At 43.4% G+C, this 144,179-nt stretch overlaps 1 protein-coding gene across 5 annotated transcripts; it reads left to right on the plus strand.

The window, feature by feature from the left end:
• The first annotated feature begins 2,044 nt into the window (after nt 1-2,044).
• RNF111 (ring finger protein 111) lies at nt 2,045-90,500 on the plus strand. Of its 5 annotated transcripts, none has more exons than XM_077472399.1 (14): nt 2,045-2,378; nt 37,666-38,538; nt 43,921-44,050; nt 60,883-61,046; nt 61,821-62,006; nt 66,509-66,819; nt 68,963-69,212; nt 70,544-70,895; nt 70,976-71,101; nt 75,090-75,216; nt 83,822-83,914; nt 84,878-84,973; nt 86,886-87,001; nt 89,347-90,500. In XM_077472399.1, the coding sequence occupies exons 2-14, from the start codon at nt 37,710-37,712 to the stop codon at nt 89,462-89,464; spliced, it is 2,898 nt and encodes a 965-aa protein (XP_077328525.1). In that variant the 5' UTR covers nt 2,045-2,378; nt 37,666-37,709; the 3' UTR covers nt 89,465-90,500. The 5 variants fall into 5 exon arrangements, with proteins under 5 accessions (XP_077328525.1, XP_077328526.1, XP_077328527.1 ...); XM_077472400.1 differs by having other exon boundaries at nt 86,910-87,001; XM_077472401.1 differs by lacking the exon at nt 83,822-83,914.
• The last annotated feature ends 53,679 nt before the right edge of the window (nt 90,501-144,179 follow it).

Raw genomic sequence — 144,179 nt, forward strand, 5'->3', positions numbered from 1 at the left:
TCCACCCATTACACCCATAGTGTCCGACCGGACTGCCATACATATTGCTTTATTTAAACTTGTCGGCTCTATTTCGGACGTCAAGCCCTGGCTTTTCCTTCCGACCGTTTGCACGGCTGCAGTACTCTGCGGCCGCCCCTCTCCGATTTGCACGTTCTTTTTAGGTGTTTGGTTTGGGGTCTGATTAGGCGTATGGGCATATCGCTCCAGTTTAGAAGCGGCGGCAGCAGCAGCAACGCCTGTCAGCCTGGTCGAGTGGCCAGCCTTATCTTTGGAACTACGTAGTGTTTGTGATCCATTATGTGTGGTCGCCTCCTCCACCCCCCTTTTCCTAGTCATACCTTCGGGTCTTACGTCTCTTCCACCGGGGGGGGGGTATCGCTCAATCCCTCCCTTCGCTTGGATTCCCTCTCTCACAGGGTTTCTTACGTGGGGATCGGTGTTCCTCTATGGGAGAGCTTCCTATGGCGACCTCCACATGTCTCCACTGTTGCGCCGTTCGGTCAACCGAGTGTACCGTTACTCTCGCTTTCGTGGTGTCACAACTTCACAGCGTCCCCTCGTTTCGGCACCTCAACGCTCGGCTTCTCCTTCCCTCCTCCTCCTCCAAACTACCTTGGCAGCATTAGTCTCTGGAGCGAGCGGTAGGTCTGAGCCCGCCGCGACCTCTCACCCTGACATCCGGTCACGCCCCCCGACTTTTCACCACCTGTAGGTCAAAGTTGGTTGTAAGTGTTTACAACCACTTTAACTGACAATTGCACAGTCATGCAATGCTGTACCCAACAGTTATTTTTTCTCTCTCACTGATGTGCACTGATGAGGCTGCACTGATAGTTGACACAGTGGGCACTGATTGGCAGCACTGGTGGGAACTGTTGGCACTACAATGATAATCAGTTCCCTGATTATCAGGGTAGATGACTCTTTGACACAAGCCGTTTATCGGCTCTACTCATTCTGTTAGTGTGAGGAAAGAAATGCAGATAACTGTTTTGTGTGTACATCGCGATCAGCTGTGATTGGACACAACAGATCGCATTGTAAAGGGCGGCAGTGATTGGCCCTTTATCCTGATCTGTGATCAGCTATATCCTAAAGTGGAGGTTCACACAAAAATTGAACCTCCCTTTTCGGAAACCCCTCCCCCTCTGGTGTCACATTTGGCACCTTTCAGGTTGGAGGGGGGTGCAGATACCTGTCTAAGACAGGTATTTGCACCCATTTCTGGGCATAGACTCCCACGGGAGTCTACGCCTCTTCCTGTCCCCCCGTGCTATCTGATGGGACATACATGAGTCTCAGGAGATAGTGGCGTCTAGTTAAGATGCGTAGTGTGACTCGCGCATGTGCAGTAGGGAACCGGGAAGTGAAGCCGCAATGCTTCACTTCCTGATTCCCTCACTGAGGATGGCGGCGGCAGCTGCCGAGAGCCGAGCGGTTGATCAGCTTCGGCTGCCGACAACGCTGGACCCTGGGACAGGTAAGTGTCCATTTATTAAAAGTCAGCAGCTGCAGTATTTGTATATATATCAAATTTATTTTTTTAGGTGGACCTCCTCTTAAGGACGCAGTGATCACAGAGCGCGCCTCAGCAGGCGTGATCAGGGGAAGATGTCACATGAAGTGGTCAGCAGCACTGTAGCCGCCATTTGACTATAGATTGACAAGTGGTTAAGGGAGGGCGGTTGATGGGCAGCAAAAATGTGTGTTCTGTTGAAAAACAGACTTACAGGCTACATCACCAAGCAAATATAAAGGAACTAAAGCGAATATAAACATCACATGTAAGTGTATGCGATATAATACATGTCTGTTTTGGGTTTTAATGTCTCTTTAAAAGTCACTGATAATATTGTAAGAAGTTTAACGGTGACAGTCATCAGCTACAAAAAATAGCTTATTCGGCAGCTGTGATACAGTAAACACCTCACAACAAGCCATTCCCAAAACAAAGATGGCTGTCGGAGCGCGTCACGTGGCCCGCTAATTAGCCAATGCCACAGCAGTTTGGCTTTTCCGCTTCCCTTTCGTGTCAGGGAAGTATCGCGAGAGCCAGAGAGAGGTGTAGTTCTGGCCGAGGAGGACTCTGAGCTCGGCCGGGACGGGCGGTGGATAAGAGGTTGGTGTAGGAGGTCGTTGTAGCTTCGGTGCCGTCTCATTCGCCCTCACCTCCCTCTCTGTGCTCGGTAACTGTTCAGACGTGTGAGCGCTGCGAACGTCGGGAGCTGGAGAACGTCTGGAGGCTCCCCATCCCCCACCTCCAAGGGAGAGCTTCGCCATCGGCCCCTTTGGGTGGGGAAGGAAGCCGCTGGGGCTTCGGATTGTCCCGGGTTCCCGCAGACGAGGCCATGTAGGAGGCCGCCGAGTTGTGATCGGTAAGGGAAGGTTTGTGTGTGGGGGGAGGGCGGCGGGCTGCATCGTTTGGGTGGGGGAGGGGGATATTTACATCTGTGACCCCCAAACCATTTGTTGTCGCTTCCTCTGTGAGTTGTCACATCCGGGATCTCCCTGAGCATCGGAAACACATCGAATGTGTGTGTGAAGGCCTCATCCCTGCATTGTACACCCTGTGTGTCCTAGTCACTGACACCCCATTATTTATATACACCCCACACATCATCCCATGTGTCCTCATCACTCGCACCCCATTATTTATATACACCCCACACATCACCACGTGTGTCCTCGTCGCTGACACCCCATTATTTATATACACCCCACACATCACCACGCATGTCCTCATCACTCACACCCCATTATTTATATACACTCCACACATCACCCTGCCTGTCCTCGTCACTGACACCCCATTATTTAGATACACCCCACACATCACCCCGTGTGTCCTCGTCACTGAAACCCCATTATTTATATACACCCCACACATCACCCCGCGTGTCCTCGTCGCTCACACCCCATTATTTATATACACCCCACACATCACCCCGCGTGTCCTCGTCGCTCACACCCCATTATTTATATACACCCCACACATCACCCCGTGTGTCCTCGTCACTCACACCCCATTTATATACACCCCACACATCACCCCGCGTGTCCTCGTCACTCACACCCCATTATTTATATACACCCCACACATCACCCTGCGTGTCCTTGTCACTCATACCCCATTATTTATATACACCCCACACATCACCCCGTGTGTCCTAGTCACTGAAACCCCATTATTTATATACACCCCACACATCACCCTGCGTGTCCTAGTCACTGAAACCCCATTATTTATATACACCCCACACATCACCCTGCGTGTCCTTGTCACTCATACCCCATTATTTATATACACCCCACACATCACCCCGCGTGTCCTCGTCACTGAAACCCCATTATTTATATACACCCCACACATCCCCCCCCCCCCTGTGTCCTCATCATTGACACGCTATTATTATATATACCCAAAACCTCGCTGTGTATGTCCCCATCACTGATACCCCCATAATATACACCCCACACATCACCTGATGTGTCCTCTTCACTGACACCCCACATTGCACCATCCCCCATGCTTCACCCTGTGTCCTCATCGACACCCCCCCATTATTAGTATACACCCCATTAATATACACCCCTCACCAGCCCCCACACATTGCACTGTGTCCTCTCATCAATGATACCCCATTATTTATATACACCCCACACTGGAGTGTCCCCTGCACATTGCCAGGTGTCTGCCCCATCCTTCACCTTTGTCTATATATATTTATTATTGTTCTATGCTGGCCACACACACACACACTAACACACACACACATTTCCAAACAAGAATATTCACAGAAATTATCTTTGTACATTCGTTGACTCACTGGATGTCATTTGAAAATTTCACTTGCTTAGAACATTTTATCTTTTCTTGTTTACCAATCTATTTTATTTAATTATAAAACTTGGCACAGAAGCCAAGCAGTTTGTCCTGCACAGGGTTAAACCGCCCAGCGACCGATTTAATGCCAAACCATCCCAACCAAAAAGAATAACCTGACAGTGCAGATAAACTCATGGATCAGGTAGTACGTGGATCCTGTATATAAAATAGAATGCATGTCATTTTCTGAACAAAAATCGCATTTTCCCTCCTGTGCCGAGTTTTCCTTTTTTCTGCAGTTGTGAACAAATGGCAGTTTGACCCCATTAATACAGAAATGTGATGGCAGAGAATAGACTAAGTGGTCCATTGCGGCTGCCCTTTTTTTCTGCTGACCGCTTCACAGTGAATATCTTGTGAGCGGATGGCAGATAGAGGCAGTCACATACATGTATAAGATTGGCCTTCTGCCAGGTTTGGGGTTTGACCCCCCGTATGTTGATTGGACTCAAAGCGAGTTGGGCAGCAGATTTCAGCTGAAACCTGCAGGTCAGCTGTGTCCAATCACACACAGAACTCTGTGTACATAGGCTGGCTGTTTGTGCTCCCTGAAAAGAAGCAAGAAAAAAACGGGCATATCAGAAAGTATAAACGGCACACATTACACATTGTTAAACTTTCAGTTTACCCCTTGATTGCCTTGGTTAATCCCTTCTCTGCCAGTGTCATTAGTATAGTGTCTGTGTACAGTATTATCATTGATCCCCATATTCGTGTCACTGGAGATGTCTGTTAGCGCCAGATTGTCCGCCACTCTATCACAGTCCCAATATAAGCGATGATCACTGCCATTACATTATAGCTGTGAAAATTCCAGTAAATTTACTATAGTGTGTATTACATTATAACTTTCACACAAACCAAAAAACGCGCTCCAGATCCGTTCTGGTTGTGTTTCTAACATGGTTTTGATGCATTCCAGATGCTTGATTTCTTTCTTTTTTTTGTTTTCTCCCACTGTACTGAGGTCCAGTGCTTTTTTTTTTTTTTTTTTTTTTTTTTTTAATGCATTCCTGTGCCTTTTTGATGCGTATACCACATTTCAGTACAGTACAATGCATGAAAAATGCAGCATGCTCCTATTTTTTTTCTTTTTTTTTCCTGGAACCGTTATGGTGTGAACTATGGCATTGGAAACCATAGAACCTACTTTCCATGTTTTGTTATTGATGCAGGAAAAAACATGCTGGACTGAATGTGGTATGAACTGGCCCTTATTGGATTTTTGTTACCATAGACCTAGCACAGTACATTTTGGCCTAAATTGAATGAAGAAATTAGATTTTATTAGATATGTTTTTAGAGAAAGTTTTATATATATATATATATATATATATATATATATATATATATATATATATATATATATATATATATATATATATATATATATATATATATATATTATTATTATTTTTTTTCCGTTTTTATAGAATTAAAAAAAAAACACAGTGGTGAATACATGCCACCAAAAGAAAGCTTTGTGTGAAAAAAAATCTGTAAATTTAATTTGGGTTGTGTTGCATGATCGTGCAATTATCAGTTACTGTAGTGCACTTCTGAATAGCAAAAAAATGTCCTGGTCATGAATGGGGTAAAAACTTCTAGAGGTTCATTTTATAACTTTTTTTTCTTGAGTATTGATCTAGGTTTGTCCCAAGCATGTTTGAATCCATTTACTGGTGACTGTCTCAATTCCTCAGCTGAAAGTCTATTAACCACTTAAGCCCCGGACCAATTTGCAGCCAAAGGACCAAGCCCCTTTTTGCGATTCGGCACTGCGCCGCTTTAACTGACAATTGCGCAGTCGTGTGACGTGGCTCCCAAACAAAATTGGCGTCCTTTTTTTCCCAAAAATAGAGCTTCCTTTTGGTGGTATTTGATCACCCCTGCGGTTTTTATTTTTTGCACTATAAACAAAAATGGAGCAACAATTTTGAAAAAAATGCAATATTTTTAACTTTTTGCTATAATAAATATCCCCCAAAAATATATAAAAAATGATTTTTTTTTTCCTCAGTTGAGGCTGATTCGTATTCTTCTACATTTTTTGGGGGTAAAAAAAACGCAATTAGCGATTGATTGGTTTGTGCATAAGTTATAGCGTTTACAAAATAGGGGATAGTTTTATAGCATTTTTATTGATATATTTTTTTTTTTTACTAGTAATGGTGGCGATCAGCTATATTTTTTTTTTTTGCGGACACATCGGACGTTTTTGACTCATTTTTGGGACCGTTGTCATTTATACAGCAATCAGTGCTATTTAAATGTACTGATTCCTGTGTAAGTGACACTGGCAGTGAAGGAGATGACTACTAGGGGGCAGTGTAGGTGTTGTGTGACGTTATGTGTTTGTTTTTTTTATTTATTGTAGGGGGAGTGGCCTGGCATGTGACATCACTGATTGTCCTTCCCTATAAAAGGGAACAGAGGATCGGTGACAGCCACACAGGGAAGCATGGGGGGGTTTGTTTACACAGACCTCTCCTCGTTCTTCAGCTCTGACCCGATCGCGGGACACCAGCGGCAGTCGGGTCCCGTGGTCACGGAGCTCAGGACCGGGTCGGGAGTGCGCTGCTGGCAGCGCGCTCCCGACCCACGGCTGGGCACTTAAAGAATCGGATACGTGATTGTGCCCAGCCGCGCCATTCTGCCAACGTATATCGGCGTGAGGCGGTCCTTAAGCAGTTAAAAACATCAATTACCTTTCAGTAAAACAATAATTTTTAAGACTTGTTATGAACTTTCCTCTTGTTTAACAATTAGAAAATCGAAGAGACCTTCTTAAAATTAAAGCGGGGTTCCACCCTAAAGTGGAAATTCCGCTGATCGGAACCTTCCGGTGTCACAATTGGCACCTTTCAGGGGGAGGGGGGTGCAGATACCTGTCAAAGACAGGTATTTACACCCACTTCCGGGCATAGACTCCCGTGGGAGTCTATGCCTCTTCCTGTCCTGCCGCGCTGTCTGCTGGGACACACACGGGTCCCAGAGACAGTGCGGACAATTCCTATTGCGCTGCGCGACTCGCGCATGCGCAGTAGGGAACCGGGAAGTGAAGCCCATTTGCTTCACTTCCTCATTCCCTCACCTAGAATGGTGGCGGCAGCAGCCGAGAGCCTAGCGATCGATCGGCCTCGGCTGCCGGCATCGCTGGAACCCGGGACAGGTGAGTGTCCATTTTTTAAAAGTCAGCAACTGTAGTATTTATAGCTGCTGGCTTTTAATATTTTTTTCCCCAGTACAGTCCCGCTTTAAAAATTTCAAACTTAACTTTGTGTTATGGCCAGAATTGAGGACTCTTTCACACTGCCGCTCTCCCACAGGCATGTAAACCATTTACAGATCTTGTTGCCGCCCCCCCAATCTTTTGGCATATGTGTATACACGTGTCCTCCGATGCAGTTTTTTGGATTTTATCAGTAATCTAGTTGCAGCGCATGTCTGTGCTCCTGTGTCTTCATTGAAAGCAATGCAGCTGTGCTTAGATCGTTAAATAAAATATACTTGTAAATACTTTTTTTTTTTTTTTTGTAAATGTTCGTAAGAATGAAGCCGTTGGGTACTTGCACCTGGTAATCTAAGGCTGGGTTCACACTATTGCAAATTGAATGCGTGCTTCCCCGCATCCAATTTGCATAGCAGGAGATTGTGACTCGCTCTTTGGAGCCGGTTCACACTTCTTCCGTGCGAATTGCACAGGAGTCCTGTCCGTCTTTTGGTCTGTTTAAGGTCCGAATTCTGCCCAAAAATTGGGGTCAAACCGGACCTGAAACGGCAAATGGGAACGCACCGGACCCCTGCTGCATTGTGAACCCGGTCTAAGGCAGGGTTCTCTAAACTTTGGCCCGAGGGCTAGGTGTGGTCCTTTGTATGCCTTTAGCTAGCCCTTGAACAAAAAAATCCCCCTATATAAATGGGATTATAAGTGACCACCAACACCACACACAAATCAAAAACATGAATATTTTATTAACAAATACAAAACAAAAGATACACGTAAATACATTAAAACCAGAGGGGCCACTAAGCAAACAGTGTCCCAATGGTTTAACAAAATGTTATATACTCATAATTACATTAAAAAAAAACAACCAATAAATATTAATCATACTCTAAGCTGATGACCCCAACCGACGCGTTTCTAGTTGCTGAAAACTTTCCTCAGGGGTGAAGAGCAAAAAGTTGGGTGGTAAGTTGATAATTCTGAGATATTAAATCAAAGATGGATGTATTGGGACAATTCCATACAAATGCCTGTCATTGGTTTGTGTGGCTTTGTCCCAGACTGGTATTTGGCCATGACTACTTCCCTTTTGGTCCACCCTTCCCAATCTTCTGTGTAAAGAAAGAACGGGTTGCACAAATCTGTAGGTGCCTCAATTCTCATATACAAGGTTTTACTCAAAATAAGCATAAAGCCTCAATAGGCTCAAGTTTTGCAAAGAAAATGTGCCCGCAGGAGAGACTGAAGCCAGGGGCTCGGCAATGCGGCCCATAGATTAATTGACAAGTCACAGAGTGTTTCCATGTATGTGGCAAAGGGATGTAACCCTTGGGTCACTATTCCTTCACTGATACCAATAAGGGGGCTTTCTTCCTCCCACTGATACCAATGTATTTTTTTTTTCTCTCACTGAATACCAAAACTATGGCATTGTTTACACCCACTGATGTGGGGGCATTTTCTACTTCGGTTGGCCACAGTTGGGCTGCCTGAAAGTATGAAGGGCAGCAAACTGGCCCTTTGTTTTGTAAGTTTGGAGACCCTGCTCTCAGGTATGAACATCAGAATTTCCTGGCAGGAAAAAGTGAGACCGAGCACATGCATGCGCGTACAAATTCTTCTGTAGTCAAGGGAAGGTGACATATGCACATATTTGCTTGTAAAAATACTAACCAGGAATGCAGTTTTTTTTTTTTTTTTGTAATAAGGCTGTTTTGCTGCATCAGTTATTACAATAAAGCAGACCTTTGGCAATAAATAAAAAATTCCGGGGTGATGCTTGCAGCTGCATGTGCCACCCCAGTACAACCCTTTAGAGCTGAAGGCCACATTTTTGCTGTACGTTGGCATGAAGGGGTTCATGTTGATAATTGGAACAATGTTGAAGTTCATAGCAAACTTTACTGATACAACAATTGGGCCATTGAATGGACACTTTAAATTTTTATTCATTTTTTATTTTTTATTTTTTTCTCTCCATGTATGGCCAGCTTAAAGAGGAAGTAAACCCTGATGGGTTTACTTCCTCTTTGATTCCCTGCAAAGGTAAAGCATAATGGACTACTATGCATCACATAGTAGCCCATTATGTGTCGCTTACCTGACACAGGAGCCAGCGAAGTCACCGCTGTCCCCTGTAGTCTGCCGCATCCATCTTCTCGGTGGGTCTCGCTGCTCCGCCACTGTCATTCAAAGCCGCGATGACATCACTCCCGTGCATGCGCACAGAAGCCGCCACTCGGGGCATATTGCCGTGGACCGCAGCGCGCTCAGTGCGCCGTAGACAGAGGTGCCTGTCTTTCGGCAAATATCTCCTAAACCGTGTAGGTTTAGGAGAGATTTCTTGGACCTACGGGTAAGCATTAATCTAGGCTTACCTGTAGGTCAAAGTTGGTTGTAAGGGTTTACAACCACTTTAAGTTTACGTTCCTATGTGTACAGGTCCATTACAAATAGGCTTTGTTTAGATCAGTAGAGAAAAATGCCTGAATACCTAAGAATTTACAATTTTGGTATCCAATGTTGTGCATTTGCTCCCGAGCATAGCATATTTTAAGTGCTTTTTTATTTATTTTTTTATTAGAATAAAGATCCTGATTATCGCGGTGTAAGATCTTTCACGTTATACAAAAAAAATTGGGCTAACTTAACTGGTTAGTTTGTGTGTTTTTTATTGCAACATCCACCATTTTATTCTCTAGGGGAGATATATAGATGTAATTTTGTAGCAAAAAAAAAAAAGATTTTAACTTGAAACCAACAAATGTCAGAAAAAGGTTTAAGTGGTTAAGCTTCGCTCATTTACACAGCAAAGTGTATTCCTTTTGATCTAAAGGACAAATAGTTAAAATGTTTATACTTAAAGAGGAAGTAAACCCTGATGGGTTTACTTCCTCTTTTTTTCCCTGCAAAGGTAAAGCATAATGGACTACTATGCATCGCATAGTAGCTCATTATGTGTCACTTACCTGACACAGGAGCCAGCGAAGTCGCCGCTGATCCCTGTAGTCCGCCGCGTCCATCTTGCTGGTGGCGTCTCGCAGCTCTGACCAATGACAGCGGCGAAGCCGCGATGACGTCACTCCCGCGCATGCGCACGGGAGTCGCGCCTCGCAGCTCCGCCGCTGTCATACGGCGAGGCCGCGATGACGTCACTCCCGCGCATGCGCACGGGAGTCGACAAATTTGGCAAATCCATTCTTGGACTTGCCGCATTTAGTGCGCATGCGCGCCGCTGTCTACGGCGCATGCGCCGTAGACAGCGGTGCCCATTTTCGGGCAAATATCTCCTAAACCATATAGGTTTAGGAGATATTACTTGGACCTACAGGTAAGCCTTAATCTAGGCTTACCTGTAGGTCAAAGTTGTTTGGAAGGGTTTACTTCCATTTTAAGTTCCACTGTTAAAGAATGTTGTGATTCTTGGCAAACTGCCTGTGTGTGGTGCGTTTTTATTTTTTTCTCTTTCTTTTGTTGGCTTCAGCAGAACAAAGATAATTCTCTGCATAGAAAGAATCGGGAAATACTTTGTCAAGATCGCAAGGGGGAAAAAAACCCGCAATAACTATTAATGATGCAGCTCTACTCTATACCTGTGTTTTGTAAGCTGTAGGTGTTTTTCTCTTGCACAATGAATTTAGAATCATCTGTGACATCAGCTGTTATCTTCTAGCTTTTTTGTGTGCTGGAGTGGCAGAGAAAGAACAGGCATAAACCATGCACAAACTCTTGTCTACAGTCTAAGGACACCTGTACACATTCACATTATTGACAATTACCCAACTTGTCTGGAGTTTGGAAAGAAAACACACAAGCAAACTCCATGCAGTTAGTGCCCTTACCAGGGACTCCAGTGCTGCAAGGCAGAAGTGCAAACCACCACAAGATAATTAATGATAGGAGGAGAGAGCAGAGGGACTACTTGATTAGTCTTTTTTTTTTTTTTTTTCGTCCTGTCAGCAAGCTGGGGGTAAAGAGAGGACATTGCTTTATTTTCTGTGGGGGCTGCTGCCTATGGTGGTGGTGTGGGGTGCTTTGCATTTTTACACCACTAGCTGCTGTTTACCTCCCCTCTTAAGTATTTTTCTTATTAAAAGGGCTGTGCTGTGTGACAGGGCTGTGTAAATCACAGGACTGGGTGGATGGATAGCTACAGAAAACCTTAGTAGGTAGTACAGTTTTCATATATACAGAACCATTTGTGTGGAGTTGAGATTTTATATTCAGGCTCTGTTCGCATATATGCAAAGTGGATGTCTTTTGAACTCCATCGCACCCTGCAAGGTAATATCGTTATGAAATAGTTAATTTAAAGGCCTCCATGCTGTCACCACTGACAGGGCTTTCATATTCACCTGGTCTTCCTTCCGGGTTCATTGGCTCTAGCCATCTGATTGGCCGAGCTGCTATGACGTCGCTTCCATGCGTGGCACAGATCTCTGAAGCAATGGCACGGGTATGCCATTCATTCAGAGTGCATGTGCCAGTGATGTCACCAGCTACTGCTCACTGCAATATCTCCTAGGCAGTGCATGTTTAGGAGGTATTCATTTTACCTACAGGTAAGCTTTATTATAAGCTTACCAGTAGGTAAAAATAGGCAGAACAATTTTACCACCCCTTTAACCACTTGCTTAATAGGCACTTATACCCCTTTCTGACAGGGGAGTTTTCAGCTTTCAGCGCGGTCACACTTTGAGAATTGGGGCGATCTTTCTACTCTGTACACAAATGGCAAATAATGTGCAGCGCTTCCTGTACAAAGTGAATCAACATAAACCAGTCTTGTAAGAGTGAATAAAGTCCCATCTTGTGTGTCCGTGATTGAACTACATCTTCAATGAAATCCTCGAACAATAAATGAAAGTCTGCGTGCTTATCTTAAAGTGGAAAAAAGCAAACGAGATGTAAACACCACCAGCTGTGCACAGATGTGAGCACCAACTGCGGTCTCGGGTCCTCATTGAATAGATTGATAGCAGCAGGTGCCATTGGCTCCTACTTCTGCCAATCAAATCCAATGGGAGTGGGGGGGGGGGGGGCGAGCGCTTCTGTGAGGCACTTGAGAAGAGGAGCCAGGAGTGGCCTGGAGGGACCTCAGATGAGGAGGATCGACGCCACTCTGCAAAACCCTTGCACAAAGGAGGTAAATATGACTTGTTTTTTGTTATTTAAAAAAAAATAGACTTTATAACCGCTTTAAGGATCGCCCCACGTTCATATACTGCGGCAAAATCACATACCTGTACTTGATTCCTCGGGTCAGCACTGAGCTGCCGGGACCCACCGATCATTCGTAGGAGAGAGAAATAGCGGTCTGCCTATGTAAACATGGCAGACCGTTGTTCTGTCGGAGAGGGAGAGCAAGATCTTTTGTTCCTGTTAAAGTGGTTGTATACGCAGAGGCAGCATGTCAGCTACCTCGGCGTGGATCGGGCCAGATGTCGGTGCCTCGTTCTAAGGTAAGTATTTCATAATGATCTAGTATGCCTTTTCCTTTGCAGGTGGTAAAAATGATGCCTTTTCCTTTGCAGGTGGTAAAAAAAACAAAACATTAGCGGGTTTACTACCGCTTTAATCAGGAACACGGATGTCTCTCTTCCTCCAGTCAGTTCACCACCCACCCACACCCCCCCCCCCCCCCCCCCCCATCACTCCCCTAGAAGCACTTAACCCTTTCTTCGCACCTATTGTTAACCTCTTTCCTGGCAGTGTCCTTTATACAGTGACAGTGCATTTTTCTAACAATCGCTGATCGCAGCCATTACTAGAAAAAATCCATAAATCTATCCCATGGTTTGACACTATAAATTTTTTGCGGAAATCACATAATTTTTGTTGGGGGAGAAAAAAATCCCAATAAGTGTATATTAATATCGAAACAATTTTATTATTGAAAATATTAAGCAAAAATGTTGTAGAATACAAATTGGCCAAATTTGATGAAGAAACTAATTTTTTTTTTTTTTTTTTTATAGCAGAAAGATAGATATACATTTTCAAAATTGTCGGCTTTTTTTGTGCAAAAAATTTCAAATCTGCAGAGGTGATCAAATACCAAAAGAAAGCTCTATTTGTGAATGCACTCTGTTCACATATGTGAATTGCATGTATTTTGCACTGCATCGGATTCCCATAACATGTGAACTGGCAGGCTGCCTTTTCTATGGAGCCAGTGTTGTGTCTAATACTGTCCCTCGTCGGATAGTGTCGGCCCTGTACTGCACTTGCGCAGTACGGGAGACAAGGAGATTCCGAAAGTCTCTGAAGATGAACGGCGCCTGCACACTGAGTCCAGGTTCATGCCCCACCATCCAAGTTGACATAGAGTTGGAATAAAAAATTGCAGAGCGAGGCTGTGCCCGAAGCGTGGCGAGCGGCCCCGTTACTAAGTGCTACCGTATGTCCACTTGGATGGTGGGACTTGAACCTGGACTCGGAGTCTCCTTGTCCCCCGTACTGTGCAAGCGATGTGCCTGCGCAGTACGGGGCAGACACTATCCGATGGGGGGACAGTTTTTGGCAGAACTCCGGTTCACATTTGTGCAGTGTGAATTTACTGCATATTTAAAGAGTCCTGTGTATTTTCTGAGCACTGTGGTGCTGTTCAGATGCAAATTCCAGGTTCCTTTCCTTCTATGGGAAAGCTTCTGAATTGCACATCAGTTTTGAACACAGATTTGATCCGATAAAAAAAACACACCAAGGGGCAAGGCATAGATTAAAAAGGAAAACTATTGTAATTATTTGGTATTGCCTTTTTAAAGCAGACTTGTACTTTTTGAATCCAGCTATTTGCCGTCCCGTGGAACTCCATACTGGCTGCTGACACCTTCAGGTGGCCAGCTTCCGGGTCTCTTTCGTGGGCTGCTGTCATTGGCTGAGCAGAGTAGCAGCACGTTAGTGCCGTTAGCTTCGGCGTTGCCTTATTTATTCAGTGATGTGCGCTTGCTCAGCCTACTGTACCAGGGCTAACATGCAGGTATTCAATACACCCAATGTGACACTGCGCAATTCCAAATGTGTAAAAACAAAGCCGCTAACACGCTAAAATATTGATGTTTTTAGCCAAAATATGTGAAAAATATCAAGTGCAGCGCTATGTGTACATTAACAAAAACTGTGACAATGTATCGTATACAGAAAAGAAAAATGTATGTGTGTGTGTGTATAAGAGAGTATGTGAAAAACACTCTGTAACATTAAATGCACCCAAGCATTTATACAAACATCGACTTATTGCAAAAATAATACATAAAGTGATTAGATATAGTTCGTATCACAAGTCCGTTGTGTATGGAGTCAAGTCCCAAAAAGAACTAGGACTGATCTGAGGATCCTCCAAAAAGGTATGCCCAAAGAATTCACTGCTGGTACCATCACCATAAAGAATGTAGGCTTCCCAGACATTAATGACCCAATTAAACATATGTTCAAGGGGTCATAAATCGCTTATTGCTCCAAATTCTGGGGCACTGGCCTTGCAATCTCCGATCTACTAAATTTCACTGTGGAGGTCGCCCTTTCTCCAATTCTTGCGCGTATGTGGTTACAATATTTGAAGAGATGTCTCCGACATCAACCAAAATTAACATGTAATGGAAGGATAAAGCCAAAATAGCATACCATTTAAAATAAAAATAATGAACTCACATTTAAGTAGTCATTAAGAAGCATATCGATATAAAGTAGGCAGTGTTAGTCTTCCCGACGCGTTGCATCCACTGTATTTTTGCAATAAGTCGATGTTTGTATAAATGCTTGGGTGCATTTAATGTTAGTGTTTTTCACATACTCATACACACACATTTTTTTTCTTTTCTGTATACGATACATTGTCACATTTTTAACATGCAGGTATGTAAAACCTTAAAGCGGTTGTATAGTCTTTTTTTATAACTTTTATCTACAGGTAAGCCTATAATAAGGCTTACCTGTAGGTAAAAAAATATCTCCTAAACCTGTATGGTTTAGGACAGTGGTCATCGACCCTGTCTTCAGGGCCCACTAACAGGCCAGGTTTGCAAGATAACTGAAGTCCATCACAGGTGTTCTCATTTGCTGCTCAGCGATTGCAGTATTCTAGTCTGCATCTCCCCCAAGGTAATATATAAAACTTGGCCTGTTAGTGGGCCCTGAGGACAGGGTTGAGGAGATATTCCCCTCGCAATGAGCCGCTGGCTGCAGCGGCACATGCGCACAGGGGACTCTCGGCTGAAAGCACGGCAGGCGATATCGCGGCTCCGGCCACTCACAGCGCCCGAGCCGCGATACCAGGAAGACACGCCGGGGGAACATGTCGGCTCCCTCGACATGGATTGGGCGAGATGTCAGGGCCTTGTTCTAAGGTAAGTATTTCATAATGAGCTAGTATGCGGTGCCACTAAACCCACATCATAAAAAAACTACCAATAAATGCTGAATTACATGCTTTTCATACTCGGCCACTGTAAGATTTAGCTAGGGATTTTGCAGCTGTGGTGGCAACTCTGCACATGCTCAATTTTCAGTTTCTATGCTGAGCATTTCCTCCCCATCACATCTGGGCAGGCCATGTGACTAGTCACACATGAGGGCGTATACACAGTGATAAATGACACTAAGCAGCTTAACACAATGGATGTGGGCTTAAAGTGGTTGTAAACCCTTACAAATCACTTCGACCTACAGGTAAGCCTAGATTAAGGCTTACCTGTAGGTCCAAGCAATATCTCCTAAACCTATACGGTTTAGGAGATATTTGCCCGAAAACGGGCACCGCTGTCTACGGCGCATGCGCCGTAGACAGCGGCGCGCAGGCGCACTGAGCGCGGCAGTTCCAAGAATGGAGCTGCCGCTTTTGTCGACTCCCGTGCGCATGCGCGGGAGTGACGTCATCGCGGCTTTGCCGAATGACAGCGGCGGAGCTGCGAGACGCCACCAGCAAGATGGATGCTGCGGACTACAGGGGACAGCGGCGACTTCGCTGGCTCCTGTGTCAGGTAAGTGACACATAATGGGCTACTATGCGATGCACAGTAGTCCATTATGCTTTACCTTTGCAGGGAAAAAAAGAGGAAGTAAACTCCTGTGGTAGGGCGACCACTCTGTGCCAGATCACATAATTTTGCACAGTGGGAGCCCAGCAGCGGGGTACCATGGACTCTGTCTGCTGGCGCCTGCTGTTCACACAGAACAGAGGCAGAACGATAATCTGCCTATGTAAACAAGGCAAATTGTCATTCTGTCACAGGGGATGTTATGGATCCTTGATTTCTGCTAAGCAGGAATGTGGATATTTTCCTTCCTCTAGTGAAAGCACTTCCCCACATGGGTAAGCACAACTTAGGCCTACATTTAACTCTTTGATTGCCCCTGACGTTAATCTCTTCCCTGCCAGTGTCAGTACAGTGACTGCATATTTTTTAGCACTGATCACTATTGGTGTCATTAGTCCCCAAAAAGTGTCAGGTGTTTGATTTGTCCACCAAAATATCGCAGTCCCGCTACAAGTCGCTGCTCGCCACCATTACTAGTAAAATAAAAATCTATCTGCAAAAAATGAAGAGGGGTAAATCTTCCAGCGCTGAAGTGGTTAATGAAGGCTTCACCCCACTCTTATTTTAAGAAACTGGCTCTTTTTTTTTTTTTTTTTTTTGCGTTAGCTATGATTTTTCACACATTTGTGATTTGTGTAGTGCTCACTAAATGCATGAAGAGGGTTGTTGACAGAAGCCACATGCTGTATACACACAAAGCTATTTTTGTTCTATGTAATCAGTCATAGAAATCCGTTCTGCATTAAATAACACTTCACACATTTTAAGCAATACAGGTGTGAATCATTCACATAGACATGTCAGCAGATGTCTGTTTCCTTTTTGAAACAGGTTATATACACAGTTGGGCACTTTAGAAAATGTAGACCTTCAAATGTGTGTTTCCTTTTTTTTTTTTTTTTTACAATTTCAAGTGAATGTGTTTGTGGTTTAGTCATATGCATTTAGCACTAGGGAACACTATTTTTCTTTTGTGTAAGTAAATGTCTAATTCTGCATTTGTAATGAGCATCACAAGGTCTTTTAGATATGTTTTGAATGATTTTCCAGAAATGGTCCAGATCAAAAAATAGCAGCATTTTATTTATTTTGTGCGCTCAAACATAACAAATGACTTAAAGCATCTGACTGCATATAAAAAAAGAAAAAAAACAGTTGTACAGGAACATCAGTAGGGTGCATCTTGTAGGATATGCATTGAAATGGGTTTCTCAGTGTTTGGCGATGCCTGTGCCAATCACCTGGCTTTTCAGCATGCTATAATTTATTTTTTTTTTTTTTTCCTCCCGATGGCACAGGAAAAGCGCGAGTAGCTGCAAGGAATGCAGAAATACATCCACAGGTGCAAGATGTTTTGTACATTCAAGTTGAATCCTATTAATTTGGCTGTTTTAAATAAATAAAATTTGGGCACACCTATGAGTTTAGTCCATCGAGGTGCATGACACCTGCTGGGCTTAGTTCTATTATTTATATCTGACGGCTCTATAGATTTCCTGGAAGACATCTATCGCTGTAGTTTCTGGAGAGTAACACTAAACACGTTCACAAAATACAAAGGCTTCTGTGAATGGGCAGCGGAGGGGCAGGCATAGCTGCTATGTTTCCTCCTCCCTGATCCTTTGTCTCTCGCAGAGCAATAAACTTGTTAGCAAATGTAAATAGAGGTAAGCCTAGGAGATGTCCTGCATCTCCTTGGACTTAACTCGGTGTGCCTTCACTTTTCACAAAGTAGAAGAGTTTCTGGAATTCTGCTTTTTACGCCTATGTGCACAAGCAGTGCTTTGTACTGTGCTGTATTATAAAAATATAAAATCTACTTGAGATTTAGTAGGCTGAATACGTCTAAAACAATTGCAGAAGACTAAAATGGGACTAAATCTAAAATGCCATTTTAAGACTAAGTTTAAAAAATTTGCTGCAAAAATTAACACTGGTTTCTGCAACAAATTATGTTCCCAATCCAAGTTTCTTCTGTATTATTAATTTGCACTTCCTTGCTTTTTTCCTGATTAAGCTTCTTAGGCCTCATGTACACTGCTGCTGGTAAACGGACGTTTAGGAGCAGTTGGGCTTTTTTTTTTCCTTCTTTTTTTTTTTTTTTTCTCAGCTGCCCCTGAACTCTCCTATTATCTCATGAGTACATATGTACACAGGGGTCGTTTATAGTAGTTTCTGGGCAGTTGAGTTTAGAAGCATTTTTATGGAAAGGAAGAAAAATGCGTTCAGGACGTATGATCGGAGGCATGTGAAATGCCAAATGCCTGTAACAGCTTGTAAATGTGGTAACTTGCATTTAAATGTGTTTGTTTTATAGGCGTTTTTTATTTTATTTGTTAAAAAATAAAAAAATAAAAAAAAAAGCCTCCTAAATGCAAACGTGCCTTGTAAACGCAGCAAAACTGTTCTTTTTAAACTTTGTTTGCCATCTGCCATTTTTAAATCGTTCAGGGGAGCTTGTAAAACGTCCCGTGTATATAAAGCCTTACAGTCCCTTTCCTGCTCATTGGGCAAAGCTAGCTATGCTCATTTGTTGTCCATTGATTAGGCTTGCGACAGAGAGGGAAAACCTGAAAGCCCATTGGCTCAATCAATGAAATGGATATTTTGACGATGGGGAAACTCCTATCCTCATATTGATTAGTGGTTCCAAATTATTAACTACTGCAGTAGGGAACAGACACAAAATATATACTCCGCATCTCTCCAAATAACCGTTCTCCTTTATTATGACGCATGTGACGGTTTTTATACACATGATTATGTAGGTATCACATTAATATTACAATTGTACGTTTATGGTAACAAGGGGCGTTACATAGGCAGGCTAATTCTAATCAGGACTCGAAAGAATGCAAAACATGTACTGAAAACATTATTAGTGCCGTGTGCACAGTGAGGGCATTGTTCAATACATATAAAATAGAATACAATTATATACAGAACATACAAATTTCCATTACAGTATACATTGTGTGTCATATTCCGTCTGCCTGGCCATGTGTTATGGCAGTATATTGTAATTTGCAATAGTTTATCAGAATAACAAGTCATTTGAAAAGTAAAATTGTAAACATGTCTTGCAATATAGGGTTTAGTGGGATTTCATTGAAGGTCTGCTTTAAATTGGGTTATATTACTGGTGAAAGACCAGCTAGGATGGTAACTTTCCATCCATTGATGGGAAAATTGGTATCTCTAGATTTAGTTACCTATCTGTTAGTTTGGGCTTAAAAGTAAAGCTCTGAGGGAAATCAAATGGATACATTACAGGTAATTTGCTGATGTGTGTAAGAATTTTGCAATTTTTTCTCTGTTTATGATGATTATCTTTGAATATGTGCGTGAGTGGAAAGTTACAAGCCAGGCTGAGTAACGGTTTGTTATAATGATAGATTTTATAGCTCTTAGCAAGTCATTGGAATAGCTTTTAGAATACAAGAAGGAGGCAGTGGATTTAATCCTGGAATAGTGAATGTCACAACTAACTGCAGCATGTAGACATGACAAACAATAGAAACCCCTAATAAAATTACTGGTGTTGAAGAACAACTCTGTAAGAAATGACTAATGGCAAGCTAACATACTTACATGAATTATGAAATTCATGTTTAACAGTCAAGTCTGAGCTTGGATCCAGTAAAGCTATGAGTCACTATGGTGCTTTTGGATCAACTTACTAAAAAAATTCAACATTGCTATTGCCAATCTTTTTATAAATGGATCCAGTAATAAAAGTGTTACTAAACCCAGCACCCTGCATTCATTATATCTAGCTTCCCACAGTACACAGAATATGGAAATGCAAATATTTTACTAAATATAAACTTCTAAATACCCTTTCTATTTGTGTCCGGCCGAGCACCAACTAAAACTTGGAGGGGTTTTCATTCTGCTTTGACTGTTCTATGAGGCTTTCTGGACAGTGCTGATTAGCCCTGTGCTGATCACATGCACCCTTCCAAGGGAAAAAAAAAAAAAAAACACTAGCAATAAATACCAAACTGAGCATGTGCAGAGTGACTCCAAAGGCTCTATTCTATTAGGAGGGGGATTGGTGACAGTGAGAGAAGGTAAGAATCAGAAAACGGCATCAAACATCCTTTTTACACAATGCAGGCTTAACCTCTAAAGTGAGTAGAACAAGCATGCTTTACTAAATGCATGTACAGACTAATTTTACTCTTGTGGGTTTAGTAACATTTTAAAGTGGTTGTAAACTCTTACAACCAACTTTGACTAGATTAAGGCTTACCTGTTGGTCCAAGAAATATCTCCTAAACCTGTACGGTTTAGGAGATATTTACCTGAAGACAGCGGTGCGCAGGTGCACTGGACAGGCCGCAGATCGCGGCGATATGCAGCGAGTGTCGGCTCCCGTGCGCATGCGCGTGAGTGACGTCATCGCTGCTCCGGCGAATCACAGCGCCAGGGCAGCGAGACCCGCAAGTCACTCCGGGATCCATGGCAGCTGCGGACATGAAGACGGAGGACCGTTTCGGGGGCTTCATTCTCAGGTAAGTTATTCATAATGAGCCAGTATGCTATGAATACTAGCTCATTATGCCTTTGCCTTACAGGGTGTTTTTATTTTTTGCCTTCTTTAAGAGGAAGCTAGGCTTATACAGAGTTTGCTTTTTTAGAAAGTAAATGCACACATTTTTGTAGTAAAAAATGTATTTTATTATGTATTGCCCCCCCCCCCCCCCCCCGGAGCCTGCAAAGCATTGCACCTGTGATTGGTGGCTTGCAGTTGTGTTGTCTGGCTCCTGCAGACACTTAATCCAGCTTAATGCCCATACTAATGTACGGTCTTTCTTTTAGACAATAGTAAGAAGAGCCAGCAACACTGTAATCCTTGAAGTGTCGTTTATTGGTACATCAGAGTGACAGTAAAACAAAGCTGACGCGTTTCGGCAAAAGCCTTAGTTGTAGCTTTCTTTTAGACACCTGGAGGGAGTGCTCACCAGCATCGTTGCAGTTCCTTGTACAACCACTTTTACCTACAGGTAAGCTTATATTGAGGTTCACCTGTAGGTGCTGGAAATTTCTTGTAAGCCTCCACGATTTAGGAGATGTTTATAATAAAGCCATGTGCTGATGTCTACGGTGCATGCACACTTTAGAAAGGGCAGATCGTACCAGTTCTAAAGGGTCATGCCATGACTTCTGGCTCCCGCCCGCATGTGACGTCACGCGACTCCGGGCAGTCACAGAGCTGGAGTTCGTGGCCCCGGAAGGAAGAGGGGTGAAGATGGAAGCTCACTGCTAGTGGCAACACCGGTGACATCGCAGGCTTTGGTTTCAGTTAAGGGACACATAATGGGCTACTATACGATTGTATAGTAGCCCATTATGCTTTGCATTTGCAGGGAAATAAAGAGGAAGTAAAACTCATCAGGGTTTAAGAACTACAAGCGGTCTGCCACGGTTACAGATGGGACTTGTCATTTTTTTTTTTCAGTCATAGATTTCTCAGAATGAATCGCTGGGATAGCCCTGCACAGCTGCACTGATTTTTAAATGCGACACCGACTGTGGGGAGTGGATTCCTCACCCGCTCACACAGTGGAAGGGTTGGGGGGGGGAGGTGAGCGGGATAACCATTAATTAGGACAAGGGGTAGGGCTATATAGTGAATGTAAATAATTGTGGTGGTGTTTTTATTTTTTTTTTTTTTTATTTTTTTTTGGGACCCTCACGGCACCTTGAAACCCATCCATTGACCACTTGGGGGTCCATGAACCCCTCCATTAGATTGTAGTTTCTTTTTGAGTCCATTCCAGCTCTTATTTTATTCTTCCCTGATGAAGACATTGCTCCTGAAACATGTTGGCTGTTTTTATGTGGCAGTATTTAAGTTTAACTAAAGGCAAAGCTGTTCTTTAATTTTGGACAGTGGAGAGAGGAATTAGAACATCTGTCGTGTGTTTGTTTTTTTTATTTTATTTTTTTATTTATTTTTTTTTTTTTTTTTTAGCTGTCTCAGCCCTTTTTAGGGAGATTCTCCCTTTCTATTTGTTCTGTTTACCATTATCATTGACAGTAACAGAATATCCCAAATTTTGGGTTGATAATAGAGAGGCAATCTTCCAATACTGACACTAGTTCCGGTGACCTGGGGATCTGCAATATAATCCCTTGATTTGCAGTGATTTCCTCTAACTTCCTTTTTTGGCTATGGGACAGGAAGCGGCAGTAAATATCCCCAAGAGGGCACAGATGGCAAAATAAAAACTAACGGGTTATAACCATCCCTTATGTAATATCCCAAGTGGAAACAAAATTTTAAAAAAGTGCCTATGGTTCTACTTTAACGGTACTTTGGGCTCTATCGCTTTGTGATTTGGCGCCCGTTTCTTTACTTTGTGTTGCTCTAGGAAGTTTGTAGACTGATATGACCTTTCATTCTGTTGATGAATTGTGAAGTAGATATATCTTTTATAAAGCTGGCATTTATTGGCTAACCACTGGTCATAAACCACACTTTAGCTTTAATGTTACCTTCAAAATTGAATAACATTTTTGATTACCTTAACCACTTAACAACCGCCCATTGCCGATTAACGGCTTCAGGGCGGTTGTTTAACTCTGAGAGGCCGTTAATTAACGGCCTCCCAGAATTCTGCTCTCGCGCGCCCCCTGGGGCGCGCACACGAGAGCATCCGTGACCGCTGGGTCCAGTGGACCCGGCGAATCACGGTAAACGGCCGCTCATCGCGGCCGTTTACCACGTGATCGCTCCGTCAAATGACGGAGTGATCACTTGTAAACAAACCGGCGTCATGTTATGACGCCGGTTCCTCCCTCCCCCTCTCTGTACCGATCGGTACAGCGGAGGGGGAAGAGATCGGTGTCAGCAGCGATGTGGGCTGCATCTGCAGTGCCCACATCGCTGCTCACCGAAAATTAACCCCTCAATTCCCTGCCAACACTCTGCAATACCCTGCCATTACTCTGCATTACTCTGCAATACCCCCATTACTCTGCATTACTCTGAAATACCCCCATTACTCTGCATTACTCTGAAATACCCCCATTACTCTGCAATGCCCTGCAACGCTCTGCAACACTCTGCAATGCCCTGCAACGCTCTGCAATGCCCTGCCATACACATCCCCCCCCCCCTTCCCGCCGCCCTCCGGTGCTTCTACCAATTCGCTAATATGATCAAAGTCAGAATCTTTTTATTTATTTTTTCAGGCTTCCCAGCTTAGAGGTGAGATGCGGGGTCTTATTGACCCCATATCTCACTGTAAAGAGGACCTGTCATGCCATATTCCTATTACAAGGGATGTTTACATTCCTTGTAATAGGAATAAAAGTGATCAAAAAAATTATTTTTGGGGAAAAAAATGTCAAACTAAAATAAATAAAGTAAAATGAACAATAAAAAATTTTATTTTTTTTTTAAAGCGCCCCTGTCCCCATGTGCTCGCATGCAGAAGCGAATGCATACGTAAGTCCCGCCCACATATGAAAACGGTGTTCAAACCACACATGTGAGGTATCGCTGCGAACGTTGGAGCGAGAGCAATAATTCCAGCCCTAGACCTCCTCTGTAACTCAAAACATATAACCAGTAAAAAAAAATTAAATCGTCTCCTATGGGGATTTTTAAGTAGCGACGTTTGGCGCCATTCCACGAGCGTGTGCAATTTTGAAGAGTGACATATTAGGTATCTATTTACTCAGCGTAACTTCATCTTTCACATTATGGAAAAATTGGGCTAACTTTACTGTTTTTTTTTTTTTTTTTTTTTTTTTTTTTTAAGCACAAAACTGTTTTTTTTCCAAAAAAAGCATTCGAAAAATTACTGCGCAAATACCGTGCGAGATAAAAAGTTGCAAAGACCACCATTGTATTCTCCAGGGTGTTTGCTAAAAAAACATATATAATGTTTTGGAGTTCTATGTAATTTTCTAGCAAATAAATTATGATTTTTTACATGTAGGAGAGAAATGTCAGAATTGTCCTGGGTGCTCCAGAACACCTGATGGCGCTCCCTGCATGTTGGGACTGTGTATGTGGCCACACTGTAAAAGTCTCACACATGTGGTATCGCCGTACACGGGAGTAATAGCAGAATCTGTTTTGGGGTGTAATTTGTGGTATGCATATGCTGTGTGTGAGAAATAACCTGATAATATGACAATTTTGTGAAAAAAAAAAAAGTAAAAAAAATCTTTATTTTGCAAAGAATTGTGGGAAAAAATGACAACTTCAAAAAACTCATCATGCCTCTTACTAAATATCTTGGAATGTCTTCTTTCCAAAAAGGGGTCATTTGGGGGGTATTTGTACTTTTCTGGCATGTTAGGGTCTCAAGAATTGAAATAGGCCGTCAGTCCTTCAGGTGTGATCAATTTTCAGATATTGGCACCATAGCTTGTGGACTCTATAACTTTCACAAAGACCAAATAATATCCACCAATTTGTACTTATTTTTACCAAAGATATGTAGTAGTATAAATTTTGGCCAAAATTTATGAAGAAAAAAAAAAATTACTAATCTGCTAAATTTTCTAACAGAAACAAAGAAAAATTTATTTTTTTACAGAATTTTCGGTATTTTTTCCTTTATAGCACAAAAAATAAAAAAACCCAGCGGTGATTAAATACCACCAAAAGAAAGCTCTATTGGTGTGAAAAAAAGGACAAAAATTTCATATAGGTCCAGTGTTGCATGACTGAGTAATTGTCATTCAAAATGCGAGAGCACCGAAAGCTGAAAATTGGTCTGGTTATTAAGGGTGTTTAAGTGCCCAGTGGTCAAGTGGTTAATCAGTGTTTTGGAATTCTACATTTTATTTGGGATGCACATTATTACAAATGGGTGTGGTTTTTTTTTTTTTTTTTTTTTTTTTTGTTTTCTTTGTTTTTTTTCTCTCAATCCAAACACCACATTGTCTGTTACAAATTGATCGATTCGCCCCTTTTTAAACCTTTAGGAATCCTTCTAGTGTATAGCCAGCTTTCTCTAGTTCCCCTCAACCATGTATTTACCATTGCATCTTTTGTTATGTATACTTTTGGCTTTGTTTTTTTTTTGTTTTTTTTTTCTTGGGCATTTTGCGAATATATACACTTATTTTGGCTTCCATATTTGCTCAATGAATATTTATGCTTCACTTAAATATTCTCCGCAGTGTAATACGAAGGTTCTGTTTTACTGCTCATCTACAAGTCTGAGTCAGTTCATTTAAAAAAATAAAAATGTTCTCTGTGTGGCTGACGTTTTTAGGGAGAGTTATTTTCACAGCTAATCTTCTCTGACCTTTGGTGGTTTATTGGCTAGTTGGGAAGTAAGAGAGGAAAGGATGGCTACCTTCAGCAGAGAAAGATTTGGCGTTCCTCTACCAAGACAGAGGGCTCGTTTAGGTTTAGTTGGGCGTCTAAATCTACCTCTGCTCTGATTGCTCGTGTTTGATTCGCTTTTCAGAGGTGATTGACAAGTGATGAGATGATATGATGCATGTTTTTAACTTTTTTATTTAATTTTCCCAACAAACATGCTGTAATTGTGTGCATTGCACGTGAACACAGGGTCTTTACTATGCTTTCCCTCACACATGAACAGCGGTGTTGGGTTGTTTTTAGGGATGCACCGAAATTTTGGCCGCTGAAACATTTTTGGCAATTTGCTGAAAGAAAAAAACGGTCGAAAATGGCTCGGGGGAGGTCTCGCACTAGTTCCAGAGAATCTGTGTAATGGCTATAGAAATGGCAGCAAAAACATAACTGATTCCAAACCGTCCCCATTCTGTCCATAGCTTAGAAAAAAATAAAAAGTAATTTTCATTGGCCCTCGTTAACATTGGTGTGATTTGTCAGGTCAAATTGGTGGCAATAGGCTGCGCCTTGTTATGCAATGGCACCATTCCAATCAGTGCACCGCTGCTCAGATTTGCAAGAATAATTCCCGGACTACTCTTGGCAATTTCATGAAGCCACTCGGATGTCTTTCAAGTTGCACTGAAATGCAACTTCTGAAATCCTGTCATTTTAGATGAAGTTGCACAATTTCAAAGCTGCGTTCAATGTGTACAAGGGCTTAGGGTTTCAGTCACACAAGTGCTATGTGGAAATGCATGCATGCAGGCTGGAACACACGAATGCAAAAATGCGCTGAAGTTGTGCCGTTTAATTCTTTTTCACCCCATGCATCTTGCGAATGCATGCACATTTGCCAACACCTAAATGCAAGGTATCCACGGTACCATGTGTTTTGGTGTGGCACCTTTTTTGGGTGTCTCTCGCACATAGTACAGCATATTTGAATTAATAGGCTACCCCTATCGTGATGCGAAAAAACGTGCATGCTCAGTTGAACTTCCGTTGTGTAAATGGAGCCTAGAAGAATGTGTATACTTTTGCAGTATTTAGCATACATATCTTTCCTCAAGTAGTTTTGCCAGAAGTATGGCTGACTGATTTCATATGCATTACGTTTTTCTAGCGATCATGTGAAAAGGTTGTAAAATTCAGTCTGGAGTGTTTTGGGCCCCGGCAAGAATGCAGTTTTGAGGACGATTTGCTGAAACTTGCAGACATGATGTAGAGAATGTGAGCAGCCTGTAAGATTTCCCAACAAGAGCCGCAAGGCCTAAAATGTTACAACTTGAACACATTTCTTGCTGTAATCTGTGTGTCCTGCCTCTCTGTAGTGATTCCTGCATTGGCTACAGATTGATCTGTGATAATACAGCTCAGCTGCAGCTTTTTAAAGTGGCATCCTCCGCATTTTCTTTGTAAACAATGTACTTGAAACATGCATATAGAATGAGCCTTTTAATGAACTGCTCAGCACCTCCATAATGTATTATCTTGTCAGCCAATAAAGCTGTATTTTGAGTGTCTTGTGTAATATGGAGACTCTAAGATCACCAGCCAGCCGCTTGTGGAAGTTGTCCAAAGTTGCATGAGAAGTCGCCTAAGTGTGAATGGGGTGTAAATAGTCTGCGTTGGTCTCTCAAAACAAGCTTCCTTCAGAAAAAAAGGGTAAATAGGCCTGGTATGAGTAAGACCACAATATGGCTCACCACTAGCCCCATTAGTGGTTTACAGCTTCCATCTGTTTCAGGGTACAAAATAAAGTTTGTCTCCAGATTATTCCACCCCAAACAGATGATGGCTCCTTATTGGTGCTTTTTTTAAGCCTCCTTTACAGGTGGATTATTTATTTTTTGGGGATTAAAGTCCTTGTAATCAGGTTTTGGAGGCTCTTTCTGATTCAAAATTTCTCCAAGTCTCTGAATTCCAGGTCCCAAATATGGACTTGCCAATCCAGTGAGGTACTGTAAATCGGCCCTCTCTGGCCTAACCTGGAATCCCTGAGTACAAAAAATGTCTCCTGAATGCTCCCTTAGAGAGACCCGGGTTGGATAAAAATCGATTTAAAAAAAAAAAATGTATACTTTTCTTTAAAATGTTTTTTTGAGTAAAAATCTATCTAAAGATAGTTTAATATTTAAGATACCTCAATAATTCAGTTTATTCAGCATGAAATGGAGCTTATGCTAGCTTACACGATACGAAAAATCAGCCTAACCCATTTTCTCAAAACAAACATTTGGCCATGAGAGCAAACGATGGTGCTATCATGTAATCACCGATAAATCGTTCTGTGGACATCCATATATTCGTTTTTGTTTTTTTACATATACCTAGTGCAAACAGTTGGGACGGGAAATGCATTAACCTTTCAATTTATTGTTCAGCAGATCATTTCCAAAGCTGTCCTTTGTTTTTTTCGGCTCAAAAATATCCCAACAATTGATTTTATGCCCATTAACCGGCCATATGACCGAATTTCAGCCGTTTTCTTTTTTTTTTTGTTTGGCCAATAGAGCTTTAAATCCTCTAGATAGGCGAAGACTGTAAACCATCAAATTTGTGAAGCCCATACACCTTGATCACTTCTCGGTAAAATAGGTATATATGTACCTTGCAGAAAAAATAATGGAAGCCTCCAATAGCGTAATACAGTTTCAGCACTTTAATAAATAAAAATTAATCTCAATGCACTCAGATGAACAGTAAAAAGACAAGCCAAATCATAAACCACTCCACTTCACACTTGAACTCATCAGATGCCTAAGTATACTGATATACAGTATACTTACTGATAAGTGGCACTGGCAGTTGGCAATAACAGGTGGCACTGGCAGGGGGTACTGATGAGGTGCCTGTGATGCTTCCTCTTCGGCACCGATGTCCCTTTAACATAAGCCGGTGATCTGCTTTTTTTTCTCAAAAAATCCAAGCTTTTGTTTACATCATGTGATCAGCTGTCATTGGCTGACAGCTGATCACATGGTAAGGGGCTGGGCCCGGCCCCTTGCTCAGATCGGTGATCACCTGAGTCTGCGGAAATTGAGGTCTGCGCTGTAGCCATCATTGGGCTATTGCCTGGACCTCAAGTGGTTAACTTTGGATTGTTGGTACAGACTTAAGACCTCATTCACACTTGAAAATTAGGCCATTTGAAATTGCCCATGGGAGTATTGGTGGGGAGCGATGCAAATAGTTGCTTTGAGGAAGTCCCATTGAAAGCAAAGGGGGCCTGACAGCGCCCACAGCATGGGAGGCTGTTCCCAGATAATACACATGTAATTACCGCATGAGCGATGACATTCAAACAGCTGTGTATAGCTGCGGGTGCTGTCAGGCTTCCATTGCTTTCAACAGGACTTCCTGCACTCACCTATTAACATAGATCCCTGTTGAGTCTCCCATTGGTAATCTCAAATAGACCCCACTCACACTTGTGAATAGGGCACATCAATGAAGTGCATTCACATGTGCTGGATCTTCACAGTGAAAGGTCATAGAGTAAGTGTAGCCAACCAACCTCAGTGGTAAATGAAATTCGTTTTGGTTTGAGGAGGTCTGAAAAATATCATTGTACTTCATTTGGTAACTCATTGATGTATATTCTTTACTAACCACCAATTTTGTGGGTGAAATCCATTTTCTTTAGTATTAGTAGCACTGTGCAGAGTAGTAATAATAGAGCTTTGTAATGTCTAGGGCTCTTGGGTCATGTAACAAAATGAATTCAGTATAGACATCATCCTGTTGAATTAGCAAATTCTTTCTTTCCTTCTCATTAATGAAAAAAGATAAACGAGATACAACATATAATTGTATCACTAAAATCTCTCTGCAAGAGAAAAAAAAATCCTGATTATCATTTATGTGCAGTCTTACTGCTTGATGAATGCAATTAGAGAGAATTTCTGCTGCAGACTATTTTCTGTTTGGAGGGCAGAGCATTCAGCGAGGTTTCTCTGGTATCATTACTCATCTGTGCATGCCATCTGTTGCCAGAGATGACATTACAGCATAATGAAACGGCTCTTTGTTTAGGTATAGCTTGCCAAATTTTCTTTTGTTTAGATTTTTTTTGGTACATAAATCTATATGTATTGTATGCATTTCAAAGCATTTCCAGTTAGACACTGGATGTCTGTTATTTCCTCATGGATATACATAAAAAGTAATGTTGACATTTTTCATAATTTCTCAGATCCTGAGGGTTAAGATTATACTTTCAGTTGGTGGGGGGTATATTAAGCAGTAAACTTGACTTCCCAAACATTCACTGGTGGTGAATCAATCGCTTTAATTTAAAACCTACATCAGGAAAATTCACCTGCGGTCAATGTTTGGTGATTCCAATCAGATGCAGCCATGGTTCACGTATTTTCGTGGCCAGTGGGGCTGGCTGTCAAGGTATAAGAGAAGTCCATCTATGCTGTGTAGCATTGATGGAGTATTTAGTCAGATTTTTTTTCTATTAAGCTTTTAGACTGTGCAAAATAAACAACCAATCTGTGTGTGTGTAGCCTAAGGCCCCTGTCACAGGAGCGGCTCAATCGGGTCCGAGTGTTTTTCAGCCAGACACGATTGGACCATAGAGCGGACGGTGTCAGTGTCCGCTCTGCATAAGCCGAGTTGACATGGACCGGTCATCCGACTTCTCCGCTCAGCAGGGAATCAACGGATGTCTCTCCTGCTGAGACTCAAATCCAGCTTCTTTGAAAGGGGTCTAAGGCCTTGTTTACATGTGGATTGCTTTCTGAAGAGCAATCAGTGTTCAATTAAAGCGGTTTTGTACAGAAAATTGCAAGTTCATCTTATTCAAATAACTTTGGAACATAGATGCAGTTATGACCATTGAAATAAAATAATATGCAGTATTTACCTTTTTATTTTTAATGTTTATGCCGACTTCTGGGCTCTCCTCCCGTGGCAGTAGGCGTGTTTATCGGCTTCGCAATGGTCCCTGGGAACTTTTTTAGCTATTTCCCAGGAATCAGTGGGGGACACAGTCATGCCGAAATCTCGTGATATTTCGGAAGGAGGACGCCGGTCACGTGACGAGGGCATGTCCGAAATAGCCATTTTGAAAGTGGGCAGGCAGCTCTATCTGCCATTACCACTATAGCACACGAGGCAAGAGGAAGGAAAACAAAGAGGACACTCAATGAGCATGTGCGAGATGGAGCGGTGGATGCTGGGAGCTCAGTTTCATCGCATCCAGGAAGTAAATGCCTGTGGGCTTCAAACGCCCACAGTGAAAATGGAAACCACCGGACTGCTTTTTTAAAAGTTTTCCTTAGCAATCAAATCATCACGCTGGGGGTTAAAAAGACGCCGATCGTGACTGCAAAGACACCGTAGGAATCGCCCACCAGTGACACAGGTAAAAAAAAAAAACGGCAGCGGAATCCCGCTTTAAGCCTTTAGAGAGTATCTGACAGGCGAGAGGAGGCTTCATATTGCCTTCTGTCCTCTTGTTTCAACCCCCAAATACTGGACAACCATTGCAACGCAGCCCCATTCACTTTAATGTGTCATGTTCAGTGGGCGATTGTGCCTGCTGAGTGTGACGGTGGTATAATTTTTGCCGCAGCATGTGTACATCCTCAGCCTTTACCTCGCCAGTTAAAGGGGAAACTAAAAACGGCTCAACCACGTTGTATTACTGCCACCCCCCAGCTGCTAGTGTAACTAAGTCCTTAGTGTCTGTTTTTAATCTCTTATTTCTGTGTAATGATCCATTGCTAGAGAATCGGACTTCTCTACTAGAACTAATCTATTTCAGTTTTTAGGCTCCATTTCCCTATTAGAACAATTTGTAAAGTCTCACTTTTTTTTTTCCCTTTAAAAAGAAATAAACATGTTCTTGTATATTTGCACAGAGCAGCCCCAATCCTCCTCCTTCTCGGGTCCCTCTTCTGTGCTCTTGGCCCCTCCCTTCTGTTCAGTGTCCCCACAACAAGTAGCTTGCTTTGGGGGCGCCCAAGCTCAGTCACAGCTCCTTCTGTCCATTTAGACACAGACCCCCCCCCCACCTCTCCACAGCCCCTCTCTCCCCTGATTTGTTAGCTGACTTTGACAGCAGTGGAAGCCAATGGCCCCGCTGCTGTGTCTCAGCCAATCAGGAGGGAGAATCTCAGATGGCTGAGACACTTGTGGATGGAGATGGTGCTCGGGTAAGTGTGAGGAGGGGCTGCGGTGCACACAGAAGGCTTTTTATCTTGATGCATAGAATGCTTTACAGTAACAAAAATAACCTTCTGCCTTTTTACAAGCCCTTTTTAATTCACCTGTGCTACTGGGGCCCAAGATTGTGGTGAAAAGGCAGCTACGATTTCTACCTAGCACTTTCAGAAGTGACAGCAGCTGTATATTGCAAACTGATACAGTGTACAACCACCCTGCTGGATTTTACGTATGATTATCGCTAGTGGCTAGTATAGCTGCTAGTAATAATCGCGGTCTTCTCCTGCTGAGGACTGCTTCCCCACCTATGGAACTATGCAGGCACCATTGGGTTGGAGGGCCATCATCCACAGTTCAAGGAACTCCTAGCAGCCTCTGGTTTCAAGGAACTCTGATTGATAATAGCTGTTCTACATTGTAAGTAAAAATGGGTACTACAATATGTTCTTCTATAGTACCGTATATACTCGAGTATAAGCCGAGATTTTCAGCCCCTTTTTTTTTTTTTTTTTAGGCTGAAAGTGCCCCCCTCGGCTTATACTCGAGTCACGCAGATCAGGCAGGCAGACGGCGACCATTCCACTATTCAAAAGCCGCGCCTCCCTGTCTGTGATAGGCGGAACACTGAATTTCCCAGCAGTCAGTGTTCCGCCTATCACGGACATCCGCTCATTCTCATACTACGGACAAGGATGAGAGGATGTCCGTGATAGGCGGAACACTGACTGCTGGGAAATTGAGTGTTCCGCCTATCACAGACAGAGAGGTGCGGCTTTTGAACAGTGGAATGGCCGCCGTCTGTCAGACGAGGAGGAGAGGTGTGGCATGGCACACAGAGGCTGCAGAAGGCAAAGAGACAGGTAGGCATGGACGGGACACAGGCATGGACGGGACACAGGCATGGACACAGGGAGGTATGCAGCTGCAGATGGGCATTGTTGACCCTCTTTTCCACTCTTTTAAGCTGTAACAGTAGCTGCTGCATGTCTCACCCTCGGCTTATACACGAGTCAATAAGTTTTCCCAGTTTTTTTGTGGTAAATTAGGGGCCTCGGCTTATATTCAGATCGACCTATACTCGAGTATATACGGTAAGTGGGCTGATGTCTTTTTCTGTGCCCATAGTCTCCATGTGGTAACTAAATTACACTGAGGGAAGTTTTACGAAGACTGGAACAGAATCTGGAGCAGCTGTGCATGACAGCCAATCGGCTTCTGGATTTCATTTTCCAAGTCTTATTAAACAAGCGGATTGGTTACTCTGCACAGCGGATTGGAGCAGACAGAACTTCAGTTTTAGTAAGTTCTTTCCATCTTGGAAATTTTATAGACGGACAACTCCTAGCCTAATATTTAGTGGTTCCAAGTGGTAAACTACTGCAGTAGGGAACAGACACAAAAAGATACTCTGTATCTTTCCAAGTAACTATTTTTGTTTTGCAATTTTTTTTCTTTCTTTTTTTTTTCTTTTATCATCGTGGTACCACAATATTACAAATGTTGGACGTACATAGGCGTGCTATTCTCTTATCACGGTCTTAAGCTGGAGTCACACCTTTGCATTTTTAGTGCTTTTTGCAGTTTTGCACTACAGATTGTGTCCCATAGGAAACCATGGTAAATGGACTGTAGTGCAAATCTGCAAAAAGCACTAAAAATGCATAGGTGTGAATCAAGCCTTAGGAATGCGAGTAGGTGACAAAGTTATGGTCCGTACACACAATCGGAAGATAGTACAACTTTTTTTTTGCTTAATAGTTGTAAGTAGAAATTGAATAGGTTACTAAAGTCACAAATTCTCGGTCGACAGGAAAAAAAAATTGGAAGTGATGTCATGTGTTGTAATGTATTTGTATTGTATTTTCGGAGGACAATTGTAATATCTGGTATCATACAAGGAAAATTTTTGTGATTTTTCCGATCGAAAAATATCAAATGAATTGACGTGATCAGCTCTCGAAAGCTCTGTACTAACGATCCGATTATCATACGATCGCGTCGAAAGCGATATTTTTCTCCTGATTTTCGGATCGTGTGTATGTTGGTGTGATGCCGAGGTCCATGGCTGCATTTGGTAAAGCATACAAAATGTAAAAAATGTATTTATAGAGTTCCCCATTTCTTTCACATTCCTAACATGCATCTTCATAGATAAAGCATCCACATCAGATGGGAACGAGTAACTGCCAGTTTCTGCTTAGCCAGAATTGTGGGGGTGTAGGCCAGCAATTATCACCTTTATCTGCCGATGACTAGACATGAAAATTGTCAGCTTAATAAAACAATGCGCTGGTTAGTGAATTCGCTGTTGATTGCTGTACTTGAGCTTTCAAAAAATGATTTGTGGCATAAAACTGCTTTTAGCTTTTTTTCAGCTGTTTCCCTTTTATGAGCACTGCTTCCTGAATAGCTTGGCTGATATTGTGCAGTGACGACAAGTATTTTTGTCTTTTTCTTAAAGGCTTTTTTATTTATTTAATTTTTTCCAAATTCCAGCTTCCGTATGTACTAGAGGTGCACTAAATGGACATTTTGGTACTGAAAATGCAGTGTGTTTGTGTTTGTATATAAGTAGAGGTTGAATCTAGTAAATATCATCAGACTCCGATCAAATTATCATCTTTTTTAAAGCGGGGTTCCACCCTAAGAGCCGGTTCACACAGCGGGCGATGCGAGGCGACACGACTCGCCTCGCTCTCGCAAGTCGCCCCCGTTCTGTACAATGGAACCGTTCTGAGAGGAGCGACTCGAGTCGCTCCCACTCAGAAAAAAGGTTCCTGTACTACTTTTGGGCGACCTCGGGGCGACTTGCATTGACTTCTATACAGAAGTCATTTGCAAGTCGCCGCTGAGGCCGCGGTAGGTCGCGGCGAGGCAAGTCGGAGTCGCCTCGCCTGCTGTGTGAACCGGCCCTTAAGTGGAACTTGCGCTTATCTGAACGCTCCCCCCCCCCCCCCCCCCCACTCTGGTGTCAAAGTTGGCACCTTTCAGTGGGGAGGGGCTGCAGATACCTGTCTAGGACAGGTATTTGCACCCACTTCTGGGCATAGACTCCCATGGGAGTCTATGATTCTTATTGTCCCAGCGCGCTGTCTGCTGGGACACACACAGGTCCCAGAGACGGCGCAGACCATTCCCATTGCACTGCGCGACTCCAGCATGCGCAGTAAGGAACCGGGAAGTGAAGCCACGACTCTTCACTTCCTGATTCCCTCACAGAGAATAAATATATATATTTATTTATTTCAGTGGAATCCCTCTTTAAAGAAAAAAAAATTAAAGTTGGTTTTGCATATTTTCAAACAGAACTGTAATATTATATGGTGGCCATACAAAAACAATGTCTTCCTTCAAAAGATTTTGTATTTTTTACTAACTTTGTTTGATTTTCTAATTGTTGGTGAGGTCAAATCGACTCCACCCTCCCCCCCCCCCCAAACCACAGTAACGTAAAAATTTTGAAATGGGAAAACTTCTTGGTCAAAGGAATTTTCAGACCGTGTAAGGGGTTTTCGTTCAGAAATTACATTCATTTTCAAACATTCAGTGATTCATGTACAAAGATTTTTCAGTGTGTACAATTGATCAGTGTGGCCAGCGTAAGGCTCTGTACACACCTATGAAGTTTGCTTTTGATCAATTTATGCAGTGCTTTTTGCTGTTGATTCTTGTGCACGTGATTTTGCGGCGTTTTTGCTTTCTGACCGCGGATCACGGCGTATGCCGATACGAGTGGGCTGACCCGTTCGGATCGTGGATCGGTGACGATCCGTTGCACCCCTATCTTACACACAACCTCACTCAAACCTCTCAACCCTTCTCCCTCACCATTAAACAGAATAGTCAGGGAGCCAGCAACCTGGGATGTAGCGAACCACAGATACAGTGATAGGAGCCCGTTCTAATCACTCTTTGTTGGGAGAGCGGAGTGTCCTTCCAGGAGTCCGCAATATCAAGCCAGGGCTGCCAAACTTTGAAAATCTTTTTTGGGCAGGCCCTACCCTTGTTAACCATGTCAATACCAGGCACTTATACACCTTCTTGCCCAAGCCATTTTTCACCTTTCTGTGCTGTCACTGTTTAAATGACAACTGTGCGGTCATGCTACACTGTACCTAAACATCAGCTCTCCTCTAATGACGTCTGTCAGATGCGAGTGAGGTAAAGCCGATCAACGGCTCTTCATATTTACATCATGATCAGCCACAATTGGACACGACTGATCGCATGGTAAAGAGCCTCTTTACCGGAGCCTGTGTAGTGGTGTGTCAGACTGACAAAACACACCAGCGTGCGGTGTCTTGCAAGATGTCATATGACGCCCAGCCTGGATAACTGAACCACCGTCCGGCCTTCATTCTGCTATAGGGCGGGGAAGTGGTTAATGAGTATGTAAACTGGTATAACTTTATTCACCGCTTTACAGCCGACGCCCGCACCACCCCAGTATGAAATAGGCCTAAAAGAACATACACGCATTTTTCTGTTTAATGCGGGGCTCCACCCTAAAGTGGAACTTCCGCTGATCGGAACCCTCCCCCCCTCCGATGTCACAATTGGCAGCTTTCAGGGGGGAGGGGGTGCAGATACCTGTCAAAGAGAGGTATTTACACCGACTTCCGGGCATAGACTCCCACGGGAGTTTATGCCTCTTCCTGTCCCTGCACGCTGTCTGCTGGGACACACACGGGTCCCAGAACAGCGCGGACAATTCCTATTGCACTGCGTGACTTGCGCATGCGCAGTAGGGAACCGGGAAGTGAAGCCGCAGCACTTCACTTCCTGATTCCCTCACCTAGAATGGTGGCGGCAGCAGCCGAGAGCCGAGCAATCGATCGGCCTCGGCTGCCGGCATCGCTGGACCCCAGGACAGGTAAGTGTCCATTTATTAAAAGTCAGCAGCTGCAGTATTTGTAGCTGCTGGCTTTTAATATTTTTTTCCACAGTGAAATCCCGCTTCAAGGCTGGGTTCACATTGCAGCGATGCGGGAACGCCGCAAATCCACTGCGGGTTCCCGCATCGCCTACCTCCCAGCGGCAGTTCGCACTGCCCTATGCGAACTGCTGGGAGTGTCAGTGAAACGTTAATGACACCCCCAGATCAGTTCGCATATCGCAGTGCGATCTGCAAACTTGGACAGGAATCGGATCGCATGGTGTGAACACCCATGCGATCCGATTCTGCTGCGGACCAAAAAAAAGGGTCCTGTACGAGTTTGAGCCGGATGCAATGCGAATTCAGCCATACTATCTGTATGGCTGAACTTGCATCACACAGAGATCGCATGTGATTTGCAGTGCGGTGCGAATCACATCCGCTCTCATAAACCGCTGCAGTGTGAACCCAGCCTTAAGTGGAAGTTAACTCCCCTATCGTTTTCAGCCAAGGAAGCTGCCATCTTTGCCTCTGTTTAATCTTCAATTGCTATGGTTGTGCACATGTGATCCATTATGGCACAAGCCATTGGATGGTTTGATAGTCTGGCTGAGAGCGCAACCAATGTGCAGTTAGCATTCCCGGCATGCCTTTTTTTTTTTTTTTTTTTTTAACTGTTTAAATCGATGGGTTTACTTTACTTCACTTTTAATTGGCAAGATTTTTCCTTGCTTCCATTCATGAATTGGGTGTCTTACTTGAGCGCCAAAGCTTGAACAGTAAAAACATTGTTAGAGGTTCTATCTCTACATATACCATCTAAAAAAAAAAATTGTTTATCTCCGGCCCTGTTGGGGAAATTATCCATCAATTTCTGTCCTGAAATCCCCCCGCAGGGACACTGACAGATTCTCTAACTCTTCCTTGCTCAATCCAAAGTGAAATAAAATTTGCCTGGAGTTGAACTTTAACAGGTTGTATCAGAAGTTCTTAAAAGGATTGCAATGTAAACATTAGGCAAATTGTTTAAACTGTGCTTTGTGCATAACCTAAATAAGCAAATGTAAGCACATTTATTGTACAGTATTCAGGCTCAATTTTTTTTTTTTTTTTTTTCAGCTTATTGTGGACATCACTAACGCGCTCCCATTTTTTACGCGGATATGAAGAGTGAGGTTTCTCCAGATGCACCAAAGAAACAGGAAAGCTTAAAAGGGGTATTGCTGAACCCTGAGCCTATTGGGGCAGCAAAGACCTTCCCATCAGACGTGGACATGATCTCCAGTAAGGTGGGAAATGAGTTCTCTCATTTGTGCAGTGACTCAAATAAGCAGCCGAGGAGCTTAAACGGCGGCACAGAGCAAGAGAAAGGACTTGTGCGAAAAAAGAGGAAAAGCCAGCAGGCTGGGCCTTCCTATGCACAGAGTTGTGAGGCTAAGAAAAATCAGAGACTGATCGAACTTCGATTAGGGCCTCAAAGCGATGAAGATAACGACTCTTCCTTTAGTGATTGTGTATCTTCACCTTCGTCTAGTTCACATTTTGGTGACTCTGATACTATGACTTCTGACGAGGACAAGGACGGCTCTAGACATTTCTCTCCGACAGGTGTAAATACTACAAATAGGACTCCTCCCCCTTCAAGGGCTCAAAAATGGCCTCGTTCCCAGTCAGAGTCTGTGCCTAGTATGCTAATGAAGCGGCCTTGTTATCAGGTGAGCTCCTTACGGAGGTCTGTGCACCGAAAGACTTTTGTGAAAAAGGGTTCTACACAGCGGACACAAAAGCAGAAGGAGAGGCTGTTATTGCAGAGGAAGAAAAGAGAAGTTTTGGCCAGGAAGAAGTATGCACTGCTCCCTAGTTCCAGCAGCTCTAGTGAGAATGACCTAAGCAGTGAGTCAGCCTCTAGCACTAGTTCTTCCACTGAAGGAGAGGAGGATATCTTTTTGTCTCCAGAGGAAAACCACCAAAATGGTACAACTCTTCCCTCAGGTAAAACATATATATGTATTTTAAAATTGTTTGTGTAGTTGTGTTGGTACTTTAACTATGTGTTTCTATTTCTTTTTCCTTTTGCTTGTGGTTTTACAGCAGAACTTAACTGTATCTGAGCACCACAAACTGTAAACACTATTTAAAGGAGAAGAATAGACTCCTGGGGATCACAGTAGTGCAGTTTGTTTTGTACTCCTAATGAGCCATTTTCAGCTGACAATTGGCTAAAGCCCACTGTCAGTTGACGTCACTGAGCCAGTCCAAGCTTTTAAAATAAGCTGACCATATGGTCAGGATCCACCAAGGAGCCGGGACCTGCAGCTGACTTTTAGCAAGCCACTTCTGCCCCCTCCACAGCTTGGTGCTCCAGTGAGTGCTGGATGGGCAGGCCAGAGAGTGGCTGACTGACAGTCACCTGCCTAATAATTAAGCAAAGTGTTGCTCTGTTATATTCAAAGTGAATAACAAATGTGAAATAAGTCCTTCATTAAAGTGTTACTTAACCCACAGCAGTAAAATCAGTGTGTATATGCAGTAAAGCATGCTTGTTATACTCACTGTGAACCCTAAGGGGTTAATTGTTTGTGTATAAAGGCTGTTTGATCCTCTTCCTCCACTGTCTCAAAAAAATAACCTGATATTAACAGAGCCAGTGAATGGGCTGCACATGCTCAGTTTGTGTATTGCTAGTGGGGTTTTTTCCCCCCCTTGGGAGGGTGCATGTGATCAGCACAGGGCCAGGCAGAGAAACTGTGCCATATGTGAACTCCTTCTACAAGGTTTACTAGGAGCTGATAGTAGTCCCAAGGCTGCTATAAACGTCTAATGAGAAAGAAAGGGTATTTATCAGTTTTTATTTACTAAAAAAAATTGCATTTCCACGTTCTGGGTACTGTGGTAGACCAGATACAGTGAATGTAGGTTCTGAGTTTAGTAACACTTTAAAAGTCCCAAAATGTTCTGTAAAACTTAAATCCACACGTGAAGTTGAATTTAACAACACCACCATTCTCGCTGCTTAAACTTTTTACCACACATCTGATTACCAGAGCCTAAGACCTCAAACCAAAAGAGGTCTAATATCCCTCTTAAGGGGATGGATGTCTTGCAATCCTTGGTACCTCATATAATGCAACTGTGTCTCTCAAATAGAGAGGCGGAAGAGGGGGCCCAGTAATCACTTGATTTGTTTATTTAAAATGGCTAATATGCTCACATGATATAAATGATATTAAAACATAGTAAACAGCACTCCTCTGAGGCAGCGTGATGTCAATCACTGCTTGACCCCACCCCTGCCTACTGAATATGAACTCAAAAATTCTCTTTTATATGGAAACGTATGTTTCTTGGGTCCTTGCATAACTACTTTTCCTGTTTTGTACACCGTAGTCTAAGAAAGAAATACCAATTATAACTACAGGCTGGTTAAAATATCCATTTTGATGCTGACTGCTAGGGTTTTGTATTGAAACTTGAAGTTTAGACACCATGCACTATTCTGCTACCGCTTCCCATCCTGATGCCTACAAAGAAGTACAAATTGCAATGTAAATAATCTCTCCCCCCCCCCCCCCCCCCCACATGCGTCATCTGACCACAAAGCCCTGGCCCCACCTTGTCACGCGTGACTGGTAGGAAGAGACTACCTCTACATGTCTAGTGCCCTAAGACCCCTTTCACACTGGGTCGTTTTTCAGGAGCTTTAGCGTTAAAAAAAACGCATGTAAAATGCCTGAAAGAAGCCTCCTCTGCAATCCCAATGTGAAAGCCCGAGTGCTTTCACACTGATGCCCCTTTCACACTATGGTGTTTTTCAGGCGCGTTAGCGTTAAAATAAGCGCCTGAAAGAAGCTTCAACTCCAATCACAATGTGAAAGCCAGAGTGCTTTCACACTGAGGCGTTGGCAGGGCGTCAAATTCCTGCAAGCAGCTTCTTTGCAGCGCTTTTGGAGCGGTGAATACATCGCTCCTAAAGCGCCCCTTCCCATTGAAATCAATGGGAAGCGCCTGCAAGGCGATTTTGGCAGCATCGCTTTGTGGGCACTTTTTAACCCTTTATTTGCCCACTAGCAGGGGTTAAAAGCGCCCCAATAGCGCTTGAAAAACCCTGGTAAAGTGCTGCTAGTTTAAGTGGTGCTTTACGAGCGTTTTCCAGGCGCTGACATTGTGAAATGGCTCTTAAAGCACTTGGGCTTTCACATTGCAGGATGAGGCTTCTTTCGAGCGCTTTACAGGCACCTTTTTTTTTACCGCTAAAGAGCTTGAAAAACGCCCCAGTGTGAAAGGGGTCTAAAAGCTGGTGGGTGATGTCATCGGTCTAAGGAATTCCACTTGGCTAATATAGCGACTGTAGGAAAAAATGTTTTTGTCAATTTTACAGATAGGAGCTGCCTATCGTAATAATAATTGGTTCCAAATAAATAATTACTACAGTAGGGTACAGATTCTGTTAAAGCTCTTTTGAAGCAGTCTAAGGCCTAGCTCCCCATCAGGTTTCGCTCACACTACAAAATGCCTTGGCCTTGTTCATGTCTGTGTGGGGGGACACGGGCCGGGAGGAAGCAAGCGAGTGTCCAGAGCCTCATTGCTGATTCTGGCAGATGAATGTCCCTGCCTGTGGCAGCTACTTGAATCGGGTGCAACCAGTTCAGTGCGAAAGCCTAACAGCACCCTTTGAGTCGTCGACCCACCACCCCCCGTGTTTCTTTCACTTCATTTCTCTGCACCATTTAATGCCATCTATGATTGATTTGTGCTGAATTATTGCACTCAGATTATTTACTCTGTATAGACTGTGATAAATTTTCACATAGCATTATTTTTAGTTGCACAGTAGTAACCAGATATTTTGCTGTCTAACTCTTTAGCTATACAACGCATTTTTTAAATCTTGTATTTTGCAGCAGTGAAGGAATTCTTTGACTTTCACATTCTATTACAGAGCCTTGATCATTGAGCCCTGTTACCAGAGGCTTTTGGCAGGATAGCTTGGTACAGCTGGTGCTAGCTTTAAATAAATCCCCCTGCCTGACAATAAGTAGTTTGTTGCCATGGGTGGCAGAAAATGGAGCAGATGGTTTCTGAAGAATGACAGCAAACCACTCTTAACCAGCAGAAAATGCCAGGCGCCGGTAATTTTTAGATTAATTGATAACATGTTTTAGACCAGTTTTTCCAGGTATTTTAGCACTAGAAATCGCCTCTGAAAATAGCCTGAGGAATCCCATCTCATTCATGTGCATGAGTGCTTTCAAACTTGGGCGGTGTCCTTGCGGGATGTTAGAAAACGTCCTGCAAGCAGCTTCTTTGGAGCGGGTTTGGAGGGCTGTAAAAAGTGCTCCAAAACACCCCTGCCCATTGAAATGAGTGGTCAGGGCTTCCGAAGCGCTTTAAAAGCTCTTCAGAAGTGCTGCAAGGTGGGGGAAGTGGGTGGGTGTGTGTGCTCGCGTTTATTTTTTTAGGTCACATGACCTTTAACCACTTACGGGACCACCTGCTGTCTTTAGACATCGGTACTTTAAGACCCCTTTCACACCACACCGCCGTTAGCGTGGGCGGTAAAACGCTGCTATTTTTAGCTGCGTTTTACTGCTGGATTTGTGGCGCATTTCGGCCGCTAGCGGGACGCTTTTACCCCCCGCTAGCGGCTGCGAAAGGGTTAAAACCGCCGGCAATACGCCGCAATAGCGGCCTTTTGCCGGCGGTATTACAGCGCTGCCCCATTGATTTCAATGGGGAGCAGCGGTGGAGGAGCGGTAAACACACCGCTCCTTCACCGCTCCAAAGAAGCTGCTGGCAGGACTTTAACCTGACGTCCTGCCAGCACACCACTGTAGTGTGAATGGTGCAGCTTCTTTAGGGCGTTTTGCAGGCGCTATTTCTAACGCTATAGAGCCTGCAAATGCCCTGGTGTGAAAGGGGTCTAAAGGGGGATATAATTGTTATGGTGCAACATCTAGCTGCCAAAACCCACTTATCTTCTTCAGCAGGCGGTCCACTTTCAGATAAAAGTGGTCTCTGCAGCAGATTCCCAGCGAGATCACCTTTTATTGGCGGCGGGAGGGGGGGGGCCCCATCGGTAGGTTATGGAGATGAGTGAGGGTAAGATGGCCCCCACCCATCTCCATACCATTGCAGGGTGGAAGCGACATCAAAATGTCGTTTCCGCCCATAGCTCTTAGACATTTTTTTTAATTATTATTTATTTTTATTTTTTTATTGCATTTTTGTGTAAATATGAGATTTGACGTATTTTTGACCCCAGATCTCATATTTAAGACTTAAGAGGTCCTGTCAAAAAGCATGTTTACATTCCATGTAATAGGAATAAAAGTGACACATTATTTTCACACTGTTCTTTAAAAAAAAAAAATAAATTTTAAAGGTAAAATAAGTAAGAAAAAAAATAATATATTTTAAACGTGTCCCCCCAGACCTCGCATGCAGAAACGAACGCATAAGTGAGCAGTGCCCGCATATGAAGACTGTTCAAACCACACGTGAGGTATTGCCACGATCGTTAGAGTGAGAGCAATAATTCTAGCTCTAGACTTTCTCTATAGCTCAAACATGCAACCTGTAGGCTTTTATTTATTTTTTAACGTCACCTATGGAGTTTAAGGTTAAAGGTTTGTTGCCATTCCATGATCGGGCGCAATTTTGAAGCGTGACATGTTGGGTATCAATTTACTTAAGTTATCTTTCACAATATATAAAAAAATTGTCAACTTTACTGTTTTATTTTTTCCAAAAATAGTGTGCTTGTAAGACCGCTGCGCAAATAAGGTGCGACAAAGTATTGCAACGACTGCTATTTTATTATCTAGGGTGTTAAAAAAAAAAAAAAAATAGAATCCCCAAACATTATTAATATATAAGTAATTTTCTAGCAAAAAACAAAACAATCTATCAGTCCTTAAGTGACTAAAATGCCCCGCTAGCGCCTGTGAAGCACTGCCTAAACCAACAGCACTTTAGGGGCACTTCAGTGTGAAAGTGGTTGTGTGTGTGTGTGTGTGTGTGTGTGTGTGTGTGTGTGTGTGTGTGAAAAAAAAAAGTTTTGCTAATTGGAACAGATCAGTCTTTGGCACTTCAAACTGAGGAAAAAATGCCTAATAATCAAATTGGCTGCAGTATGTGTTGAAATGATCGATGGATTCAGTGATGCAGCTGAAGTTATATGCAAATCTCATTTCTTAGGGGCCAAGTTCCCCTTTAAATAATAAAAATAAATGCACATATTGTTGCAGGCAAAAAGTTTCACGTGAGCCTGCAAAGCATTGCAATTGGTGGGTCAGATAAGATTGTAAGCAAAGATCAAGACTTCTGGAAGCACAATCGCACACATCGTAATCGGTGTTTTTTTTTATTTTACAGGTAGCATTGATGAGGATGTTGTAGTCATTGAAGCTTCATCCACTCCTCAAGTCCCTGCCAATAATGAAGAAATCAATGTTACCTCTACTGACAGTGAAGTGGAAATTGTCACAGTTGGTGAAACTTACAGGTAGGAGCTTTAAACACCAAAGTTTACTATAAATGAGAAATTAGTGACTACGTTCTTCATCTGTTTTAAATTGTGTTGTAGGCCACCATAACAGGTTTATCTTGCTATACTATTGCAAGCTTGTGAGGGCCTGACAAGGGGCATTTCTTACTAAGTGTTTGTGCTACAGACTTTCCCTCATAGTAGATTCTGTTCCTCAATATCCTCATAAGCTGATGAAAGTTTAAGTGATTTTGCACAGAGCAGTCTTGATCCTTCTCTACTGGGGTCCCCTGCCGACACTCCTGACTCCACCCCCTGCCGAGTGCGTGCTTGTTCCTGAGCCCCGCTCTGAGTGTCCATAAGACACACAGAGCAGGGCTCACCCCCCCCCCCCTTATCTCCTTATCCCGTGCCACTGATTGACAGCAGCGGGAGTCAATGGGTATCTGAGATAATCAGGAGGGACACACCTGGGAGAGCCTCAGGTCTCGTGCACATCACTAGATCGGACTCGGGTAAAGCAAGGTAAAATAAACCTTTTACAAAACTTTTTAAGGACTTTGAAGCAAAGAGGATCTTGACTCCTACTCAAGGACATGATTTGCATTATGATTTTCCACTTTGCCTTTTGGAAGGAGCAGCCGTAAATCTAGGACATAACGCAGGCTTTTGTGGGCCTAATAAACCAAGCCATGCTCACAATTCTTTTAGCATCATTTAGGAAGACCAGGCCATTTCTCTTTAAGAGGTTAATGCTGCTTTTTTGCAGTTGGTAGATTTCCTAATCCTGTTTGTTCAGTTTTATGAAGGATTCAGAGCAACTTAACATTAGCTGTTCTCTGGGTCAGGGGAGGTTTGCATTAGACCCTGATGCTCATGCAAAGCGGAGTATAGAGGCAGATTATCTCTGCACCATCCTTAGAATATCTGCCTGGCAATAGGAAATCTGTATTGCCCTGCTTTAGCGCATAAACTTTACCTGTTCAGTTAAGAATTCTTACTTGAAAATATTTTTGTCTTTAAAAACAGAGTTTAACCACTTCTCCCTGGGGCGACGTCATATGACGTTGCAGATTTTCAGTGATGATATCTATCTATCTGATGCCTGCAGTTACAGCCATCATTCAGGTATCCTTTTTCTCTGCTGGCGATTCCCTGCACCATAAAAACATTCATAGTGGCTTTTTAGCCGGTTGATCGGTCTTGCAGGCAGTGGGAGGGCGCCGGCGCCATAAATGATCATAACGAATTCTGCGGACCAGATGACCAAAGGAACTCTCTGACCTTTCGGTGCCTGGGCGCTATGTGATGATATCACGCCCAGCCTCTGCATTTGAAAAAATGCTGCCGCCTTGGCTGGAAAGCCAGAATCCTTATTTTATTTTATTTTTTTATTTGTATTTTTTTTTTTTTATTTCACGTTTTTCCATCCAAGAGGCGTGATCTGGGGACTTATAGAACCCCAGATCTCGCTGTAAAGAGCCCTCTTCCTATTACAAGGAATTAGGGCTAAAACCACTAATCGATTAATCAACTAATCGATTACTATTTTCATAATCGATTAATCGGCCAGTAACAAAATGGGGTTAAAGTTAATGAGTCTGATATTTACTAGATTGACCCTTTAATAGTACATCTCTCCTCGAATAGTATATACACCATATCATTTCTCAAATTGTATATACAGTATATCTCTTCTAATAGTATCTACAGTATATCTCTTTTAATAGTACCAGTATATACAGTATCTCTCTAGTAGTATATACAATATATCTCCTCTAATAGTATATACAGTATATATCCCCTCTAAAATTCTACACACACACACACACACACACACACACACACACACACACACACACACACACACACACACACACACACACACACACACACACTATATCTCCTCTGTCTGTTATTCTCAGAGTGGATTAGATATTTTGCTCCCTAACCATATAGTTGGTTATTTATATTTACTACTGCATAGAGATATTTAAGAATAAACTGACTTTTTTAAAACATTACATATGAACTAAATTATACACCACGCTTTTTATTTTAAGGTTTTTAAGTTAAGGTTATTAACTGATTAATTATACAATAGTCGGCCAACTAATCGATTTATAAAAATAATCTTTAGTTGCAGCCCTACAAGGGATGTTTACATTGCTATTAATGGTAATCAAAGTGATCAAAAAAAGTGTCAAATTAGAAATATAAGTAAAGTACAATAAATTTTTTATTTTTTTTTGTCTCCATGTGCTTGCTCGCAGAAGCGAACATACACATAAGTCACGCCCGCTTATGTAAATGGCATTCAAACCACACGTGAGGTATTGCCACAAATGTTGGCACGAGAGCAATAATGCTAGGTCTTAACTCTGAGTGAGTGACTTGTATAGCGCCATCTATGCGAACTGAATCGCCTCAGGGCGCTTACTTGCCACCAGAGTCCATCTGTGGCTTTTTGCATGGTCCTTTACCCCGTAAGGTGCTGACACGCTTACAAACACATACAACATTGACCTACACATATTAAGGCCAATTTTTAATTTTTTTTGACAAGGTCTAATTAGCCTACCAGCATGTCTTTGTAGTGTGGGGGGAAACTGGAGTACCCCGAGGAAACAAACGCAGGCACAGGGAGAACAGGCAAACTTCAGGCAGATGGTATCGTGGTCAGGATTTGAACCAGCGACCCTATTGCTGCTAGGTGAAAGTGCTAACCACTACACCACTGTGCTGCCCCAACTCTAAACCAGTTAGCTGTAAAGTGTCGCCTATGGGGATTTTTAAGTACCAACATTTGGTGCCGTTCCATGAGCGTACGCAATGTTAAAGCATGACATGTTGGTTATCTATTAACTTGGTTTAAAATCATCTTTCGCATTATGCAAATAATTGTGCTAACTTTAGTGTGTTTGGGGGGGGTGGGAAAAAAACAAGAAATTAGGCTAGAGATAAGAGAAGGGAAAGAAAGGCGCACAAAGAGAGTGGTACATCTTTAAATTGCACCATAGGGGTTTTTAATACTGTACGAGTGGAAGGGGCTCAGGGAGTGCTAAATGTTTGTGGGTTGAAGTTTGAGAACCACTGATCTACACTGATTCGGGAGGGTCCTCGGCAAGCCATAGCTGACACTAGTCAAGGAGTTAATGTGTCCAGGTGATGTTTGTTTATGGTCTGGATGCTGTCCTTCATCTCCTAGTGTGACTGCGGCATGCCTCAGATTTTATCTGGCGACATAGTCCGAGCTCTGGACATTGCACTCTGCAAAGGCTACAAGCAATCATTTGCTCTGATTAAAATTCAACCAAATATATCATAATTTGATCTGCTTGGCTGGGGGGTGTTTGGCAAGCACAACTGTGTCTGCATGAGTCTTTGGTGTCTAGCAATCCAGTTATTTAGCTAGTGCACAGGCTCGACGGATTGCTGGAAACCTTTTAAGTTACTTATAGAGCTTTATTCTGTAATATCTGGTACACAGTGTGGCATTTTTATGTGTTTTATTTAGAGTAGACTTGAACTTATTTTTTGGGGGTTTTTTTTCCTTCTACTCCCTTTCCTCTGTAGTCAACATTTCTTGTATTTTTCTCAGCTCTCAGCTATAACATACAGCAGGATCTGTGTGCAGGTAGCGAGTACAGATTGACTCATTGACTGCCCCCTATGCTACATGCTTTTTGCAATGCTTTTATTCATAGATGCTATCCTTTGTGGATGTCAGTGCGTTGCAAGAACCTGTGATCTATCCATACAGGACAAAGCAACAGGTTTACTTGGGTCACCCTTACTTCATTTTTCTTCCTACCCCACCTTTATTATAAAGAAGCATTATTTTAAGCTCCAAGACACTCTGGTTATAACTTGCAGAAGCCTGACAGATATTGTGCTTCTCTCTTGGTGGCCAATCAGAGTGGTGGGATCTGACATGTCCCACCTCACTCTGCATTCCTCTTGCTGGTGTCTAATTCAGACAGCCAGAGATGGTCACTCCTTAGCAAAGCGGTCATCTCCTTATCTGCAGTGTTGGTTGGCTGTACGTCAAAGGGGGTTCCGTGTCCTATATCACAGCAGCATTACAGGTCACCTAGGAAGATGAGACCTTGAACTACATGTACTTTGTCCCATCAGGAGCTGAACACTGCTGTTAAAAAAAATAAAAAATAAATTAATAAAAAATAAAAGTGAGAATACTTTGAGGGACACAAATGTAGCTCTGTATTCATTAAAAAGGAAATGCAGTCTGCTCACATCATTGTAATAAAAACATCTTTGCTATTCTGAAGCTTCCCTCCAACCACTTTGCATATTTTATATATACTTTGATTGTGTACTTGCCAAATATGCTGCAGAAATCTCCCTCCACTATGTCTGACTGTAATTATTTTAGCTGCCTGTTCACTTCCTGGATTTACACAGGCACACCTCCAGCTCTGCAACTTTCATTGGCCCTCTTATGACCCCCCTGCAAACTCTCACGAGAGAGAGCTGTGCATGATGTCATAAGCCTAGGCTAATGACCAGAAAAACAGCAAGTGGGTTGTGTACGGTGTTTACTGGCAAATTTTTTTTTTTTTAGATTTAATAGATGGAAAGATCAAAAAATTAACTGAAGGTCCGCTTTAAGCCCTGGTGCGCTTTTTGGATATGTTTCAGAATGCAAGGCATCGCAGGACAAATGAATTGGCATGATTTTCTATGGATATCTTTCACATGTGTTGCAAATGCGATGCGTTTTTTTTTTTTTTAAAGGATCTTTTAGTGCGATGCATTTTGTGCTCAATACACTTTTATGTGCAATGCTTATCTGTTTAAGATGAGGCAATTCTGGTGTGTTTTCTGCCAGTCTCGTCTATATGAGCTTGAAAGCTCAAAAACTCAGCTGTATCTGATCCACTAAAAACGGATGGAGATCCGTTTCCCTTCCATCGACTAGTTGGCCATATTTTTTTTTTTCCAAGTTTGACGAGTGTGGGTGTCTGCCCACCCAGCAGTATCCCTCATCCACAGCTCTCTGTGAATAGAAAACTACAAGGTCTGGCAGCCTTTGCGGCTGTCAGTTTGTAGTTTTTAGTGAACTACCAGAGTGCGGTGGTAGTTGACTCGTTCTTCCTGTTGGCATGTATCGTCTTCCTCATACGAGAAAGCTGATACATTGACAGATCTGCAGGAGACCTGCAGCTGGTGCGATGCTTTACGGGCTCCGGCAATAAAAAATACAAATTTTTTTTTTTTAACCTACAAAAAAAGTGCATTTATCTTTTTTGTGAAAAGGGGAACTTCTCCTTTTACAGCTCGATTCATTGAGCTGTTTTTGGGTGATAAAACCTTTTATAAACCCAGATCCTCAGCAGTCTTGTTGGCCATTTGCCATCGCTTCTATATAGCCAGCATTTGTGTCTATAGCCTACTGAAGAATGACTTGAAGTGTGAGTTGAGGGTTGGATTGCTTTTTAGTTCTTGCTAAGTTTCCCATCTGCCTGTGTGAAATGGAAGAGGCACAGATCATTTGGGACTTGCTATGGTATAAACAGACGGTTGGAGTATTTTCCACTGGCTCCTGAAATTTGCTTGGTGTGCAGTTTCCCCTTCACACACAAAGCAAATGAAATGAAAGCATTTAATCCATTTGACAAGTGCTGGAAACCGAACTGTGCAACTTATTTATTTATTTTTTTTTTTTTGATTGATTATGCATAAAATAAAAACAAAGTTTGCCACGTGTGGCTCAATACAAGAAAAACACTAACTAACTACAATACAACAGTCCACCCCCTCCCTCTTCCAGGCAACACCCCATGAGAAACCTCCACTCCCTCGGTTGACAAAGGACCCCTCAGAGGTTGAGAATAACAGTTCTGTATCAAAAGACACGTATAGATGAATAAATGCACCGCCCTTATAATGTTATACATAATTGCATATCTTCACTTTGAAAGAGAAAAGGCCTAAAACATCAAAGATCTCAGGTATAGAGGTTAAGTGAAAATAGTTTGGGTTAAAGAGGGAGGGCTCTATAGCAATCCACATACAGGACCCCCCCCCCGGTCAGTCATACCTTGAGTACCAGTACCTTAAAATATCCATCGGCAATAGCTGTAGGGCTATCCAATCAGGTCACAAACTGTGCAGCTTAAGCAGAGAGGTGTACACTACCTCCTACACAGAATGTTCTATTCTGCCTACACTTTCATCCAGCACTGTAACTCATGAATAGTTTACAGTCGAATGTCTCCTCCTGCATATATTGTGTAGTGGGGAATATCAGGGAAACCTCTCCTGTTTATACAGCTGTGTATTCCCAGTGTGGACACAACATAAGTAATAAGAGTTCTTCCCCAGTTATCTGTGCATACAATTCCAGGAAGACATTGAATTGTGAAAATGATGCGTTTTAGCGCCAGCTATCTAGTATATCCTAACTTCTTATTATCCCTTGGAACATATAAATTAGATCAGCTTGGTGATCTTATCAATGTATGCTTATTCACCAAAAAAAAGTGTTTCTGTATAAATTGCAATTACATCTGTACGTGAATAGGGTACACCACGAGTCTTCTTACAATACAAGTCGGAGTCTGAAAGCAGTGGCTAATATACAAAAACATATTTAAAAGGAAAACTAGAAAAGTACAAGCTTGTAAAATGTCAAAGCCATATAAAATATTACTTTTAAAGCCTAATTTGCGTTTATTTTTATTGCCAATTCACTTTTGGTCCAGCTCTAAATGCCACTTGGTATTATTTCAGGCAAATTTGCTAAATGCACAGATGACGCACATTAATGGGAGAGCTTTTACATGTCAAAGGATTGAAGTTGCTGTCCATCCAGCTCTTAGAATTATGCAGATCTGTCTAGCGACGGCCTGATTTTTCTCTGCTACGCTTACTTACGGGTCCCTTCACCCTGTGACTGAACAGTTGAAGGAGAAGCAGTATAACACTGAGCTCCTCGCTCTGTTACTTTGCTCACTCTCTTCTCCTTCATTCCTTCCTTTTTTTTTTTTTTTTTTTTATCAAGATTTTTATTTACTTCCATAAAAAAGTAACTATATTTAAGCAGATACAGAAAGCAAGTACGAGCATTTAATAAGACCCATAGGACATGAGCACAGCTAACATAGGCTTTCTCTAGACAATTGTATGAGACACATACATGTCTCGATGAAGAAAACGCCTGGGTCTGCCCCTTATCCTTAAGCCATCATTACGGGCACGGAATAATAGGGGGAAAGTAGACTTAAGCAATACACGTGATACAACCACGTCCATGTATCTGAATAGACCCACCACATACAAAGTACATGCATAATACCAGTGCTCTATTTAGGTAACTCGGGATCAGTACAACAGCAAGGAGCCAATAAAAAGCCTGGAACAAAGAAAAACAAAAAGACAACAGGGTGGAGATCCCACACTTTGGGTTGGGGAGTAGGGTGAGGTCAGTGTGCGGTATAGATCCTCTTAACAGTAGTGATCATACGGGTTAAGTAATTAAATCTGTGGGAATCTCCTAAGGAATAATATATCCAACCTGACCAAATGTCCTTGAGTTTGTCACATTCGCCCCTAGTTGTATGTATCCTTTCCTCTCCTTTTTTACAGCATTGGTTTGTATTTTTTTTTGTTTTTCCTCATCCCCTTGAGCTGTACTCAGAGACTGCTAGTTAAACACAGGATATTACACTGAGTGATTGTATTTATAAAATTCATTTTCTGACTTATTGTAGTGCTGCGTTTTTTTTTTTTTTTTTTTTTTTCTTCCCCATGTCTGTTTAGATGTGGCATTTGAGAAGCTCTGTTAGTCTTATAGAAAGTTTTTTTTTTTTTTTTTTTTTTTTTTTTTTTGTTAAAACCAGCGCAACTCCAAGAATGCAGGCACCTGGATATGGCTAAACTGTACCATGCCAGAGTTCGATTGTCCCAATTCCCCTGTTAGTCTGCACTCAAACACTGTGCTTTTAAAATGAGTGTTCCCAGGCACACTTGTGTTATCCAGACCACAATCGCTGCTTCTGTGGTCCATCTATAGTTCTGTGCTCAGGTACTTTAGTGAATCGTGGCGAGAACCACCTCTCTCAATTGGTGCCAAGTACCATTATGCTTAACTGTTCCTGGGCATGGGCATTCACACTTCACAAATGCCACAACTGCTAAAATGTCAGGTTTGTGATGTAAAAAAAAATAAAGATAATTTCAGAACTTTGACACTTTTTTTAATGTGCCCTATAAACTGTACAACTCGTTTGAAAAAAAAAAACTTAAATCTTTTAGGGGGGGCGGGGGGATTTAAAACTAAAATGATGTGGTTGCAGAAGTGTGCACACCCTCTTTTATAACTGGGAATGTAGCTGTGTTCAGATTTAAGCAATCGCATTCCAACTCGTTAAATAGTCAGTACACACATGCCATCATTTAAAGTGCCTCTGATTAACCCCAAATAAATTTCAGCTGTTCTAGTAAGTCTTTCCTGACTTTTTTTTTTTAGTCGCATCCTACAGCAAAAGCCATGGTTCACAGAGCACTTCCAAAGCATCAGAGGGATCTCAATGTTAAAAGTTATCAGTCGGGAGAAAGGGTACAAAAGAATTGCCAAGGCATTAGATATACCATGAAACAAGGGGCGAAAATATGGCACAACAGTGACAGTACCAAGAACTGGACGTCCCTTCAAAATTTATGAAAAGACCAGAAGAAAACTGTTCAGGGAGGCTGCCAAGAGGCCTACAGCAACATTAAAACTGCAGGAATATCTGGCAGTTACTTGCTGTGTAGTACATGTGACAACAATCTCCCATTTTCTTTATATGTCTGGGCTATGGGGTAGAGTGGCAAGATGGAAGATTTTTCTTATGAAGAAAAACATCCAAGCCTGGCTAAATTTTGCAAAAAAAAAATCTGAAGTCTCTCAAAAGCATGTGGGAAAATGTGTTCTGGTCTGATGGAAACCAAGGTTGAACTTTTTGGCCATAATTCCAAAAGATATGTTTGGAGCAAAAACAACACTGAATATCACCAAAAGAGCACCATACCCATAGTGAAGCGTGGTGGTGGCAGCAGCATGCTTTTGAGGCAGTTTTTCTTCTGCTGGAACAGGGGCCTTAGTCAAGGTAGAGGGAATTATGAACAGTTATAAATGGCAGTCAGATTGGCACAAAACCTTCAGGCTTCTGTTAGAAAGCTGAACATGAAAAGTAACTTCATCTTTCAGCATGACAGTGACCCAAAGCATACATCCAAATCAACAAGGGAATGGTTTCACTAGAAGAAGATTAAAGTTTTGTAATGGCCCAGCCAGAGCCAAGACCTGAATCCGATTTGAAGATCTCTGGAGGTGCTCCTGAAGAGGGCTGTGCACAGGAGATGCCCTTGCAATCGGACAGGTTTGGAGTGTTTTTGCATAGAATAATTGACAAATATTGGCAAGTCAAGATGTGCCATGCTGATACTACTTGTACCCAAAAAGACTGAGTGCTATAATAAAGTCAAAAGGTGCTTCAACAAAGTATTCGTTTAAGGGTGTGCACACTTATGCAACCATATTTCTTATTGTACATTACGGGACACCGAGCCATAGTATTTACTATGTGGGTTATAGGCCACCTTCAGGTGATGGACACTGGCAAGCCCCAAGATAAAAAGTTCACTCCTTATATAACCCCTCCCACTACTGCGGGTATCTCAGTTTTTTCGCCAGTGTCTAAGTTGTTGTTCACAAGTAAAGATGTGCTGAGCTCCTCTGAAGCAATCCTTGCTGGGGCTAGCCATGCAGCCGGATCCATTATAAGTCTTTTAGGCCGAATTTAATGGTACCGGGGCCTCGTGTCCAAAAACAAGCTGGATCCGGTACTTTTGCTAGTAAGGCCATAAAGTTTTACTGGCGATGGTGCTATTACAGGTCCAGGATTGTGGGTTTCCTCAAGGTTTCCCAGCTCCTGAAGGTTTAACGGAACCCACAGTGAAGGGTGCAGATTGGGTCTGTTGTTTTACCACAGAAAACCCTGCGGAGGGAGAGTTAGAGAGAGTTTTTCTAAGAAATTTTTGAATTTTTTTCTTATGAATGTCTCCTTTTTAAGTTAAGCTGCGGAGGACACGAGCATAGAGGAGCATGTAAGAGGTTGGTGACACACATTTTTTAACACATTTTACTATTGCATCAGGCTGAGCGTTATTCGTATCGGCTGACTATTGCTCAAGCAGTGGATGCGATTTCTTCTGTTAGTACCTCTGCTTTGTGAATCAGGCTATATTCAGAAGGGGGGGGGGGGGGTTGAAAAAACCCCAAAAAAGGAGCTAAAAGGGTCTCACTCAAGCTCTGGAAAGCCTATTCTTCAAATGGCATCCTCACCTGAGGGGCTGGATTGTCAGTGAGCCTCGGGGCCATCAAATGTTTGCAACTGTTCAACGCTGCAGCCACTGTTCTTTTATGCTTTTTCCTCAGCCATGGTAGGTTTTTAAAAGTTTAGCAACTTTAATCGCATCCTAGTGTGGTCAAGATGCGACGGGTTCTCTTCCGTTTTCCTTGAACCCTCAGACTGAGGAAATAGGGGCAGTAGAAGACTATTCTCTCAGGGGACCATGGTGAGGCTGACGATGACTCTTCTGAGGTGTCAATTGCAGGTACAATTTCTTGCTGAATGATCCGCTCCATATTTATGCACCCTTAACTGAGTGGTTGGGTTTGCTAAAGCCTCCTCAAACTGTGCATGCTTTTTCCTGTCCATTCATTGTTGGGGAAAAAAAATTTTGTATCTGGAGGATCACCCAGATGAGCATTATAACATTCTAAAGTTTTTTTCACACTGTATCCTATGGTAGAGAAAATTCTCCAAGCAGGGTATACTAGCACTTACCGCTACTGTATCCTTTTGTGAGTAAGTTTGACTTGTCCGGCAGACATTACTCAAATAGGGATCCAATGGATAAAAGGTTGGAATTCCTATTAAAAAAAAAAAACACACTTTTTTTTTTTTCCCTGGCAGGTTGAGTGTCTCAGCCTGCGCTGACAGTAATTAGTTAAATTCTTGAGAAACCAGTTTTAACATGGGTTTAAGGTTATCCTGCTCAGCAGGTCCAGGAGGCGGCTTTATGTTTGCAATAGTTGCTATGACCGATTGCGCCTTCGCTAAGCGTCATGCAAAAAACTCCTGGCTAGTCCCTTTTGCGGTAAGACTGCTATCTGGAGATATTTTCGATATATCCAAAGAAGTTCTAGCAAAGGAAAGATACCCATTTTGCCTTTTTTTTTTAAATGAAGAACTAATTGTGTTTTTTTTATTTTGAAAGTTCTTTCTCCTGTGCCAGGGGTATCAGCCTCCAGGGAGTCACGACGGTCTCCGTCGTTAGGTTCAAAGTGTAATCCTCAGGGTTAACCCCAGGAACAAAAGAGGTCTTGAGGGAGGAAGCTTACAAGATACGGTAGCCTCATTATGAGGAGGTGCCCCTGCTTGCTCAATGGGGAGAATTCTTCAATCCAAATGGACATTCTAGATCACAATCTAAAATTCAATTGCAGACTATAATCTCTCTTTTTGCATGAAGATGATTTCCATATGCCTATTTCCTCGCTCAATAGTAATATTTTCTTTCAAAGTGGAAAATCTTCTTTTTCAGTGTAGTACAGTCCAGTCCAAGTACAAGGTTCTGGCTCATTTTCTAGCCAGATTGAGGGCCCAAGGTATAATGATTATGGTTTACCTAGTCAATCTGTTCTTGTTAGACCAGTCGGTAGCCTGCTTAGGCCAAAAGTATGGTCACCCCATTCGACTACCTGGAATATCTAAGTCGGATTCTCAACCTAGGAGAAATCTTCTATAAAACATGAAGAAAATACTTGAGTCTGATCATAGGCACACCCAGAAAAGGTATTCATACCCCAGGCTAAGTAAGATCAGCACCGTAAAGGTCTTATCTGGGTAGTCGAAGCAAGATGGTTTTTCTCCTATTCAACTTTGTGTGAGGTTGTCAGGAACGATGGTGGCTTTGAGGCTGTTTGTCTCATTCTAGACTGCTGCAAAGCAGTATCCTATCTGCTTGAAACAGAGAATTCAAGCTCTATATTCCCAATGTGTCTGACTCCAAGGCATACGGCCTATTCACCCTGATGGCACTCAATTTCGTCCGATCTTGTAGTCTAAGCAGGGTCGGGCCTGGTTAGTACCTGGATGAAAGACCACCTTGAAATACCAGGTGCTGTAGGCTGAGTACACCTGAGCCTCAGTTTATGGTTAACATCCAAAAATCTGCGAAGGGGGAAAATGTTTTCAGTTGCCTGTGAAATAGTATCAACATATGCCAATGTTTTTTTGTTTAGGTTCGGGACAGTCCTGAAAAGAGGCAGCTGTCCAGGAGAAGATCAGGATTGGCCTTTCCCATTAACATTTTAAAAATTCAGGCAGAACACTTGGTTCTGAAGCTTGAACATTCAGTTTAAGGTATTGTCCTGCTAGGAGTCAATCCGTTATGCCACAGCAATGGCCTATATTAACCACCAAGGGGGCACAAGAAGTTGTGTGGCCCAGAGAAAGGTGAAGCTTATCCTATCTTGGGAAGAAAACAATATGCTTTGCCTATAGGCAGTTTTCATTCTAAGAATAGAAAATTGGTAGGCGGACTACTTGGTTTACCAGCAGTTTTTCCTGGGAGAATGATTCCCCCCCCCCCCCATATTTCTGTCAATATGTCAAGGATGGGAAATCCCAGACATATATCTGTTTGCATCCAGGATCAACAAATGAGATTGCTATTCCCATAGAATCTGTTCTCACTGATTTTTTCACTCCTATTCAGCCTGCATCCACAACTTCTTCACAGGATCAAGCAGGAAGGGAAGTCGTTGCTTCTTGTAACCCCAGCGGGGTCCAGGAAATCTTGGTATGCAGAGATCGTAGAGATGGCAGTAGGGAACCTATAGACCCTTTGTGGCTAGACCTTCTCTCGTATCAAGTTTTTTTTATCTAAACCAGGATATTGTTCTACCGTCGTTTTTCCAGAACCCTGTTCTTTGGAAGGAGATTGCTACTTTTTTTTTTTTTTTTTTCATGTGGTGAGAGTAGTCCATGCCTACTTAAAGGCGATTTGCTCAGATTAACCCCTTCCCGCCGAGCGTACGCAGATCTGCGTACTCGGCTTCCAGGGGGTATACCGGGATGATGCCCGCACCTGCAGGCATCATCCCGGTACCGTTTTTTACAGCGGGCGATTGGCTTTCCAGCCATAACAACCGATGCGGCTAAAAGCCGCTCGGCTGTTATGCCGGAGGAGCGGGAGGGGACGTCCCCCCCTCTCGCCGCTGTTACCGGTGCTCCCGCTCGATCGGGAGCACCGATTAGCGATCCGTCGGCTCTGGCTGCTGGGGAGGAACTGGAACGAAGCCGTAATCGGCTTCGTTCCAGTCTCCTCATCGTGAACACGGAAGCGACGTCATGACGTCACTTCCCGTTTACTCGGCTGCCAATGGCGCCGGTTTTAAAAAATATCCGGTATTCAGAATCGCCGTTTTCGGCGATCTGAATACATTGAAGTGTAAAGGAGGGGTGGGGGGTCTTTTAGACCCCCGATCCCTCCATAAAGAGTACCTGTCACCACCTATTACTGTCACAAGGGATGTTTACATTCCTTGTGACAGCAATAAAAGTGATCAAATTTTTTATTTTTTATTTTTTTTAAACAATTTAGTCATTTTAAAATAAATAAAATAAATAAAAAAATAAAAAATTTTCAAAGCGCCCGCCGTCCCCACGAGCTCGCGAAGCAAAGAAAACGCATACGGAAGTCGTGCCCGCGTATGTAAACGGTGTTCAAATCACACATGTGAGGCATCGCCACGATCGTCAGAGCGAGAGCAATAATTCTAGCAGTAGACCTCCTCTGTAACGCTAACCTGGTAACCGTAAAAATTTTTTAAAGTGTCGCCTATTGAGATTTTTAGGTACCGTACTTTGTCGTCGATCTACAAGTGCGCGCAATTATAAAGTGTGACATGTTTGGTATCTATTTACTCGGCGTAACATTATCTTTCACATTACGCAAAAAAATTGGGCTAATTTTACTGTTTTGTTTTTTTTTTATTCATGAAAGTGTCCCTTTTCCCAAAAAGTTGCGTTTAAAACACCACTGCGCAAATACCGTGTGACATAAAATATTGCAACAATCGCCGTTTTATTCTCTAGAGCCTCTGCTAAAAAAATATATATAATGTTTGGGGGTTCCAAGTAATTTTCTAGCAAAAAATATGGATTTTAACTTGTAAACACAAAATTCCAAAAATAGGCTTAGTCATGAAAGGGTTTAAAAAAAAATATTTTTATTCGTGTTGCCTGAAAGTCCTAAAGGAAAGGCAGCATCAAAATCTACTATTCTTAATAGATTCGACAAGTAATCGTTCAAGCTCATGGTTAGAGGTCAATTCCACCCTCTCAAATCAAAACACACTCCTCTAGGGCTGTTAGTGCTTCCTGGGCAATGCATCACCAAGCCTCCATGGCTCAAATCTGTAAGGCCGCAACTTGGTTTTCAGTCTACATTTGCCAGATTCTATCAAATAGATGTAAAAGGTCCTGAGGATATCGCCTTTTTGGGTGCAGGTTACTGCAGGCTGCATTATTAGTCTTCTAGGCTTTTTTTTTTTCTTTCTCTCTCGCACCAAATTCGCCACCCAAAGATGTAAACTAAAGCCATGGAATACTATGCTTTTTACATGACCTGTTAACCTGTGTTTCCAAACGCATCATGTACATAATATAACTGGGTACTAACATTTATAGGTAAAGTTGATCCGGGGAAAATCCGATTGCCTCTCGATGGATCGGGAAGAAATTTTTTCCCCTGCTTTAGCAAATTGGATCATGCTCTGCTGGGGTTTTTCGCCTTCCTCTGGATCATAGAATTGGGTATATGGGATTGTATGTTGATGATATTAAAAAAAAAAAAAATATATATATATATATATATATATATATATATAGCTATAATTTATTTTTATTTTTTTGTGGTTGAGCTGGATGGATTTTTTATTTTTTTTTTTCCAGCCTAACTATATAACCATGTAAACCCGCATCAGTGTGAACCCAGGCTAAAGGTGGAAAAGGTTCCTAAATTCTGTTTTTTTTTTTTTTTGCATCACAGAATCCTGACATTGTAACAGGGTTGGGTAGACTTTTTATATCCACTGTGTGTACACACCGTATTGTACATGCTGTACAGGAATGTGGCAGGTTTTCACCTTTTTAGGAACCGTTCAGATAATAGCCCCTCCTGAAGTTCTTCTTTACCGCTCTTTGATTACCTCTTTTTAATGTAAAGCTGACTACATTGAAGTATAACAAAGGGCAAAACTTTTTTATTTTTTTGAAGTTTTGGATAGAGTATAGAGGGATTAGAACTCCTGACTGTTAACCTTTTTTTTTTTTTTTTTTTTTTTTTGCTAGTTGCCCTGTTTTACTCTTAATAAAATTAAAGAAAATCCCTAATTTTGGTTTCTTCACCTAGAAGGGTAATAGAGGGGGAATCTTCCAATGGGGACACAAATTCTGGAGCCCTTGGGGTCCCCAAGGAATTCCTTTAATTTGCAGGTATTTCTTCTCACTTCCTGTCCCACAGCCAAACAGAAAGTGGAAGGAAAGCTCTGACATGGAATACATGGGACAGGAGTTGTAACCCTTCATTGCTCTTACAAAAAAAGTGCTGCCTATAGTTCCTTAGGGTCATTCACATGAGTGGACACCTCCAGGAGTCCACCTGCTCAGCTGGGAAACTGTCTGCTGGTCTTTGCTGAACAGACGGATTGCTTGTCCATGTCTTCTCTACTTATGCAGAGACACAGCTCGCTGCCGTCTATGGGCGTTCAGATGTAAACGGACCACCTGTCCATTTACACCGATGACCATGTGATCTGATCCTCTAGACAGCTGAGGAATGGATACCCCATCCGTCTGTTTTTGCCAGGTCAGATCCCATGACAGCGGGTTTGCATTGACACCCGTCACTCCCTGGAGGGCCATGGATGGTCCAATGGGGTTTTGCCTAAAAAACTGACAGGCGGACCTTACTGGTCCACCCGTGTGAAAAGGGCCCAACACATACTAAAACCTTGCTTATTAGTTAATAAAATTGTATGATTTATTGTACAACATGGTTCCCGGCTCAGTGATTCTTTTGGCATTGGATTAGACTTTGGATGCTTATGTTCTGAGAAGAAATTAGGGCTGCAACTAATGATTATTTTCATAATCGGTTAGTTGGCTGATTATCGTATCGATTAATCAGTTAATAACCGTAGAAAAAAGTGTGGTGTATAATTTAGTCAATATGTAAAGTTTTTTTAAAAAAAAGGCATTTTATTCTTATATCTCTATATGCAGTGGTAAATATAAATAACCAACTATATGGTTAGGGAGCAAAATATCGAATCCACTCTTAGAATAACAGACAGAGATATACTGTGTATATTAGAGGGGATATATACTGTATATAGTATTGAAGATATACAGTACTGTATATACTATTAGAGGATATATACTATTAGAGGAGGGATATACTGTATAAACTATTAGAGGGGATATACTGTGTGTACCATTAGAGGAGAGATATACTATTAAACGATCAATCTGGTAAATAACATCAGACTCATTAACTTTAACCCCATTTTTCTACTGCCCAATTAATCGATTATGAAAATAGTAATCGATTAATTTCATAATTGATTAGTTGTCAATTAATTAGTTGTTTCAGCTCTAAAAGAAATTCTTGTAAATAATGAAACGCATTGATTATCTTCTGATGTGAAATGCTTTTAGGATTTTCATGTTTCCAGAGAGAGAACGATCATTTCATATTCTTCACAGATCTCGTTCCACGCTTGGACACACTCGATCTCACTGGGGCCAAAGTTCAAATTCACAGACTGGAAGAACCCAGGAGCACAGAAGTCGCAGTCGGGTTTCCACTGTCATACAGCCTCTTAGACAAAGTGCAACTGAAGTTGTGGACCTTACTGTAGATGAAGATGGTATGTTGGGCATACATATGTTTGGCAATCTCCAGGATTGTGCAATGCAAAACTTATATATTTTTTTTTATTATTCTTTTGGGCAAAAGCAAATATTTTAAGTGCATGAAGTAGTCTGAGAGGGTTTGCAGTGAATATAATATAAATATAAATATATATATATATATATATATATATATATATATATATATATATATATATTTATATATATATATTTATATATATATTTATATATATATTTATATATATATATATATATATATATATATATATTTTTTTTTTCTCTCTCAACTCTTTAAGATACAGTGAGCTACCTTACCTGTGGGTTCTTGTATGGTTAAATATAAAGAGCCATTTTCTTGGTCTTTTTTAGGCTGCATATTCTTTCCTATGAAATGTTCATTTTACTGGAAACTGCGGCAAAGACGTAGCAAGCAGTTTTTTTTTTTTTTTTTTTTTTTTCCCCTCCCCCCTAAGCTTGCCCACATCATCCCAAATGCAAAGGTGTGAATGCGGCTAAAAGTTTTCCTCAATACACAGGATCTTTCACTGTTAATAGTATTGCTACCTATGGCTCTGCACTAGCTGCATATTTGAAAGCTTGGTGCCACTGTTGTACTTATTAATGAAAGGCATAGCAGTATGACCGAGTGTTCTTTATTATATGCAGGTGTAATTTTGTGCACAGTCTCTGCTTATTTAACCTGCACACATAAAAACTTATTCCCAGACATGGCAAATTTATGTCTTCTAATAATTCTTCATGTTCCATAGACCCCACAGTTGTGCCATCTACCTCTGGCAGAACTGAGTCCCCATCTATCAGCACTATTTCCAGTAATACGTCTACCTCAGAGCCGGCCTCTGATGCTGTTTCAGGACTGTCGGGGTCTTTGGCTTCCACAGTGTCTGAGTCGCCTTCAGTCACCACAAGTAGCAGTACTACAAGCATTACATCAGGTGAGTCAACACTGATATATATATATTTATTTATTTTTTAAATTGTAGCAAAGCACCCTATCGGTCCATTATTGACTTTATTTTTTGAGAGCTATCCTGGCCATTTTTAAAGTGAAATCCTCTGTCCCTATTTGGAAAATTTATATACACAATCACTCCAAATAATTACCTGATACTTTGGCATGCCATTCTAACAACTTCACCATTTCAATTGGCTAGGTGGTAGCGTCTGCCTACTTAAAAAAAAAAAAAAAAAAAAAACTGCTTGGACAAGCAATGAACAAAAATGACATTTCTATGTGTACAGAACAACTGCAGTGCTATAGTTGCTAGAAAGTGATGTTGAACAAATAGTGTGTGTGTGTGTGTGTAGCTGAAGTTTCAGTGAAGGGCAACTACAAAGCGGGCTGATATTTGATTTTTTTTTATTTATTTTTTTGCACTGATAAAAAGGATATGGATAGATATATATATATATATATATATATATATATATATATATATATATATATATATATATATATATAATTCTAAAATCTCTATACCTAAGGTTTTTGCACAGTACTATATATGCCTATTCATAGTAGTTTGTGATTTAGAAAATTGTGTTAATCAGTTTGAGGGTAAACTTTGTGGCTTTCTTCTTTTTTGACGATTCATGAGCTTCCATCTGCCTGAAATATGTGCATGCAGTTTGGTCTGGAGCATAGACTGTATGATTCTATACAGCAGGCGATACTAAATGGCGGACCACTTTCCAGACGTGGACAGTCCTGTCTGGACCTCACCACTTAGCAGCCTGATCCCTTCTGCCTCTACTGGTAAAACTCACAGCGAAGGGCAGGAAATACAGCAAGCTGAGTTTCTCTTCAGTTTATGTGTTTGCCTGCCGCTGCTGTTAGACTCGCAACAGGAAAGGCAGGAGATATGGCATTTCTACATGGGGAGTGGGAACTGCCCAACCTGTCGCTTGTTAAGAAGTGTTGGTCAGCTGCCGCCCTCTGTGCAGACCTTCTGTATCTCCCACTCTTCCCAGCTGCGAGTTTAATTTTGGCAGCCGGCAGGCAAATATTCAGAAGAGGAGTCCACCCTACTGTGCATCCCGCCTTTCAATGCGAGTTTTGACACCGGCAGCAAGAGAAGAGTTCAAGCTGCCTCAGACATGCTAAGCTAGGACTGTGAAGGGGGTAGAACTGTAACTGCAGTGGAGACTATTATTTGGGGGGGCGCCCTGTATTTGTAAGGGAGGACTGTCTTTGGGGGTAAATTTGACAGGCGGGGGGGAGCTGTAATATGCATAGGCTTTGATGGGGGGGGGATGTGATTGCAAGGGAAATTGTGACGTTAGGGGTGGGGGCAATGTGAGGAGGAGAGGGGGCTTTGATGTGAAGCACCCGAGTCCTAGAAAAAAAATAATTAGATTTGGACCTCTGGAGAAGGAAAATGTTAGTGACCAGACCTTTGTGAATTTTAATTAAGTTTGCCTGCTCTACAGAATAGAAAAACTGTCATATACTGAAGTAAATTGAAAAGTCTCTGTTCACAGAGAATGATGAGATTTGCCCAGTTTGCTCTTTTATTAGTAAGAAGTTTGCATTGGAGTCTGGTGCTTGATGGAAGTCCATGCATCACAATAGATTCTAAGCTATGTTAAGCCATGTAGCAATGCAACATATCGGCATCACTACCAATAAATAGCATTGGTGTGAAAATGGGAGCGTTCAGAAGGTCGATATTACTGTAAGCTGAAAGTTTTTGCACCATTATGGAAACTTTCTGCAACAATATATTTAACTTCTCAAAGAAATGAGACCCTTTGTTGCTTTGCCATTGTGGTCCCAGCTGACATAGAAGTGCCAACTTCTGAATGCACTTGTATCATTTTAGAGAACAAGCAAATCTTTGACTTTCATTGGCTGCATCTAAAGATCTCTCTATTTATAGATGGTGCCCATCTATGATGCCGTATATTGTGTTGATCTGAATAGCGTAATAAGGTCCTATTGCTATGTCTATCTTTTCTTTCCATATTTTCAATTAAAGTGAAGCTGTGTGCAGAGAAATGGGGGAGCTACGATTGCATGTTAGGCCTTAATGCACACAGGACATTTATTTTAAATCTCCTAGATGCTGGCAGTGTTTTTGCAGAAAAAATGGCAGACGTTTAAGTGTCTAAAGCTTTTTGTATCTTTTTACAGGCATCAAGCTCGTGGGCATGAATTCATTTTATTGGCCAGAATTTTTTTTTAATTCTAGCCATTGAAATGAATTAATGCTCAAGCCCTAAACATGCCTAGCGTTTAGCTCATTAAATGGATTGTAAAGGGAATTTTTTTTTTTTTTTTTTTTAACAAACCTCTTATACTTGCCTCCACTGTGCAGCTCGTTTTGCACAGAGTGGCCCCAGACCTGGTCTTCAGCTGTCTCTGCTTCCCCCCGTAAGTACTTCTCACATTCATGCGGGCTCCCTCGCATGGTGAGAAGTACTTGCGAGTGTGCTCCCGTGATACAGCTGGCAGCAATAGCCACTCACTGTGTCACTAAGGGGGGGCCCGGCGCGCTGCGTCTTTGGATGTGATTGACAGCAGCGCGAGCCAATGACTGCGCTGCTTTCAATCCATCCACTCTAGACAATCAACGGCCAGGCTGAGCGGTGAAGAGGATGACGGAGGCGAGCGTGGGATTTTCGAGGGGAATGCATTAAGGTGAAAAAAATGTTTACAACCCCTTTAAGCAGCTTTTAGCAACATCAAGCATTTTTTTCTGCCAAAACTCTGCTGCTTCTGGACTCACTGGCAGGGTTTTTTTATTTTCTTTCCACTAAACTCTCTTACCATTAAACGCTGCTAAAAGCTAATGTATACATGGACACATAGGATAACATGCAGGGGTGTGGTGAAAAAAAACTCCAGACACCCATAGGAGCAGCTGTAAAAATGTCCAGTGTGCATAAAGCCTTAAGCCTTTAAATTTGCTCTACTTTAGCACAATTTCAAAGTCGCAGATCAGTGCGATTTGCAACTTCGTATAACAGAAGCCTATACAAGTCGCAATGAAATCTGAAACACTAAAAAGGGAAACCTTAGTGAAGATTTCTACTGCTCATGCTCGAGTTGCGCTGCTCTTTCTGAATGGTCTTTTGGGACCTGTGTGTACCTGAACGAAGCTTGGGGAAGGAAGAGGGGCTGGTCATACTTGGAGATCGCCGCAGTCATGTGCCGCCCCCCCCCCCCCCCATGGTGCTAAATGTGGCGGGGGAAGGACAAGTGGAGCTTCCCCTTTTGGGTGGAGCTCTGCTTTAATTATTTTTTGGCCGCCCTGGTCAGGTCACGTGATCTGCACGTGTCAGCAAGTGACATCTGCAGGGTAGAGGAAAGGGAGCACTGGTGATGGCTAGTTAAACCTGGAGTGGTGACATCACCTATAGGTCTCAATGGCCTATTCGTTGTCGATTCTTCTTCTTCTTCTCCCATGAAGCCATGCTGGCTGACATGGAAGCCAGAGCATATGACTGGACCGGATAGGAGCAGGCCAGAAAATAGCAAAGTATATTCATCATTCTAAAGGCCCCATACACACGATCGGACTTTTTGACAACAAACATGCAAATTTGTTGTTTTAAGGCAACATTCGACTGTGTGTAAGCTCCATCGGACAAACCTTTTTGGGTTTTATCTGATTTTTGTTCGCTACGGTCCGATGGAGCAAAGTCCGATCGTGTGTACACAAAACCATCGGACTTTTGTACAAACACGCATGCTCACAACCAATGAAAAAGATCAGACAATACAGAAGTTGACCAAAGGGTGTCGAGTAAATGAACGTCCTCTTTTGAAGTGTCGTCAGTACGTTGAAATGTCACTACATTCGTGTTTGTTGCCTAAAAAGTCAGATCGTGTGTATGCAATACAGATTCACGGCCAACGCCTTTTTGTACAGAAGTCCAAAGGAACGTTTTTTTTTTTTTTTCAAAGTCCGATCGTGTGTATGAGGCTTTATATAGGTTAGTTGGCATCGATGTTAGGAGGGGTTTAATGCTAGTTAGGTGTAGGCTGGAATTCCACTTGAAGTGCAAACCAGCAATGTCCGCTTCTATATTTATGTCCTCGGGGTGTAACCTTTAGGTGCTCAGAAAGTAGTATTGCATGCAAGGTTTTCCCTGCTGATATCGGGATGGGGATCTTGTTTAGCCTTTTTTTTTTTTTTCTTTTTTTTTTGTTTTTTTCTGTGGGAATCCTAAACAGAAGTGAATTGTGTGATTGAAATTTACTCATCCCGATTTTTCATTTTCGATAACCTTTAAACATTTACAAATTATCCATGAATGTTATTCAGTTCTATTTTACATGAGCCAATGTGTAAAAATGGTGTGTTTTTTGGGTAATGAAGCCCTGTGAGATGTCCTATATGTGACAAGTGTAACACCATCTAGAGAATATTTTTAACTCTACATGGATGTGCAGACTATAAGTAACGAACGTATGTTTTCATTTAACTTGTAGATGAGACCAGGACTACTGGCACTAGCACAGATAGTGGCCCGCCAGCATTGCCAAGATTACCATCTTGTTGTCCTGAGCATTCACCTTGTGGAGGATCCTCACAGAATACTCATGTCATGGGACATCCTCATTCTAGTTGTTATCCATCACATAGTCACCACTATCCACATCATCATCATCACCACCACCACCCTCCTACTGTTCCCCTGTCACCTTCTTTCTCAGAGTCTCTCTGTCCTGTGGAAAGAAATCCTCCTGCCCCTCCACCTTGTGGCTCAACAAGCAGCTCTTCCTCCACCTATCATGACCCGGTAAGAATCCTCAAATTTTTTTTTGGTTGTTTTTATTATTGTTGAATTTTAAATGAAGTCAGTATAAGTGTTGTATAATGTCACGCTTAAGTCATGTTCTACTGTAAAGTAGATTGTTCTTAATATTCCTAATAACGTTAAAGCGTATGTATGCATGAGCAATATATAAAGGCTGTACATTTTTTGTGGGGTTAAATTAACACATGACCAACAGTTTGTAGACACCTGATTGCCTAAAATCATGAACAATAACTTATGCAGCTATAACTCCTTAAATCATGTTTTTATGGACCTGGCCTTGTGCACAGTGGGGGGGGGGGGGGAGACCTTGGGTGAGATTTACTAAAATTGGCACACCCGGAATTTGTTGCAGCTGTGCATAGTAACCAATTGGCTTCTAGGTTTTAGCCCCGGTTCACACTGCCGAGACTTGTCATGCGACTTTAAACTCTCAATTCGCATTACAAGTCATTCCCCATTAACTGCAATGGAACCGTCAAGTTGATATAACTTAGAAAAAGGTACCTTCACTACTTTTTGGTGCGACTTCAATATGACTTGCATTGCCTTCTATTAAACCCCTTTCACACTGGGGTGTTTTTCAGGTGCTTTTGGGTTAAAAATAGCATCTGAAAAACACCTCCCCTGCAGCCCCAGTGTGAGAGACGGAGTGCTTTCACACTGGAGCGGTACAATTGCAGGACTTTAGAAAAAGTCCTGCAAACAGTATTTTTTGTGGGTGTGGTGTGTAAACTGCACCTCCACGGCCCCTGCCATTGGAATCAATGGGCACCGCTGCCAAGGTTCTTTTTAACCCTTTATTCGGCCACTAGCGGGGGTTTAGAGTCCTGCTAGCTGCCAAAAAGCGCTGCTATTACTGCTATCTAGTGCCGTTTTACCGATTCAGAGACGCGACATTGTGAATCCAAACTTATTAATGACCTGGCACATTTAAAAATATGTATGGTAAAATTAAAAAAGCTTATAGGTTTCTTTGTAAAAAATGTTTGATTACTAAAACGTTTTCATTACATTTCTGCAGATCTCCTGCAGATCTTTCAGTGCATCAGCCTGCTCGTACCTCGTATGAGCAAGCCGATACATTCTGACAGGAAGACTCCATAAATTACCAGAGCACCATGGTAGTATATTGAAAACTACCAGCCTACAGCCACAAAGGTTGGTGTACTGTGAATGTGTGACACAGCTGGTTCTAAAGGCTCAAAGTTTTTAACGTTAATGCATTCTATTCATTTAAGGTAAAAATTCTTCTTGGTCCAGCATCTCCCCTATTTAATTACCTGAAACCCATTTCACTCCAGTGATGTGCATGAGAGCAGCGGCTCTCCTGGGTTTCTCTCTCATTGGCTCACACAGCAGCTGGTACCTTTGGCTCCTGCTGCAGCTCATCACAGCCACTAAGCCAATGAGAGAGACAAGGAGGGGGTTGTGTTTATGAATGGATACAGTGCGCAGCTCGGGAGTGAGCCTGCTTGCTCCCCCCATAGCAAGAGACTTGCTATTGGGTGCACTCAGTATGGGGGAGGAGCCAGGACTGCTGGCGGTGTACCCAAAAAGAGGATCAGGGCTACTCTGCAAAACGATTGCACAGAGCAGTTAAGTATGACATGTTTGTTGTTAAATAATACAAAAAAAATATTTATTTTAGAATCACTTTAATCTTCTTTTCTATCCTTGCCACCAAAGGTATAGTTAGGCAGTATCATGCCAGCAAGAACCCCCTCAAGTGCATTTTATTTATGTGGATATAGTGCATATTTTGTGAGTGTAGTACCCTACTAACTATAGACTCTTGTAGACTTTTTTTTTTTTTTTTTTTTTTTTTTATATATGTAGCTGTAAGATATTTTGGAATAAATCCTGTCACGATAGACCTACTTGTCATTGTTGGCCTTTACAGAAAATTCTAGTTGTCGTGCTGATCTAGTGTTTCCAGTAGTTACTGACCTAATGGACCCAGATCAGGTGTTCTTGACTTGGTGCATGGTTGTGCCGGGTCATTGACGGCTACAAATTTCATAAAGACGTTAGCAATGGTAGGTAGGCACACAATTTTCTCAATATGGGTTTCCTTTAGGAAAGAATTATTGGATAATCTCATGATTTTATCATTTTGTTTCAGCAAGCCTTGCCTGTGGATTTAAGCAATAATGGTATTCGAAGCCACGGAAATGTTAGCTTTCATAGCACATCTGCTTTTGATCCTTGCTGCCCTGGCTCCTCCTCAAGGTCTACAGTTTATGGACATCAGTCAACTGCCAGTACGGCACAAACTATGGCTATTGATGGCTTTGGACCTGGCTTGGTAGCCCAGACACAGCCACCTTCCCAGACTTCTCTTTCATCTTGTCGCCATTACATGCATTCTCCATGTGAGTATATCTATTGTTAACATGATCAAAGTGCTTAAAGAAAAACTCCATCTTTTTTACGTACTTTACATAGTTTGTTTGGGCCAAGCTAGCCCATGTCCATCACTTATCTGTGAGGGTGCTAGGTGTGCGGTATAAACTTTATCTAGCTGTGGCTATACACAGCGTATAGCACTGTGTTCCGGGTACGAGCCGAGACTTCCTGTCTCATACCCCAAATACAGAAGAAGTTTACTGCAGCAGGGCTCAGCCACTCAGAGCAAGCAATATATTTTGTCAATGAATACAAAGCGTCCGTCTTGTGACATCAGCGTGCCTCTCTGACTCTCAGCCAATCGGAGGCAGCTTTGTATTCATTGATAGAATTCATTGCTTGCTCTGAGTGCCACTGCGGTAGACTCTTGTATTTCGGGTATCAGACAGGGAGTTTTGTCTCTCCCTCAGAATACAGTGCGGTATGCTGTGTTTATCCGCAGCTACATAGTGTTACTGCATGTCCGGCACCCTCACAAGTTAGTGAGAGACACAAACCAACTTTGTAAAGTGTGTGGAAATATGGAGTTCTTTAAAATAAAAATAGGTTTTAAATGGCAGCTTTATTTTAATGTTAAATCCCCCGGTAACCCCCACCTCCTCTACCTCCTCTGTCGCCTATGCAGCTTTTCACATAGTCCCACTAAAGTCAAAACCTTAATATCACTTTTTTAATTATATTTTTTTGGCTACCTGTGTCACATTTGGGAGGTTACCATTCACTTCCTGTCCCATGGCCAAAACAGGAAGTGAGAGGAACCCCTCAATGTAAGGGATTTCAGGCATGTCACCAGACCTAGTGTCTCCATTGGAGGATTTACGCTTCTAGTCTCTTCTAAGCTGCATAAGGGGTTGGAGGGGTCTAGGGGTGGAGAAATGGCAGTTAACTAATCAGACATGTTATCACAAATCTGACCATTTTAGAATTGTCAGGCTGTTCTTCCAGCACAGCCAGAAAACCTACCATGCCTGGATGGATGTGCTTTGATGCCTAGTATGGTCAGTTTGCAATAAGAAAGCAAGGGGACAAACGGGATCACCAGGTATTTCGCATCAAGGAAGCAGTACAAAGAACAGGTTACTTTTTAACATAAGTACATGGTACAGCAGGCACATCAGGAATATTTGTTAAGGTAACACATTCTTTAGGTCCTGCTAAGTTTATTACATGTGTAGAGTACAAAGCTTGTTCACTACTTTCACTTACAGCAGTCATTTTTATATATAATTTTTTTTTCACTGTAATCTGCTTGGTTTTAGTATTGTTTTGATTTCTATTTCTTCTGCTTGGATTTTAGATGCTTCACTTACAAGGCCTCTTCACCACCAGACACCTGCCTGCCCCCATTCTCATGCCAACCCTCCCCCTCAACCACCCCCACCACCTCAGATGGACTATGTTATTGCACATCCAGTAGCACCTTTTCATCCATCTCTTCCAAGCCTTTCTTCAACACATCCTGTTCCTCCTCCACCTCCTTCCCACCATTTCACCAGTGCTGCTGCCCCTCTCTCACAGCATTTGTCCACCACCCACCAGTCTATGTCCCATCATATTTCTGCCACAGCACCTACAACACAGAGGTTGCACCCTCACGAAGTTATTCAGAGGATGGAAGTTCAGAGGCGGCGTCTTATGCAGCATCCAACGTAAGTATTCTTCAGACTCTCAATCACACTGGCCTGCAGTGTTTTCAATTGATTAAGCTTCTAAACCTCATATTTTCCAGGCGAGCTCATGAACGCCCACCGCCTCATCCACATAGAATGCATCCTAACTATGGCCATGGACACCATATTCATGTACCACAGACAATGTCCTCCCATCCCCGGCAGGCTTCTGATAGGTCTGCCTGGTAAGTAAAAGGATTTCTGAATCCTAAATTTCTCATAATTTGGTTGCTTTTGTATTTTTCTTTCAGACTCTACATGTTACTTTTAATCAGATCAGAATACCCGTATTTATCTGCGTATAACACACACCCCAAGTTTAGGAGGGAATTTTAAGGAAAATAAACTTGCTTTTAAATGCCCATCAATGCAGCCTTATCAGTGTCAGTGCACCTTTGCCCCAGTGTCCAGTGCAGCCTTGCCATTGTTACTGGGTGGATTTAAAGTTGGCTCTGCTGAGATCTCAGGGACTGGACAGGGCGGAGCGAGCACTGCTGAGATCGCTGAGACTGGGCGGAGTGATCGCTGCCGAGATAGACCTAGCCGAGTGCACTCGGCTCCGTCCACAGTCACGCCCACTCCCGCCCTATGATTGACATAACACGTCCAATGGCAGGACTGGGTGTGACTGTGAGCGGAGCTGAGTACACTTGGCTATGTGTATCTCGGCGGCAATCTCTCCACTCACAATCAGCGGAGATCGGCGTATAACACGCACACACGATTTCTCCCTGATTTTAAGGAGAAAAAAAGTGCGTGTTATATGCCGATAAATACGGTACTTTATTAATTCCAAAGGAAAATTTTTGCCACACATTAAAGACAACACAAGATCACAACAATGAACAGAACAAGACACAATGACCAGGTACTATGAGATTTTAGCCCGTTTATTGGAATAAGCTGATATTGCGCTGGATTGCACCAGAAGTAGTGTATGCAGTTCTTTAAGAATCTCACAGCAACTGGATTACATTGTACCACTTTATCATGCGATCCAGTGCAGGCATACTCATTGCATTTGCAACCTGCATTTAGAGTGTCATTAACACTGACACCCGCCGCAGGTGCAGTGTGTTTTGAACATGGTGTGGGAAACACGCATGGAACGCAGGTTTCATGCGCCGCACTCTAGTGTGCACTGTCCTTGATTCTGTTGGCACAATCCTTTTCCATTGCACTAAGGTTCCATACCTTTGTTTTGAATGTTACATGTTCCTGTTCCCATATAGCCATTAAAGCACTGCGATTATTATCCTCCTCCTTCCAGTTAGAGGTTATTACAAGTTGTTTTAACTAAGATGGATCATTCTTCTTTTTTTTTTTATTTTATTTTTTTTTTTTTTTTATAGTGGGAGACCAAAACACACATAGTTGGGCATATTAAAACAGTGCACATTGCGGTGACTGTGCAGTAATTCTTAGCAGACAGATTTCACGATACTGTAGTCAGATAAAACCTGGCTGGTTTTGGTTACATTATTTTTCACTGAATATATGTTGTGTGCTATAAACGATGGTGCCTGAAGTATGTTTGTTTGTTTTCTTTTTTGGAATACAAATCTTAACGTGTTTTATCCTCAAATGTGGTGTACTACATGTATGCCCATGTTATGCATTAATGCTTGAGTCTAGGCTGGCCCAAATAAAATATTTGCTACACTAACAGGCGCACCTTTTGGTGTATCATGCACCATTCATTATGTTGAATCAATATATGTTTTGTAGTGCCAACACCTTTTACCTTTTTGTCCATTATACCATTTGAGTCCACACTGTTTTAAAGGGGCAGCTATACAATTTAATATCACAATTCAGGTGCCATCACCAGCCACATCGTTTCATAACAGGCGCACCTGCTGGGCATGCTGTGTAAATTGTATATAGTCAGAGGTAAATGCAGTATAGAGTAGGTTGTTCCGGCACTGGGATGAAAATTCCGGTCCTGTTGCCTGGAAAAAATAAACACCCAGGCCAATTCTCCTACATGTAAAGATTTAGAGTTTTTAGCGTTGGCACTAGAATTATTTCTCTCAATAGAACATTTGTGGCAGTACCTTGTGTGTGGTTCCAACACCATATACATATGCAGGCACAACCTTCGTATACGTTTGCTTCGGGATGGGGGCGCTTTAAACCCTTTTTTTTTTTTATTACACCTTTTTGTATCACAAATGTAAACATCCCTTATGATAGAAATATGGCATGACAGGTCTTCTTTATGGTTCTCCACTACCCTGGAAAGCATGAGATCCCCAAAAAAATCTCTGCTTTCCAGGGAAAAAATGGCTATGTTTACATCTCAGAGCCAGAAGTGACGACATTACATCGCTTCCAGCCTGCCAGAACCATAGAAACGGCAAGCTCTATGGTAACCGTGTGGCACCATCAGATCAGATTGGTTTCCCCAATCACACGGGAGAGCCCAGAGGGGCAATTCAGTGCCTAATCTGTTGCTCGGATGGCTTTTACAACACACAAAATTGCTGTCTGAAAAAAGATATCCGGATGATGCCTGCAGCTGCAGGCATTATCCCGGTATAACAGATGAACGCTGCTCAGCCATTTATAGACAGGTTTGCGTTCTTCCTTTTGGCTGAGGCAGGATTTATCGAATACAAAGCTGCCTATGAATGGTGGTGCCGCACTCAGTCAACTCGGTTTAGTGCTTGGAGTGGGAATAGAAGTCTCCATCCCAGTGCCAGAAAACATTAATGTATACTGGATGTAGCCGATGCTTCATATAGTTTTATTTAATGCATCTGTTAGTGTAGCAAAAAGTTAATTTGTACCAGCTTGGTCCAAACTATTCAAGGAGACAAACCTGGAGTTCTGCTTTAATCACTTGGACTCCAGAAGATTTACCAATCCCGCCCCGCGTGACAAGACCATTTTTTGCGCTACGACTCTGCATTACTTTAACTGACAATTGCGTGAAGCTGTACCCAAATATGTGTGTTTTTTGTTTTGTTTTTTTGTTATTTTACCTCACAAATAGACCTGTCTTTTGGTGTTATTTGATCACCTCTGTTTATTTTTTGCGCAATAAACAATTTTTTTTGTTTCTGCTATAAAACATATTCAATAAAAAAAATGTAAAATCTAATTTCTTCATAAATGTAGGCCAATATGTATTCTGCTATGTGTTTTTGATAAAAAAATAAAAATAAATTACCAATAAGTGTATATTGATAGGCTGCGCTATAACTTTGCACAAACCATTCTCAACCTTTTTACCCTAGGGGAAACTTAAAATAATTTTCAGCTATCAGGGGAACCCCTGATAAAACCCATTCATTGGGGGTCAGTGGGAACAATGCCCCTTATTTTAATGGTCAGGGAGAATGCCCTTTTTTACAGTGGTGGTAAGAATGGCCCCTTACTGAGCTATAAAGATCATTGGTGTCATACCACTGGATCCTCCAAGTGACATTGGCTCAGAACTATGTAGGCACAATCAAACAGGAGGTAAATCATCACAGCTCAGGGAACCCCTAGCCACCTCTGGAGAAACCCTAGGGTTCCGCGAAACCCTGGTTGACAATGGCTGTTATAGAGTCTACAAATTATGGGATATGTTTCTTTTTTTTTTTTTAACTAGTAATGGCAGTGATCGTTAATTTTTAAAGCGTGACTGCGATATTGGAGGGGACATGCTGACACGTTTGACACTAATACAATGATGAGTGCTAAAAATATGCACTATCAATGTACTGACACTGGCTGGGAAGGTTTAATATTGGGGGGCAATCAAAGGGTTAATGGTGTGTCTAACCAGTGTTTTACTATAATGTGAGGTGCTTTCACTAGGTGAGAAGTGCAGGCACACAAATTCCATCCCTTCACACCTGTCAGAATGGCTTCATGCCTTGTTTACATAGGCAGATTGCGGTTCTGTCTCTCTGCCTGACGATCAGCGGGAGCCGAAAGGACATGGAGTACCCAGCACCTGCCCACTGTCATGCACGCCCCTACCCAGAAGTGCGTAATCGCATGTGTGTATATAGACTTGATCTGGCGCACAGCTGCTGCCCTGTAGGAGTAAAAATGCTATAGTGCGGTTGACAAGCAGTTAATTAGGAAAACAAATATCTAGGTCTAAAAGGTTTGTTATGCCTTCATACAAACATTTTACTAATCCTCTACTGTTGAATTTTTTTTTTTCGGTTACAGGGAAATAGCAATTGAAACTGGAGTGACTGCTGCCCCCTACCAAACTGGTCCTTTACATCCCCATCTAGCGCACTACCATCCACCTCCTAGACTTCACCATTTGCAGATCGGGGCCTTGCCATTAATGGTAAGATATATGTTCGATAGAAAGCTAATTGTTCAGTCTTAGCATTGTCATTAATATTGCACAAATGTTAGAATTGTAACAAATAAGGTGAATGATGTTTTCAGGTTTATGATTTTTGTAGGAATGCTTTGCTAAGCCATTGGAAGATTAATAGCTTACCTCCTTTTTGAAATATTCCTTGTGTTTATGACATTATGCCTGCACCGTGGTGTCATTTCAGAAGCCATTTTGAAAAGTGGTAACATATTTTTTTTTCCCAGAGCAGCAGAATTACTGTAGAAAACAGTTGCTTATAATTTTGGAATATGACATGAGATCTAAATATACAGTATACACAGTGTATTGTTTTGATGCAAGGATAAGTTATGAGTTGTACATTTGTAAGTAATAAACTGTTGCAGAATTTATAGAGATCAGAGTTTGGATAATAAGCATTACCTTTTACTGCCTAAACAATTCACATTTAAAAAAAACTGCTCCCATCCAAATTACTAGTTGCCTTCTGTCAGAAACCATGAAATCAGACCGAGACAGAAGTACAGGTAAATCACACTTGTTAAATAATAAAAGCAAAAAGAACAAACTTGGTCAAAACATAGCTAAATTTCAGTAACTGGAACAGATAGTCAGCCAAGCCAGAAGTCGGGGATCAAAGTAGTAGAACAGCAAGCAGGATCTGAAGCCAGAAGGGCTGTCGGCAAAGCCAGTCTATAAAAAGGAATTTGGGAGATAGTTTCTTGTGATGTGGCGAAGGCAGAGCTCGACTGGACGGCTTAAGTAGGCAGCACTGACGAGCAGGATCAACAGCTGAGTAACTGTGGAGAGAGATGGGAGCTGGCAATTAGCTGACAGCTAAGCGGCCAGCTCAGAGAAGGAAGGACTGAGCCCAGCCCTGATACACTCAAAGCATGGTAATCCGAGTTCAATGTTTTAAATATTGGGGCAACTAATGTCCCACCATATATTAATATTGTTGGTATTCTTTTTTCCAACCACTTCTTCCCTAAAAGGATTGTCTTCACAGTAATATGACTGCAATGACATTTTCCTTACAGGATGACAGCTGTGGTTTTCTCTTCCATATCTGTGTAACACTTCCCTCTTCTCTCCAGTATTTTAGATGGTGGTCAGCCACCTCTCAGCCAGTTTGCTCCACTCATATGCACACAGTGTATACTTTGCCTTAGTGTGTGGGCCCTTTCACCTTGCTTACAAGCTTACTCTACAGCAATTTTTGCAGCGTCTCTTACAAATTTATAACGTACACAGTGCAGTGCTAAAAGACCATATCTTTATCACAAATGCAAAAGCATTTGTATAAAATACTTTCAAACACTAAAATAAAGAGGGAAAGGTCCACCAAAAGAGTCTTTGAAAATGCCCAGGGCATGATGCACAGCAGAGAGAGACCCTTCACCTGATCACATTGCCTCTTACCATAACCATTTGATCTTTCTAAAGGAACGGTCAAATAACGCAGTATAAAATCCTCATTTAGCAAAGAATCCTGTGGTGTAGATGTCCCTCCAGCTTCTTCCCACAATGGCACTCTCAGTCCCATTCAATATAAACATCAAAGAAGTTAAATCAAAAACGGGAAAAGATGCATCGCATAGTGTAGAAAATTCCATAACTTCTTTTTATCAAGAATAGTAAAACGCTGGCATAAATAAAAATTGCATGTCATAAATACCAGCGATGTCGGCACTGCAGCCGATGTATCCATCAGCTGTTTGGTACTGCCGCTTTTGGCTTTACGGCCAGGTCCCTTCTGCGTGATGCCCAAAGCGCAGCTTCGCTCTCCCACTGGCCTGACAGTAGGGGAAGGCAGAGGAGGGGGCTGGACTTCTGACGTACCTCACCGTAGCGAGGTCCGACGGAAGTGGGGACAGGAAACCTGTCAACTGTGCATTGTCCCTTTTCATGTTAACTACCTGGTTGATCCTGCCAGCCCCTCTGCTTCTAAAATTTCTGACTACAGCAAGTATGGAAACACATTCATGACTGTGGTCAGTTTATGGATTGGACTGCGTTTTAAGACCTACAGAATGCCATACCGATGCATAGTGTGTGTATGCCGTACAGTGTGCTTGCCTCTCCCGTAGTCTGCCTGCCACGCCCTCAGCCCAACCCCCCGGTTGATGGGGGCTCCTGGCCGGATTATCACTGTCAAACCAACAGTTTGTAGTCCAGGGGGCGGAGCATGAGTTCTGAAAGGAATTGCTTTCTGGTTTGCAAGTCAGCCCTTGAAACATCGCACACATCTTGTGCCCCCCCCCCCCCCCCCCCGCCGCCACTAGGAAGAACTACTGTAAATAAGCTTTGTGATCTCATGACTGTAGATGAAACCCTACACGAAAAGGTCCATTACGTTCTTTTTTTCTAAAATAAATGGGCTCATATAGTAAACGCACAATTTGATGTTTTACCTTAGGATTTAATTTATGTGTTCACATATATTTTACGATAACAAACACAGGATAGAGAAAATATTAGAATATGAAAGTATAACTTGCAAGGTAAATATTAAAATAATAAAGCAGGATACATTTTCTAACACATTGTTTTTTAAATAGACCTTCAATTTGGCTCCCATTAACGCATGAGCGTTTTTCTGCTGGTTTCCCTATGCCTAACTTTGCAGAATCCGATTACTTTTAATTGTTCCTATTTACACTTTATCCCATACGCTGTAAAAAGTACATCAGCTTTGAGTGTAGTCAGGCTTTTTTTTTGGCTCCTTAGACTTAAGTGAAAGTGCCTTTTAATACATGCCACGCCATTTTTTTTTAATGCATGAAGAATCTTCCGCTCCTATAGAACTGCTCTTCCCTGGTCCATCCCAGAAAGCAAACTCTTGAAGCTTGATACATGTGCAAAAACTCATGAAAAAATGCTTCAGAATCACCAGGAATACTCTCTATGATTAGGTGTGAATGCAGGCTTAGGAAAATAGACGTTTGTCATATACTGTGTATTCATTCCCTCTGCCTTTTGTGTTCCCTGAAAGCCTACACTCACAATGATACAACCTTTGTTCATATTGGGTTAAGGCACACGCCCACACAATGAGATTATTGGATGAATGATCGTCCTTTTATTTTTTTGCATGCTAGTCTCCATATCTAATGTGACTAGGTTACTGAAGTACGAAAGCTCTCGTACGACAGAAATTTTTTGTAAGTGCTGTAATGTATTTGTATTGTATTTTTGGACAAAAACTGCACTGATTAAACCAAAATTGTATGATCTGGTATTGTACAAAAAAAATTGTTTGTCCCTTCAGAATTTCTGATGACGGCTGTGTACAAACGATAAGATTATCATATGATTGCTTGCAAAAGTGGAATTATTTGTCTGCTTTTCTCATTGTATGTACAAGGCCATAGAGACCTCTATTTATTGGACCCACACTAGGTGACCTATTTGTTGTTTTTTTATAAAATATACAATATTTAATCCTGACAATGGATTAAAAACTTTGGGAGCACTTGGATTTACATTTCTCATATATCTATAAAAATGTAAATATAGTGCGTACGTAATAGTATAGTGCCTTTTCAATTGGTGCCTGTTTTCAGTTAGAATTGCAGTGGTAATATTCATTTCTATAGCCGTGATGGCGAACCTTGGCACCCAGATGTTTTGGAACTACATTTCCCATGATGCTCATGCACTCTGCAGTGTAGTTGAACATCATGGGAAATGTAGTTCCAAAACATCTGGGGTGCCAAGGTTCACCATCACTGATCTATATTGTTTTAAATCCAATAACTCTGTCCCCCTGCTCTGCACATGCTCAGTTGCTCTCCATTTTTGGGCTTAGTTTGTTGAGGCCTTTTCTGCTAACAGCCTTAAAGTGGAATTAAACCCTCATATCATTTACAGCCAAGGAAGCTGCTTCTGTTTGATCTGAAACTGCCATGGTGCTGCACATGTGATCAGTAATGTCTCCAGCCATTTGACATTTTGGTTGAGGACACAAGCAAATGTGACAGTTCTCCAACCCAGCATTCCAGGAATGTAACCATTTTTTAAACCTTTTAAATTGATGGGCAGCCTCAGTTAAGAACGAATGAGGCAATGTTGGAGCCAATTTACAACATATACTAATTCTAGTAGCATAATTATTATTGTGGAACATGTTCCTTGCTAAAGAACATTGTTTTTTATCAAGTTGTTATGGGTAAAGTCCTGCTTTAATGTAAAGATTAGCTGCTACAATTCCTAACTGCTTAAAAGCTAATAAAGTGCGCTACACAGTAATGCCTTGTTTCCCATAGGTTGGCTGACCAATTGCTATTCCCAAAAATAGATTCAGCAGTAGCATTCATTATAAACACGCTGTACTCAGTACTTCATATAAAACAAGCCCTTAAGCGATAAGTTTACAAATAAAATAAATGCACATTTTTTGCGGGTAAGAAAAATGTGTGTTTATTTTTCGTTGCACTTGAAATCAGCAGATCACGGGTATAATGTCAGGCTTCTGTAGATTCTCAGTCAGCGGTTTGCTTAGACTTCTTGTATGGGCAGTCAATTGCTGAACTCCAGGAAGAATCAGTGACCTATGAAAGTGCTTATTAGCACCCTCGCAGTTCATTGAGATCTACAAGTTGCGGCAGGCGATACTTGTAGCTGTGTGGGCGGAGTGTTTTCAAACTTTGCTGTCACGTTGGGGGGGAGGGGGGGGTGCTTTACTAACATGTTACACCCTGAATACGGTTGTAACAGGCTACTAAAAGTTAACTTCTCTTTTAAACCAGAAAGAGGATTTTATTATTTTTTTTAACCTGTGTAAATCAGGGTGGTTCTCTACTCCTGTCCTCGGGACCCACTAACAGGCCAGGTTTGCAAGATAACTGAAATACATCACAGGTGATATAATTTGCTACTAAGTGATTGCAGTGTTCTAGGCTGCGTCTCCCCAAGATAATACATAAAAATCTGGCCATTAAGTGTGTCTTGAGGACAGGAGTTGAGAACCACTGGTGTAAATGATCACTAAAGAAAATCTAGGTGTGTCGAGAAGGTAACTTGGGGACTGAAACAATTTATGCCAGATTTGCTTTCATTTTCTAGATGCAGCCTTTTTAAAATCTATAAATGAATTACTTGCTCCAAGCCTGTAATATCATAAGACACAACAAAAGTTATTTTGGCAAGCGTAAGTGAAATGTCTATATTTTCAGAATTTGTATGAGCTGACAACCTAAAAATGCCCAGGTTGGCTTTAAAAGTGTTCATGAATCTGTTGACACAGCAAATCGCATGGAACATTTTAACCACACAAGGGGAAAGCTGTCATAAGCAATCCAGAAAACCCCACGCTGCTTTACAGAGGAACAATGAATAAACAACCATAGTAAAGGCATGCAGGGCCCTGAATAGATTGTTTAATGTTGGATAAGAGTGTTGTGTTTAGTAGATTAGCTAAATCTGTAAGATTTGGCAGCACATTACTGCAGAGGAGGAGGGTAAAGAGATGGGTATTGCCCTTGTTTAATTGTATTATGAATGCTTATGTGCAATTTTAAGGTCACCCAACCATTCAGAGTTGAGCAGTTACATATACAATGTGGCAGCTCTAAAGAGGTTGCACTGTATAGCAGTTTGCTGTCACGGTGGTGATTTCAGGTGCTGAATGATACTTTCACACCTAACTCCTCCACATAATAATCCTCAATCTAATGTGTTTGATGCCAGAGGACCTAAACATTTACTCTGAGGAGAATTATCAAGTGCTCAGTAATATTTGAGCACACTGTATACCAAACTCTTCCACATACTAATCCTTTGCCAATATCCTGGCAACATGCAAACAGTAACAATAGTACCCAGGCAGTAAATATGACACTTTAAAGCTGAAGATTATGTATGGGCTTTTGTATATAGTTCCATTGGTTTAGCTTGGTGTGTGTGTGTATGTATGTGCTGTACATGGCCGATTCCTGTAGAAGCTGGGAATCATGCTAGTATGCACCTCTACTACAGTGAGTGCCACTAGCTTGTGGGTTCTGTGCTGAGTGGCACCTGGAAGTAGTAGTGCCTACTATAGTGATCTCCAGCTTCCACAGGGATCAGCCAGTTATGGTATATGCATACATACTTTGGCTTTTTTTTACAATTACATTGGGCCAAACTTAAACTTCATCTTTTAAAATACAATCCACTTCCATTTTTGGAATAACTGCACATGCTCTCTATAATTCCCTTACCCTCCTCCTTCATGGCATGTTTTCCTGCACAATTACCAGGGAAATATAACAAAAAACATGCACTCAGAGATATTCAGATAGCATTGCTTCAAAATATTTTTTCAAACTCTAATAAATATTTAACTGGGTGAAGACATATACCTGTGCCTGGAGCACTGCTGCATACTTCGTTCCACAACATAAAATAAAGGTCCAGCAACCAGGCACCGTAACAGTTTGTAATCCATCAAGACGTAATAGGGGAATACAGTGCAGAGCAAAATTTATGCATTTTGGCCACTTCCGGGGCCTTGCGACTAAGGCCCAGGGAGGGCCAGAAACGCTCCAACCTTGCTTTGTGCTGAAATCCCCTATTATGTCTTGATGGGTTTCAAATAGATTCTACAGACTTTTAAACTGCATCATGCCTTGTTACCGGACCTTTATCTATTTTGTAATAGAATTGCTGACCTCATTAGAATACTGGTTGCTGGACTGATTCTGGCTTTAAAAGTTTGATTCACTGACCCAGAACCCATATACAGTTGGTAAGTCAGAATTTGAGGTCTGCTTTGCTTTTATTTTATTACTAAAGCTAACTCTAATTTGATAACTGATTTATTTACTTTTAGGTTTATGTTATGTAATTGTGTTCAGGGGACTGGGTTAAAACCATATAATATCATGTTGTCCCCTGCCAGTTCTTTGTAAACAAATTATGGATAGGTGGGCATTCATTTTGACTTGGAATATTCTTCCCTTTGGTAGGCATTGACACTCTGCATCTGATTCTATAGTCCTGTTTCACACTGCATGGAAGCGAGTAGAGATGCTTGTTTTTTCACACTTATTTCTCTCTAGATCTAGTCTTTCCAGCTTTACTAGACATATCTGACTGTTCTCCTCTACACTGAGCTATTTTGTTGGTTCTTAGAATTGTAAGTCTCTGGTAGATCAAAGCGCTTTTCCACATTTAGCTTTCCATTTTAAGTAACATATTCTCAATTTCTGTTAATTAAAAGCATACAATTGTACACCCATTTCCTTGTTGCTGTCATCATCTTTTTAGAATGAGTTCACTGTGGATGACAACGTTAGAACCTATAGTGATGAATTCCAACAAACAAAAGTCGGAGGCTTCCTGTCGCAAGAATGACAGGCATTTATGACTGCTCAGCCTATACAAAGCAATGATAGGCTGATGGCATTTGCAGCTGTCCATGGCTGATGCAGTCAGCCACCAGTCACCTGTGGTTAAGGACAGATGATCATCCCTACATGCACACAGAGCCCAAGAAAAAAAACTGCCCCTAACTACTGTTAATAACTGGATGTGTGAGCACCAACAGACTGCTGCGGCCACCATCAAGCTTATCATTGCTTTATATAGCTGAGCACCCGCGGCTCTTCTGGCTGCAGGAAACCTCAGATCCTTGCCTCTGGCATTTGCTTTGTAGCACTGTAGCAAGTTTGAATGTGGCCTTCCTCTCCCTCCAGTTTATAATTGTGGTTGTCCTAGGAAAAAAGAGGTCGTCGACTATCCCGGTTGGCATGTATATAATTCCTTTAAGATCAGATAACCAGATCTTTTGTCATACTGACGTTTGGGACCTCATAATGTTGTGTATGCCTTGCATGGACAGACTGCCAAGCACAAACTTTAGGAAAGCTTAAAAATAGAATTCCCATATTGCATAACGATAATGATCGATTTATCTTTATGTATTGGTCTATGGTAGTATTGATGTATTTGGTCTATGGTAGTTCGAAGTGCCCACGGTTTTTTTTCTTGCCATACTGGCTACACAGTGGTGTACACTGGATTTATGATTATTGTGATTGGCTTTGAACATAACTAGCACAGAATAGTTGGCTAAACTTTGATTTCTGATAATCACAAGTGTATGATGATGATGTGCTTCTGGTTTTTTTTTTTTTGTTTTTTTTTGTTTTGTTTTTTAGAATCAACTCATTTGGCATTGTTCTATCTCATTTTGCTATGTTTGCATTCTCCCATATGTCCTGGATGTTGAACCTTTTTCATATCTTTGCGTTGTTTGGAACTGAGGAATACAATATAGATATATATTTCCCTATTCTGTGGCTGGTTTGCAGTGGAATGGTATATAGTTGACCAAGCAGCACATAACCTTGTCACTGCATTTGTCTCCTACCACAAAAAAAAAACAAAAACAAAAAAACAAAACTAGTTTATGGTGCTTCACAACATTTTGTATTTTTTCTTGTGTATATATTTATATATTTTTAATGACTGCACCTATCATTTTGCTGCTAGAGGGTTTTACAAGAGTACCCTCAGAGCTGTATATCTTTCTGGCAGCAAAGATTATTTGAAGTCATTACAAGCAGTTGTGTTAAAGTTTAACTTACATCTGCTATTTGACTAGGTTCCAGACATGGCGGGCTACCCTCACATCCGCTACATTTCATCTGGATTGGATGGAAGGTCATTCAGAGTTCCATTCAGGGGAAATTTTGAGGTTTGTAACAGAATGTTAGCTTTCTGCTGTCATGTCTTTGCTGTCATTCCATGTACCTATGGAATGTTTCCTTCAGGTTGATGTGTGTATGTGTGTGTTCACATAATTAAAGGATACACAATCAATAATTTCCCCAATCAGATGCAGAGTGTTTTGGTAATTATTTTTGAAGCCTTGGAACTCATTTGAGCAGGGAACTGAGAATCCCACCTTTTATTCATAATCATTTGTTGCAGAGGCTTAGTATTTATAGTAATATAATATTCATTCCATTCCGAGCGTGTTTTTTAATTTTATTTTTAAATCTTTGTACCATGTATTTATATCATGTAATTTCTGTATGATATACTACAGCATCAAGCATTGGGATTTGTGTATCCTGTGGTTTTTTTGTTTTTATTTCCCCCCAGTGTATGGTCAATATAGCACTGGCAGTAACTACAAACTAAAAGCTTTTATTTGAACCTTAACTGTATGATAAGCTTCCGGTTGCACTAATCTATGCAAGTGGACCTTTGACTCAGTAATATGCATGTTTATCCCAATAACACAGGCTTATCCCCCACTGCATGGACATTGTAATATATTAACCTATATTTGTATTCAGACTCTTATTTGTAGGCACTGGATTAATTTGTCCTCGCATAGATGATACCTTTTATTTATCAGAGGGAGGGCATTAAAAAATCTGCTTTGAAATTGATTGGAAATGGGTAGGCCTGGTTGTGTTTGTCTTCATGAGATACGTAACCAGTCCACTTCTATTGCTGTACTAGAATTGCCATGGTAGACTCCGCTGGCTTGTTGACAGAATTGCTTTCACTGAGCATTGATTATTAGAGAGTCCAGTCTCAAATGTCTGTGCTCTATGGGTACACATTTGAACAATAGTATACTGGAATCGCTAACCATTTTGTCTTGAGGAAAGATCCAAAATGCTGAGATTTGCCTCTTATTTTGCAGGAACTGATTCATCTTGAGGAACGGCTAGGTAATGTGAATCGTGGAGCTACACAGGGGACCATAGAAAGGTGCACGTACCCACATAAATATAAGAAGGTGAGCTATTTTTCTTCTCGGGAGCAAGTCTCAAATCTTTTATTAGACTTTTATTTTTCTTCTGTGAAAAATATCAAGACCATTCTAATATTTTCAAAACCTCCTATTTTGTGCATTAAATTGTAGTACAAAAAAACAACTTTAGGAAGCAAGCAGAAAGATTGTGATTCACCCTTGCTATCCAAGACAAATTTCAACTGGGTTTGCCTTTGTCGAAGTTTGTTAGTGGCTGTGACTCCTTATTTGTCACATGCAGTATAAATTCTCTGTGTAAGACCTGCAGTGGGTGGCAACTCCCTGCCATATACTCACGTTTTGCTCCTGCTGGTGTTCCCAGAACACCAGATTACCAGCATCGAGACCATTTTAACCAGACGGCATATCTCATCCTCCTGGTCACACCCAGGGGTGTGACCAGGAGGGGAATCATATGGGTACAATGTTGCATGACCGCTCAGTTGTCATTCAAAGTGCAACTGTACTGAAAGCTTAAAATTGGCCTGGGCAGGAAGGGGGTTAAAGTGGCCAGTAGGCAAGTGGTTAGAGCAAACCTGTTGCATCTATTATTACTTCTCTAACATTTGAAGTGAAAAATTTGTGACAAGGTGTCTGCAGCTTTCTTTAATAAATTCCTCTTTTATGGAGCATCCAAATTTGGCGGTATTCTGTAACAGAACCTGCAACGTCCACTCCAAATTGGAGCTCTGCCTTTGCCCCATTTCTCCCACCTTTCTAGTAATTAGAATTTGGTATGGGGAGGGGTTGTGCTATGGCATCGTTTTTTGGCAGAGAGGCAATCTAAATTTAGAGCGTAATTTACAGCTTGCACCCACAGTGGGTGCAGAAGAGAAGATTTCACCGATTAGAGGAACCCACAGGTTGTGGAGGCTGCTGCGCCTCTGTTACCTTGGCAATTTGGCATTTTCAGTCCAGTACATCGTAGCTATTCCACAATGAAAAAAATCTGAAGACTTGGCTTGACATGCTGCTATTCATGGAATCATTTATTTTGGCCTTGTTTTATTTAAATAGGAGGGGTAAAACATAAAATACATCAGTTCTCTGATAAACAGAAGGCAGATATTGTCTTGACGACTGTCTATAAAAAAAAGTGTTTTAGTTAACATTAAGTTCTTGTTTAATACTCATCTACTATTTCCATTGCTGTCTTTTGGAAGGAAGAATGTTTTCATATTGAAAAAGAATTTGAATAGTTGTGTTCATTATTAAGGTAGCCACAAGCATTGGATTTTTTGTATTATGATCAAGCTGTGCTAGGTTCTTTGTATGCCTAAAGCAGGCCATAGATTGCACGGTTTCCTGCAACCCATGGTTGCAGGAAAGAAAATCGCATTATTTCCCTAACACCACAGCTAGTGTTGATGGGTAAATCCCTCCCGCAGAACTATTGTGTTCTCCTGATTTTTGCTAGTGCTATAGGCACTGGTGGTAATCGCTTTCAAAACTCCATCAGGCTGGTTGTACCCAAGTTAATCGATGGATCGACTTGGATACAATCCGCTTGCCCATACATTGTTTATATCTTGGCTGGTTCAGCAGGGACTAGCTGAGATTCCAGCCATCTATGGCTAGCTTTACACATATGGCAATACATGAGCAAAGCATGGGCTGTGCATACCCTTCTCTTTCCCTCTAGGCATCGTTTTTGATAGGGGATTAGGCAGACTTTTTTAACTTTCCATTGTGATGCGTGTTCTTTCTATTTCAGCATCCTCTGTGTTGTGGCTTTGATATGTTGTATTTTAGTTTATGCAACTGAAGAAAATTAATTTTAGTATGAATTATCATTTACTCATGGGGAAGTGTGAAATATCTGTGTTGTGGTAAATGTTTGAGTTTTGTAAGAAACATGTTTACCGAGTTTGCCAATAATTTCATCTCTGCTAATAAGGTATCCACTGATTGGTTCTCACAGAGGAAATTGCATGGCAAGCAAGATGGTGAGGAAGACACTGAAGAAAAATGTACAATCTGCCTTTCTATGTTAGAGGAAGGTGAAGATGTCAGGTAATATTACTTTGATTTTAGATATGGTTTGAAATTTGTTGGCACTTATTTTACTTTAAAGCAGTATAAGCAGCATGTAAATGTAACTTGTATTACACATCACCTATGACCTCTCTGGAGAGAAGTGGGACACGTATAGAAAGTTCACTAGTGCAAAAGTTATAGTTCATTGCTTAGCTACATCCCAAGGATATGCATCACCTTTATTATGAATTGTATTTTATAAAGAAATTAATCCAATCGCCAGTTTTTGAAAATGTAAGCTTAAGGCAGCCCAAAGATGATTCGATACTCGCCTTCTTGATTCCTTACAGGCAGCCTTCCTGGCTGACCGAACACAATGGTTACTGCTAGCGGCCATAGCTGCCCATAGTAATCACATGTCAAAAATCTGACAGGCTGGTTGTAACGTAAGTTGATTGCTGGGTCGACTTTGGTATTATAAGCATGCCCATAAATGGATTAAAATTTGTCTGGTTCAGCATGAAAATATGAATGGCCAGCTAAAGCTGATGTGATGAAACTTGTCATGCCACTGCTCTGTCATCTGACGTCCCCTACATACAGTTCTGGTTCAGTCTCCCTGCCCTCAGGGTTTGGTTCTATCTCACTTTTCTCAGTTAGGCCTCTTGCACACGATACTCCTGTTTAAGCATCTAATTTTTCAGCTGTGTCTTTTTGTATGCATTTGTGCGCATTTTCATGCATATGCGTTTTCACAAATTTGTACGCATGTGCGTACACTTATTCTCGCTTTTTTTTTTTTTCTTTGAAAATTGATCAGTGGTACACACATTGCTGTAAACCCTTCCTTTCCTAGAGTGGAGGAAGTATTAGAATGTTTGTTTTTTAGATTTTCCCCTAACTTCCTTCTGGTCACAGACAACACTAACATGACGCGGGCCTTACCCCCAGTTTGATTTTTTTTTTTTTTTTTTTACTATTTTTACCATGGAGTCCATAATGATACCTGGTTGCGGTGTAATTTAATATTTTTAGGGCTGCAACTAACTATTATTTTCATAATCGATTAGTTGGCCGATTATTTTGATCGGTTAATAACCTTTAAAAAAAAGTGTGTATAATTTAGTTACCTTAATATGTTTAATAAGTTTTTTAATAAGTTTTTTTTTTTTTAAAGTAATTTATTCTTCAATATCTCTATGCAGTGGTAAATATAAATAACCAACTATATGATTAGGGAGCAAAATATCTAATACGCTCTGAGAATAACAGACAGAAGAGATATACTGTATATACTATTAGAGAAGAGAGATAATGGTGAATCTGGTAAATATCATCAGACTCGGATCACATTTTTTTATTAAAAAGCAAAACAATGTCTTCTTTATAAAAAAAAGTCATTTTAAGAACGTTTGTTCGATTTTCTAATCGTTAGTGGGGTCAAATCGACTTTCATTTTCAACCACAGTGACGGGAAAATTTGAAAACTTCTTTGTCAAAGGAATTTTCAGATAGTGTATGTGGTTTTCATTTTTGTTTTAAAAACGGAATGTTAAAAGCAAGTGAAGATTTCAAACTTTCTTTTGTTCAGCGAATGTACAAAGATTTTCGTCTGAAAATTGATCAGTGTGGCTAGTATAAGGCTCAGTACACACCTAATGCAGTTTGCTTTTGATCTATTTCTGCGCTGCTTTTTGCTGTGCGTTTTGAATTTTGTGCACGTGATTTTGCTCCGATTTTGGGTTTTATTTATTTTTGGTCAATTTGTTGGGCAAATTAAAAACACAAATTGCAGCAAAAACGCATTACATGCTTTTCTGCAGCTTCTCCATTGAAGTATTTTGAACCAAAAAATTATGCACCGTTGTGCGTTAAAAAAAGTTCCTTTCCAAATACGCAGCGGTTGAAAAGCCTAGATGTGAACGTGTCCCATAGAAAACCATGTAAATGAACTGTTGTGCGTTTCTGCTAAAAACGCAGATATGAACCTGGTCTGAAACGTTTAGTAACATAATGGGGTTAAAAAAAACTAAAATTGGCCCTCTATATAGTATAAAAAAGCAGACAATCACTACTGTAAGGGGTTCATTTTTTTTTTACTGTAGAACTGTGAAAGTAATATTTACGGTAGCGATTATTTGTACTATAAAGGGCTAATTTTCGTTTTTTTTTTTTTTTTTTTTTTTTTTTTTTTTTTTTTTATAACCCTATATGGTTTCTGACCAATTATTCGACTATGAAAGTGGTAATCGATTAATTTCATAATCGGTTATTTAATTGATTAGTTGTTTCAGCCCTTAATATTTTAGGTATCTACATTTATAACTGGTATTTATGATTATGTTTTACATGTTTATAATCTTCTTTTTCTCTTCCTACAGACGGCTCCCATGTATGCATCTCTTTCACCAAGTGTGTGTAGACCAGTGGCTGATCACAAATAAGAAGTGCCCCATATGTAGAGTGGACATTGAAGCTCAACTTCCTACGGAGAGTTGACATTTTTCCAACCAATGTTATGCCCCTTTAACCCCTCGGTACTGCAGCCAACCAAAGATGGCATGACTGAAACTGCACAGACATTAAAGCATTAAATCTGGTGTGCCGGCTCTGCCTCATACAATTAATGCTATAGACTACCATTTGTATACAGATCATATTTAGGTCCTTTGCTGCGAACAAGTTACTTGTAGCAGTGAAGGGTATATGTATTTATAAAGCGTTTTTTTTTTTTTTTTTTCTGTTTTTCATTTCCATATTTTTTTTTTTTTTTTTTTTTTGTTTTCTCTTCACATATTTTTGCATGGATTCTTGTATTGCATTTCTTTGCACATTTATGGGCTTTGTGAACCCCTACACTTGCAGGCAAGATCTAGCTGCTCTAGTCAGTAGAATTGTGAGCATTTGTGCGTGTGTGTTTTTTACATAGTCCAAAGGCTAAACAAATTCTATTCATTACTAACCATAAAGTCCTTTAATTTAATTGATCATAATTTTTAGTTTGTATGTATAAAGTTCTAGGTGAAAAAAAAGGAAAATTATTGTATGAAAACATTCCTTATTTAGGAAGAGACTGGCTGCTGTATAGAAAGTGCTGAATCAACTCCCATTGTTTGATGCTGAGATCACAATGCTTTGAGACTAACGTAGAATCAAGACTTGCCACACATTTTGTTCTGTCTCCTCGAAGGTGTTATCTAAATCACTCTTCAGCACAATGCAAATATATTTAAATGTCAATATTAAGGAGTTTAGACTGCTGTTCACATATTTATTACTTTTAAGGACGTGATTTTTTATTTTTTTTTGTTTGCTTCTGTAAAACTGCTCTAAATCTAACAAAATGTCCGATAGTAGTCAGGTACCAGTTCTTACTAATCTGAGTAAGACATCTCTTCAACGGATCTAAACTTAAATGTATAGTCTTAATAGCAGCTGTTATGGCAGGTGTCCATGCATCCGGAAAACTTTTTCAAGGTCCCCTGCAAACCCTCACAGGGAGGGTTTCCAATTTAATAAACTTAGCGAAATTAAACTGGTGTGTTTTTTTTGTATTTTTTTTTCTCTCTGTTAAATGGGAGGCATAGCTATGGTGAAGATGAGGTCTACGTGACATTGGTGAAATCCTGTTCTACAGTGCATCCTAAAAGTATTCACACACTTTTTCCACATTTTGTTAGGTTACAGCCTTATTCCAAAATCAACTAAATTCATTATTTTCCTCAAAATTCTACAAACAATACCCCATAATGACAACTTGAAAGAAGTTTGAAATCTTTACAAATATTAAAAAAAAAAAAAACGAAAAAAAAAACACAAGTACATAAGTATTCACAGCCTTTGCCATGACACTCAAAATTAAGCTCAGGTGCATCCTGTTTCCACTGATCATCCTTAGAGGTGGTTCACACTGGGACGACTTGTCAGACGACTTGGCCGCCTGACAAGTTGCGTCCCTTTCTGTGCAATGGAACCCTTCTAATAGGAGAGACTCAAGTCGCTCCGACATAGAAAAAGGTTCCTGTACTACTTTGGGGGTCTTGAGGTGACTTGCATTGACTTCTATTAAGAAGTCGTTTTGCAAGTCGCCGCTGCTGTCATGTGCAGGTCCCCTGAGGCAGTCAGGCTGCAAGTTGTGCTGCCTCAGTGTGAACCGGCTCTTAAGATGTTTCTACAACTTTATTGGAGCCCACCTGTGGTAAATTTAGTTGATTGGACATGATTTGGAAAAGCACACACCTTTCTATATAAAGTCCCACAGTTAACAGTGCATGTCAGGGCACAAACCAAACCATGAAGTCCAAGGAATTTTCTGTAGACCTTTCTCTTTTCTGTAGAGACAGGATTGTATCAAATCACAGATCTGGGGCAGGGTACAGAAATATTTCTGTAGCATTGTAGGTCCTAAAGAGCTCAGTGGCTTCCATCATCCGTAAATGGAAGAATGGAACCACCAGGACTCTCTTCCTAGAGCAGGCCTCCCGGGCCAACCTGAGCGATTGGGTGACAAGGGCCTTAATCAGGGAGGTTACCAAGAGCCTGATGGTCACTCTGACTGAGCTGCAGCGTTTCTCTGAGGAGAGAGGAGAGCTTTCCAGAATTGCAACCATCTCTGCAGCACTCCATCGATCAGGCCTGTATGGTAGAGTGGAAAGCCACCCCTCAGTAAAAGGTACATGACAACCTGCCTGGAGTTTGCCAAAAGGCACCTGAAGAACTCTGACCATGAGAAACAAATTTCTCTGGTCTGATGAAACAAAGTTTAAATTCTTCGGGCTGGGTGGCAAGTGTCCTGTCTGGGGGTTAACTGGGCATTGCTCATCACCTGGTCAATACTATCTATACAGTCAAGCATGGTGGTGGCAGCATCATGCTGTGGGGATTTTTCTTATATTCACCGACCGACACAGCTCCTCTCTGTAACTAAATGGGTTTGTTAGCTTGCCATTAGGAGAACTAGGCAAAAATTGTAACACAATACACAGAACTTTAGTCCCGCCCCGGTGGGCGGACTCTGTGCTAACAACCCTCCCTGCTCCCAGGTAAAACTGTTTTATTTTGCCTAGCGAAGGAGAATGACCTAGGAACCCTGCAGGCCCTTTGGTCCATTTTTCTTGATGCAGGTTTGATGTTTTTTGCGCAAGATAGAAGATCCCAGGATCTTTCATCAACTGCCAGCTGGGTGACAGGCTGGTTAAGTTATCCTTGTCTCCCCAGTCTGGCCATCGAGCGTGTGCAGGTCGCAGCTAAGGCTCGGGGGGCCACAACATGCCTCAGCTCCAGAGGTGTTCTGTGAGCTTCAATGCTCCGGGGTATACATATGACCGGGCTACTGATGTCTGGATCACAATATACAGGGCCAGCAGCTACCCTGTAACTGTGTGGGAGTAGGTCTGTGATGGAATGTCTCCCAGCTCTTCAGGACTGGTAAGTACGACTCTCCCTGCTTCGGTGGGGTGAGCAGCTGGGCATTCCCTGGGAGGTCGATTTGGGGGCCACCTCCTTCTCTTCTTTCCAATGTCCCTATCTCCCCTCCTACCCCCCTCTGGGGGGGGGTGGCTGCATGTGCTCCGGGCAGTGTGTGGGGGTTTGCTGGGTCTTTCACCTGTAGGGGGCTCTGTGCGGCTAGCATTGGTCCTGGTCCCGGTCTGGGGGGGTCCCAAAAGGTGTCTGGGGGGGGGGGGGGGTGTTCTAACTGTTGGCAGGCAGTACTGTTATGTTTTTTTTTTTTTCCTGTCAAAGCAGGTTCCCTTTGTGAGCCTCAGCCGCCATTTTCTTTAGCATTTTCCTATTAGTTGCATTGGCGGCCATTTCCTTGAAGCCTGAGCGCTCTTTTCACCGCTGTTCTCTTGTGACAGCTTCACATGTGCTCTCGCATGCTGTTTCCTGTGTCCACTGTGTATACAGGACGCTGGATGGCTCTTCCCTGAACGCTGGTGCAAGCTTTGCAGAACGTTTCACCGCTATTCTATACAGCTGCTGCCGACAGTTTCTTCACTCTGCAACTGAGTAACCTCCTGGGGACTACAGGCACGGCTAGTAACATTCACAGAACACCCCAGGGTGGTAAGTCTGGCGCTAGGTACCCCTACCACCCCACGGCAGTAGGAGGGTCTGACCTTCACTGTCCTAATTCCCCTTGCAGGTGGCAGACAGGGTAGGGTCAGCATGGCTTCAGAAACTGAAGTGTTTCTTCCCTTGAAATCCAGGCTATTGCAACCGGGTCACCTGTGGATAGCACTGTGCCCATGGACACCCTGACGGTGGTCCTTAACTCTTTTTCAAAAATAGAGGAGGTGCATGGAAGCAAAGATGAGCGTAAACGGCCCCTACCCCCGTCCTCTTTGGAGAGCTCTGATGCAGACTCGGGCCCTGCTGCGGTTGGTGACCCCTGCTCTGACCTATCGTACGAGGCTGACCAGGACCATTCGGACAGTGAGGCTGATTGCCTGTCTGGGTCCGGGTGCGACAAAATGCTTGTTGGAGCACTTATCACAGCTGTGTGTGATACCCTGAAGAAGATACAGGCGGATCCCTCTGCTGAGGTAGCGGCCCCTTTTGGGTCCCGCAAGCCAGCACATTCACCCAAGGTGTTCCTGTATTTGGCTTATTTTGACAAGTTCATCTACAGGTAATGGGGTCGACCGCAAAGGACCTTTTCAGTTCCCAAAAACATGGCGGTGTTACCCCTTTGAGGAAAGCCTTTTTAAAAAATGGTCGGCTCCTCCGGTCGTGGATCCCCCAGTATCCAGGTTAAATAAAGTAACCACAATCCCGGTAGAGGATCCCACTGACAGGAAGGCCGAGGCAATGGCTCGTTCCTTGTTTACGGTTGTGGGGTCAGCCGTGCGACCAGTACTGGCATCCGCACTGGTGTCGCAGACACTGACTGAGTGGGCAAAACTTTTGTACCGCGAATTGGGAGAGCAAAATGCCTCCCCTGTCTGCGTGGAACTGGCAGACCAACTAGTGCAAGGCCTTAAGTACGTTTGTGGCACGGCCCTGGATTTTCTCCCTCGGTTATCCAGGGCTTCAGTGTCAGCTGTGTTGCTGAGGCACCTGATGGGGCTTAAATGGGTCTGCTGACCAGGCATCCAAAAAAGCCCTGACGGATCTTCCCTTCCTTGGCCACCAGGTCTTTGGAGTGTCGTTGCATGACATTATTAAAAATGCCACGGGTGGTAAGAGTATGCTTCTCCCACAGGCCAGGAAGGCTAAGGAGCCATGCCGCAGGCAAGGGCCCTCTTTTTCCGCTCACAAGTGGCTTTTTCGTCTGCCCGATGCTTCGACAAAATGTTCCCAGCCCGACAGAATGTCCACGGACGGTCAGAAGCGTCCCTGGATCCGCAAGCCTAACGAGCCTGCGAACAAAAGTGCTACTGCATGAAGGTTTGCCCCCATCTGCGTATTGGGTGGGGGGGGTCGCCTTCGGGAGTTTGCAGCCCGGTGTACCTCCCGGTTATCCGACCAATGGGTCTGCAAACTGATTTCCACAGGCTACAAGATGGAGTTTCTCTCTTGGCCCCCAAACAGATTCTTCCCCTCCAGCATACCTGCTTCACCAGGAGGCCCTGCTAGAGGCAGTAAGGGACTTGCTGAATCGGGGTGATGTTACCAGTTTCGGAATGCTTCCAGGGGTTCTACTCAAATCTGTTTGGACATACCCCTTCCTTCTTGGGAACCACAATCTTGGACTTAAAAGCAATCACTTTGTAAAAGTGCAGAGGTTCAGAATGGAATCAGTTCGCTCAGTAGTCACTGCACTCCATCAAGGGGACTTCCTGGCATCTTTGGACATCCAGAATGCATACCTGCACATACACATATGCCTTCGGCATCAAAAATTTCTGCGTTCGGGGAAGCCCATTACCACTCTGCGAGAATTTGGGGGGCTGTTGAACCTAAAGAAGTCAGTGGTTGTGCCGATCCAGCGTCTGAAGTACCTGGGTTTTCTGTTGGACTCCAGGGTAGCGAGGGTCTTTCTCCCCTCAGACAAGTTGCAGACTCTCAGATCTGCGGTCAAACTACTGATGAACTGCAAGTGGTCATCGCTCAGTTTTTGCATGCGAGTGCTGGGGTTCATGGTAGCCTCCTTCGAGGCAGTACCGTATGCCCAGTTTCACCCCAGAATCCTGCAGAAGGAGATTTTGACAAAATGGGACAAATCTCCATTGTCCCTGGATCGACAGGTCCAGGTGAGCCAGCCAGTCAGGGACTCTGATCTGATGGTTGAAGTCCCCGGAGATTCAGTTCGGAAAATCGTTCTTTCCTCTGAAATGGACGGTGATCACTACAGACACCAGTCTCTCAGGCTGGGGTGGAGTGATGGGCATTCAGTCGGCTCAGGGCCTCTGGTTGACAGACGAATCCAGGTTGCCGATCAATCTGCTCGAATTGAGAGCGATCAGGCTGTGCCTACACACGTGGTTGACGTGTCTTCAAGGCCGCCCGACCAGGATACAGACGAACAACGCCACGGCTGTGGCGTACATAAATCACCACGGGGGAACAAGAAGCTCAGCCGCTGCTCATACTTTGGCGGGCAGAGCGACACGATCCGGCTCTGTCAGCCACTTACATCATCCCGGGGGTGGAAAATTGGCAGGTGCTTTCCTCAGATGCTGGACCCAGGAGAATGGGTGTTGCATCCAGAGATATTCAGGCTGCTGTGCCTGAAATGGGGCACACCAGATGTGGATCTATTGGCCTCCCGTCTCAATCGGAAGGGGCCGAGATTCGTGTCCAGGACAAGAGATCCGTGGTCAGACGCGCTGGTGGCTCAGTGGGATCAGTACCAGCTGATCTACGCCTTTCCTCCACTAAAGCTGTTGCCATGTCTGCTTCGCAGAGTGGAAGCCAAGGGGATCCCAGTAATCCTGGTTGCCCCGGATTGGCCCCAGCGGCCCTGGTACGTAGACCTGGTGCGTCTGGTGGCAGATGCTCCTTGGTGACTGCCGCTGCGAGAGGACCTCCTATCTCAAGGTCCAATCTTTCACCCTGCTTTACCATCGCTGGCTTTAACGCCATGGCTATTGAGAGTTAGGTGCAGAGGAACCGGGATCTGTCAGACTCTGTGATTCCAACTATGCTGAGCGCGTGGAAATCTTCTTCACGGAAGATATATCATCATACCTGGAAGGCCTACATTTCCATGTGTGAGGAGAAAGGGTGGCATCCGCGCTCCTTTTCTATATCTAGGATCCTGCAGTTTCTTCAGCAAGGTGTAGACCAGAAATTGCCGTTGAGCACCATTAAGGGGCAAATTTCAGCCCTGGCTGTTTTTTTGTTTTTATATTTTCCAGTGACCCCTAGCGTCTCACTCATTAGTGAGTACCTTTGTTCAGGGGGTTCGCCATGTAGTCCCTCCGGTGTGTCCACCGTTGCCCCCATGGGATTTGATTCTGGTGTTGTCGGCGCTTCAGAAGCCGCTGTTTGAGAATATCAGGGAGATTCCACTGTTGACCCTTTCACAGAAGGTGGTTTTTCTAGTGGCCATCACGTCGGCCAGGAGGGTTTTGGAATTGGTGGCCTTGTCATGCAAGTTGCCTTATCTGGTCATCCACAGGCATAAGGTGGTGTTGCGCCCGCAACCGTCCTTTCTACCGAAGGTGGTCTCGGCTTTTCTTATCAATGAGGACATTGTATTACCATTGTTGTTGTGTCCTAAGCAGAAGCACTCCAAAGAGGTGGCCCTTCACACTCTCGATGGGGTTAGGGCTCTGAAGGTGTACTAGTCTGCCACGGCTCCCTTTCGGAAGTCAGGCCACAATTTCCAGGTGGACCAGACAGATTGTAGTCCCAGCCTACGCCTTGAAGGGGCAGGTGGCCCCCTTTCCAGTCACGGCCCACTCTCCAAGAGCAATCTGAACGTCTTGGGCCTTCCGACACCAAGCGTCTGTCACTCAGGTGTGTAAGGCAGCGACCTGGTCGTCTGTCCATACGTTTACCAAGTTCTACAAGGTAGACGTCAGTCCATCGGTTGATGCCTGTTTTGGCCGCAAAGTTTTGCAGGCGGGCGTGTAGTTGCATTTGAGATTTTTTTTTTTTTTCTGGTTTCTCGATAAAAACGCAGTACTGTTTGTTAATGCACTATTACATTACTTCCGCAAAAAGGTTGCGGTGTTGGGGATCTCTCCTGTTGAGAATGCCCGGTTATGTGGTGGGGTTTTTCCACACACTGCTGTTTTTTTTGTGGGTTTAGTTTCACTAGTTCCCACTTGCCATGGTGGATGAAGTTTTAATGCTGTTTTTTTTTTTCCCACCCCTCGTTTGGCACTGCTTGGGAACGTCCCATTTAGTTAGAGAGGAGCTGGGTCGGTCGGTGAATATAAGAGAAAATAGGATTTTTTGTACTCACCGTGAAAATCCTTTTCTCTGTAATTCACCGACCGATACAGCACCCACCCCTCCTTTTCTCTACGTTATACTGCTTATTGAGGTACTGAGTTCTGCCTGGGAGCAGGGAGGGTTTTTAGCACAGGGTCCTCCCCGGGGGGGGGGTGGTGTGTGTGACTTAAAGTTCTGTGTATTGTGTTACAATTTTTGCCTAGTTCTCCTATTGGTAGGCTAACAAACCAATTTAGTTACAGAGAGGAATTACAGAGAAAAGGATTTTACGGCGAGTACAAAAATCCTATTTTTTCAGTGGCAGGAACTGGGAGGCTAGTCAGGATTGAGTGAAAGATGAATGCAGCAATGTACAAAGACATCCTTGGTGAAAAATTGCTCCAGAGCGCTCTGCACCTCAGACTGGCGTAAGGGTTCATCTTCCAACAGGACAATGACCCTAAGCACACAGCCAAGATAACAAAGGAGTGGCTATGGGACAACTCTGTGAATTTCCTTGAGTGGCCCAGCCAGAGCCTATAGTTGTGTAGAAACAGAACGAAACTCTGGATAGCCGCACTCCGGATTGTGTAAAAATTAGATGCCTGTATTTCTTCAAAATGCAAGTGCAAAACTCCTGGGGTGCTGCATAAACGCCTCAACCTCAAAAATTGTCCATATGGTATCCCTCTGATGGTATGACCAGGATGGGCTGAGTCTGCTCTTAAAAAGTGTGTTACCTGCGATTGATTTTCTATGTAGACCAGAGACTGTTTTCTTCTGAACCAGTCAGATTGACATCTAGAAATTCTATGGTGCTTATTTTCATGACTCCAGTAAATTTAAATTGTTGTCATTGAAATAGGTAAGCCAATTTTCCAAACTGGCACACTCATCAGATGAAATAAATAACAGATCGTCTATGAAGCGCCCAAAAAATATGGTATCTTTGCGGCGGGGGCTATCATGTCCAAAGATGCGGGACCTCTCCCACCAACCCATATACAGGTTGGCTAATGAGGGCGAAAATTTCGCTCCCATGGAGGCCCCGCATCTCTGGAGGTAATAGGCCCTGTCCAACATAAAGAAATTATGTGTAAGTAAATAGTCTAAAGATGACAATATAAATTCTTGAAGTGCCAGAGAAAACCTCCCAGATGTTTGTAAAAAGTAAGCTACTGCTCTTAAACCCAGTCAGTGTGGAATGCTAGAATACAGACTGGTAACATCACAGCTGATCCATCTGTATGTAGAGTGCCACTTTAGATTCTGTAATTTACTCAGCAAATCACCGGTATCGCTGAGATATCCAGGTAAACTTAGGACTAAAGGCTGGAGTAAATTATCCACCCCCCTCTCCTAATCATTCGTTGAGAGAGCCTATTCCTGCCACTATCGGTCGACCCACAAGGGGATTTAACCCCTTGTGGACCTTGGGAAGATAGTGAAAAATAGGCATGACTGGATTCTCAGGAATAAAAGAGATTTTGTCATTTTCAGACAGAAGACCGGCCCTGACAGCTCTATTCAACAAATTAAAAAGTTCAAGTTTAAAGGAGGCAGTGGGGTTAGATCGCAGTAATTGATAAATGTTGGTATCTGAAAGTTGACGCAGTGCTTCTGCTTTATAGTCACATGAATTCAGGACCACCACACTGCCTCCCTTATCCACATTCTTGATAACTATGTTTTTATCTGTTGACAATGATTTGAAAGCATTTCTTTCAGCATTTGTTAAATTGTCAAGAAATTTTTTTTATGACAAGTGCGAGCAAGGCGGGTCAAGTCCCTCTCCACCATTTTTTGGAATAAATCCAGATCCTTGCCCCTTGACTCGATAGGGTAAAAATACTGTTTCACTTGGAATTGTATGACATTTATTCATATTCTTTATGCATTAAAAGGTTACTCTGCACTAGTGCACAATTACAAGTATTTTTTTTATCACATTTACACCAATATATTTATGTACACACATTTATACACGTCTATATACATATATATATATATATATTTTTTTTTTCTTTTTATTTTCACACTTTGTTATTTTCACTTTTATATGTATATATATATATTTTTTACATATTTATACTTTTCATCAAATCACGTTTCAACACACAGATATGTTCACCCTTTTCCCCTTTCTTCCTTTCCCAGTTATTTTCACCAACCAAGAACTAGGTGTGGAATGCATGTGTGGAGAATCTATGATGATAGCTTTATCAGCTGTCATGGTTTTACCTCTAATTTCACTGTGGTGTGCTTATACATGAACAGTATATATTTGTTTGTCATTCAGAACATAAGCTAGCTATGAGTAAGCGCTGTTTGTAGCGTGAAACGTGTTAGCTATTTTATTCAAAAATCCTTTTTTGTTCCCTTTTTGCTGTGACGTTTTGTTCAATGGAGTTTTGCACTTGCATTTTGAAGAAATAAAGGCATCTAATTTTTTACACAATCCGGAGTGCGGCTATCCAGAGTTTCGTTCTGTTTCTACACATTTGGCTTATGCAATCAGCCTGCACCTGGAACCCCCATCCATTTGGAGAGCTAGCAGCCTGTCAGTGGTTTTGTCTTGGAGCGGTGAAATCTCTGTTTGTTTTGTCGACTTTCTAGAGCCTATAGTTGAGCGTCTCTGGACACTCCCCATCTTGTCTGGAGCTTGAGCGGTCCTGCAAAGAAGAATGGGAGAAACTGGCCAAAATAGGTGTGCCAAGCTTTTAGCATCATACGCAAAAAGACTGGAGGCTGTATTTGTTGCCAACAGTACTTCAACAATATATTGGTCAAAAGCTGTGAATACTTATGTACATGTGATATTTTTTTTTCATTAAATTTGCTAAAATTTCCTTCATGCTGTCATTATGGGGTATTGTTTGTAGCATTTTGAGGAAAATAATGAATTGAATCCATTTTGGAATAAGGCTGTAACATAAAATGCAGAAAACGTTAAGCCCTGTGATGCACTGTAAGTGGTTTACAAAGCCTCAAGGTTTCTACCTTTAATAAATTCTATGCATTAAGGTGGTAGTAAACTGACATTTATAAAAATTAAAAAAAAACTCTGCAAGGCAACAGCACGGCATACTAGCACATTGTGAAATGCTTAACTTAGAACTAAGTCCTCCAGTGGCATGCTGTCACTGTTGACAGGGCTTCCATCTTCACCCAGTGTTCCTTCCGGGTTCTCTGGCTTTTTGAGCTTGAAAGGTCATGTCCCGATGATGTCACAGCCACAGTACAGCTCTTTGAAGGAATGGCAAAGGTAAGCGGCTCCCCCAGAGCGCATTAGCCGGTGATGTCACCAGCTGCCAGAAGGGCGAATATCTGCTGAACGGTGCACATTTAGGAGATATTCGTTTTACCTACAGGTAAGCTTTTAAGCTTACCTGTAGGTAAAAATCACAAAGTGGATTTTACTACCGCTTTAAAGTAATAAAAAAAAAAAAAAAAACTCCTGGGTGCAGCTCCCCATCAGCCCCCCTTATACTTACCTGAGCCCCATCTCAATTCAGCGATGTGCACGAGTGCAGCAGCTCTCCTGGGTCTCTCTGCTCAGCTCACACAGCAGAGGGAGCCATTGGATCCTGCTGCTTTCAATCACAGCCAGTGAGCCAATGAAAGGGTGTGGCCAAGCTATGTTCTGTGTGATTTGATGCACAAAGCGTGGTTCGGGAGCTAGCCTGCTCTAGTGCCCCCATACCAAGAGGCTTGCTATTGGGGCACTTGGCAGGGGCAAGGAGCCAGGACCACTAACGGGGGACCCAAAAAGGATTGGGGCTGCTCTGTGCAAAACCATTTCACAGAGCAGGCAAGTATTATATGTTTGTTATTTTTATTAAAATAAAAATCTTTAGAATTACTAAGAGTATTGTGTTTCACATTCACAAGTTAAGAGCTGCTGTTTCTTTACAGCAGCCAATCCAATTCAAACCGTTCAATGTAGGTTCATGTAGAAGTCTCTTAAATCCTTGGGCCCAATTCCCACATGATTCTACTAGAATTTGGAAAGCTTTGAGCCCTTTTATTTATTTATTTTTATTTATTTTTTAAATCTTCAAAGCACCATTTAGCTCCAGTTTTGGGAGGTTATGCACAGATCCTATCAGGAGGTGCTGGCTGTTATTTAAAACAAACTGCTAGCAGGATTCAGTAGGCTTCAGCACTATTTGAAGCATGTTTAAAGTGACAGTCGGCACTCTTAGATCAGACTTAGATTGACAAACTTGAACCCCAAATTTCTTTAAACTGTAGGTTTGGCATGTTTGGCATCGTGCCTCCTGTACACTGTTCTTTTTTAATACATTTTGTGACTGTTACCTGGCAAGTAGCATCACTTTACTTTTGCTGTCTTGACAGCTGTAAGCCACTGTCTCTTAATTAGCTGCAGCGTTATCGGTGTGGCATGCATGCAGCTTTACTTGGTAGTTTTGCTGTCACAGGTCTCCTGCAGATCTGCACGCTACTTTCTTTAAGAAACTTCAAGATATCATCAGTAAACTATTCTTGCTAGTTTTTTTTTTTTTTTTTTTTTAAACTCTTATGACTAATGATTCACTCGTAGCCAGCACAAACTGTATTTTTTTTTTTTAAATGCATATTATATGCAAGTTAGCTTTTCTTTGGTATCAAAAGCAATAATGTTATGGAGCTTGGGGTAGTCTACACTGCACTAGATGCACTTGTTTTTGCTTATTTGCGTCACAATGTATGATCTGAAAACTGAATGTGGTGAACAGATGGTTGTGGAGTGCTTTCTCAGTTTCATAAAGGAGTACTCCATGGCATTATATTTGCAAGTATGTGGGGGGCAAGAAAACATACAATCAAAAGATCAGTGTAGAGAACAGCAGGAGCAATCGAAGCCAGTACACAGCTCTGCAATGTAAATTTTCAAATCTGTCTGGAGTACACTATTACAGGAGTACAAAAGAAGCATCCCTCTTCATGTGTAGTCTGCACTAGTCACTGTTACATTAGCGTTGATTCTAAATATAATTTGAAGATGAAAAAAATATGGTAATTATCAGTGAATTGGGCCATAGCAAAGAAGAAATGGTAAATTTCTATTTTGAGATGTTTTCTTCTCTAGCACTGTTTCTTGGCTAAAATTAGGGTTGCACTGATACTAGTATCTGTACTGAGAAAATTCTCCGATGCCTTGGACCAGGTGTCATTAGCTCAGCCTGGGGGCCAGGCAGCCTCACAGGTGATCAGTGTGGCGGTGGGGTCTGTTACAAGCACCAATCTCCCTGTATAGCAACTGACAGTTGCTTCTCCTCCCCTCCCGTAGCTTTCAGCTGCTTTGTATAGCTTTCGATAGAGAGATCAGCGCTTGTAACTGCCGCCACATCAGTCACCCCCCAACTGTCCCCTGTGTCGTCCTCCCTCTCTCTGGGTCCTCTGCTCCCCATGTCATCCTTCAATTCCCTTCCTCTTCCCGGATCTGTCAGGATGGAGAGCAGAGGAAGGAGCCGGTAAATCTGTCATTTACTGGCTCCTTCCTTTTCTGAATGCACAGTCAGGGATCACTGACTCTGTGCATTCATAACTGAGCATCGTAAACTGTGTTTATTCTACTTAAGTTTATGAATGGGGAGGTCCTTAGTCCCTCTCCCTGTCTCAAAAAAAAAAAAAAATAGCTAAGGTTAAATTGGAAGAATAATTAATAAAATAACCACACTATCCACACTCCCCCCACCCAAAAAAAAAAAAGCATAAAAAAAATTGGATGATAAACTACTGCCACAGTCAACACCTCATCAGTGCCCATCCATGTCACCTATCAGTGCTGCACATTAGTCTCACAACATAAAAAAAAAAGTATTGATAATTAATTGGTATCGGCGAGTACTTGGGGGAAATAAAAAAAAGTTTCAGAACTTGTACTCGGTCTTAAAAAAGTGGTATCGGTGCAACTCTAGCTAAGACCCAAGTGTGTAGTTATACAGAAAAACGGAAAATTGAATACTCACCTTTCCGTAATTTTCCTTTCCTGACGCATCCCATGGCAGCACACACAGTGGGTTGTGACTCCGCCCCCACAACCTGATAGGACTGGTTAGCTATAAGATTTGAAGAGGAGTCCACCGTTGCATTCTCAGTAACTATCACCTTAGAGGGGTGGGATCCTGTGTGCTGCCATGGGATGCGTCAGGAAAGGAAAATTACGGAAAGGTGAGTATTCAATTTTCCGTTTTCCTGACGCATCATGGCAGCACACACAGTGGGAAATAACTCGCTACATGGGAGGGTGCCTTTTAGAAGTTTTTTATTTACTCAAGTACAGGATATGGATGAGTTTGATTGAATAATTGATCTCCCGAACTCAACCGTAGTTAATTGAGCCGGGTCTATTCTATAGTGTGACATGAATGTGGTTTTTGATGACCAAGTTGCTGCCTTGCAAATAGTCTCTGGTGATACTCTGCTGTACGCTGCCCATGAGGTCGCCATCGCTCTCGTCGAATGCGCTTTCAGGTTTTCCGGTATTGGAAGGTGTTGAACTAGATATGCTTTCTTGATGACTTTAATCAACCATGAGGATATTGTTCTTGAAGAAGCCGCTTGACCTTTTTTGGCGCCATGCGGAATGACTAGGAGGTTTTCTGACTTCCTGAATGGAGCGGTAGCCTCCAGGTAGGCGGATATTGCAGACTTCACGTCCAGAGGGTGCGGATTTCCATCTGTGTTGAGAAAAACGGGAAGATTGATCTCCGGATTAAAGTGGAAGCTAGATGCTACCTTTGGCACAAACCGTTCCGAAGGTCTGAGTACGACCCTGTCTGGGAAAAAAACTAGGTGTGGTTCTTTGATTAGTAGAGCTTGCAGCTCGGAGACCCTTTTGGCCGATGTGATTGCAACTAGAAACGATAGTTTTAGTGTCAAGTCCCATAGGGATATTGATCCCCCCGTCGAGAAAGGTTCTTTGGTTAAAGCTTCCAGGACGATCGATAGGTCCCAGGTCGGAAAAATTGGTTTTCTAGGAGGCCTTATTTTTAGGCATGCTTTCTGAAACTGAATGATGAGGGGGTTTAAAGCCTACTTGATTCCTGTCATTGCGGATATGGCAGAGACGTGAACTTTTAAAGTGCTTGACCTTAAGCCTTTCTCTAGGCCTAGTTGTAGGAATTCTAACACCTGAGAGACTGATGGAGAAAGGGGATTCCAGGACTGTAGTTGGGCTATTGCAGAAAATCTTTTCCAAATCTTATTATATATGTTGTTTGTCGATTTCTTCCTTGCTTGTTGTAAGGTGGATATTACTCTTAATGAACAACCCTGATCTAGTAACCTTTCCCTTTCAGTTTCCAAGCCGTCAGGTGTAGTCGCTCTGGTGACGGGTGTAGAAATTTCCCCTGTGAGAGCAAGTCTGGGAACAGCGGAAGTGGGAGAGGCTCTTCTGTGTTCAATTGCAGGATGGTCGGAAACCATGGTCTTCTGGGCCAGAAGGGCAACACTGCTATTACCGTGGAAGACGAAGTCCTCAGTCTGGCCAGAAACCTGGCTATCAAGGGCACCGGAGGGAATATGTAACCTAGGCGAAATTCCCAAGGATGGTGGAGACAGTCGATCCCTGTTGCTGCTGGATAGGCGGTCCTTGCTAAGAAGCGAGTACATTTGCGATTCGCTGGAGTCGCTGCCAGATCTATATCGGGAACACCCCATTTGTGTGTCAGAAGAGTAAAGGCCTTGTGACTGAGAGACCACTCGTTGTTTGAAATAAATATTCGACTTAGATCGTCCGCGAGTTGGTTGTGAATTGCGGGTACGTATACTGCCTTCAGATCCGTCAGGTAGACTTGGGCCCACTCGATTATAGGTCGTACCTCCTGCATTAGGACTTTGCTTCTGGTGCCCCCTTGCCTGTGGACATAATTCACAGCCACTGTGTTGTCCATACGCAGGAGGACACTCTTCCCTGAAAGGAGGGGACTGAAAGTTAGAAGTGCTTGCCATGCAGCCCTGAGTTCCAGAACATTTGAGACTATCCCCTGTGGACAGAAGGACCAGCGGCCCTGTGCTCCCCGATCTAGATGATACGCTCCCCAGCCAAGGTAACTGGCATCTGACGTTACTATTTCTGGGAGTGGATGAACGATGGGACGATGGCGAGTTAAATTGCTGGTTTGAGTCCACCAACGTACTGACTCCTTGACTGCTCTGGTGATTGTTATTTGTTGTGACATTGACACCCCGTTCCATTGTTTTAGGAACGAATTCTGGAATACCCTGGAGTTCCATTGAGACCACTGAACCATTAGAAAGGTTGATGACATTGAGCCCAGAACACTTAAGCATTTTCTTGCAGATAGGTGGTCTACTGATAGTAGCTTTCTCACTTTGCGGATAAGAGGATGAAGTTTCTCCTGGGGGAGCCCTACTGTGTTGGATCTGGTGTCCAATTCGGCTCCTAGGAAGACCATCTTCTGTACTGGGACCAGGCTGCTCTTCCTCCAATTCACTATCCACCCGAATTGCTGGAGCGAGGAAATCAGAATTGAACGATGTCGTAGAAGTGTTTCTCGACTGTCTGCTAGAAGAAGAATATCGTCGAGATAGTGTAGGACTCTTAGACCTCTTTCTCTCAATAGTGCTATAACCGGAAGTAACACCTTTGTGAAGGTCCTGGGCGCCGTTGATATCCCAAATGGGAGGCTTTTGAATTGAAAGTGTTGCCTGCCTATCGCAAAGCGTAGGTACTTTTGAAAGGTTTGATGCACTGGAATGTGTAGATAAGCGTCGGATAAATCGACCGAGAGCATCCAATCTTTCTCCCCTATTGCTAGTAATATTGATTGGAGACTCTCCATCCTGAATGATTCGACTAGAATCATTTGGTTTAACTTCTTTAAATCCAACACGGGCCTCAGGTCTCCTGTTTTCTTTGACACCAAGAAAAGGGGAGAGTAAAACCCCTCTCCTCTCTGCTCCTGTGGAACTTCTATGATTGCTTGCTTCTGGAGCAACTCCATAATGTATATGACCAAAAGCTTTCGCTTCAGGCGCGAAAAGGGTAGTTTGGTAGATTTGTAGTGGTTTTTTTGGCGGTTTTCGCTTGAATTTCCACCTGTGACCTTGCTGAATGGTGGATATCGCCCAGGGTTCTTTTATTTTGTCTATCCAAGTTTGGGCAAATAGCCTCAGCCTCGCACCAAGTATTGCGGGCTGGGCATGCGTGGCATCAAAAAGATTTTTGTTGGTCTCCCGGAACGGTTGTCTTCGATTTTTGGACTCTCACAAAAGAGGGTTGTGTGCTTCGCCAATTCCGTTTGAATTCTTTCCCGGGTCTATAAGACCTTACGTCCCGGTACCTTTCCGGAAGGTGACGTCTGAAGGGCGGATTTTTCTGTTGCTTGGATCTTCTGTCCGACGGTATTAGACCCGATTTTCCCCCCGTGACCTTTGATATTGCGGAATCTAATTTTGAACCAAAAAGGTTAGTGCCATCATAAGGGATCTTACACCAGCTGGATTTGGAAGTCGCATCAGCAACCCAAGGTTTTAGCCAGAGAGCCCTTCTGGAAGTTACTGCGGCCAGCATTGCTCTTGCTGAGGACCGAATAACGTCCACCGCCGCCTCCGCTACGAAATCACCCGCAAGGCTGAGTTCCTGCAGTGCTGAAATGATTTTGTCTTGGTCTGCTGCTTCTGCGATTAATTTTTCAACTCCAGATGTCCAGGAGGTGATGGCTCTACCGACCGCTGCTAGAGCGATTGCAGGCCTACAGGCCCCCCCCCGCTGCTGAGTAGGCTTTCTTAAGGTCGAGATCGATTTTGCGATCCATCACATCTTTAAAGGTTACGGCGTCTTCTATTGGTAGGGTTACATGGCGCACAAAGCGCATCAGTGAGGAGTCTACCACGGGAGCGGAGATAAGAGGGTTCACTGCTGGCTCTTTTAGGGGATAGAGCTTCACTAATCTGTTGTTTAAGCCGGATTTCTTTTCTGGTTTTTGCCATTCATCTCTTATGAGCTCCTCTAGCTCTTCGATAAAGGGGAAGACCTCAGGGTCTTTTTTTAGGTTAGGGAAGTATTTCCTTAACTTAGGCGGGACATCTCTCTCTTCCTCCCATCCGATCGCTTCCTTAACCGATTTCGCAAAAGGATTTATTAATGCAAAGTCGAAAACTGTAGTGGTCAGGGGATCCTCATCCTCTGGGGAGTCATCTGGATCCTGAGGGGAATGAGAGGTTGAGGCTGAGTTAGATGACCTGATTGGATCATAAGCTGTCACCTGTAGGATTGTTTCCTTAACTGAGTCTCTTATAATATTGGAGGCTTCTCTAGCGTCAGCTTCCTTGTCCCGAGTTGCTTCCTCCAGACAGATTTGGCAAACAAGCTTACTAGGTAATGCTTGCGCTCCACAGACCCAGCAGGTATTAACCGCAGGACGGGTATGGTGTTCCTCTCGATGTGAGGATGGCGGTTCTCTGTGATGACGGGTAGACCTTGACCGACTTCGCCGAGAATGAGAGTGTCTTGAGGGGGAACGTTCCTTTCTTTTAGAATGGGATGACCCCGAAGACCTGCCAGAGCTACCAAAATGAAAGGTATTAGTGGCAGTGCTCTCTTTTCCTCCTCTTCACTACTTACCAAACCATACGCCCCCTTACCTTGTGGTTCTAGGATGGTCTACTAAGGCAGCGGTCTCCATGGGAAGAATAGAGTACACCTGTGACCAGAGGTTTTCAGTATAAGAGCCAATGCAGAGTATGGGCAGAAGGTGCAGCACATAAATGAATGGCAAAGTGCATAAAGATGAAAGAAAAGAAGCTTACCAGAGTTCAGGAGGACTTGTCTTGCAAGGCAGCAGGCTGTGTGCAGAGATCAGGATGGTAGATGGCGTGGAAAGCACAAGCAGCACTTCCAAACGAAAATGACATTTTTTAAATAGCCCGCCGTCGCTGGAGGAGTGACGTCACCGCCGCGCATGCGCACTGGCCGCCTGCGCCGTCCTGCGCCATCTTGGATGCTGGCAAATGCAGAGGACAAGGGGAAAACGTCACTTCCTGAGCGCCGATCGTCCGGACGGAACCGCCATGATGGAAAGGTCACAGCGCCGTGGAACTACAGGGCTCAGCGTGCCCAGAGGGGAAAAAAAAAAGGAGAGAGAGAAAAAGAAAAAAAAAAAGGATGAAGAAAACAGAAGGTAGGCAGAAAAAGGAGACATGCTGGGGAGCACGACAGATAGGAAGGGGGAGACCGCTGCAATCATTACAACCTTTTTAAGGTTTTTCCCTTTAAAAAGCCAGCTGCTTTGTAATTTTTTTGCCCCTGAGACCACCAGAGTGGGGCTCCCTGCGTTATGGCTCATTTAGAGACCGTACGGACAGGGACTTCCAAGTAGGAGAGGCTGAACCTAGCTGGGGTGGTGCGGTAAGGGGTTCCATGCTAACCGAACTCGAAACGTAATGTCCCATACAGGTGAGGAAAAAAAGGAGAATGCAACGGTGGACTCCTCTTCAAATCTTATAGCTAACCAGTCCTATCAGGTTGTGGGGGCGGAGTCACAACCCACTGTGTGTGCTGCCATGATGCGTCAGGAAATGAGTTTTTAGGTGGAGCTCATTGGCAGAAGAGACTTTAACTGTCTGCCACAAAAACTTGTTCCTCTTTCTACAGGTTAAATTTTTGTTTTTGCGCACATGCTTATGTACAATGTACACTCTTAGTTCCTGGCATCTGAAAGATAATTGCTGAAATGATGTAACTTTGTTGCTTATTTCAAACGGTTCGGAGTGGTTTTGCGTTTATTTTGCAACTCCTGTTATATCATCAGTGGCTCACCCAATGGTCATAGAGAGAAGATGACAAATGGTGACAGAGAATGGTTAGCTGCCAGTGCTGGAAGATGGCAAGATGTGCTAAGCTTCACTGTCAGCACCTCAGAACATTGTTGGCACTGGTGACACTTTCTCATCCTTTGAATTAAGACTGTTGTTACATATAAAAAGTCTTAAAATTGATTGTAAAAGTCCTCCCTCTAGTGGGGTTGTACCTGCATGGCAAGAGTTTGTGTTACTAAACCTCCAAAAGTAAAATCAGTCTATATATGCAGTAAAGTATGGTTGTTATACTCTCTGTGGAACTTAAGGGGTTAATCAATTGCATTCTCTAAAAAGGCCATTTGATCCTCTCTTCTCTGATTATCTCCTTCCACTGACTCCACTATATTTCCTAATATTTACAGAGCCAGGGGACAAGCTGCACATGCTCAGATTGGTGTGTGTATTGCTAGAGTGTTTTTTTTTTCTTGGGAGGGTGCATGTGCTCAGCACAGGACCAATCAGCACTGTCCAGAGTGTCAGGGGTCCTGTTCTGGCAGATAGTGTCCTGCCATCATATAGTGTCTGCGTACGGAGCAGAAGAAGCTTTGGAAAATCTCAGAAGATGAGCGGCGCCTGCGCCGTGAGTGGAGGTGGTAGCCCCACCATCCAAGAGGACGTAGGGTTGGTAAAATTAGAGGGCCCCTCACGGGCTCGCCACGCTTCGGACTCGGCCTCACTGTGCTCGGCTCTTTTATATTCCAACTCTATGTCCTCTTGGATGGTGGGGATAGAACCTGGACTCATGGCGCAGGCACCGTTCATCTTCGGGTATTTTCGGAATCTGTGTGTGCTGTGTACTGTGCATGCGCAGTACACACCGGACACTATCCGTTGGGGGACAGTATATGATAGGACACCTGCATTCTCATATTGTGAGAAAATGAAAACTATGAATACGAGCTATAACTAGACACTCGTAGAAGTCACAAGACTGCTATGTACTGCTGATGAAAAAAGGTGTGCAGCAGTTTATATTTGCTAAAATAATTGCATTTCTATGCTCTGTGTACTGTGGGAGACCAGAAAGAGTGAATGCAGGGTCCGGGGTTAGGTAACACTTTAACTGCTTACTATATGTGAAGGGATTATCATGACTGAAGTGTCTACCACTAAGCTATATTCTATCTCTAAAACGACAGATGCACTTTTTTTTTTTTTTTTTAACAAAGGTGTTTAACCACTTCCCGACCAGCGCACGATGATGTACGTCGGCAGAATGGCACGGGCAGGCAAGTTGGAGTACAGGTACGTCCATTTGTATTTGCCGCCCTGCCATCGCATGCGTGCTGCCGGCGCCACGCACGTGCCGCTCGGGACCCCCGTGAGTCCGGTCACGGGTCCCGCTGACTCGCTCACCGCGGGGAGGCTGAACGGTGAGATGCGATCGTCTCACGGGGAGGCTGAACGGGGAGATGCTGATGTAAACAGCATCTCCCCATTCTGCCTAGCAACAAGTGACCCTGATCTCTGCTCCATGTGATTGGGCCAGAGATCAGTGTTCACCAAGACATAGGCCAGCTCCCCACAGTTAGTAACATGCCCCTAGGACACACTTAACCCCTACACTGCCACCCCCTGGTTAACTTCTTTACTGCCAGTGTCATTTACACAGGAATCAGTGCATTTGTATAGCAGTGATTGCAGTATAAATGAATAAATTTGGTCCCAAACATATTAAAAACTGTCCGCCATAATGTCACAGTCACAATAAAAATCGCTGATCGCCGCCATTACTAGTAAAAAAATGATTAAAAATGCCATAAAACTATCCCCTATTTTGTAAACGCTATACATTTTGCGCAAATCAATCAATAATCGCTTATTGCGATTTTTCGTTTTTACCAAAAATATGTAGAAGAATACGTATCGGCCTAAACTGAGGAAAAATGTTTTTTTATATATTTTTGGGGGATATTTATAATAGCAAAAAGTAAAAAATAATGCGTTTTTTTCAAAATTGTCGCTCTATTTTTGTTTATAACGCAAAAAATTAAAAACGCAGGGGTGATCAAATACCACCAAAAGAAACCTCTATTTGTGGGAAAAAAAGGACGTCAATTTTGTTTGGGAGCCACAATTGGCAGTTAAATCGACGCTGTGCCGATTCGCAAAAAGTGGTCTGGTCTTAAGCCAGCAAAATGGTCTGGTCTGAAAGTGGTTAATACCTATTTTTTCACACATTTCAAAAGCATGACACATTTTTACAGAGATGTACAGATATTAACAAGTCATAAAAGGCCGACTATTTAACCACTTGCAGACCAACCGCTGTCCTTATACGACGGCAGGTCGGCGTGTTCCCGTGAAACGCCGTACCTGTACATCCGCTCATTTAAAAACTATAGCGGGTGTGCGCGTGGCTGCAATATCCGTAGGACACCCGCGATGGACCTAGGATCCCTGCGGGACCATCGGTCCTGGGATTTTTTGCTGAATGTTTGCCTTTTGCGCAAGATTTTAAGATCCTGTGATTTGCTGTCAACATCCGGCTGGGTGACAGGCTGGATAATCTAGATCCTTGTTGTCTCCCCAGCCTGGCCATCGAGCGTGTGCAGATCCTATCTACACGCTGGGTCGGCCATGACATGCCCCTCAGGCTCCAGGGGCGGCCGGTGAGCGCAGCACTCTGGGGCACACATATGACCGGACTACCAATGTCCTCGTCACAGTGTGTCGTGGCCAGCAGCCACCCCGTACTGCTCGGAGAGTGGGTCTGTGATGGGATGTCCCCAGCTCGCCCGGATGGTAAGTACAGCTGGGCATTCCCTGGGAGGTCGATTAGGGTTCCCTCTCTTCTCTCCCTGTCCCTATTTTGCCCCCCCCCCCGAGGGGGATGCTGCATGATGGGCTGCTGAGCGGTGTGTGTACCTGTAGCCAGGGGTCCCCTGGGGGGCTCTCACCTTGGATGGGGGTCTGTATGTGCTAATCACCATAGCGCTGTTCTGCCACCATTTTCTCTGTCCTTTCACTGTGTACAGTTGTTTGCCATTTTTGGTGTACCTCAGTCGAAAGCATGGTCAGGGGCCATTTTCTCTGTGATTATGTCCTTTATACAGGGTGGCCATTTTGTTGTAGTCCAGCGTGGTTTTTATGCTCAGTGCTGGTCCCTGCGGCTCAGAACAGCGCGGTTTTTCACTCAGGACACCTGGGAGCTGATGCTGGACGCGGGCACTTGTATCTGAATGGCGCAGCACTCGGTCGGGGTGGTGAGTCCTGCGGTAGGGGCCCCTCAGTCTGCAGCAGCTAGAAGGGTGGAATTGTGCACCTGTCCTAAGTCCCCAAGGGTGGCAGACAGGGTGGGTCAGCATGGCTTCAGAAACTGGTGTTTCTTCCTCAGAACTTCCTGCAATTGCAACCATCTCGTCTGCAAACAGTGCAGTGCCTTTGGACGCTTTGTCGGCAGTCCTTGAAACATTCGTTGCCAGGGTGGAGGCGGTGTACGGGCGCAAAGGTGGTAAAATGAGGCCCCTGTCCTCTGGGGAGAGATCCTCAGAGACTGGCGGCCCCTGCTCTGTTGCTCTAGATGACGCTGGCCAGGACCGATCGGACAGTGAGGATGAGTCCAAGTCCACGCAAGACAAAGCGCTAGTTGGAGCACTTATCTCAGCTGTGTGTGATATCCTGAAAATTCAGGATACAGCAGGTTCCTCTGCTGAAGTAGCGGGCCCTTTTGGGTCCCATAAGCTAGCCCGTATACCTAAGGTGTTTCCGTATCTGACTTATTTCGATAAGTTCATATACAAGGAATGGGGAAGCCCGCAACGGACCTTCTCGGTCTGTTTGAGGAGAGCCTTCTTAAAAAATGGTCGGCTCCTCCGGGTGTGACCCCCCAGTATCCAGGTTAAACAAAGTAACCATGATCCTGGTAGAGGGGACTCCTGCAAATAAGGACCCTACTGACAGGAAGGCCGAGGCAGTGTCCTGTTCCTTGTTTATGGTTGTGGGGTCAGCAATACGACCAGTACTGGCAACAGCACTTGTGTCGCAGACACTTACTGAATGGGCAAAACTTTTGCACTGCGACTTGGAGAAGCAGCAGTGGAACTAGCAGACCAGTTAGTGCACGGCCTTAAAGAGGAGCTGCACCTAAAAAAAAATATTAAAAGCCAGCAGCTACTAATATTGCCGCTGCTGACTTTTAATAAAATCACACTTACCTGTCCCAGGGTCCAGCGATGTCGGCGGCAGATGACGAGCGATCGCTCGTCTCGCTGCTGCCACCTCCGCTATCCTCTGTCAGGGAATCGGGAAGTAAAGCATGACGGCTTCACTGCCCGGTTCCCTACTGCGCATGCGTGAGTCGCTCTGCGCGTCTCTTCAGATCCCCCGCTGTGTCCTGGGAACTTCGTGTTTCCCAGAACACAACGGGGGGGCGTCTGCGGCGGTCTGCCCGGAAGTGGGTGCAGATACCTGGATTATCCAGGTAACTGCACCCCCTCCCCTCTGAAAGGTGCCGATTGTGGCACCAGAGGGGGGGAGGGATCAGATTAGCGGAACTTCCCCTTTAGGGTGAAGAACCGCTTTAAGTACGTTTGTGACACAGCCCTGGATACGTGTCCTCTGCTATCCAGGGCTTCAGTGTCAGCAGTGGTGCTGAGGCACCTGATTTGGCTAAAATGCTGGTCTGTGAACCAGGCATCTAAATAAGCCTTGATGGATCTACCCTTCCTTGGTGAACAGCTCTTTGGATCCTCATTGGATGACATTATTAAGAATGTCACAGTTGGGAAGAGTACCTTGCTCCCACAGGCCAGGAAGACTAAGGAGCCACGCCGCAGGCAAGGACCCTTATTTTCCACTCAAAAGAGGCTTTTTCATCCGACCAGGACTACGGCTAAATGCTCCCAGTCCGTCAGGACGACCTCTGAGGGACAAAAGCGCCCCTGGAACCGCAAGGCTGTGAGCAAAAGTGCTACCGCATAAAGGTTTTCCCCCGCCCGTCACACGGAGTTTGCAGCCCGGTGGGCCTCTCAGGTATCCGACCAATGGGTCTACGAACTGATTTTCTCTGGCTACAAGATAGAGTTCCTCTCTTGGCCACCAAACAGATTCTTCCACCTGCTATGCCGTGGGGTGATATTGCCTGTTCTGGAGTCAGAAAGGTTCCACGGGTCCTACTCCAATCTGTTTGTAGTCCCCAAAAAGGAAGGGGTACGCCCAATCTTGGACCCGAAAGCCCTCAATTGCTTTGTAAAAGTACAGAGGTTCAGAACGGAATCAGTTCGCTCAGTAGTCGCTGCACTCCATCAAGGGGAATCCCTGACGTCTTTGGATATCCAGGATGCGTACCTGCACATACCCATATGCCTCAGGCATCAGAGGTTTCTGTAATTTGCAGTTGGGGAAGCCCACTACCAGTTTGTGGCTCTCCCCTTTGGCTTGGCATCAGCATCCTGAGTCTTTACCAAGCTATTGGCTCCAATTTTGGCGTTATTGCGACAACGCGGGATCGCGATTGTAGGTTACCTAGACGATCTCCTCCTGAGAGCATCTTCCGCCTCAGAATTAAAGGAGGATGTGGCAATCACCATGCAAACCCTGCAGGAATTTGGGTGGCTGTTGAACCTAAAAAAGTCGGTGCTCTTACCGACTCAGCGCTGGAAGTACCTAGGCTTACTGCTGGACTCCATGGAAGTGAGTGTTTTTTCTCCCTTCAGACAAACTACATCTCAAAGCCGAGGTAAAACTATTTATGAACCACAGGTGGTCGTCCCTGCTCTTCTGCATGCGAGTCCTGGGCCTCATGGAGGCCTTCGAGGTGCTACCGTACGCCCAGTTTCACACCAGAGTCTTGCAGAAGGAGATATTGTCAAAATGGGACAAATCTCGGTTATCCCTGTATCGGCAGATTCGGATGAGCCAGTCAGTCAGGGACTGCCTGCTCTGGTGGCTGAGGTCCCCGACACTTCGGTCTGGGAAGTCGTTCCTACCTCTGCATTGGACAGTGATCACAATGGAAGCCAGCCTTACCAGCTGGAGTGGAGTACCGGGAGTACAGTCGACCCAAGGCCTCTGGTTGGGGGAGGAATCCAAGTTGCCAATCAATGTGCTCGAGCTTCGCGCGATCAGGCTATGCCTTTCCACATGGTCGATGAGACTGCAAGGGTGACCGATCAGGATCCAGTCAGACAACGCCATGGTGGTGGCATATGTCAACCATGAAGGAGGATCAAGAAGCTCGGCTGCAGCACGGGAGGTCGCTCACATGCTTCAGTGGGCAGAGCGACATGTACCGGCCTTGTCGATCATTTATATCCCGGGAGTAGAAATCCGGCAGACTGAGTATCTAAGTCGCCAGATGCTGGACCCAGGAGAATGGGCATTGCATTTGGAGGTGTTCAGGCTACTGTGCCTGCGGTGGGGCAAACCAGAAGTGAATCTCCTGGCCTCCCGTCTCAATCGGAAGGTCCCGAGATTCGTATCCAGGGCAAGAGATCCTTAGGCAGACACGTCAAAGCTGCTGGTGGCTCCATGGGGTCAGTATCGACTGATCTATGCCTTTCCTCCGCTAAAACTGTTACCATGAGTGGAGGCCTAGGGGATTCCAGTAATACTGATTGCCCCAGATTGGCCTCGGCACCCCTGGTATGCTGACCTAGTACGCCTGGTTGCAGACGCTCCCTGGCGACTACCGTTACAAGAGTACCTTCTGTCTCAAGGTCCGATTCTCCATCCTGCTTTACCATCGCTGGTTTTAATGGCATGGCTGTTGAGAGCCAGGTGCTAAGGAGCATATCGGACTCGGTGATTTCAACGTGTTGAGCTGCAACATGCCGAAGACTTGGTAGAGTGGATGACCAAGCCCTCCTTATCCTCTCTCACCCAGGCTCAGGGTACTGGCAAAGCAGCTGCCAAGTGGCCTCTTCCCTCGCCTCAATGGCATCAGTCACTCCTTCCCTAGACCCACCATGTCCTCCTGAGGAGTCCCCCGAACTGTTTGAGCACAGTGTTGGGTACATGCTCCAGGAGGATGCCCAGCGTTTTGAAGGTTCTGATGATGGTACCCGGCTAGAGGAAGGCAGCGTGACCCCAGAGAGAGTGGATGCCCAAGAAGGACAGCAATCTGGCAGTCATGTTCCACAAGCTGCAGCATACTGCCAGGTTTGCTCCAGTGAGAAGGAGGGAGGGGATGATGAGGTCACTGACTCCACGTGGGTGCCTGATAGGAGGGGGAGGAGGCACATCTCCAACGAGGCAGGATACCCTCCAGGGGCCAGCTTAAGGGCAGCACAACGGCTGACCCCCACCGCAGAGCTCCGCCTGTTTGGGGCGCTGCCTCTGCGTGTTATTCCAAAAGTTGTTTGGTGTGGGCCTTTTTTGAGACGAGTGCATCAGATCGCACTGCTGCTATTTGCAACATATGTCTCAAGTGTATTTCGCGTGGCCAAAACATCAGCCGCTTGGGCACCACATGCTTGACCAGACATATGTTGACCTGCCATGCAGTTCGTTGGCAAGCGTACCTTAAGGACCCACACCAAAGAACAAAGTGGACCTCTCCTTGCTCCTCATCAGCTGGGATCTCCAACCCCACTATACCTTCAGTCCTCTCTGAAACCTGCACTGAGAGGAATGAAGGTGTAGAATTAGGTGTGTCACAGCCAAGTACTTGCGGGCACTCTGCTAGCAGTACACCGATGTCCGATTGCACCAGGCAAATTTCCCTGCCCCAGCTGCTGGACCATCAAAAGAAGTTCACTCCCAGCCATCCACATGCCCAGCGGTTGAATGCTAGCTTGGCTAAATTGCTAGCACTTCAACTGCTGCCTTTTCAGTTGTTAGACTCTGCCCTCTTCCGCGAGTTTGTGCAATGTACGGTTCCTCAGTGGCAGGTTCCAAAATGCTGCTTTTTCTCACGGAAGGTGATTTCGGCTCTCTACCGGAATGTGGAAGGCAATGTCCATGCATCGCTGGACAGGGCGGTCAGCGATAAGGTGCACATTACCACTGATGCCACCACGCCTCCAAAATGCTACTACTGGTTCTGACACACCTCTCTCCTCCACCCCCTCCTCTTCTTCCTCCATGGCCTCTTCCTGTGCTTCGTCCTCGGAACTAGCAGTGCTCTGTAGGCGTTCAAGTGGCTACGCAAGTACGCAGGTAAAAAGATGCCATGCCATGCTTGCTCTGGTGTGCTTGGGGGACAGGAGCCAGGCTGGGGCAGATATTCTGTCAGCTCTGCAGGGGCAGGCTGGGAGGTGGTTGACGCCATCCATGATCAGGGATGCATGCACTATCCTGTCAACGTTTGAGGAGGCCACAAGGATGGTGAGCAGTGCATGCATCAGTGACACTGTACCTCTTGTCCACCTGTTGGAGCACACGCTGTGTGGAATAATGGACAGGGCACTTCAGGCAGAACAGAAGCAGAAAGAGGAGGACTTCCTTGCCTCTCAAGGCCCCCTTTATCCAGACAGTGCTCCTGCTGTCCCTCCAATCACACAGGAAGAGGAGGAGGATTGTGTCAGCATCGAGGTGGAGCCTCGGCACCGAGGTGGGGACCTCGGCATCAGCAGCAGTCTTTTAGGGATGATTTACAGTCCCAAGAAACCGGTGGACTTGTACGTGGCTGGGAGGAGGTGGCTGCGGATCATGTCGTCCTAAGTGACCCAGAGGACTCCGGACCGAATGCCTCAGCTAACCTACACTGCATGGCCTCCCTGATCCTGCAAAGCCTGCGGAAGAATCCTCGTATTCTTCGGATCAAGGAGAGGGATCATTACTGGCTGGCAACGCTGCTTGATCCACGGTACAAGGGTAAGGTTGCGGACCTTACCTTGTCATCGCAGAGGGAGAAAAGGATGAGAAATCTCTGGGAGGCCTTGCAGAAAGGTCTGTAATGCGTTCCCAGAGAATGGGAGGTTACAAATTCCTGGTCCTGGACAATGTGATGCTGAGGCTTCGATCAGTCACAGAAGGAGCGGTGGAGAAAGTGGCTGTCTGATCGATGCGTTCAGACAATTTTTTAGTCCGCAGCCCCAAGGTATGATCGGTTCCAGCAACCATCGCTAGCGTCTGATTTACATGGTGCAGGAATACCTAGGGGCAAGGTCAGACTTGTACATCTTTCCCACCGAAAATCCTCTGGGTTACTGGGTCTTGAGGATGGATCACTGGCCAGAGCTTGCACAGTATGCAATTGAGCTACTGGCCTGTACTGCATCCAGCTTTTTTTCGGAATGCACATTCAGTGCTGCTGGAGGCTTTGTAACTGATCATAGGGTGCGGCTGTCCACCGACTCGGTTGATCGACTGACCTTCATGAAGTTGAATCAGTCTTGGATCACCACCAGCTACCAAGCACCTGAAGCTGATGTAATCGAATAATTTTTTTTGAAATGTCACAGCCCTTCAAGACTGCCTATGCTGATGCTGAGTGACTATCCTGTTATATTGACTGACTATCCTCTTCCTCCTCAATGATCCATGATCCTGATGATAGCTTGGAAGAACATTTTTGGTTCTGGGCACCGCCACCAGTGACTAAGGCCCAATTTTTTAGCCCCTGTCTAACAGGGGCATGTAATTACAATTTTTGATGCAATACTTTGCAGCAGGGCTCATTCCTGCACTCCAACTAGAGTATCTGTGAGGGGTTGCAGTGTCGTGGCACCAGCGCCTAAGGCCCAATTTTTCAGCCCCTATTTAACGGGCATGAAATTAAAATTTTTGATGCAATACTTTGCAGCAGGGCTCATTCCTGCACTCCAACTACAATATTTGTGAGTGGTTGCAGTGTTGTGGCACCAGCAACAGTGCCTAAGGCCCAATTATTCAGCCGCTGTTTAACAGGTGCATGTAATTACAATTCTTGATATAATATTTCACAGCAGGGCTTGTTACAGTGCCCACCGAGAGTAACTGTGAGGACTTACAGTGTTGTGGCACCAGCACCACCACCAAAGGCCCAATTTTTCTACCACTGTTCAACAATGGCATGTAATTACAATTCTTGATATAATAATTCACAGCAGGGCGTTCCAGCGCCCACCAAGAGTAACTGTTAGGGCTCACAGTGTTGTGGCAACACCAACACCTTAGACCCAAATTTCTGCAGAGCATATAGGGCAGGCTCCCTACCTTCAAACATCCAACTTACAAACGTCTCCTACTTGCAAACGGAAGGAGACAATAGGAAGTGAGATAAAAAATGACCAAAAAAATTATACAGGGGTGATAACCCTTCCCTATGTTTGCCAAAAATCTTAAAAATAGATTTTTGGACTTGAGCTACACTTGAAAAATGTACCAGTTTAAAATTACAAACAGATTCTACTAAACACAACAAACCTACACAGTCCCTGTCTTATTTGCACCGCCTGTATACTGCTGTTCTGAGTATATAGGGCCTGGGGGCCCCACGCCTTTCCTTTTTTTAATGTGGGTACGGGGTTCCCCTTGATATCCGTTCAAGACCCAAAGGGACGGGTAATGGGCAGGGGGGCTACCCATGTCATTTTTCTCAATGATTTTCATCCGTATTGCCGGAACCAGACATTACATTAAAACCGCAAGCAGTTTGACTTTTTTTCCGTTAGAAATGTAATTTTGTGCAGGGACTGTTCTAAACACGGGAAACATGTGCCACTTCACAGGCATACTATAGACACCCCCCAGACACGATATTTAAAGGAATATTTCACTTTTTTTTTTCACTTAAAGCATCATTAAAATCAGTGCTCCACGAAAAAATTGACGTTTTTAAACATTTTTCTTGCATTTATACATGTCCCCTGGGGCAGGAGCCAGGTCCCCAAACCATTTTTAGGACAATAACTTTCAGATTAGCCTTTAAAATGAGCACTTTTGATTTCGAACGTTCAAGTCCCATAGACTTTAATGGGGTTCTAAAGTTCGTAGGAATTTTCGGTCCGTTCGCAGGTTCTGGTGCGAACCCAACCGGGGGGTGTTTGGCTCATCCCTAGTGAGGAGAAAGGGTGGCGTCCGCCCACCTATTCCGTTTCCAGGATCCTCCTGTTTCTACTGCGAGGAGTATACCAGAAATTGGCTTTAAGCACCATTAAGGGACAAATATCAGCCTTGGCTGTTTTTTTTTCAACAACCCCTGGCGTCTCATTCTCTAGTGAGCACTTTTATTCAAGGGGTCCGGCATGTAGTTCCTCCGGTGCGTCCACCTTTACCCCAGTGGGATCTGAACCTGGTGCTATCGGCGCTTCAGAAACCGCCATTTACGAACATCCGGGAAATTCCATTGTTGACTCCTTCTCAGAAAGTGGTCTTCCTAGTGGCCATTACATCGGCCAGGAGGGTTTCGGAACTGGCGGCAATGTCTTGCAAGTCGCCCTATCTGGTTATACATAAGGATAAGGTGGTGTTGCGTCCACAACTTTCTTTTCTGCCGAAGGTGGTTTTGGCATTTCACATCAATGAAGACATTGTGTTACCATCTCTGTGTCCTAAACCAACACATCCTAAGGAGGTGGCCCTTCATTTCCTGGACATGGTCCGGGCTCTAAGGGTGTATTTGTCTGCCATGTCTCTCTCTCGGAAGTCAGACTCTCTGTTCGTTTTGTAGCTGGTCCAAAAGGTATAAAAAAGGTATGGCAGTCTTGTCGGCCACCATTTCTAGGTGGATCAGACAGATTGTGGTACAGGCCTATGCCTTGAAGGGGCAGGTGCCCCCCTTTCCTGTCACAGCCCATTCTACCAGGGCAATTGGAACCTCTTGGGCTTTCCGACATCAAGCGTCAGTCGTTCAAGTGTGTAAGGCGGCGACTTGGTCGTCCGTTCACACCATTACCAAATTCTACAAAGTGGATGTAAGCGCATCGTCTGATGCCTGCTTTGGCTGCAAAGTTTTGCAGGCGGCCGTGTAATGTTGCAATTCTGCACTCTTTATTCTGTTTTAAAAATACAGTTACTTTTGAGTATAATGCACTGTTGCATTGTTGACCGCAAGTTCTGATGCGACTAGATAAGGTGGCGACTCCCCTGTTAGGGAGCCATTCTGGTTGTGGGTGAAGTTTTTATGCTGTTCCCACCCCTCATTATGATTCTGCTTGGGGACGTCCCTACGGTCAAGATTAATGGAGCTGTGTCAGTTAGTGAACGAAAGAGAAAGTAGGATTTTTGTACTTGCCCTAAAATCCTTTTCTCTGAAGTTCACTGACTGACACAGCACCCTCTCCTCATGGTTTACGTTATACTGCTTGTTGGGGTACTGAGCTGCGGGAAGCAGGCTGAAGGGTTATTACAAGAGGGACCGCCCCCTGGGTGGAACTGTAAAGTTCTGGGTTTTTTTTCCACATGTATAACGTGTTGTACCTTGTCCTCTCCTGAAGGTGGCGTAATAACCCTACAGTCAAGATTAATGGAGCTGTGTCAGTCAGTTAACTTCAGAGAAAAGGATTTTACGGTGAGTACAAAAATCCTACTTTTACATTAAAATACTGATACTCTATACCTTTTTGGATGATCTGTATACCACTGTTACATGATAAACTGCACAGTTTCTCCATTGCTGAGAATTCAGGTGGGAGGAGATTTCCACTGCAGCCTGTATAAACACCCATGTGTGTGATGTCAATATCATGTGGCCTTTCTATCTCTGGGAGCAAGTAACTTTTCTCCAGTATAAAAACTGAGCAAATGTGCAGGTTGGCTACCCTGCCTGTGTGTTACCTGGCCTTCCCCAGATAGGCAGTGCAAGGAGGGAAGATCTATGCATAAAACAGCCTTTTAACACAATGCGGAGGATTAACCCCTTATGTTCCACAGTTAGTATAACAAGCATGCTTTACTGCATATACAGACTGATTTTATTGTTGTGGGTTTAGTAACACTTTAACAAAATTGTGACATAAAATGATAATCTCCCGATAGGGAGCAATTTGGCATACAGTAACAAATCTAAACAAATTTTGGTTGGACAAAAAAGAGCCCAACATATTGCTCTTTTTTTTAAGCATCCAACAGTGAAAAATAAATAAATCATACACAGCCACATCCAAGCACTCCTACAACACTCACACGCCCTCAACCCTCACCATCGATCAGGAGAGCCAAGAAGCCCATAGCCTGTGTTCTGACAAAATAGGCAACTTGGCAGAATATTGAACTACGTCACTTCCTGTTCATTTAAAACATGATTAATTGCAGATTTCTATGAAGTAATTTCACATGATGAGGAATACTTGTTTTGACACGAGCAGCAACCACGACTAACCAACAAAATGGCCGCCTCAGAGGTGGTGACAACTTCATCCCCGTTAGCTGCTGCGCTGTAAAAACACCCAAATGTTCCTTTACCTGACTGCATTCAGTTGCCGATGTTTTATCCAAACACAATTTTATCAAAATCTGCAATTACTGTGGTTTTCAAGAAATCTGAAGTGACGTGGTTCGATATTCTGCCAAGTTGAGTATTTTGTCAGGACACCGGCTGCAGCATTTTCCAGAGATCTTATCAGTGTGATTAGGCAGCTATAAAAAAAAATAAAAAATAAAAGAGTACTGAGCGAGGGGAAGTCTGATCGATAACCTGCACACTGCCTGAAGGCATATGTTTCTGAAAGACACCAGCATTATGTGTGACTGTGCTCCCCACAATCTTTTTTCCATTCAGCCAGAGCTACAGGGATTGTTTTGCCGTGGTCATACCTTCTGCTATGTACTCGGCTCCATATACTGTGTATCTCCTTCCTGGCACCCCCATTCATCATCTGTGTACAGTCAAATGTGGTGGGCTGGAGAGGGGGAGGGTTACACTGTCTGCTGCACGATAGCCACTAGCTCCTCCAGCCACCCGCTGCTAGACTTGTACACAGCAAAGCTGCAGTTCTAAAGCTCCTAGCTGACAGTGGTGGGCCAGTCCCGCCCTGGCTGAGTGACAGGCTCAGCATGGAGATCGCCCCACGTTCCTGAGTGTCCGCAAGCCTGCAGTTAAATGCAGGAGACTTGGGATGTCTGGTGTGTAAACACACTGTTCTGACAGGAGAGGATAAACAGATCTGCTGTTCCTAGTAATTAGGAACAGCGTTCTGCCTACTCCCCCAGTCAGTCTCATCTCCCACAGTTAGAAACACACATGAGGGAACACATTTTACCCCTTGATCGCCCCCTGGTGCTAACCCCTTCTTTACCAGTGACATTTACACAGTAATCAGTAATGCATTTTTATAGCACTGATCTCTGTATAAATGTCAGTGGTCCCAAAAATGTGTCAAAAGTGTCCAATCTGTCCACCGCAATGTCTCAGTCCCGCTAAAAATCACAGATCGCCGCCATTACTAGTAAAAAAAATTATAAAAATACCATAAATCTATCCCCTATTTTGTATACACTATAACTTTTGCGCAAACCGATCAATATATGCTTATTGGGACTTTTTTTTACCAAAAATATGTAGAAGAATACATATTGGCCTAAACTGATGAAAATTTTTTTTTTTTTTTAATTTGGGATATTTATTATGGCAAAAAGTAAAAAATAGTTCGTTTTTTTCAAAATTTCACTCTTTTTTTGTGTATAGCGCAAAAAATAAAAACGCAGAGGTGATCAAATACCACCAAAAGAAAGCTCTATTTGTGGGAAAAAAAGGGCGTCAATTTTGTTTGGGTACAACATCGCACAACCGTGCAATTGTCAGTTAATTTGACACATTGCCGCTTTGCAAAAAATGGCCTGGTCATGAAGGGGCTAAAACCTTCCAAGGCTGAAGTGGCTAATATAAACAAATTTATTAACTATTGTGCAATTGTAACATTGTCAAAGAGATCACAGTAGTATTTCTGTTAATTCTTTGATCAACTTTCCTCCTGAAAAGGCCGATTAAATCTTTGATTGGATTTCATTCGTGGTCAGCACCTACTTCCTGAGCTAAAACTGGTCCCCTATTTAACACGTCATGTAATTCCTGGTACAGTTGTATTAACCACTTATATTTGCTGCTACAGTATTAAGGTCTGAGTGTGGAGCCTGTAAGCCAACTGATGACCTCCTTCTCCCAGACTGCTCCTCTAAGCCAAAGGATAGTAAATTGACGTGTGCTCAATTACTTTTTTTGTGATAAAAGGTGTATGTCAAAATGGCACATCAGAAAATAATGCATGCAAACTTGTAAAGTTATGCCGCGTATACACGATCAAACTGTCCGGCGGATGAAGCAGGGGTCCGCCGGACTTTCCGAACGAGCGGACCTACCCACACACAACCGGACTTTTCCAGTGGACTAGGTCCGCTGGACTTTTGGCGGGAGTCCGCCGTACTTTTGAAAATGAACAGATTTGCCCCCACACGGAGGAAAGTCAGTTCATTTTGAACGTGGCTCCGGGTAGCCGGGACTAGCGAAGGAGGTCAATGTCGCCTCCTTTTGCGGCGAGATTGACATGTCGCTGACCCCGTCACCTGGTCTGGACTTAAAGGGGAAGCCCTACGCTGAAGAAACGCCGTTGCCCCCCCCCCCCCCAAGTTCCATATCTGACCCTTATCCGAGCACGCAGCCTGGCCGGTCAGGAAAGGGGGTGGGGACGAGCGAGCCCCCCCCCCTCCTGAGCCGTACCAGGCCTTGTGCCCTCAACATGGGGGGTGCTTTGGGGAATGGGGGGCCCTGCGGGTGATGTCCCCCGCCCATTATGATGTCACAGTCCCAGAGGATGCGGCGACGAAGAAGAAGAAAGCCGGGCTCCTCCGCTAGTAAAAGAGCTAGCAGAAGATAGCGGAGAAGTCCGGTGAGAAGACCCCCCAAGATGGAAGAAGACCCCCGGGGCTGTGCAATAAATTATTTTAAACCCTTGTGTGTTGTTTTTTTTTTACATTTTTTTCACCAGGTGAATGGGTAGGGGTACATTGTACCCCATACTTATTCACATAGGATGGGGAGCCGGTATCTGGGGGCCCCCTTATTAAAGGGGGTTCCCGGATTCTGATAAGCCCTCCGCACGCAGACCCCGACAATCAATGGCCAGGGTTGTCGGGAAGTGGCCCTTGTCCTCATCAACATGGAGACAAGGTGCTTTGGGGTGGGGGGGCCGCAGGGTCCCCTTCCCCAAAGCACCCCCCCATGTTGAGGGCATGCGGCCTGGTATGGCTCAGGAGGGGGGGTGCTCGCTCGTCCCCACCCCCTTTCCTGACCGGCCGGGCTGCGTGCTCAGATAAGGGTCTGATATGGACCGTGGGGGGGACCCCCACGCTGTTTTTTCAGCGTAGGGCTTCCCCTTTGAGTCTATACCAGGTGACGGGGCCAGCAACGTGTCAATCTCGCCGCCGAAGGCGGCGACATTGACCTCCTCCGCTAGTCCCGGCTACCTGGAGCCACGTTCAAAATGAACAGACTTTCCTTCGTGTGCGGGAAAGTCCATTCATTTCAAAAGTCCGGCGGACTAGAACACAGACGGCCTGATTGTCCGCTGGACAATTTTTTAGTCAAAACTAATTTTGGTCTCCCACAGTACACAGAACATGGAAATGCAATTATTTTAGTAAATATAAACTGCTAAATACCTTTTCTAATCAGCAGTATATAGCAGTCTCGTGACTTTTAAAGGCCCGTACAAACGATACAAAAATCGAATGAAAAATTTTGTTCGATGACGGATCTGGCGATTTTTCAGATCGTTAGTATGGTGCACCCAAATCCGGATTTTTGTCAGACAAAAAGCTGGATGTGTATTTTTGTCATATATGAACTCAATGTGTGATTTTCGTCGAATTCATAATGTTTTTGTAAGCGGAAGACTGCGCATGCTCAGAAACAAAATACATACAAAACATGACGTCACTTCTGAAGTTGTATTCTGTCGTACGAGAAGTTTCATATGGTGAGTAACCTCTTTACTTTCAAAATGAGACTAGCATGTAACAAAAACTGGACGTTCGGTTGTCCGAAAAACTGATCATGTGTACGAGGCTTAACAGTGTCTGCCTGAGCATTGGTTAAAGCTTGTAGGAGGAGTTTTCATTCTCCTCTGACTATCCTATGAGGCTGCATGACCCCTGACCCTCTGTCTGGACTGTGCTGATCACATGCACCCTCCCAAAAAAAAAAAACTAGCAATACACACCAAACTGAGCATGTGCAGAATATCTGCTGGGTGCTATCAGGAGATGGATTGGGGACAGTGGAAGAAGGGGAGGATCGGAGAACCCAGGATCAAACAGCCTGTTTACACAATGTGGAGGATTAACCCCTTCCACAACGAGTCGTTCCACAACGTGTATAACCAGCATGTTTTTACTGAATATACAGACAGATTTTTCTGTTGTGGGTTTAGTAATACTTTAAGATTTTAATTGCTTCATTTGAAGTGAGAATTTCTAGAAGGAACAAATCAGGCTCTTTACAAAAAGAGGTGATGTGCCATTGAAAATCATGAAGGATTTCAAACACCTGGTCTGTTTTCAAAGGAAAAAAACTCTTGTAACAACTCTAATGCCACATGAACGGAAATTCCGCCAGCAAAAGTCCGATGAGAGCTTTTGGTTGGAAAATGCGACCATGTGTATGTTCCATTGGGCTTTTGCTGGCTGAATTTCAGGCAGCAAAAGATTGAGAGCAGGTTCTCTATTTTTCGGTTGGAAAAAGTTTCCTTCGGAAATTTCCGATCGTCTGTACCAATTTCCGATGCACAGTATTCCTAAGCATGCTCGGAAACAATTCTACGCATGCGCGGAAGCATTGAACTTAATTTTCCTGACAGACTCCATGGCAGCAACGTGTGGGTTAAGTCCCGCCTCCACTACCCTATAGGACACCACTCCCATAAATCTTTGCTCCCTGCCCATAGCCGTGTTCTTTTTTTGTCCTCCTCCGTAGGACCAGACGTTATGGTCTTTCTACCTGAAGATTGCTCCCACACGGTTCCATTGTTGGTTTGGCCGAATTGCGACTGGATGGAATTGTCGCATGACTCCGTTAAGCCCTAGCTACTAGCGGGGTATGGAGTGGGCATTGGATATAAGCGCTGGAGGAAGCCAGGAACCTAGCCACTGGCAGGCAGGCTGCGCTTTTGGTCGGATAGCCCAGCTAAATAGCAGGTGACCTATTTTGCCCTGAGAAGTCCGGTATGTTTTGTTCTTACCTTCGGCCTGGAGACGATCGTGTGGGAGCGGTAAGATTGTTCCTCTTTTTCATGGCAGCAGTTTGTGTTTGTTCCTTGCTTTTCCTTAATTTCCGTTCGCTTTTTGTGTTTTCATGTATAAGGGTATTGGCATGGTGGCTGGATTAGCCTGCGTTCCAGCCGCCGCTCACTTCCTGGTTTTTCGTTAGATACGTTCGTTCTGCGCATGCGCGAGTGCGGCACAGGAACGAGGCTTGGTTCGCGCATGCGCGATAGCGGCAAAATGACGCTATTCGCGCATGCGCAGTAGCGGCGCACAGGATACGATGATGGCGTCACTAAGGCGCCCTATTTAAATATAGGAAATAGCCTGCAAGCTTTGGGATTGCTTGTAGGCTATTACGTGACTTCCCCTTGTCCAGGATTTCTTCTGTGGAGGTAGGTGGCCTTCTGGGAAGAGGGGGGTGGGCGTGTGTGTGTATGGTGCTCTCAGCCTTACTTATATGTCTTTGCAGCATTTATGGTAACCCCTAGAGATATGGACTCACCTCCGCCTGTATTTGGCCAGCCCTCTCATAATAGGTACTGTCTGGGGGGGAAGTAAGGGGGGGAGGGGTCCGGTATTAGTCAGGGTGTTATCTTTCCTTATCTGTATGTCTCTTCTGTCTCTGTCTTAGCCCATCTAGTTCAGAACAGCAACGCAGCTCAACGCATAGAGGAAGCGATTCTTCTAAGTCTTACCACCGGCATTCATATTCTAAGTCTAAACATCACGGCTCACCCTCAAGATCCGGGCGCCGTAGCGAGGATCGATCTCGCTCCTCCAAGGCTCATCCAGCCGTTCAGTTATTAACACTTGCTGGGGATGCAGATCCCAAGTTCCTACTGGGAAATCCCTGTGTGACCTCTGCTTTTCCAAAGCCTCTAGTGAGAGAGGGGGTACGGACCAGCATCTAAGGTCCCTTGTGGAAAATGTGGTGAAGAATCCCTCAAGGGGATCGGTGCCAGTCAGGCTCCTGTGCCTCAGTCAGAGTCACCTCAGTCTCCAGTCAGGGAGTCGCATGCTCAAGAGCTCTGGGAGGCCTCTCTAACAAGCCACCCTTCAGCTGCTGCATCAGACAGTGAATCTGAGGAAGATAGTACCTGTGTGGGGTTTGACTTTGCCTTACTCTCCCCCTTGGTGAAGGCTATCAGAGAGGCTGTGATCTTGGCTAATCCTTCCAAACAAAGGAAGTATTTTAAGCAACTTAAAAGGGAGCGTCTTAACTTTCCATTCCTGTCTGATCTTGGTGAGGTCATCACGGATGAATGGACTAAAGATGAGAAAAGAATAGTATGCTCTCAAAAGTCCTAAGGTTATATCCCTTTAAGGAGGATGAGGTCAAGTATCTGGTTTCAGCTCCTCTCGTGGATGCAGCGGTGATGAGACTAGTAAAACATGTAACCCTTCCATTGGAAGATACAGTTTCATTTAAGGATGCCTTAGATAGGCGGATTGATTCCGATTTAAAGAGAGTCTACCTCACTGCTGGTTTGGCATGCAAGCCAGCATTGGCTTTAGCGGCAATGTCCAAGGCCATGGAAGTCTGGACGGACAGGGTGGATGATACCCTCAGAAACATTTCGGATGAAGTCGCAAAAACTCTCCTATCCAGGAGTTACGGCTTGTATCGGCTTTTCTGGGGGAGGCTTCGATTGACATCATCCGCTTAGTGTCTCGGGTTATGCTTTCAGCTGTAACCCCCAAACGGGCTCTTGGGCTCCGTCCCTGGCTGGCTGATCCAGCATCTAAACAGGTGTGGTGCCGTATCCCTTTCGAGGGTTCTTCCCTTTTTGGGAATAAGTTGGATAATGCCATAACCCGGGCCTCTGGTGGGAAGTCGGGGTTTCTCCCTCAGGATAGACGTTTTAGAAAGCCAGAGGAGATTTTTTCCTAAAAAGCAATATCAAGAGCAGGCCAGGGAGGCCCGTAGCTATAGACCGGGTCGAAAATATTCCAGGTCATAGAAGTCAAGGCAGTCCTCCTTTCAAGAAATCCACCAAGAGCAGTGCGACAGGAGAGAGGGAACCAACCAAATCTTTTTGAGATTGGGCCCGCTCAGATAGGCCAGGTGGGGGCTCATCTTCTACTTTTTCGGCATGTCTGGGCAGCCTCAGTCCAGGACTTCTGAACCGTCAGAACGGTCTCTTCAGGTCATTCTTGGACCTTCAGCAGGTCCCCAAGACTAAAGTATGTTCCCACCTCCCTTCCGACCTCAGAAGAAAAAAGGCAGATCCTGTTGGCCTACGTGAAATCTTTATTGGCTCAAGGCGCTGCCGTTCCCGTGCCAGATGATCAACGAGGGAGAGGAATTTATTCTCCTCTTTTTATGGTCCAAAGGAAAAACGGTTCTTGGAGGCCAGTCATAGACCTTACACATCTGAATCATTTTATCAAAAAGGAAAGGTTCAAGATGGAAACCTTGTCAACAATACAACAGTCAGGCGACTGGATGTTTTCAATAAACCTAAAGGACGCTTGTTTTCATGTCCCTGTGGCAGAAGATTTTCTGCAGTTTCTGCGATTTTCAGTAGGAAAACCACATCTTCAGTTCGTATGTCTTCCGTTCGGGCTTTCAACATCCCCCCAAGTCTTTTAAAGGTGTTGTTGGCCGTAGTGGCTCTATTGAGATCCAAGGGGATTCGTCTTCACCACTATTTGGACGATCTTCTGCTGCTAGTCCAGGACAGAGACCGTCTGTTATTGCACAAGGATCAGGTTATTTCCACTCTTCAAGAATTCGGTTGGATCCTGAATCTAGAAAAGAGTCAGTTAATTCCTTCTCAGTCTCTTGTATTCCTAGGCGCACTCTTCAACACAGTGAAGGGCACCATCTCATTACCCGAAGAGAAAGTAGCGGTAATTCGGGACAGAATTCGTCCGGCCCTCTCAGCCTCCCATCTCCCGGCTCTTCAGTGCCTGAGAATTATTGGCACTATGGTGGCCACCATTCCAATGGTGAAGTGGGCCCAATGGAAGATGAGACCATTCCAAAAAGGGTTTCTTCACCAATGGTTAGGCGACAAGACTCAACTTATCCGGATCACATCTTCAATGAGAATCTCTCTGCCCTGGTGGCTTCAGAAGGAGAATCTATTCAATTGTCATTCCATTCTCCCCATCTCATGGATATCAATAACTTTGGATGCCAGCAACAGGGGCTGGGGCGCCCACTGTTTGACGGAAGTAGCACAAGGCACCTGGGACTTCCCTTCCAGGGGGATGGTGTTGAATATTCTAGAATTAAAGACAGCCTTCCGGGCGCTCCTAGCCTTTCGTCATCTGATCTCAGGAACTTCGGTTCTTCTCAGACTAGACAACACAACAGCAGAGGCATATATAAGGTGACAAGGAGGTACTCGGAGTCTGTCCCTTCTTCAGGGGATAGAGCCAATCATGTCTTGGGCTCAGAAGAACCTGGTCAGCATTACAGCAACTTATGTTCCAGGAACGCAGAACGTCCAAGCGGACTTCCTGTCTTGAGTCAATCTGGACAACAACGAATGGTCTCTTCACGAGGAAGTTTTCAGGTGGATTCTAACGTTGTGTTTCTCCCCAGAGGTTGACCTATTTGCCTCTCCTTGCAACAAGAAACTGGCAAGGTATTATTCCAGGTTTCGGGATCCTCAGGCTTACGGAGTGGATGCACTGACGGATCGATGGCGGTTCAACAAAGCTTACGCCTTTCCTCCGATTCCTATTATTCTACAGTTCCTGCGGAGACTCAAATCAGAAGCAGTAGAGGTGATAGCTGTAATACCTTTTTGGCCCAACAGGCCATGGTTTCCGCTTCTAATGCTCCTCAGCGTCAGAGATCCGATTCCCTTACCTCTCAGACCCGATCTTCTATCTCAGGGCTCGAAGCTCCATCCCTGTCCGGCCCATCTATGTCTGAGGGTCTGGTTTTTGAGAGGGGAAGGTTAGAGGCTCTGGGTTGTCCCAAGGAGGCCTTTCCTACTCTCATGAGTGCAAGGAGGAAAAGTACCAACCAGGTGTATGAGAGGATTTGGTCTAGATTCACAAGTCACTTGTCTTCCAAGTCTTGCTCTAATGGTAATCTGACGGTTCAGGATGTTTTGGGTTTCTTACAGTCCAGACTAGACATTGCCCTATCTGTCAGCGCTCTTCGTGTACAAGTCTCGGCAATTTCAGCTTTTTCTGGAGTATCCTGGGCTAAACATCCCTTGGTTCAGCAATTCTTTAAAGGAGCAATTAGACTTAGACCACAGAGGAAACCTAGATTCCCCAAGTGGATTTACCGCTGGTTCTCGTCTTCTTCTCACAACTGGACAGAACACTTTCAATCAAAGAATTGTCCCTAATGACATCTTTTTTGGTAGCTATATCTTCAGCAAAGAGAGTCTCTGAGTTTCAGTCTTTAGGATCAAAGGATCCTTTCCTCACATTTTTTCCTGACAGAGTGGTCCTAGTGCCAATGCTGGGGTCGAATCCAAAGGTTACCTCAGTCTTCCACGAAATTCAGGATATTACTCTTCCTACCTTTAATTCGGCTGGGAGTCAGGATCTTCATCCTCTCGACATGGGAATTATTCTGAAACGATACTTGGAGGCAACAGCTTCTTTCCGGCAATCGGATTATCTTTTTGTTCTTTTTCACTGTAAAAACAAAGGCCTTTGGGCTTTGGTCAGATCCATCGCCACGTGGGTGGTTCAGGCGATCCAGTGGGCTTTTAAAGAGAAGGGCTTGGCTCCTCCTGAGGCGGTTACGGCACATTCCACGAGAAGTCTCTCTACTTCTTGGGCAGCTTCACGTCATGTGGCTCCTGAGTTTATCTGCAAGGCTGCCTCTTGGTCATCCATTCATACATTTATGGCTCACTATTGTGTCGAACCTACCAGTTTATCTTCCGTTGATTTTGGTTTAAAGGTGCTGTCGGTTGACAGTGTTACATACATTTTTGTTCAGCATTTTTGCCCACCCGAGTGTGTTTGGCGAGTTATTTCCCACACGTTGCTGCCATGGAGTCTGTCAGGAAAACGGAAAATTCCTATCAAAATACTTACCGTAATTTTCCTTTCCTGATGGACTCCATGGCAGCAGGAGTTCCCTCCCAAAATGGCTGGAGTAGGCTAGTTACCGAACACGGCTATGGGCAGGGAGCAAAGATTTATGGGAGTGGTGTAATATAGGGTAGTGGAGGCGGGACTTAACCCACACGTTGCTGCCATGGAGTCCATCAGGAAAGGAAAATTACGGTAAGTATTTTGATAGGAATTTTCCGTTTTCTCTGCTCTTCGTAGTGTAGTACGTCACCGTGTTCTTGACGGTCGAAAGTTCAGCGAACTTTTATGTGACTGTGTGTATGCAAGCCAAGCTTGAGCGGAATTCCGTCGGAAAAACCATCCAAGATTTTTCAGATGGAAAATCCGCTTGTGTGTATGCGGCATTACAAAGATCAGCTACAACTGCCAGACCCGCTAACCTCACTGTTCTAAACCCCCTTATAAGGCTGCTTTCAAACTGATGTGTTGCTCACAGGTGCAGAGCAGTGCATTTGCAACTTTCCTGGGCTAGCTGCTCTTTGCCATAGACTTCTATTATCTCAATCAGTGCTGCAGGCTATAGTCTGCAGCACAAATCTGTGTATTATGACAGCCAGGAAATCTCAATGTACAGTGATGCAGCGGAGAGGATTCCCCAATCACCTTGAATGTATGGATGAACCCACTGGATGAACAAAAAATACCTACTAATGTATGAGCTGCCTTGCATCTCCTTTCTTATTCTGCTATGGGAACAGTCATATCAGGTGGGGACTTTAAAGTGTAACTCCAGAAAAGGAAATGTTTTGACTTATCAGTGAAATCTGTACAGTACAGGACACAGGATCTTTACCATTATAACTGGGCTATATGCAGCTACCTTCAGGTGATTGGACACTACCAAAAAAGGGAAGGCTGCAGGGACATCCCTTATATAACTTCTTCCAATCCTAGCCAGTTTTGTAGCAATCAATAAGGAAATCATAAGAACGGAGGGGAAGGTCTGGTGTCCTGTAGTGTACCCCATACTCATTCACATAAGGTGGGGGGTCGGGATCTGTGGGCCCCCTTATTAAAGGAAGCTCCCAGATTCTGATAAGCTCCCCGCCCGCAGACCCCGACAACCAACACCCATGGTTGTCGGGAAGAGGCCCTTGTCCTCCTCAACATGCGCCCCCCTTGCCCTAAAGCACCCACTCATGTTGAGGGCATGTGGCCTGGTACGGTTCAGGAGGGGGAGGTGCTCACTCGCCCCCACTCCCTTTTCTGACCGACCAGGCTGCGTGCTCGTGTAAGGGTCTGGTATGGATTTTGGGGGGACCCCCCCCCACACCGTTTTTTTCGGAGTAGGGGGTTTCCTTTAAAATCCATACCAGACCGAAGGACCTGGTATGATCTTGGAGGGGGAACCTATGCCGGTTTTTTATTTAAAATCTGACGTGGAGTTCCCCCTCAATATTCATACCAAACACAGTGCCTGGTATTGGCGGGGAATCAAGTAGGATCCCTGTTAATTGAAGTCAGACGCATCTCTGACTTCAAGTCGCAGGGCAAAGTCGGATCCAAAGTAGGAGGAGTGTCATGTCGCACCAGTGTAAACCCGACCTTAATCCTCGATTTTCCTCGATTTTCTGCCTTCACTTCAAAGAAGACTAATCAAGAGATCTAAGAAATGAAAATCTCTCCAACACCTGAGTGTACCTCCAGGCGTGAAACTTCTCATCAGAAAATGTATGTCTTTAATAACTGCGGATCGGAATAGTTGACAAGAATTTGCATGTTCTCCGTTACAACAACGTGTCTGTTTACTGATGTACTGGGAGCTTTATCAGTTCAAGAGAACCTGTCTACTGGAGATACACAATATTGTCAAAAATATTGTGACGCCTGCCTTTACACGCACATGAACTTTAAAGGCGTCTTAGACCGTGGGGTTCAATATTGAATTGGCCCACCCTTTGCAGCTATAACAGCTTCACACCTCCCTCATTACATAGTTACATAGTAGGTGAGGTTGAAAAAAGACACAAGTCCAACCTATGTACAGTGCCTTGCAAAAGTATTCACCCCCTTGGCTTTTTACCTATTTTGTTACATTACAGCCTTTAGTTCAATGTTTTTTTAATCGGAATTATATGTGATGGATCAGAACACAATAGTGTAAGTTAGTGAAGTAAAATTAGAAAAATATTTACATAAAATTATTTTTAAGAAATAAAAAACTGATAATTGGCATGTGCAAATGTATTCACCCCTTTGTTATGAAGCCCATAAAAATCTCTGGTGCAACCGATTTCCTTTATAAGTCACATAATTTGTGAAATGATGTCCACCTGTGTGCAATCTAAGTGTCACATGATCTGTCATTACATATACACACCTTTTTGAAAGGCCCCAGAGGCTGCAACACCTAAGCAAGAGGCACCACTAATCAAACACTGCCATGAAGACCAAGGAACTCTCCAAACAAGTAAGGGACAATGTTGTTGAGAAGTACAACTCAGGGTTAGGTTATAAAAAAATATACAAATCTTTGATGATCCCTAGTAGCACCATCAAATCAATCGTAACCAAATGGAAAAAACATGACACAACAGCAAACCTGCCAAGAGACAGCCGCACACCAAAACTCACGGACCGGGCAAGGAGGGCATTAATCAGAGAGGCAGCACAGAGACCCAAGGTAACCCTGAAGGAGCTGCAGAGTCCCACAGCAGAGACTGGAGTATCTGTACATAGGACAACAATAAGCCGTATGCTCCATAGAGTTGGGCTTTATGGCAGAGTGGCCAGAAGAAAGCCATTACTTTCAGCAAGTTTGTGAAAAGGCATGTGGGAGAATCCCAAAATGTATGGAGGAAGGTGCCCTGGTCTGAGGAGACTAAAATTTAACTTTATGGCCATCAAAGAAAATGCTATATCTGGTGCAAACCCAACACATCACATCACCCAAAGAACACCATTCCCAGGGTGAAACATGGTGGTGGCAGCATTATGAGGTGGGGATCTTTTTCAGCAGCCGGGACTGGGAAACTGGTGAGTTGAGGGAGAGATGGATGGTGCTAAATACAGGGATATCCTTGAGCAAAACCTGTACCACTCTGTGTGTGATTTGAGGCCAGGACGGAGGTTCACCTTCCAGCAGGACAATGACCCCAAACACACTGCTAAAGCAACACTTGAGTGGTTTAAGGGGAAACATGTAAATGTGTTGGTTTGGCCTAGTCAAAGCCCAGACCTCAATCCAATAGAAAATCTGTGGTCAGACTTAAAGATTTCTGTTCACAAAAGCAATCCATCCAACTTTAAGGAGCTGGAGCAGTTTTGCAAGGAGGAATGGGTAAAAATCCCAGTGGTAAGATTTGGCAAGCTCATAGAGACTTATCCAAAGCGACTTAGAGCTGTGATAGCCGCAAAAGGTGGCTCTACAAAGTATTGACTTAAGGGGGGTGAATAGTTATGCACATTGATTTTTTCTCTTATTTTGTCCTATTTGTTGTTTGCTTCACAATAAAAAAAAAAAAAAAAAATCTTCCAAGTTGTGTGCATGTTCTGTAAATTAAATGATGCAAATCCTTTAACAATCCATGTTAATTCCAGGTGGTGAGGCAACAAAACACGAAAAGTGCCAAGGGGGGTGAATACTTTTCCAAAGCACTGTATGTGTGCGTTTATGTCAATAGTACTTTGTATATCCCTGTATGTTGCGGTCATCAGGTGCTTATCTAATAGTTTTTTTTAATTATCGATGCCCCCCCACTGAGACCACCGCCACGTATCTTTTTATGTTCCGTTGTGTGGAAAAGTTTTATCCCTATTGTGGGGTCACCAGTATGGTATTTGTAAATTTAAATCATATCCCCTCTCAACCATCTCTTCTCCAGAGTATAAGTTCAGCGCTCACAACCTTTCCTCATAACTAATATCTTCCAGACCCTTTATTGGTTTTGTTGCCCTTCTTTGTACTCGCTCCATTTCCAGTACATGCTTTCTGAGAACTGGTGCCCAGAACTGGACAGCATATTCTAGGTGAGGAAGGACCAGAGTCTTGTAGGGTGGGAGAATTATCGTGTTATCTCTGGAGTTAATTCCTTTTTTAATGCATGCCAATATTTTGTTTGCTTTGCTTGCAGCAGCTTGGCATTGCATGCTGTTGCTGAGCCTATCATTTACTAGGACCCCCAGGTCCTTTTCCATCCTAGATTACCCCAGAGGTTCTCCCCCTAGTGAGTAGATTGCATTCATATTTTTGACATTTAAATGCATTATTTTACATTTTTCTACGTTAAACCTCATTTGCCATGTAGTTGCCCGCCCCATTAATTTGTTCATAACTTTTTGCAAGGTTTCCACATGCTGCTGAGAAGTTATTGCCCTGCTTAGCTTAGGATCGTCCGTAAATACAGAGATTTAGCTGTTTACCCCACCCTCCAGATCTTTTATGAATACATTTAATTACTATACCACTTTTTTATTTTATTTCCACCTTCTTTCCTACTTCTTCTTTTAACCTCTTCTCACCAACGTGGTGCATATATGCGGCCTAACAGTGGCCGGGCTTTAATGCCTATATGCATCCCTATGTAAGCACATTTCTGTGCCGAGGGCGCACGCCCCCAGCAAAGTTCATTGGCAGGGAACAGAAATCTCCAGATTGTGATTGGGAGCTTTCTGATCATGTGATTGCTACAACAGCCAATCACAGTGGTTACATGACCCGAATGTCTGCCTCCCGGAATTTAGAAGCTCTTAAAGGACCAGGTGGAGGAGACAAGAAGGGGTTAAGGTAACCACACACTGTACAATCTGATTTTACAATGTCCTTTATATCTACCATCAGTGATGTTGTGTGAGGGCCTGCTGGATTGGATCGATAGGTGGGTCCTCCTATTATATAATTCTGATAAATCTAAAGGAGATTGTACAATTAGATTCTATAGCATATGGCCACCTTTATAAACCTTTTTTTTTTTTTTTTTTTGGGTTCTGGCTGTTTTGCTCTGCTTTGTACTGTTTTTGCCACAGGTTATTAATGGTTGAAGAGGGGGGAAACGGGAGGGGGATGAGTAGGGGGGTATAATGTATCAACAGGAATGGGGATTAATGCGCCACAGGTTACTGTGTATTATATGTGAATTACACTGTGTATAAGTATATGTAAGGTGTATCCACAGTTGGGGTGCGAGGGCGGGGGGGTGGGTGTGAGGGAATGCATATAAAAATTGAGTATAAATATTATTGGTAATATTTTGTTTATGAATGTATATTAACGAATAAGAGGGGAAGGTATAATGCCACTGTCTGCTACTCGAGAGAAGAGGGACAATGATATAACAAAGGGCGTAGGGTAAGCAATATGGGTTATGGAGCACTATGACACTATTAGGACAAATTAAATATTATTTTACACAGGATGCGACAAATGAGGCTCTATAGCGGAGCTGGGAGGATGAGACTTGAGGGGGGGGGGGTGAGAGTAGTGGGGATAAGGTTATACTTTGGGGGTATATACTATTATGGCCATTGAGTTCTTGAAGCCTTGTCAAAATTAACTTTTCTTATCAAAATTGCTAAGATTCGATCCAAAAAATCCAGTCATTATTCGTAAAGTGATATTAGCCACTTCAATACCAGGCACTTTCGCCCCTTCCTGCCCAGGACAATTTTCAGCTTTCAGCGCTGTCACACTTTGAATTACAATTGCGCGGTCATGTAACAGTGTACCCAAAAAATTTTTTTTATTATTTTCTTCCCACAAATAGAGCTTTCTTTTGGTGGTATTTGATCACTGTTTTGATAAACAAACTAAATAAAGTTTTTCTTAGTTTTTGTCATAAAATTTTGTTTTCCCCTCCACTGACGGGCACTAATGAGGAGGCACTGATCATTTGGCACTGATAAAGTGGCATTGATGGGCACTGATAGGCAGGACTGATATGCAGCATTGATGGGCACCAATAGGCGGCACTGATATGCAGCACTGATGGGCACTGACAGGCGGCAGTGATGGGCACTGACAGGCGGCACTGATTGGCACTGATAGGTGGTACTGTTTGGCACTGACAGGTGGCACTGATGTGCAGCACTGATAATGAGGTACTGATGGGCACTTGAAGGGTTTTTTATTGGGGGAATGCTGGGCACTGATTGGTAGTGTTTTTTGCACATCTGAGAGGGCTGTGCTGATAATCAATGCACTGACACACCGCACTCGAGATCGCCATGCTGCATGCCCCCACAGGCGTGCGTTGGCATGTTATCCTGCTGGACGTCATATGACACCCAGTTAGGATAACAGAACCACTTCCCGGCCATCATTCTGCTATAGACCGGGTGGGAAGTGGTTAACCACTTGCCTACTGGGCACTTTTACCCCCTTCCTGCCCAGACCAATTTTCAGCTTTCAGCGCTGTCACACTTTGAATGACAATTGCGCAGTCATGCAACACTGTACTCATATGAAATCTTTATAATTTTTTTCCCCACAAATAGAGCTTTCTTTTGGTGGTATGCAATCATCACTGAGCTTTTTTTTCTTTTTTTCCTAAAGAAAAAAAGAAACAGAAACAAATAAAAAAAAGTTTTTATTTGTTTCTATTACAAAACTTTGTAAATAAGTACGTTTTCTCCTTCACTGATAGGCACTGATGAGGCTGCACTAATGGGCACTCGTGAGGCAGTACCGATTGGCAATGATGAGGTGGCACTGATAAGCAGCACTGATCAGAGGCTTTGGCAGGCATGTAAATATTTTTTAACATTCACCATAGGATTGTAACAGATACCTTTGGGCACTCCAAAGAGAATAGTAATGTGGCGTGCATAGTGTCCCCTCACATACCTCCCAACATTTTGAGATGGGAATGAGGGACACCTACTAGAAAATGTATGTAGGGATAGGACACACCCCCTGCCACACCCTCTTAAGTGAGAATTATCCAAAAAAAAGGTTAATTAAATCCACAAGGGCTTTTTTTGCCACTACTATTACTTTATATGGGCTTTTAACATTTACAAATGCAGCAATTTAGAATTTGAATGAAAGGTTTAGCACTGGGAAACACTTTTTGAAAGATAAAAAGTGCATTTTATGTACAACTGTATAGATCAGATCAAAATGAGGGACAAATAGGAACAGAGGGACATTGCTCCAAATCAGGGACAGTCCCTCGAAATTAGGGACAGTTGGGAGCTATGTCCTCTAGGGTTGCCACCTGCATGGGATTCTTCTGGACAGTCCAGGTTCTGAATCATCTGCCTGGTTTTCAGACTCTCTGAAACCCGGACAGACCATTCAGGCAGGGGGAGCTCCATTAGCATATTTGTCACTGTGGAGACAGCAGCAGTGTCACTGCTTCTCCATATATACACTGTGCTGGTGTGTTTGTTCGAATCTAAAGCTCATTCCTGCCCCCCCCCCTCCCCTAGCCTCCTGCAGGATCTCTCTTATCAGTGACTTAACTCCCCCCCCCATCACTAGTGCGGTCTGCTTAGAGAACCCGGGAGGCAGAGCTGAGGAGGAGATGATGTCAGAAGGAGGAGATGATGTCAGAAGGAGGAGATAATGTCGGGCTGGCGCATGCTCACACTGCATACAGGGAAGAGGTGAGCTGAGAGTTTTTGTCTGAGTCTCCTGGGGTGGGAAGCTGACAGGATTTGTTTTGCAGGAGTTGCTGTGAAGGGTTAGGGTGACAGGAGGATCAGTCTGAAGTGTGTGGATATCTTCCAAGCCTCACACCTCTGTTTATACAAACACCCCCGTCCTCAGTGCAGATAATGTGCAGTCATTTATTGACCTCTACTATACTCTTATACATACTACCCCCACCATCCCCTCCACACTCCTCTCCTATACATACTACCCCCACCATCCCCTCCGCACTCCTCTCCTATACATACTACCCCCACCATCCCCTTCGCACTCCTCTCCTATACATACTACCCCCACCATCCCCTCCGCACTCCTCTCCTATACATACTACCCCCACCATCCCCTCCACACTCCTCTCCTATACATACTACCCCCACCATCCCCTCCGCACTCCTCTCCTATACATACTACCCCCACCATGCCCTCCGCACTCCTCTCCTATACATACTACCCCCACCATCTCCTCCGCACTCCTCTCCTATACATTCTACCCCCACCACACTCCTCTCCTATACATACTACCCCCACCATCCCCTCCACACTCCTCTCCTATACATTGGATTGTAGGTCACACACTTAAATGACTAAATGTATTAATAAATGACACAACACAAAAGATTTGGTATTAAAATGGCCACGGCACCTTTATTGGTATTGAAATCTAATAAGCTTTATTTAAATAACAATAGTATACTTCAAAATTTTAAAACAAACTCAAAACTTGCTCAGTCATAGAACTCGAGCTATAAATTAATAACTTCATAAAAAACAAAGTCCCTCCTTAACCACTTGCCGACCAGCGCACGCCGATGTACGTCGGCAGAATGGCACGGGCAGGCAAATAGGCGTACCTGTACGTCCCTTTAAATTTGCCGCCCTGCCATCGGGAGTGCGCTGCCGGCGGTGCGCTCCCGCACTGGTCGGGGACCCCCGTGAGTCCGGTCGTGGGACCCGCGGACTCGATCGCCACGGGCATACCCGCGATCGTCTCACGGAGCGGCTGAATGAAGAAATGCCATTGTAAACAGTATTTCTCCATTCTGCCTAGCAACTAGTGACGCTGATCTCTGCTCCATGTGATTGGAGCAAAGATCAGTGTTCACTAAATTAAAGCCCAACCCCCCCCCCCACAGTTAGTAACACACCCCTAGGAACACTTAACCCCTACACTGCCACCCACTGGTTAACCCTTTCACTGCCAGTGTCATTTACACAGGAATCGCTGCATTTATATAGCAGTGATTACTGTATAAATGACAATGGTCCCAAAAATGTGTCAAAAATGTCCGATGTGTCCGCCACAATGTCGCAGTCACAATAAAAATCACTGATCGCCGCCATTACTAGTAAAAAAAGAAATAATAAAAAATTATTAATAAAAATGCCATAAAACTATCCCTATTTTGTAAACGCTATAACTTTTGCGCAAAGCAATCAATAATCGCTTATTGCGATTTTTTTTTACTAAAAATATGTAGAAGAATACGTATCGGCCTAAACTGAGGGAAAAATATGTTTTTTTATATATTTTTGGGGGATATTTATTATAACAAAAAGTAAAAAATAATGCGTTTTTTTCAAAATTGTCGCTCTATTTTTGTTTATAGCGCAAAAAATAAAAACCGCAGAGGTGATCAAATACCACCAAAAGAAAGAAAGCTCTATTTGTGGGGAAAAAAGGACATCAATTTTGTTTGGGAGCCACGTCGCATGACCGCGCAATTGTCAGTTAAAGCGATGCAGTGCCGAATCGCAAAAAGTGGTCTGGTCTTTGACCAGCAAAATGGTCCGGTCTGTAAGTGGTTAATTTAAGGGTGACATTACCACATAATGATGCCAGCGACAAGAGTGGGAGGGAAGGGGGAGCTTAGCCAAGCCTATCCAGGACAACTGTGAGCGGGTCTTGTTACAACGGGGATTTTTATAGACCCAAACACGTGCGGGAAAACGCGTTTCCCGCCTAGAAGCCTCATGACAAGCTGGCTCTCTTTCTCTCTATTTTTTTTAAATAATTTTTTTAAAACTTTATTTAAAAACATGGCAGCCACAAACCCATGTTATGGGCGCCTAATAGTGCCCGCACTCCTCTCCTATACATTCTACCCCCACCATCCCCTCCGCACTCCTCTCCTATACATTCTACCCCCATCATCCCCTCCGCACTCCTCTCCTATACATTCTACCCCCACCATCCCCTCCGCACTCCTCTCCTATACATTCTACCCCCACCATCCCCTCCGCACTCCTCTCCTATACATACCACCCCCATCATACCCTCCACACTCCTCTTTTGTACATACTGCCCCCATCATACCCACCACACTCCTCTTTTGTACATACTACCCCCATCATACCCTCCACACTCTTCTCTTGTACATACTGCCCCCATCATACCCACCACACTCTTCTCTTGTACATACTACCCCCATCATACCCACCACACTCTTCTCTTGTACATACTGCCCCCATCATACCCACCACACTCCTTCTGCCACTCTGCATGTTGCAGAGTTCGCAGAGCCGCCAGCTGTATCACAGGAGCGCGCCCGCGAGCACTCCACATGATGCAAGGGGGCTCGCATAAAGTTGTGAAGTCCTTATGGGAGAGAGCCGAGACAGCCACCGAGGGATCCCCAAAAGAGCAGGTTTGGGGCCACTCTGTGCAAAATCAGCAGCACAGTGGAGGTAAGTGTAACATGTTTGTTATTTAAAAAAAAAAAATACCTTTAGTGATCCTTCAATGTTGGCTCCCATGAGACAGCCATCTTTAAACCTGGGGGACCCATGAACTTCAATTACCCGGATGCTCCATGAGTTATAAGTTCACCCCTGGCCCAGACTGGCTACCCAGCAGGGTTGCTCACTGCAATTGTAAGCCAAGAGTGTCAACTTTGTTGACTCTGATGTAAAGGGGGACTCTTGTGATTAACTCCATATGATTAGAAATGTTATTTAATCACAAAATATATGTATCGTAAAGTTAGGACAAATGGGATGTTGTCAGATTATATAAAGATATCAAATGGGACTAGACAGGGGTGTCCCCTATCCCCACTTCTGTACGCTATGATAATGGAACATCTTATGGAAGCTATAAGGGGAAATACGGATATCAAAGGGATAGAGGTTAAAGGTAAAGAATATAAGACGGCTGCATATGCAGATGATCTTTTATTATATATAACTAACCCTATAATTACAATACCAAATGTAATAAAAGAACTGGAAAGATTTGGGCAATTGAGCAACTTTAAAGTTAATTATGATAAATCTGAAGTAATGAACATCTCATTGGAAGGAATGCAAAAGATAATACTAAATGATTTCCCATTTAAATGGAAACAAGACGCGATTAAGTATCTTGGAATATATATTCCAAGTGACTTAAAACTTCTACAGGACATGAACTATAATAAAGCAATTTATAAGGTAAAAAAACTTTTAGGAAAATATGATAAAATCACTTATTCCTGGTTAGGGAAAATAAATATTCTAAAGATGGTGATACTACCAATTATGCTATATATTTTTCAAACGGTCCCTATTATACCATCAGGAAAGATTATGAAGGATTTAAGAAAAGCTGCAGAAAGTTTTATATGGTCGCATAAGGTTCCTAGAATAGGAAGAGAAGTATTAATAAGAACAAAAAAAAATGGAGGACTGGCAATGCCTGACTTCTCCAAATACCTCCAAGCAGCGTCAATAATGAGAATTATAGATTGGCAGCATAATGCAAAAAATAAACAATGGGTAAAGTTAGAAGAAGATATAATAGGGGCTAGAATAAAACATCAACCATGGATAAAATCTAATTTAAGACCAGAAGAAAAGGAGTTACCCATTTTTGTAAAAACAACATTAAAAATTTGGGATGATATAATAAAAAAAGGAAATTTCTCCTCAATGAGTGGCCCTATGACCCCATTATTTGCCAACCCCGAATTTAGACCAGCACTAAAAAGCAAAACATTTCTTAAATGGAATATGGAGGAGCATGAGCGAATAATACAAATCCTGATAGATGGGAGAATGCCAACGTTTCAGGAAATGGCACATGAATATAATAATAAATGGCTGCAATACTCTCAGTTGAAAGCATATATAGATCCATTAATGATAAGTATTAATAGACAATTAACTGTATTGGAGCAAATAGTATTAAATAAGGATAAAGCGAATAAAAAACTTTCTAAGATATACAATCTATTACTCCCCTATGGTGATATTAAAAAAATAGCAGCAGTGAAAAAATGGGAGGAGGAAATAGGGAATGTGTTGACAGAGAAGGAATGGGAAGGGATATATGGAAGAATACATAAACTATCGGTAGCAATCAAGGAC

The sequence above is a fragment of the Lithobates pipiens genome, unplaced genomic scaffold, assembly GCF_037356315.1.
Source record: "Lithobates pipiens isolate NorthernLeopardFrog02 unplaced genomic scaffold, aLitPip1_a1.2 Scaffold_8, whole genome shotgun sequence".
In the NCBI taxonomy this organism is placed as follows: domain Eukaryota; kingdom Metazoa; phylum Chordata; class Amphibia; order Anura; family Ranidae; genus Lithobates; species Lithobates pipiens.

Excerpts from the sequence above, each read along its gene's own strand:
- RNF111 (XM_077472399.1), top strand. The coding sequence starts at position 37,710 with ATGAAGAGTGAGGTTTCTCCAGATGCACCAAAGAAACAGGAAAGCTTA. Across the intron at positions 62,007-66,508 it reads TACTACAAGCATTACATCAG|ATGAGACCAGGACTACTGGC; the intron begins GTGAGTCAACAC and ends TTTAACTTGTAG. Across the intron at positions 75,217-83,821 it reads TCGGGGCCTTGCCATTAATG|GTTCCAGACATGGCGGGCTA; the intron begins GTAAGATATATG and ends CTATTTGACTAG.